This window comes from Phaseolus vulgaris, chromosome 7 (assembly GCF_000499845.2).
Source record: "Phaseolus vulgaris cultivar G19833 chromosome 7, P. vulgaris v2.0, whole genome shotgun sequence".
Classification (NCBI taxonomy): domain Eukaryota; kingdom Viridiplantae; phylum Streptophyta; class Magnoliopsida; order Fabales; family Fabaceae; genus Phaseolus; species Phaseolus vulgaris.
Window position 1 is genome coordinate 12,432,589 of NC_023753.2, and position 144,179 is coordinate 12,576,767.

General features: G+C 34.3%; 7 protein-coding genes and 2 long non-coding RNA genes across 12 annotated transcripts in view; 6 read left to right on the forward strand and 3 right to left on the reverse strand.

Moving 5' to 3' along the window:
- The window catches only part of LOC137828402 (GABA transporter 1-like), a 2,773-nt gene extending 1,711 nt beyond the window's left edge, over positions 1–1,062 (forward strand). Inside the window, exons 5-7 of the mRNA XM_068634962.1 lie at positions 1–100; positions 279–512; positions 593–1,062. The exon at positions 1–100 is cut by the window's left edge and continues 31 nt beyond it. Coding sequence (XP_068491063.1) covers positions 1–100; positions 279–512; positions 593–973 — 715 coding nt within the window. The 3' untranslated portion in view covers positions 974–1,062. The remainder of the gene's footprint in view (positions 101–278; positions 513–592) is intronic.
- Positions 1,063–9,368: 8,306 nt separating this feature from the next.
- On the forward strand, positions 9,369–11,898 carry LOC137828196 (uncharacterized). Its single transcript, XR_011083834.1, has 2 exons — positions 9,369–9,826; positions 11,614–11,898. It is a non-coding gene; the product is annotated as an uncharacterized lncRNA (long non-coding RNA).
- Positions 11,899–13,087: 1,189 nt separating this feature from the next.
- LOC137827944 (uncharacterized) lies at positions 13,088–17,315 on the forward strand. Of its 2 annotated transcripts, none has more exons than XM_068634325.1 (7): positions 13,088–13,986; positions 15,482–15,617; positions 15,755–15,808; positions 15,895–15,986; positions 16,354–16,589; positions 16,763–16,936; positions 17,020–17,315. In XM_068634325.1, the coding sequence occupies exons 1-7, from the start codon at positions 13,340–13,342 to the stop codon at positions 17,130–17,132; spliced, it is 1,452 nt and encodes a 483-aa protein (XP_068490426.1). In that variant the 5' UTR covers positions 13,088–13,339; the 3' UTR covers positions 17,133–17,315. The 2 variants fall into 2 exon arrangements, with proteins under 2 accessions (XP_068490426.1, XP_068490427.1); XM_068634326.1 differs by having other exon boundaries at positions 13,094–13,986; positions 15,485–15,617.
- Positions 17,316–39,748: 22,433 nt separating this feature from the next.
- On the forward strand, positions 39,749–40,874 carry LOC137829055 (uncharacterized). Its single transcript, XM_068635850.1, has 2 exons — positions 39,749–40,324; positions 40,863–40,874. The coding sequence occupies exons 1-2, from the start codon at positions 39,749–39,751 to the stop codon at positions 40,872–40,874; spliced, it is 588 nt and encodes a 195-aa protein (XP_068491951.1).
- A 13,725-nt stretch (positions 40,875–54,599) lies between these two features.
- Positions 54,600–77,641, reverse strand: LOC137827679 (phosphatidylinositol-3-phosphatase myotubularin-1-like). 2 transcript variants are annotated; one of them, XM_068633924.1, is made up of 19 exons: positions 77,256–77,641; positions 77,097–77,165; positions 73,559–73,633; positions 72,080–72,151; positions 71,283–71,352; positions 70,370–70,419; positions 69,179–69,468; positions 68,989–69,062; positions 68,785–68,848; positions 66,326–66,385; positions 60,721–60,820; positions 60,500–60,613; positions 59,464–59,633; positions 59,258–59,342; positions 58,848–59,075; positions 58,068–58,127; positions 57,909–57,973; positions 55,751–56,030; positions 54,600–55,538 (listed from the first exon to the last, which is right to left on the reverse strand). In XM_068633924.1, exons 1-19 carry the CDS (start codon positions 77,367–77,369, stop codon positions 55,035–55,037), a joined length of 2,544 nt encoding a protein of 847 aa, XP_068490025.1. In that variant the 5' UTR covers positions 77,370–77,641; the 3' UTR covers positions 54,600–55,034. The 2 variants fall into 2 exon arrangements, with proteins under 2 accessions (XP_068490025.1, XP_068490026.1); XM_068633925.1 differs by having other exon boundaries at positions 71,290–71,352; positions 77,256–77,638.
- Positions 77,642–79,666: 2,025 nt separating this feature from the next.
- Positions 79,667–83,419, reverse strand: LOC137827704 (uncharacterized). Of its 2 annotated transcripts, none has more exons than XM_068633977.1 (2): positions 83,217–83,419; positions 79,667–81,869 (listed from the first exon to the last, which is right to left on the reverse strand). In XM_068633977.1, the coding sequence occupies exon 2, from the start codon at positions 81,860–81,862 to the stop codon at positions 80,060–80,062; it is 1,803 nt and encodes a 600-aa protein (XP_068490078.1). In that variant the 5' UTR covers positions 81,863–81,869; positions 83,217–83,419; the 3' UTR covers positions 79,667–80,059. The 2 variants fall into 2 exon arrangements, with proteins under 2 accessions (XP_068490078.1, XP_068490077.1); XM_068633976.1 differs by having other exon boundaries at positions 79,667–81,918; positions 83,217–83,374.
- A 21,728-nt stretch (positions 83,420–105,147) lies between these two features.
- On the forward strand, positions 105,148–110,462 carry LOC137828328 (uncharacterized). Its single transcript, XR_011083859.1, has 5 exons — positions 105,148–107,255; positions 107,828–107,946; positions 108,045–108,161; positions 108,246–108,378; positions 109,758–110,462. It is a non-coding gene; the product is annotated as an uncharacterized lncRNA (long non-coding RNA).
- A 17,211-nt stretch (positions 110,463–127,673) lies between these two features.
- On the forward strand, positions 127,674–134,900 carry LOC137828014 (pyruvate kinase 1, cytosolic-like). Its single transcript, XM_068634409.1, has 16 exons — positions 127,674–127,911; positions 128,837–128,933; positions 129,323–129,420; positions 129,575–129,730; positions 130,276–130,353; positions 130,699–130,830; positions 131,226–131,303; positions 131,478–131,549; positions 131,667–131,756; positions 131,934–132,078; positions 132,256–132,344; positions 132,696–132,791; positions 132,961–133,028; positions 133,270–133,369; positions 134,058–134,117; positions 134,504–134,900. The coding sequence occupies exons 1-16, from the start codon at positions 127,843–127,845 to the stop codon at positions 134,654–134,656; spliced, it is 1,581 nt and encodes a 526-aa protein (XP_068490510.1). The 5' UTR covers positions 127,674–127,842; the 3' UTR covers positions 134,657–134,900.
- A 2,550-nt stretch (positions 134,901–137,450) lies between these two features.
- The window catches only part of LOC137827748 (dihydrolipoyllysine-residue acetyltransferase component 1 of pyruvate dehydrogenase complex, mitochondrial), a 13,253-nt gene continuing 6,524 nt past the window's right edge, over positions 137,451–144,179 (reverse strand). The window contains exons 13-23 of the mRNA XM_068634038.1: positions 144,062–144,179; positions 143,647–143,707; positions 143,514–143,558; positions 143,277–143,360; positions 140,916–140,992; positions 140,784–140,846; positions 140,108–140,178; positions 139,930–139,990; positions 138,747–138,807; positions 138,583–138,663; positions 137,451–138,101 (exon numbers count right to left, since the gene is read on the reverse strand). The exon at positions 144,062–144,179 is cut by the window's right edge and continues 263 nt beyond it. Coding sequence (XP_068490139.1) covers positions 138,043–138,101; positions 138,583–138,663; positions 138,747–138,807; positions 139,930–139,990; positions 140,108–140,178; positions 140,784–140,846; positions 140,916–140,992; positions 143,277–143,360; positions 143,514–143,558; positions 143,647–143,707; positions 144,062–144,179 — 781 coding nt within the window. The 3' untranslated portion in view covers positions 137,451–138,042. The remainder of the gene's footprint in view (positions 138,102–138,582; positions 138,664–138,746; positions 138,808–139,929; positions 139,991–140,107; positions 140,179–140,783; positions 140,847–140,915; positions 140,993–143,276; positions 143,361–143,513; positions 143,559–143,646; positions 143,708–144,061) is intronic.

Sequence of the window (144,179 nt, forward strand, 5' to 3'; positions counted from 1 at the left end):
TTCTGTTAGAGGTTCTGATGCTGATCAACTCTTTGGTGTCTTCAATGGTATCTCGATCATTGCAACCACATATGCCAGTGGAATCATTCCTGAAATACAGGTCAGTTTAGCATCTTGGTATTCATTCTTCAGAGAAACAAATATTAGATATGCAATGAAAGAAAGTTTAGTATGGACACTTCACTTAAAACTTGTGCTTAGTTCTAACAAAATAAGCACCAATTAGACACCTCTGCATCATATCAAGTCACTAAGTAGAAATTTTCTGCACTTTGCAGGCAACTTTGGCGCCTCCTTTGAAGGGCAAAATGTTGAAAGGACTGTGTGTCTGTTATTCTGTTATAGCCACCACCTATTTTAGTGTGGCCATATCAGGGTATTGGGCATTTGGTAATGAATCTGGTGCTTCAGTTCTTTCTAATTTCATTGGTGAGACTAAGCTTTTGCTTCCCAAATGGTTTTTCTTCATGACTAATATTTTCATTCTTCTGCAAGTGATGGCACTGACTGCGGTAAGAAGAGCCTCTTGGTATATACATTTGTCAATTTTGCAATTCGCATGATGAATAACCATAGATTGGTTATGTTACAGGTTTATCTGCAACCAACAAATGAAATATTTGAAGCAACTTTTGGAGACCCTAAAATGGGACAATTCTCCATGCGCAACGTTGTGCCCAGGGTGGTACTTCGGTCACTATCAGTGGCAGCAGCCACGGTTTTAGCAGCAATGTTGCCATTCTTTCCAGATATAATGGCCTTGTTTGGTGCATTTGGATGCATTCCTCTTGATTTCATTTTGCCTATGGTTTTCTATAATATGACTTTCAAGCCCTCAAAATACTCCATTACATTTTGGGTGAACACATTGATTGCAGGAGCATCATCAATTTTAGTTGTAATTGGAGGAATAGCATCTATCAGACAAATTGTTCTTGATGCCAAAACATATGATTTGTTTGCAGATGTGTAGAAAATTTATAGCAATACATACAATACAAACACCAGTGCTAAGTTTCATTGCAAGTCTATTAGTTATCTCAAATCAAGCAATTCTTTCAACCGTGTTGGTTTTATTAGCATTATGGTTATGGGGAAAGCATGTATATAACTACTGGGGTTTAGTGTTTATCAAGACAGAACTGTGCAGTTTATTGTTTAACGTGTGACATGTTATTAGATTAGTGGTAGTAAACCCATAACATTGTGTGGGTGCCAAAGATGTAATTATTTTAGTTGAATTATTTAAGACATTATGTTGAGTGAAAAACAATCTAAAAAGGAATAAAGTAGTAAGAGGAATTGGCTCAATAACAGAGGACGTTGTTTTTCTTGGTCAAAAGATCAATAGATCATTCATTAAGAATGCCCAAAAGCACATACACAATCATACTGGATTCTAAGTGTTACAACACTGTACCATATACCAATAATGATAGACTAAGCACGAATACTCAAAGCTGACAACATAGTAACAATTTCAAACTTACGATCCAAGAAATAGAAAACATAGAATTCACATCTTCCAAAGAACATTGCATGTATGTGAAATGAAAGAGGTTCTCCTGGATTCCTTTCTAGACCCACAATAATGAATCAGATCAATATGTTGACCTAATATCACCAAACTGAATAGTTGATCCACAAAGCTAAACATCAAGAATATTCTACTACTGTACAAATCTCAATACATATCAGAAGCACTAGGCCAAACCTTTATGTAACTTTACAATGAAATTCACAAGATTCACCCCTTGAAGCATTTCTCACACCTACATATAAGAAGCAATTATGTAACTTATAGAAAACCGAGGGAGACTCCAACTTTTACACACTCATTCTTCTCCTCGTGTAAATATTGACTTGAGTATTGAAAATCCAGTAAATACATTGTTTGAATCTGTTCATGTAAATCAGGGAAGATTACATTTGGAAACTCTTATTTTATGTATTGATGTTAAATAAAGGTATTTAACAACCCATATGTTGGAATTCTATCTTGTAGTTCAAATTAGTAATTACTATGAGAATCAATTCAATATCAAATAAGAGATGATATAAAATAAATTCAGTTATCTTTAATACTATCTCTAAACTATTTTCATCAAGAAGATTATTCTGTCTTATTGAAAAGATCCATATATTATGACATTATCTATCACACGAAGAGGTACTAGAACTCATTCTCAATATTGTTTATGTTTTGTTCATTATACTTTTATGCACTTACTTGAGTGCATCGGACTGTTATTTGCAAGTTGGCCTCTATTTGGTGTTATGATCACTTAGGAATGTTCATTGGGTTCACTAATGGAGAAAACAATTTTTATGACAATTAAAATATATATTTTTATGTCAGTTTTAGACCCATCATAGATATAGACGACATATCACTTTTTATGACTAGTTTGTCTCTAACCATCATAAAAAATAACATATTCTATAACTGTTAAAAATACATCCGTCATAGAAATTATTACTTTCTATGACACATTGTTTTAACCATCATAAAATGTGTTATTTTCTATGATAGATAATATTTTAACTGTCATAGAATGCGCTATTTTCTATGATGGTTAAAGGCAAATCAATTCTAAGATATAATATTTTTATGATAGTTTTAACAATAACCGTCATAAAAAGTGTATTGTTTTTAATTCTTTTATGATGTATTCATTTTCCTACTTGCATAACGTATCCTGCATAATAACCACATTTCGAAAAACTTTCAAATTCTCAATTTGAATAGGATAATTTTTATTTTTATTACCTAAAACATTATTTAAATAATATAGGTGTTTTCTTTCTTCAAATTCACTATTCATTCAACTTTAATAGTTATTATTCCCAAATTATGTTTGGAAGTTGTGACAAAAATTATTATGCTTAAATTAAATTTTCTAGTTTAAAGACTATACAATGCAATATTAACTTCAAAGTTAGATGAAGAAATTGGACATTCCCCTTTAAAGGACTTTGTAGAAATGACCAAGTCACTTAAGTGTAATAAAAATATAACAGATGACAAAATGCAGATTTCTTTATGCATCTGTCATCCTTTTGTAAGTTTTATGACTAAAAAACACACATGGTCCAATTTTCTTACATATAGAAGTTTTTTCCAACAAAATTTAATTGCCACGTGAAAGTGATTAACTCTCCTTTACTAAATCCAATCTAAATTGTTACATAACTCTAATATAGAAGTGTAAAATAACCTCTCCTAATAATTGTTTTATAGTTAAATATGACAACATTCAAAAGGTACCAAAAATCAATGCAAAAGGTTCAAATGGTCATATTTCAATGAAAATAAAAGAAATCTCATCATTAGGTCATTACTACTGATATATTAAAAATATTTGTGAAAATCTTATTTGATCTTAAAATCTTTTGGAGTAGAGAAAAATAAAAAAAGGAAAAGTGAAAAAGTGAAAATATTTGCTCCTTTCACTTACCATAAATTTGAACAAATCCATCCCCTCCAAACATACTTTCCGCGCCTCCCCCACCCTCATCTCCGCCATGTGTCGCCTTTTCACCACTGCCCTTCTCGACAACCTCACCAACGCCTACTTCGCCCTCCTCTCCCTCCAAACGCACCTTTCGCGCCTCCCCCATCCTCATATCCGCCACACGTCGCCTCCTCGCCACTCCCTTCTCGACGATCCCGCGAACGCCTACTTCGCCCTCCTCTCCCAACACTGCATCTCCATCCACTCCTTCCCCTACACCTACCGCTCCATCCTCCTCTCCCCTACCTTCGACTCCTCTGATCCCGAATTAAATTAAATTTATTACATACTAACATTTTGTAATAGAATAATATTTTTCAACAAAAGATACCTGTTGAGCGTAATGTGAAGGCCTTGGAAGATTTGACAAAAGAATTTTGACGAATTTCAGAGAGAACACACAAATACACGAATTTCATAGAGATGCAAAGGCCTTGAATGCCTCTTTAACGCTTTGAGAATCTATTTGAGACATCACAAACATAAATAACACATGAGAAATTAGGGTAAAACTGAAATTAGGAAAAAAGAAAGATTAGAGAACCTGAACTTAGGCAGAGGCAGAGAGAGCAGAAAAATGTGAGCAAAAAACATGAGCGAGAGTATTGGTGGAGACAATGTTGATGGAGGAAAGGAAAGGTGAGCTAGTAAGAAAAAAACAATCCTAAAATAATTAACTTTGACAGGTGTTATATTAACAAATATAAAATATATTTACTATGATGGTTCCTTTGATGAATGATATAATAAATTCTCTTATAATTACCACTGTGCCACCGCTTCACTTATTATGACAGGTAAAATAAACCATCATAATAAGTCGTCATTTAATGTATTTTGTGTATTAGTGGATAATCCAATTCGACCTAATCCAACCCAATTAGATTGTGTTGAGTTTCATTTTGGTTGGGTCAAACTCAACCAAACCCAAACTAACTCACTCTTATACGGGTTAGGTGATGGGTTTAGTACGACTGACCCAAGAGTTAACTTGATACCACTCTTATATTTGTGTTATGGATAAATTATGTTATATTTTTCTGTTCACATTTTGATTTAGTTTATACATACTTGTTATGACTTGAAATCTTGAATTAATTTTTGTAAGGATTGTGTTAATATTCATTTCGGTTATGCTTGAAAATTACAACTTTTAACAAGAAAAAGAGAAAGTTTTTCAATATTTGGACTCAATTGACCTAACACAATCCATTCCACCCAACCTGATATTTTTTTAGTAGGTTGAGTAATGAGTTTGCCCAAATTCTATCCAACCCAACCCACAAACATCCATATGATCACTCCTCATCATTATCCACATAAAAAGATCAAAGATTCCACCTCATTAATGAACTTGACCGAAAAACATTAAACTTTCAGTAAGAATATTTTATGTTCATCGTGAGGTATTGGTAAAACTTTTCATGAACACACAAATCAATTAACATCTGCTCTCTTCTATATCATTATCAAGCAACAATTTTTCACACCCTTGTGGTTGTAACTACACCTCGTAAGTAAATCTCTTATGCATTTTTTCTCCATTAACACCCTCTTACACTCATATGGACACAACCACAAACTTGAAGGAGAATATATAATGCAATTTTCTCTACTAATGCACCTTTCACACCCATATGTGCTCAACAAAACCTATGTAGGCAAACTTTCTCTACTAGTGTGTCTCTCATTAGGTACAATTACAACTTTGTGGGCCAACCTCTCATGAAACTTTTTATTCTTGCATGCCTCTTACATTCATGTGGGTGCAACAACGCTTCTTATGCAATTTTCTATACTAGAGCACCTCCCACACCCCTGTGGACACACATTTCTAATAAATTTCCTATACTAGCATGTCTCTCACATCCTTTTGGGAATAACCACAATCCCGTGGACGAATGTCTGATACAATTTTCTATACTAGTACATCTTTCACTCCCATGTGGTCTTAGCAACACTCATATGGGTAAACCTCTCACACATTTTCTCAACTAATGCACCTTATACACCTTTGTGAGTTAACTTCATGCAATTTTATCTACTAGTGTGTCTTTCATACCTATGCGAGCAAACTTTAATGCAAGCTTATCTTCTAATGTACCTCTCACATTCTTATGGTTTTAGTCATACTCCTATAAGTGAACATATCATATTTTCTTTGTAAGTGTGCCTCTCAATGTATGGGCGTAGTCACACCTACGTTATTTCAAAATGAAGGTGAGGTGCATAAATTTGATAAAAAAAATTGACTAGACAAGTCATGAATCTCCTTCTTAGTAAGGATGACAACAGGACGATGCGAGTTTAGGTTTAAGAACCAAAGAAAAATAAAAGATAAGTATTTTAGGTTACTTAATAAAATAAGGGTTTTCATAGTTAAATACTCGAAATTGTTAGTTAGACATCCTCATGTGATAAAAAATAAATAAAAACATTTAAAAGAAGTAAAAATGATCAAATGCGTGTCCTAAAAATGTTAATTCAATAAATTTGAGGTTTATGTTTTCTGAAATGCAATACATAATTTTGAAGAAAATCACAAAAAGGGAAAAAATGTGTACTTAAGGTTGTGATAAAAGAGAAAATGCCTTAAGATTATGAGTGAACTTGATGGATATTGAATAAATAGAATAATTCAAAGAGAGAATGAAAAATTGTGTAGTAAAATAAAGATTATTCAAATAAAAAAACAAAGGATCAAAAAGAATAATGAAAACAAGTCTTTTAGGTTACATAATAAACTAAGGATGTATTGATAATTTAAATAAGGACGAACATGAGAATGGGGAGAGAGCATCCGTCCCCATAACCAATTTTAAAAATCGGGTATTATTCATACTTACGTTCTTGTCCGCTCAATGCAGAGATTCTTGATCAAATTCGGAATGAGTTAAGATAATATTTGCAGAGACAAGTTTATTTTTCTTCCCTACTCTTTAGTAAACTTTACGTAGACAAGATATCCATATTGCTTAATATGCTAGTGTTTATCTATATTTGTAAAATAAAATATTCATAGATAGTGAAAAAAAAATTATATTCATACATGATAAAGTGCGACTAATTAATTTTTTTTAAACTAACATTGAGATGAGTTAAGTCAATACTCATGAAGATGAGTTTATTTGTCATTCTTACTAAACTTTACATAAACAAAATGTCCATATTACTTCATATACTTATGTTTATTTATATTAGTAAAATAGAAAAACTATATTCATAAATAATAAAGTGTGACTAATTAGTTTTACACTCACAACATAGTTTAACTAAATAATTTTAGTATAGTACACATTTTATTTTTTCTCATGATTGTATTTTTTTTAAAAGAAAAATACATATTTGGTACACCACTTTTTAGGGGTTGACTTGTTTTTAACAAATTGTCAACTTACCTATCATTGGATGTTTGATCCTTGAGCTCATTAGTTTAGTCTCATACCTTTAACATCTCTATCTCATATCTACACATTAAAATTGTTTAGCTCAATTTCTAGCACAAAACATTTCTAACCTTCCTCCACACATTGAGCATGTTTAATTCAACTTTAACCTCATAACATTCATGACTTGACTATACACATTAAACATGTTTAACCTAACTTCAAGCCCAAAACATCTCTAGCTTGGCTATACTCACTAAGCATGTTTAGTTTTTCCTAGAACATCCCTAACTCATCTTCACATCTTGAACATCTCTAGTCCGACTTCACACTTAGAATATCTTTATCTCGTTGTGACACCTTGATCATTTCTAACTTAATTTTATGTCTTGAACATCTCTTGATTGATTCCACACCTTGAATATCTTTAGTTCAACTTTACAACTTGAGGACTTTTAGTTTTGATTCATGCCTAAGCATTTTTCGTTTGACTTTAGATCTTCAACATTATTAACTTCAACATTATTAACTTCAACATTATTAACTTGTCCTCCATGCCTTAAACAATTATTTATTAATAAACTACTGTACTTCATAAAAAAATATTGTATTTTATTTAGTATAATCATCGAGTTTCCTAATAAAGGAATTCAATAATAAAATTCTATAATAACATTAACTACATAAAAAATGTCAACAATTAGTTATGAAAGGCAACGTGTCATAGCATTGAACTACACTAAAAACTATAAGCGATCAATTATGCAAGACATTGCCTCGTAACATTGAGCAACACTGAAAAAACATGAGCAATAAGATATACAAGATATCACGTCATAAAATCGAACTATATATTAAAATAGTAAACAATCAACTAAGTAAAAGTTGTATGGTAGCATTAAGCTATATTAAAACACATTAGCAATCAATTATGCAAGACATTATTTTATTGAAAAAAATGGAAAACTATACTGAATAATAATTTTTGAAACTAAGATATTTTATTGGATTAGTAAATTTTAATAATCAATCCAAGCCGAATTTATAAGATGATAATTTTATTAATATAATATGTTATATTTATATGTTTTGTTTCTAATATATTTATAACATTATCACATAATTATACTTATTTATAAAAAATATAATTAATTAAAATGAGATTTGGGAATTTCAGAACTTGCAATGATTGAATGGAAAATATTTGATGAATAAGTTAATAAATATAATATAATATAAAAAGACCTATTTAATCATTTGAGATAAAAAATCAAATTAGTAAAAATAAAAGTAAAATAAATAAAAATATTATAAATTATAAGTTAATACACTACCATACAATCATTAAATAAAAATTAATTTTTTTTCAAAAAAATTACTATATTAACTAAATTTTATATTATTTTAAACACAAAAATATTATTGATATATAAAATAATTTCTATTATTAATAAAATTTATAAATTAATTTTTAAATCGATATTTAATTAATTATTAAAATTTTAATTAATAATTAATATAAAATCAAGTTGATAGATATAATCTTGATAATTAATTATATACTAATTTAAAATTTAATTTATAAGTTCTTATTAGTAATTGAAATTCTGATACTAATAATTTTTGTCTCTAAAATAATATCTATTTTAATCAATATAGTAACCACTTATTTTATTTTTTTAAATTAATTTATATTTAATAATTATTTTAGAATTATAAAAGTAATTCATAAAATTAATTAAAGTACGCTCTAAATATACTAACATTAACTTGGATAAATTGATTAATTACTATAAATATACAACTTAATTAACACAATGTTACTATAAAAAGTATACATTTGTATTTAATAGAGTATACATATTTAAATATATTTTTAGTTTTTCTGGAGTGAGTGAGTTTTGATTTTCATCTCGTTAATTTTCTATTTGGGTTGGTTCTTCCAAAACTGGAAACAAATACTTTTTATTCTTAATATTATGTGTTATTAGCTATTATTCTTGTCTTGAAATAAATATGTGTTTATTTTTTAATTATGAAATTAAGCCGGGTTTAATTGTAATGAAGTTGATATCTCAGTGGAAATGAACATTGAAAATTAGTTTAAATTATTCAATTAAAATCCAAAAAATCCAAATGACATTTCAAGTGATACGTAATGATATTATGATATAATAGTGTCACCGTATTACACTGAAAAAGAAAACTCTTAACACCATAAAAACAATTTTTTTTTATCCTAAGATTAATATTAGAAATTATAAATATTAATTTGAAATTGTGGAGTAATAAAAATGAAGGATATTTTTTTGGATAAAAAAAATCATAATTTACACAATTTTAGACTAGAACCAAAATTCAGTATATTTTAAAAATTAAAAATATAGTTTTTAATATAATTATGATTTAGTTTAACTTGAATAAAATTAGTTGGCTAGATAGGAAGGGCATAACAGTGTGATGAAGTGACGGTTGCAACGGATGACGTTGTAACAAACCTAAACCCACACTCTTCTTACACTTTCTCAACCATTCAAACCTCATGCTCTCTCTATATATAGGCGTTAGGGTTTTCTCTTTTCTTTTCATTGCTTTCTTCGTCCTTTCAACATTGCTTTCTCCGTCCTTTCAACAATGAACACAGACACGGAAGAACAGCCACCCAAACACTCCCCACCAAATCTCTTCTCTTTGTTCCCTAAAATCCATTTTCAGTTTCCTTTTCTCCCTTTACAACCTCAACCTTCACCTCCACCTCCACCTCCGCAATCCAACCCTCGGGATGAGGCTCCCAACCTGAAAAGCAACGTTGTACGTTTTCCCAAAACCCAAGCTGCGCTGGTTTCTTCCACGCCTCTGCAGGCTGAAATCGATGCTTCCAACTCTCCCGCCGCCAGAACTACCAATCCTCTTTTACTCTGGCAGGTATTCATTGTTTGTCTTTCTAAGTCTTAGATTCCACTCACATATGTCATATTAGGATTTGATATTTCTCTTAGAGCCTGCGACAATTATTGTTTGAATTCACGAGATTCCTTTTTCTGAAATTTAGTTAATAGTCAAATTAACGGTGGAAATTGCTTCGGTGGTCCCTCAATCTTTGAATTGTACTTTGCCTCAAGATTAATTTACATCCGTGAAATTTTGCAAGATTTTATACTTCCACGTGCTTAATTAGGATTTGGATGACTGAAATATTCTTCTGGCATTGGATTCTATTTTGTCTTTTATTTCTGTACCTGTGTTTCAACATCTTATATAAGTAGCCATGAATAATTGAAATGTTCTTTTACGCTCAGCTGTCATAAGGTCATTATAAGCGCAAATCTTGGAATTAGGAAATGTCATGGTTGTATAGTCAAAATATGGTTCAGTGGATTTTGTAAACTAATGTCTGTTTTTTTTGGCATGATACATATTCTTGGCTAAATACTTCTAGACACTTTTATAAAAAAATATTATAATTATTGCAAGGGTCGTGTCATTTTTTTGTGAGCTTTGTTTCTATAGGATTTAGCTAGTTATTTTAAGTATTAAGGGGCTTGTTTTTTAGAATTCTATTGCGAGGGCTTTTAATGTCTGAAAACAATAAATCCTGGCAATATTATTAAAAAGGTTGTATTAGTTCTGTTCTGATATTTATCATTGTCAATGTATATGCATGGTTTGGTATCTGGAATTACGTGCTTACTGTACCAATCCACCAGCATCTCTAAACCTGGAAATCTTGGCCTATACGTTTCCACCCATTTGGGTTTATATTCCTGCGTAGTTAAGGAATAATCGCACAAGCTTCTGTTAAGAAGTCGACGTTCTGTTCTGATATCCAATCAAATAGTCCAGTTGTACTTGATATTATTGTAATCAAATTCACCTTGGATGGGATCATAATATCGCAACTGATCTATGCAATTTGAATATCCTTTGATTCTAGGATCTTCACAGCTGTCGTCTCGTCACTGTGTATATATTGTAACAGCTCAGATAGATTCACTTAGATTTTTCCCTAAATTTCCTTGCACACTGTCGAGAAGACTGAAAGGCAGCCAAAAAGTGTTGGAATAAGAGCTCATCGGTTTCTAAGTTCAGAAAGATGTAGCATATATCCAATGGGAAAAGGGTTATTGGGTTAGACTTATTAGACTGAGACCTTTCCGTTTGATTTTCAGTTTAATTTAGCTGACAGTGGTCGTGTCATGGTGAAGTTTGAAGGAAGTCCCTGCAAATGGTTACACGACAGTTTTCCCTCCTCCCTCTCTAGCCAGAATTGCTCTAGTGGGCATTCTCTATCTGTCTTGCCTGTTTAGTTAGCTCTGATTTTTTCTCATTTTCATATATTATTCTTTCTTATACTTCTCATTCCTTAGGTATGACTGGAATATACATTTTAATCTTGATATGACTTCTGGTCTGAGAGTAACGTATTTAATCCAGTGGATTTTTTGTAAATACCACATCAGCTGATTCTAATTTATTTTTGTTGAGAACTACATTCGACTTTTGCTTTATGTATGTATTTCACTATTCTGTATATGCATAAGCTTCCAAGTTGCTAGCTTTCTGTTCATTGATTTGACCAATTAGGATATTCCGTGATGAGCTGACCAGAGACAATATATCCGTGGAAGAGTTTGTGTAATGCTGTTGTCCTTGTTCACTGTGATGTTAAGTCCATTTGCATTTTCTCACAAGTTTACTTTATTTGATTCTAGATTTACGCGTTAGGAACGATCGCGATTTCAACATGGGTTTGGGCCAGGTGGAATGAGAGGAAGGGTCGAGGAGGGTCTCCCGGTGATGAGAGAAGGCCTTCTGATAATGATAATCACTGAGCTTCAGGCGATGAACAGAAATTCTCATTAGATTATACAGTGCTATGTTAATACTCATCTCAGTATGAATCAACGTTTGTTTCATTACCAAAAGTTGTTGAATTGGTACATATTTTCTTTGACATCTAATAATAGCATCGATTCTTTCTCGTTTTTCTTCTCAAATAGCAGCTTTCTATAATTCATGTGGGTTTTTTAATCCCACGGCATCTTCCTTTTCATGCAATTTATGGAAGAAAAGGTAGCTTACGAAATCAAGCCACAACGTCAGTGATAAGATTATTATCCATTTTTATTATAAGGGATAGAACTTAGTAGGTAGTGTTTGCGATCTCCTGTAAATTTGATTTTCGATTATCTTTTTTTTTTAAAATTAAATAAAATTGAGTTTAAAGTAAATTCATTTTATATTTAAAATTTATCCAAAAAGTTTACAGTCAAATTTAATAAGAAACTTGTTAAAAAGTTTGATCTTATTATCTTAATTCATAATTAAAAATTTATACTTATATTAATTCCTGTCTTATATTATTACTATTGATAGACATTAATAGATGGGTAATTTGTTTGTAGGTATAAAATGAAATGAATATGGATAGGTGTTTGGACGAGTGATTTGTTAGTGGTCGCACTAGAAATACTGAAATTTTGTTTTTAAATTGAAGTTTAACCACAGTTTTGTCTATATATGATTTGATTGATAATTTTGAAGCTTGTAGAGCAATTCAAAAATTGTGTACGCGAACATAATAATTATATCATTATACTATTTTTTTTATTGAAAAAAATAGTATAATACAAAAATGTTTAAAAATTATATAATGATATAAATAACAACTAGTGAAAGCTCTTCTATAATGACATAATATAGATAATTACTGAAAACTTAGACACCATAACACGTTTGTGTATCCATACTTTATGTTATAAAAAAAGTTATCACAAAAAATAAAATATAGCATGATAACAAACAGTTATTAAAACTATAAGAGTAAATCTATCCTATAGATTATTACTTATGAAAAAAAGTGTACATAAAAATTAATTATGAAAATTGTTACCTCTTTATAAATTAGCATATAGATATATATTAGATAATATTTCTTTTCTTTCTATAAAATATTACGTAGAATTTTTTTCTATATTTAATGTAATTTTAAATAAATTACCTATTATAAATGAAAACAAAAGTATAGTAGAAAAAAGTTATATTATTTTAAAAATAAAAAGCAATAATTTTTTCTTAAAGAATAAAAAAATAAATAAAGGTGATATATTAAAAATATAAGTAAGTGTAAGAAAATTAAAAGAAATATTTATGATGAAATTAATAAAGGGAATAGAGAATGGTTTTACAAATAGTTTGTCATCGCTATGAGTGTTTTGGATTGCCTGCGTAGGGTTTCGTTACACCTTCGTTTTGGTTTATCTGTTTATCTGTTAAAACACAGAACGAGAACAGAACAGAACTGAGCGGCAACAAACAACTCAACCCTTAACCGAACAGTTTGATGACGGAAATCGTTACAGCCTCCGTCATAACGTCGTCTCTGTTTCCTCCGTCACAAACCCTAATCCTACCGAACCCCAATCACTCTTTCTGTTAATGGCCACCGAAGACTTTCCCCTCCTCGACTCTCCCTCCCACGCGCAGCCTCACATCCACGCGCCCACGCTCCACCACTTCCCTTCCTCTTCCTCTTCTAGCCTCACCACTCTCCTCGCCGCCGATTCCGTCACCGCCGATTACTACCCCCACTCCTCCTTCTCTGACGACTCCGCCAAATCCGGCTCCAAACGCGCCTCCGCCGCCGGCAGTTCTTACTACCACAACAAGAAGCTCAAATCTGCCGCCCATTCAGATTCGAAAACCGATGGTACTTTCCGCCGCGGCAGCGATTATCGGAAGGATAGAGAAGATTGGAGCGACACGGCGATCGCGTGTCTATTGGAGGCGTACACGGATAAGTTCAACCAGCTGAACCGCGGCAACCTCCGTGGCCGTGACTGGGAGGAGGTGGCGGAGGCGGTGGGGGAACGGTGTGGCGGAGAGGTGAAGCATCAGAAGAGCGTGGAGCAATGTAAGAATAAGATTGATAATTTGAAGAAGAGGTATAAGGTGGAGCTTCAGAGAATTGGAAGTGATGGCATTGACACTAGTCACTGGCATTGGTTTAATAAAATTGAAGCTATTGTTGACACTAGTGCTGCTGATGTTAATTCCTCTTCTATGGCTAGACAAACCAAGAACAGGTCTCAGTTTTTGATTAAATCACCTATTATGTTAGTTCTTGGTTGTGCTTATGCATTTTGGGTCCGTAAATGTTGTACAATGCATCGATGTGTTTGGTATGTGTAGCAAACTCAACCCACTAAGACTGTTAGAACACACTAAACACACTCACGAGAACAGAGAAGAAAAGGGAAACCGAACAAATACACTCATAAGAATAGAGAAAACAAAGGGAAAGAGAACAAGAGATATGGTGATCCAATCTGAAATTTTACATTTCACACATACATCACTACTATTTATAAACTAATATAAGCAGAGTAGTTAGCAATCGACTCTAACTGACATATAAGACTAAATGAATTATCTACGTCACTTTCCCTTAATTCAGATTAGTAATAGACACCACTACTATCATCTCTCTAATCAGCTTGAGTCTGTCAACTTTGGAAGGTTTAGTTAAAATGTCAGCCACTTTTTCATTGGTACTGCAATATTTTAACTCCAATTTCCCTTTACCGACTTCATCCCTTAGGAAGTGAAATCTTGTTTCAATATGCTTGCTCCTTCCATGAGCAATAAGACGTTTAGCCAAGCTTATAGCTGACTTGTTATCTACTACCATCTTCATAGGCTCTTTTCTTCCAATTTTCATTTCTGTCATCAAGTTCGCAAGCCTGAAGGCTTGACAAGTTCCCATTGAGGCTGCAATGTATTCAGCCTCACATGAAGACAATGCCACCACTGACTCCTTCTTAGAACACCGTGAAATAGGAGCTCCACACATCATAAACACATACCTGCTGTACTTTTCCTGTCATATTTATCACCACACCAATTTGAATCACAATAGCCAAATACTTCATCAGAAATCTTTCTGTCATGTTTTGAAAACAGCAACCCATATCCTAAAGTGCCCTTGACATAGGCTTGACAAGCTCCCATTGAGTGGTTTTTCTATATTGCCCTCAGCTCCTCCATTTCTGCCTTTCATTTAGGTTCCTTGATAGCTTGCTCAAAAGATATCGACTGTCCCTGTCAACAGAGCAAAACAGATAGAAAACCCACACAGGAAGGGTGGGTTTCTCTTCTCGCACAGCAGAACACCTTAGAAGCTTAGTGGGCAACACACATAGGTCCGCAATCAAAATAGCACCACTTGTTAGAGAAGAAAAGGGAAAGAGAACTAGAGATATGGTTACTGAATCTGAAACTTTACATTTCACACACATGTATCACAATACATCATTACTATTTTATAGAACTATTATAAGCAGTTAGCCAACAGCCCACTAACTACCTAACTAACATACAACACTAACTGAATTATCTACAACAAAGACAAGGTTTGATTGTTCTTGTAAACTTGGTGTAGTCAGTCTCTTGTTCTTGATGGTGTTACAGGACATGTTTTATAATTCTTCTTGTTGCTTCAATTAATAGTTGGCTGTTCTTGATGTGTTATGGTGTAAGATATGTTGGCATGGCCCTGATTGTTTGTGTTGATTCTGTCAGCAGATATGGCCCTAACAACGGTGTCGTGGCAAACAACCTTAAAACAAAACCGGAGTCAAATCTGAAATGGCAGAGAGTTCTGTTTAAAATTAGTGGCTCTGCACTGGCTGGAAACGGCCAGAATATTGACCCCAAGGTGCCAGTTTTGTTTTTGGTTCTATTAAACATTCATTGGATATTGGTTGTTGAGGATATTTGAATGAATAGATTGCACTTCCTACTCTTAGATACTTAACTGGAAACTGCAATTCAACTGCTTCCTTCCATCATTAGGTGGCAATGCAGATTGCTAGGGAAGTGGCAACAGCTTGCCGCCTTGGGGTGGAGGTATTCATTACCTTCTTTAGTGCTCAATAATTTTTTTATGCAGCCTGTTAGTTTGTGTTAACGTTGCCTGAAGCTAAATTCTATAGGTAGCCATTGTTGTTGGTGGTAGTAACTTCTTTTGTGGAGATGCATGGGTATCTGCTACAGGGTTGGATAGACCTACGGCATACCAAATAGGGTAAGTGGTTTTAGTGCTTTGTTAGCAATAATACATACATGTTGTCCTTGATTGATTATTTTTTTATGAAGTTATTTATACTGATCAACCCAATTTTTTCTTTCATTGATTGTATTTTGTGAGGCTCTATTCGTATAAAGTATAGGATGAGTTTGAGAAAATTATAACTGGGTTTTGATTAAGAGTAAGATAGTTTTTTTTAGTGTTAAGATGTTCATAATGGGTTGTGATATTAACTTACACTACAACCTGCTTTTTATTTTACTATGTTATTTAAAATTGACAATTGATAAAATGGAATAATAGCCCCACTGCCCCCAGATGTTTGATTTCATCCTGGCTAAATATTATTTTCTGTAAAAACAAGAATGATGGCAACAGTCATGAATTCTATTTTACTTCAATCTGCTTTGGAGAAGCTGGGTGTCCAGGCACGTGTTCAGAGTGCATTCTCGATGCCTGAGGTTGCTGAACCATATAGCAGGCAACGATCTATTAGACACCTTGAGAAAGGAAGGGTCGTCATATTTGGTGGTGTTGGTGCTGGCATAGGAAATCCACTTTTTACCACCGATACAGCTGCAGTTCTCAGAGCTTCTGAGAGTATGACCTTAAACTTTTGCTTTGGGATCTTAATATTTTGTTTTATGTTATAAAGTCAGTCCTAATCATGTGCTCTATAATACACTAGCACTGTTGCTCACATCAGTATTCAATGCTTGATGCTTGAGGTAGGAATGAATTTTGAGTCTTCCAACTATGTATTTTTTTTCCAGTTAATGCTGATGCGGTTCTGAAAGGTACTAATGTGAATGGTGTCTTTTTTGACTGCCATCCGGGCAATGATAATGCAACCCTTGATCGAATTTCCTTTAGGGAAGTCGTTTCTAGGGGCGTCGCAACCATGGATACGATGGCACTGGCATATTGTGAAGAGAATGGAATACCTGGTTGGTATTTTCTCTCTGTTTTGTTTCATTGGTAATCATCCTTTAAACCCCCTTTTTTTTCTGAGGCAGTTTTTTTTCTTCAGTTGTAGTTTTCAACATGCTTGAACCAGGGAATGTTTCAAGAGCTTTATGTGGAGATCAAGTTGGCACTTTGATCGAGCAAACCGGTAGAGTGGAGCATCAGCTTCCTAGTTAATTGTGTATGATTTTCTTGTAATCAGATTACATCCCTTGTTTTTCACGTGTTTTGTTTTTTCTCAATTGAAGCTTTACCTGTGACCATAATGTATTTATTAACCTCGCACGACTGATTCACTGTACTGAAGAGGGAATGCAAATGTAACTTAACTAGTTTTTAACACTAGGAAATTTAACTCCACACCGTTACTTATTTATTAAGTTTAAAAATGAATTATTTTTAAAATTACACATTTGAGATATTCGCCAAAAATGTATTAATTATTAACTTATATAAAGAAAGATAATTAGTTAATTTGAACTCGAATCAATTTATAGGAGGTGAGAAAGTGTTTCTAAATTTAATTAGGATGTATAGTATGAATTACAAAGAAGTAAAAATAGAATGCATATACATATATAAATACAAAGCAAGTGTATATATAAAAGAAATAAACATCCATCATATACAAATAAATAAACTAATATATAAAAATAAGATAAATAAATAATAAACATAAATAGTAAACATAATGCATAACTTGTTCAAGTCTTAATAAAGGAAGACAAAAATTGAAGAAAATAAATAACAATAAATAATTATGAAAAAGGTATTTCTTATAAAAGGAGAATAATTTGAATTTTTTTATTTGGTCGTGTTCAAAGACAATCTTGTCGTTTTTTCTAATATAATTTTTTTTCCATCTTGATTTAAGTTTTGTTGATTTATTTGGTTCATTTTTTTTTCATTGTTTTGCACTTTTCAATTTTTAGATGGCCATAAGGTTAATAAATTTCAAATTCCAGGTGCATAAATAAGTCACAGGATACAAATTATGTAAGGTAATATTAACGTAATTTAAATCGTCTATAATTTTTTTTTAAAATAACTAAATAAAAGATTAAAGTAAATATTATCATATGACTTGATTCACAATTATATAAAATTAGGATTAGTTCAAAATGTTGGTTTAGATCATCGAAAACAGGTGCATTCCTCATGAGACTGTTTAAGTACACTGCAAGTGCAGGTGGTCCTGACTGTTATTAAATACAGTTATATAAAAATAAGAGTTGTTCACGTATCATAAAAGAATATGATGGTTTCCTTTGAAATCATAAAACTTTTTGTAAGTCAGACCATTCATTGATTACCCGTGGTTTCAGAAGATCCATATTATACAAATATTATACAATGATTGGATGTACATTCCCACTATGGTCTTCTAATTGAGTAACCTCTTCTCTAAATTGAGTAGCGAATACATGATCCATATTGTCCTATTCCTTGAAAAGTATTGTATATAGATTAAAAAAATCATCTAAACTTGTCACCAGTCAAAAAATAATGAATGTTAAAACCAAAAATCAAATACCTGATATTGGAAACTCATGCACCCAAAGAAGCCCTTTTGGTTGTGTCGTTCTATGTTTGTTTGTGGGACTAACAATTTTTCTTAATTGAAGAATACACCGAGAATAGAAATGGAAAGAATGGAGAGAGGAATGAGGAATAAAGAGAGACGAGTTAAGATGTTAATTGATTATAGAAGGGTAATTGTTATTTAATGAGTAATGTGGTGTAATAAATGCGAGGTTTGTATTTCAAACGATGCATTTGTGTTTACAACTATAGCATTTAATTGAATGCAATTTTTAAGAATGGAGTTTCAAGAGTGGGTGATTAAAGAGTCCTTGGTTTCAAGAGTGAATGGTTTAAAAGCTATATGAGTGAGTGAAGAATTAAATAATGTTATTAAATAAACAAATAAAGCAGTATATTAATATGTCAAACAAAACGGTTTGAGATGTGTTTTGTTCTGAATAAAACTAATATGATGTGGTATTTTAAAGTAACACCATTTCATTGTTGTTTTGAACATTGATATCTGTCACTACTAATTTGTGAGGTGGGTACAGTGAATGATGTTTATGTGTGACAAAAAGGTTCATAAAACCTTAGAGGCTTTCTATCATTTTGTTTTAGATGTAAATTCATATTGTTATGGTTCTTGTTGTACTTAAGCAAAACGCGAGGGTAGTGTTTTTTTATGCTTGTATCAAATTGAATTTTTTCAGAAGATGGATTTAAAAAAAAGTATGACGGAAAACATAAAAGAACGAAATAATGTATTTTTAAACAAAATTTAGTCATTTTGTAGTTTTTGTTTGGGTTTTCGATTAGAAAAGAGCTTTACATTTTCGTTTTGTCTCATTTTAACTCCATTAAGAATAGAGGATGCAAAAGCATGACACATGTAGTTGAATGGTATACATGAAATATGAATGAACAAAGTATATTAATAAGAACAAGAATTTATCTGTAGTACATATATTTAAGCTTTTAGGCAGGTTCATAGTTGTATACATATGTTATGTTATGCAAGCTGCATAATTTTATTATGTTGATCTACAAATAAACAAATTATGTAATCACTTACACAGTTAAATCGTTCCATGTATGCTTATGTTATTATTTTTTGGTGTTATTTCCTCTGCTTGTGCATATACATATGTTTCGCAGGGTGAGAAAGCAATGATAGTATGCATTGTTTGTTTCTTTGTTGAAAGCTTATTGCATAACATCTTATGAAGTTTTTTTGTGTGATTGAATTTGAAAGAATATCAGACACACTTGCATTTAGAAAAGGATAAGGGTAAGTATGTAAAACTAAAATTAGTTTCTACAGTACAATTCAGTTTTGTACTCCTTAAAGCTTTGTTGCATTACTGGAACTTTGTCTATACATCAAGGTAATTATGGAGAATGAATTTTTATTACATGTTTTGGAACATTTAAGATGTTAGAAAACTTTCTAGTTTTATACATCAATGCAATTATGCAAGGTAACTAATTTTTGCATATTTTGGAACATATTCTTTGTAGTAGTTATATAATTAGTTTATCATTTTCTTTGTTTGGGCTAGTTTCTTTGTAACATAGTATCATTATATTATTTAAATGGTTTATACTTTTTGATGATGGTATTTATCAATTTAGAATTAAATTTTTTGTGTTATTCAGTTATGGAAAATTAATTCAATTCCAAAATTTAATTGGATATGCTATTAGAAGATTACAAATGAGACATCAAGAAATTGTAAAGATTGATTACTAAAAATTAGAATTACAAATGTACGAACAACATTAAAGTGTAAAGATTTAATAACAATTTGGAAAACCAAAAAGTACATGATTGTAGATAATACATATTTAATACAAATATAGGACAATTAGGATATAAATAAACCATTCAACTACACTTGAAGTATTGTTTAATATTGATGTTTGATTATTGACTGAAAGTTGCATTGTTTCATGCAGGATAATCCTGCATGGAATAAGTTTCAAGTATTGATATGAAATAACAATCTAAAAAATATCAAAGTAATTATTATATAATTTAATGTATAAAGAAAAATATATGACAAAAAAAATAAAAAATAAAAATGCAATTCATGATGAACAATAATGTGTATTTCTAAATCAAAAGATGTATTTTGTGTTAATCATATAAAATTATATCAGCACATAGGTAATAATACAGAAAATGACAAAAATATAATCCATAATAAGTTGTTAAAAACATAAGGACAAAATAACCAATAGTAAACTAGTAAGAACTTCTACAAAAATGTTAATTGGTGTACTAACAATACAACTTGTTAAAATAATAGGTAAACATTGTTTTTGGTGTTTAGCATATAAATAAATAATACCAAGAAGAATGAAAAATAAATTAAATACAAAGAAGTATATAAACCACAATAACAATTTCAATGTTTGATGTATTAACCGATATAGATTGTTGAGCACATCAAATTATGGCAACACATTAATTTGTAGATAGAGAATGCATGGTGAAAAAAATATCATAATCCACATGAAAAACAAACAATTATGTTTACAATGCAAATAATGAATAATTACTGTGCGGCTACCAATTTCATTGATGACCTTTAGTGAAATAACTTCGAATTTTTCCTACAGATTAAATGAAGAAACTACACAAAATTTTGTTATGAAACAACAATAGAAAAAACATAAACATTAACATGGTTTGAGAAACTTACACGATTGTCAATATGGACTCAAAAATATTGTCCTTGTTTTCATCAAACCTATAGATTGCCCAATGGACTCAAAAAATAATAATCATTACAAATTTACGTCATAAAAATAACCCTAAGGTGTGGATATGGTTGGTCGTTATGTCCCTCAAAGATAAGTTTATCTCCTTTACGAAGTGCGTGTGCATTACAAAATTCCTTCAATCTACTTCCAATTTTGACTGATCTTTTAGAAATATGTCAGATGAGAACTTTGCACTTCACTTCTTTTTTAATCCCATGCAAAAGAACCTTCTTGAATTTTCCTCTGCGAATATAACTCGCAAAGGTAGATGATACAAACCAAAGCAACCAATAGATGACTAAGGACACACGAAACACCTCACAAAATGGTCAGTCATCTTAGTATACAAAACCGTGTCCCACCAAACCTCGAGAAAGCATTAGAGAAGAAGAAGTTATAAACCAAAATATTAGAAGTTCTTTCTTCTGGTCTTTTCCACAAGAGAAAAGTTATGTAAATAAATTGGGGTCACTTTAGGGGTTCAAATAGCAAAGATAGGCTAGAATAAGGTACCATTAGCATAATAGGGGGTGTGGGTAGCATTTTAGCTTGTTCCTAGCCCTTTTGGAAGGCATTTTGACCTAGTTTCTAGAAGGAAAAGCCTAGGACTAAGTCAAACCCTAAGGCTGCCCATTTTTTCCCTTTTCCCATCCTACCCCTTTAGCTTGTTCCCCAAGGCTCCTTCACTTATAAATAGGAGGCCTACCTAGTGTATTTTACAAGTTGAAATTAATAGAAGAAGAGTTACTCTGCACAAATTGTGTGAGGTTGTAGTGAGATTTGAATTCTTCTTAGCATTTAGGTCTTATCTTATTAATATTGAGAGCTCTCAAGTGGTGTCTATCTTCACTTATCTTAGAGGTCAATTACATTCCAAGTGGCGTATTCCACTTCTCAAACCCATCACATAAGCTTTCTCCTTCCTTCATCTATTCTTCCATTGTCATTCCATTTTTACTCTTTGTATCATGTTCTTGTTTGGTTTTCTTGTTTCCATTAGGAAATTCTATTTTGGTTTCTTTTCCTTGTTCTTTAATTCCGCACCTTCTAGCATAATTTTCACCTTATAATTGTTTACATTCTTTACATTCAAGCACCTTTAATTTATTGTCTTTAAATTCAAGTACTTTTAATTCTTGTCTTTAAATTCAAGTACCTTTAATTCTTGTCTTTAAATTCAAGTACCTTTAATTCTTGTCTTTAAATTGTTGCAATTTAATTTTTCAGCCCTTTATTTTCCTTGCAATTTCCATTCAACTATTTTATTTTTCATTGCTTTGTTTCGCTTTTGGATTGTTATTTTTTCTGTCTTATTGTATTCTTGCCTTTTGCTTTGAGTCATATGTTCATTAGTGTTCTAGGAGTCCTTACTTTGATTCTACTTACTTTTCTTTTAATTTTGAAAATTTGAGAAGTAATTAGAAACTTGTTTTAGTAGAAGTAGATTTAAGTTCCAAACAAAAGATTTCAAGTGTTCAATTATATTGAATCCCAAAATTTTTGTGAAAATTGGAGTTATTGGAAATTATGCATGATCAAAACTATGGACATTTCATTTCCATAATTCAAAAACTAGTATAAAAAAGGGAGAAAAGTGGAAACGCAAATTTATGGTATCAATTTTTAAAGAAAACCATTTTCCAAATTTGGATTGAACTTGATTGGCATATTGATTTCAACCATTGTGGAATTTTTATCCTTTTGCTTTAGCAATTTCTAAAGAAAAAGTTTCATTGTTAAAAGTTTAGTAAGTATCTTTGAGTCCTTTTTGTGTGCCTTTTCTTGATTGTCTTTCTTCAAGTTTTGTCATAATCTCTTTCTCAAAATTTGGTTTAGCTTTTCTTGCTTAAGCTTTTTTTGTTTGTCTTTTATTTTATTTTCTTAAGTTTTGTGGTGGTTTCCTTTAAGATCAAGTGTTTAAGGCTTTGACCTTTTTCATTTGAGAGTATCTCAACCGCAAGAAAGACCTTTTGTGAAGTGGAAGAATTTCTTTGAAGTGCTTTGAGTGTTCTCTTCTTGAACTTCACCAAAAGTGACGCCAACGTGAGGAATGTTTAAATTGTTTTCACTAATTGTTTGTTCCTTTGTGCAAAAATTATGGGTCATTTGTCTTTAGAAATCATATCACAAAGCCCACTTTTTGGGAGAACTTGTGGAGGTCAAGAAGCGACTTGTCCACAAAGACGAGAAAATAAGCCAGCTAGCGAAAAGATTGCAAAGACTAGAAGAAGCTCAAGCAAGGCAAAATCAAGAAAGGAGATTGGAGCCGCCAAGAGCACCTAGACCATCCATGCACTATGGGAGTCAAGAACATGATTGGCAAGTGCACACTTTTGCAAAACGACACCATCAACACCACCACCAACCACAACATTCTTTTGATTTTGTAAAGTTATCTAGTTTTAATGGGTCCAATGACCCTACTTTGTATTTAGAATGGGAAGCTAAAGTTGAACATCTATTTAATGTGTATAAGATCATCGAGGACCAAAAGGTTAGGTTAGCTTCCCTAGTTTTTTTAGACTATGCCAACCAATGGTGGCAACAAACTGTAATGGACATTGGGCTAAACAAGAGGCCAACCATGGTCTCTTGGTATGATTTGAAAGCATGTGTGCATGCGTGGTTTGTTCCTCCTCCTTATAGGAAGGAACTCTTGTTGAAGCTCCAACGACTTCATCAAGGACCTAGGACGGTAGATGAATACTTTAAAGACTTAGAAACAACTTTGACTAAAATTAATATGCATGATAATGAAGAGTCAAAGATAGCTAGGTTTGTAAGTGGTTTGAGGAGAGAAATTCAAGATATTGTAGAAATATGAGTACTCTTCTTTAAAGAAAGTGGTTCACCTAGCCATCAAGGTGGAATCACAACTTTTGAAGAAAACAACTTTTCTAAAATACTCATAATGATGGCTTCTACAAATTTTCATGGAAGGATACAAACAAAAATTCTACAAAAACTTCTCCTTCCAATTTTTCAAAAGAAATCACTTCTCACCAAAAAGTTTCTAAACACAGTCCTTCTACATCTACCCCTAAGTCACCCACCAAACCTTCAAGCACAAAATGTTTTAAATGTTTAAATAAAAGAACCACAATGTTACACGAAGTGAATCAATACCAAATTAAAACAAAAGCTAAAAAAGAAAATGAAAAAGAAGAGGAAAGTAAAGTGGGTCTCATCTTGTTATCTCCTACGAAAATCACTACACCTCCTAGGTATAATTCTTCCTTCTCTTTTTCATTTTCGAATAATTCTAAATACTTGACATATTTGTTAAAGAAGTTTAGGGATGACCTTCAAAAACCTCCTAAAGGTTATCCACTTCTAAGAGGATTTTCACAAACAAACCATCTCTTCCCTAAACATTCTCTACAACCGTGCCATGTATCTAAAATTCACCCATGTGAAATCCCCAAACTTCATGAGCATAAGTTTATTTCACATCCTAAAATTTGAAATATCTTCTCTGGAAACAAACTAACTATGTTATTTGCAGGAGTTCTAATTCGAGGATGAATTCTTTCCAACCTGGGGGGGCATGATACAAACCAAAGCAACCAACAAATGACTAAGGACACATCAAGCACCTCACAAAAAGGTCAATCATCTCAGTATACAAAGTCGGGTCCCACCAAACCTCAAGAAAGCATCAGCGGAAGAAGTTATAAACCACAATATCAGAAGTCTTCCTTCTGGTCTTTTACACAAGAGAAAAGTTATGTAAATAAATTGAGCTCACTTTAGGAGTCCAAATAACAAAGATAGGCTAAAATAAGGTACCATTAGCATAATAGGGGGTGTGTGTAGCATTTTAGCTTATTCCTAGCCCTTTTGGAAGGCATTTTGACCTAGTTTTTAGAAGAACAAGTCTAGTCAAACCCTTGAGCTGCCCATTTTTTCCCTTTTCCCATCCTACCCCTTTAGCTTGTTCTCCAAGGTTCCTTCACCTATAAATAGGAGGCCTACCTAGTGTATTTTACAAGTTGAAATTAATAGAAGAAGAGTTACTTTGCACAAATTGTGTGAGGTTGTACTGAGGTTTGAATTCCTCTTAGCATTTAGGTCTTATCTTGTGAGTATTGAGAGTTCTTAAGTGGCGATTATCTTCACTTACCTTGGAGGCCAATCACACTCCAAGTGGCGTGTTCCACTTCTCAAATCCATCACATGAGTTTTCTCCTTCCTTCATCTATTCTTCCATTGTCATTCCATTTTTACTCTTTTGTATTATGTTCTTGTTTGGTTTTCCTTGTTTCCATTAGGCAATTCTATTTTGTTTTCTTTTCCTTGTTCTTTAATTTCGCACCTTCTAACATCATTTTCACCTTATAATTGTCTTTTCCTTTTGCCTTTGTGAAATGAACCTTCCCATCTACTTAACCACTCGGTTAAGTTAATGTCCAGTGGAGATTTTCCTAAGGTCTTCACTCTTAAATTCCTAAAATTTAAATCTAAGTAAAGTCTCACACCATAAAATGAACAATCCTAAAATCAACTCACATCAGTAGTAGACAAATCCAACACATAGCCAATAAGCAAAAATGTTCATGCATGTATTAATTAAAACACAAGTTTTAAGTAAAATATACTAGAGGATCATTGTTGATAGCAGCACGACTCTAAAGGCGATAAAATTTTTTTAACACGAACAATTCACTGGATTTATCCTTGACAACATAACAAAACAAAATGCGATGATCCCCTTCAAAGCCATAAAACTCACGAATTTCGACCCAACCTTCAATGACCATAGTTTAAAATAAATTCATTATACATTACCACGTGGTTGTTACCTCTATGGTCCATCGAGTTCCACAATGCCATGTTTCTTGTACATGTCTCTTACCAATTGTTTGGTGAATAGTCCAAGTGCAACATTTTTCTTAAAATCTATTGATAGTAGTAATGTGATCAAGGATGCCAAACAAATGTTTGATCTTTTAGATTTTGTGGTGGAAGAAATTGGGGAGGGCAATATTGTGCAAGTTGTGACCGATGATGCTTCTAAATTTTTGGCAGCAGGAAAAATTTTAGAGGAGAAGATAACAAAATTATTTTGGTCTTCTTGTGCAACTCATTGTCTTGATTTAATTTTTGAAGACATTGGTCAGCACCCAATATTTTATAATACCGTTGCAAATGTCAAAAAGATCACAACTTTCATTTATAGGCACACATGGGTCCTAAACTTATATAGAAAGTATTTCAAAGGAAAAGAATTAGCTCGACCAACAGTCACAAGATTTGCAAGTGTTTCACAAGAATGGACCAAGTGTTTCACAAAAATGGACAACAAGTAACCATGCTAGTAAAATCGAAGGTAAACAAGTGGTGAACATTGCTTTAAGTGTTATAGATTATGAAAATCCATCCAATATTGTTTGAAGTGTGTAACTCCATTTTTGAAAGTATTAAGGCTTGTAGATGGAGACGCAAAATCTGCTATGCCATACATAATATTATATGAAGCTATAGATAGAGCTAAAGAACAGATAACCTCAAAGTTCAAGAATCAAGACTGTCGATACAAAAAGATGTGGAAAATAATTGATACTCGTTGGAATTTCCAATTACTTAGGCCTCTTCATGTTGCTCCTTACTACCTTAATCCTAAGTAAGTAACTATTATTATTACCATGATCATTATTGAAAATAATAATGACTTTTTATTTCAATAATTTTTGTTATTTTTTTTGTATCATATTTCATTATGATAAAAATTTCAATGCGGATAGTGAAGTTTTATATGGTTTATACGAGACCATTTAAAAAAGGATCTAGATAGAAGGATTAGATTTCAACTTCATTAATAACTTGACAAATTCAAAAAAACACAAAGATTGTTTGAAAGAAGCATGACAATAGATACATGGGATAAGAAGCATCATTGTTCCTATCGGTTGACCTAGCGCAAGAGCGTTGCCTCGTCACGTTCTCCCTCACCAGCTTGACACCACGTGTCCTTCAAGTCCACACCACAGATAGCCTCTCTGAGAACCTGAAAAACACAAGGTGGCGCCTTTGCGGCCGGTGGCGCTCCGACGCTCAAGTGAGTGACAAGAACACCCAAAAACTGAGAGAAAAATATACTTTGTAGAACCGTACTAAAGTGCACACAACCCTAGCAATGAGCCGTAATGAAAAACGTACCTCTGCAAATTCTGTTAAATTTACCTTTATAGCTAGGTTTTTTCTCTCTCCAGGCAGTTACGCTTTGGACGCGTGGCTCGCATCCAACCCTGCACATGTCACCATCTGGGCTGGGGTAGCAGGTGGTACCCAGCCCTACACGTGTCATCATCTGAGCTAAGGCAACTTGAGCGTCATTTCCATATTACATCCAACCCTACACGTGGCGTCATTTGGGTTGGGGTAACTTGAGCGTTATTTCTGTGTAGTAACCAGCCGCACGGCTAAGTCTCTTATTCAAAGAGTCATCTGGCACGTACTACGCTGTGAAACACCACATGACAAGGCGAGTACCGGATGCCACAAAGTGCATCACCTTTGTGATATCGCTTGTCGTGAGTGTCACCCTTCCTCTTGCTACGCCATACACGTTCTAGTTGGGGAAGCCTTGCCACCAACGAATGTCCACTCTGGGAGTCCCGTTGCCGATGAGCAAGGTGTTCCCCCCAGCTTACTCGACCTTTGTTCCCTTCGCTGGTGTAACAACCATCTCACTGGAATCACTCGCTGGAAACTACTCTTCTGAGCCTCCAACAGTTAACTAGGTTTAACTAGGTCGCCTCACGTCTGACCACCCGATCTCCCATTGTCTAATACGTCGACGTCATACAAACCCGACGACAACCGGCTATGCTCATTGCAGCACGCTGCTTCCATGGGTCGGCGACTATACTCACTCCCGAACCATTCATCTCTCCCTTGTCCACGTGTTCTGTTGCACATGGTCACGTGCCAGACATGTCATCACAACCGATGACCTGGTCGGTACACAAGCCCCCCAGTCTTAAGCTGCGACTTGTTCAACGAAAAGACTATTGGGTCAAATTTCCGACGACCTACGTGGCCTCGCGCGTTGGCGCTCATACTGTTCATCGATTTGACACTTCACCAACCCCTTCGATCGCTCGACACGTGGACCTATCAACGACCATAATTCTGTGTCGCTTGCACTTCTCGCAACGTTCGAAACTCTTCAAAACCCTTAAACACTTCGCGCCATTTCACTGTTTCATTTTCTTCTTCCTTACTCCAAACTCTCGAAACTCCTCAGCGAACGCTTCGACTCCTTCAATCTCCATCTTTCTGAACACTTTTCTGATCATCAAAAGGTAACTTTTTTATCACTCCCACTGATACTTGCTGCATTTTAATCGGTTTGCATCATCCATTAACTGTCTGGAGCATACGTTGTGGGATGTCTTCTCTGCTTTGCTTTTCTTTTCTGCGTTTAGGGTTTCTAAACCTTTTCTCTGCGAGCCCCCCTTGTTCTTCTATCCCCCTCTCTTCTGTTGAGTCGCTCTGCTTACAAACTCTCATCTCTTCCCCTTTTTGTCTTCTTGCAGCTTCTCCGATGGCTTGCAACAAAAGTTACACCAAACCCTCCTCCATCTCCTCGCAACCCTCCGACGAACACCCGTAGGGCAAACCCTTCCTCCTCTCGCGACCCCCTAAGGGATCCTAACGTCCCTTCGAGTCAGGTCGTGAGACCCGCGCCTTCTCAAGCCAACCAACCGCAACCAAACCTACCTCACACCAGCGCAGCTGTGAGGTCCCTTCCAAACTACAAGCAGCTATATCCTTGGGCCTCTCCAACCCTGCTGGCTGAGACTTCATCCATCAACACTGACCGCGACATCCTCCGCCTTAAGAAAGGTAAACTCACCTTTCCTTCAGCAAGGAACACGATAACAAGGTATCTGTGCATCCTTGTCCTCCTGGAGAGCCTATTTGCACCGATAACCAGGGGAGCGACGACGGCCCCTTCTGCTTCATCTACGCCACAATGTTCAAGAAAGTCGAGTTTCGATTCCCTTTCACCCGCTTCTAGAGGGAGCTCCTGACCGAGCTTGACATAGCCCCCGCCCAGCTTCATCCTAACAGTTGGGCGTTCGTCCGGGCCTACCAAATCATCTGCGCACACTTGGGATTGTTGAAGATGGATGAAGCCTCTTCTCTACCTAGTTTTAGTATGTGTTTGATGTAGAAAATAGCTAGTTTTAGTATGATCTTGTATGTAGGCTTGTGTATGTGTAAGGTTGCCTTTTGCTACATGATCTATCCTAGATGCCTAACCAAGTCTAGAATAAGCACATGAAGTGATTAAAAGTTTTTCCAAAAGCTTTCTAGAGGTTTCTTCAAAAATCAGGATACTGCACAAAAATAAATCTGTTTCTCTGTAAAAGAACAAGTTTATTCTTTGATCTGCTGAAAGGATTTTCGAAAGTTAGTTAGGGCACCAAAGGTACAACTCAGACAGTTATTTCAGTTAGCTGAGTTGGCAGTTTTCACAAAATAAATCTGTTAAGTTCAAAACTGAATCTGTTGTTTTCATAACAGCTTTTCAACTGTTTTTTGAAAAGAAGTTAGAAACTGTTTTTTATATAAAGAAAAGCCTCTCTCACATGAAAGGATGCTGAGCAATTACGTTTTTGACAGAGATCAAACACTTTCTATGTGAGAAGAAGGATTGAAAAGAATTTTTGAAAGGTTTTCCGAAGGGATTTTCAAGTGTGCTTGTTCTAGGAAACCTTTGATCTTGGTGAAGGTGCTGGTGCAATTCTGCAGCAAATTGAACTACTGGTTTTGTGTTCTTGCATCTTCTTTTCAGGTGTTATCTTTCCTTTAATTGGTTTGTAAAGGTGTAAGTGTTAGTCACTCCTTGACAGGGTTTCTTGGAGTGCAAGGTGTGCTGAAATAGGGTTTTTCAGCATTGGTTGTATTGTTCTTGTAGTGTTCAAGAACTGTTGTGTTTGTAAGTGATTGATACTGTTTTAGTGGATTCCACCTTGGAGTAAGGTGAAACTGGATGTAGCTCTGTATGAGTGAACCAGTATAAAAACTTGCTTGTCTTTTTCTTCTCATCCCTGCACTCATTTTTGGTTTTGCTTAATTCTGTCAAGAACTAAATCTGTTCTTTTGAAATTGAATCTGTTAATTCTGGGTTTAATAGAAACTGTTCTTCCTGATCTATCAAAGTTCTTTAATCACGAACAAGGTAATTGTATATGAAGTCTTAACTGGGTTGTAAACAAATTGTCTACTCATTAAAACCTGAGAAAGATTCATTCTCTTTAAAACCTTGTGTTGAATGAACTTGGTTGATTTCTTGGCATAGCTGTATTCTTCAAACTCATAAAATCTAACCAATCTGATTCTGTTATACCTCTCTGTTGATTACAATTTTAATTTGAACTAATTCAAATTCTGCTAGACTGCTCTGAAGAATCAATCTGTTTCATTTAAAAACAATCTGTTCATTTGCCTCTGATATACTGAAAATTGTTTGTACTTGCGAAAATTTTATAAGCTCAATTCACCCCTCCCTCTTGAACTTAGACACTAATAGACCCAACAATTGGTATCAAGAGCTAGGGCTTGTATTTTGCTCAAGTGTATGCATGATGTCTGAGTTTAAAATGCCTTTTGCTGAAGGTGCGTCTATTAATAGACCTCCTATGTTTGGTGGTGTTAACTATGCTTTTTGGAAAATCAGGATGAAGATCTTTATGGAGTCTATTGACATGGGAATCTGGGATGCAGTGGTCAGTGGACCTTTTATACCTATGCAGGTTGTCAAAGATGAAACAATAAAGAAGCCTTGGTCTGAATGGAGTGAAACCGAGAAGAAGAAGGCCCAATATGACTCCTTAGCCAAGAATATCATCACCTCTGCACTGAATATGGGTGAGTTCTTTAGAGTCTCTCAATGTAACTCAGCTAAGGAGATGTGGGAGGTACTAGAGGTAACTCATGAAGGGACTGATGATGTGAAATGGGCAAGGAAGCACTCACTAATTCAGGAGTACGAGCTGTTCAGAATGCAATCAGAAGAAAGTATTGCAGATGTGCAGAAACGATTTACACTTATTGTAAACCACCTCACTGGCCTTGGTAAAGTCTTTGACAAGGAAGAACTTAACATAAAGGTGCTAAAATGCCTTGATAGAAGCTGGCAGCCTAAGGTAACAAAAATCTCAGAATCTAGAGATTTATCCAAGATGTCCACTGCTGCACTTTTTGGAAAGCTGATAGAGCATGAAATAGAGCTGAAAAGATTGAAAGAACAAGAAACTGTGGAGAAGAAGGCCAAAGGAATTGCTCTGAAAACTATCATGGAACATGATACAAGTGAGGAAGAAGTTGATCCTGAACATGATGAGACTGTGAGTCTGCTCACCAGAAAATTCAGCAGGTTTCTTAGAAAGAAAAACCGTGACAAAACTCAGCAAAGAAAGAGGTACTCCAAACCTAATGATTCAAATTCTTCCAATTACACGTGCTTTGGATGTGGTAAACCAGGTCATATAAAAGCTGATTGTCCAAACAATCAAAATAAAGAAAAATCAGCAAGCAAGAAGACTGAAAAAGGCAAAGGTAGAAGAGCATACATCTCATGGGAAGAAAATGATGTATCCTCATCTAGTAATTCCTCAACTGAAAGTGAAGAAGCAAATTTGTGCTTCATGGTGAATGATGAAGGATCCAACTCTGATTCAGTAAGTGATTTTTCCACTGATTTTGAAAACTATGATCAGCTGTTAATAGCCTTTAAGGAAACACATGATGAAGCAAACAGGTTGGCTATAATTTGCAACAAATTGAATAGAGTAAATAGGGTACTTGAACCTAAGGTCAAAGCTCTTGAAGAAGAATTACACAAAGCTAAAACTGAATTGGTTAGCCTTGAATTAACTTGTTTGCATGCATCAATTAAAACCTGTGATAATTGTAAGAAGCTGGAAAAACAAGTTGAATATTTGTTAAAAACACTTTCAAATTTCACTAAAGGAAGAGAAAATCTTGAAACCTTATTAGGTTCACAGAATGCTGTTTTTAATAAAAATGGTCTAGGATATAATCCTGGAATGAAAAGTAATGTGAAAAAGCTGTCCAGTTTCTTTGTTCCTTCCAAAACAGGTTTTTCTTCTTTTAGTTGTTAAAAAACAATGCATGCTGCAACATGTTTTTATTGTATGAAGTCTGGTCATGTATCTATAACATGTAAAGCTAGGAGGTACCTTGTTCCTAAAGGATTGGCCAAATGGCTTCCTAAGGAAAGGTATTAATCATGCTGGACCCTAGACTAAAGGGGTACCATATGTGCTAAATCTGTTTTGTTGCAGAAAAACAGCAGGAAAAACCAGTGGTACCTGGACAGTGGCTGCTCAAAGCACATGACTGGTGATGTGACTCAGTTCATAAATCTGAAACTCGAAGTTGAAGGGCATGTCACATATTGGGACAACAATAGAGGAAAAATTCTTGGAAGAGGAGATGTTGGTACTAAAGACTCAACCACTATTGAGAATGTACTGTATGTTGAAGGGCTAAAACATAGTCTTCTAAGCATTAGCCAGCTGTGTGACAAGGGATACAAGGTCAATTTCGAAGCCAACACTTGTACAATTTCAAATGAAATTTCTGGTAAGGTGTTGTTCACTAGAAAAAGGGTAAACAACATCTATCTCTTAGATATTATAAAGAGCTGTTCTGAAAATGAGTGTTTGTTATCTAAAAGTGATGAGTCATGGCTGTGGCATAGAAGGCTAGCTCATATTCACACAATCAATTGAATAAGCTAAAATCTAAGGAACTTGTTTCTGGTTTACCAAACAAAAAATTTCAAAATAAAAGATTGTGTGATGCTTGTGTAAAGGGCAAACATATTAGAACTACCTTTAAATCAAAAGATATGGTTTCTACAAATAAAGCTTTGGATGTTTTGCATATGGACTTGTTTGGACCATCTAGGACTGCTAGCTTAGCTGGAAATTATTATGCTTTGGTAATTGTTGATGACTTTTCAAGATATACATGGACTTTGTTTCTTGCTTCTAAAAATGATGCATATAAAGCCTTTAAGAAACTAGCTAAGGTTCTGCATAATGAAAATGAAAATAGGATAAAACATATTCGTAGTGATCATGGGGGAGAATTTCAAAATGCAAAGTTTGATAGATATTGTGAAAAACATGGGATCATACATAGTTATTCTGCTCCTAGGACACCCTAACAAAATGGTGTTGTTGAAAGAAAGAATAGGTCATTATAAGAGTTAGCTAGGACTATGCTAAATGAATCTGGTTTACCTAAATATTTTTGGGCTGATGTTGTATACACTGCTTCTTATGTGCTTAACAGAACATTGATTAGACCAATTCTTAAGAAAACTCCCTATGAATTGTATAAAGGTAGGAAGCCTAGCATTAGTCATCTTAGGGTTTTTGGCTGCAAATGCTTTGTTCTAAATAATGGTAAAGACAATCTGGGGAAATTTGATCCTAAATCAGATGAAGGAATACATATTGGTTATGCTATAAATGGTCATGCTTATAGAGTGTATAACAAAAGATTGCTTGCAGTAGAAGAATTTATACATGTTGTATTTGATGAAACAAATTTTTCTATGCCCAAATCTGTTTTGGATGAACCTGGTATGGATGATTTAAGAACCATTTTGCAAAAGAATCAATCTACTGAGCTTGATGCAACTAATCAAAATTCTGTCAAAGAATCTACTGTGAATGCAGGATTGCCTAAGGAATGGAAGACACCCAGAGATCTTACACTAGATAATGTAATTGGTAAAATTGAGAAAGGAGTCTCAACAAGGAATTCACTCAATAATTTCTGCAGAACAGTGGCCTTTGTTTCACAGATTGAGCCTAAAAGTCTGGAAGAAGCACTGCAAGACAACAATTGGATAACAGCAATGCAGGAAGAACTGAACCAGTTTGAATACAATGAAGTGTGGACTTTGGTTCCAAGAAAGCATGAGATGAACATCATAGGAACCAAGTGGGTGTACAGGAACAAGATGGGTGAACATGGGGCTATCACTAGAAATAAAGCAAAGCTGGTTGCTAAAGGTTATAACCAAGAAGAGGGAATTGATTTTGGTGAAACCTATGCACCAGTAGCACGTCTTGAAGCTGTCAGATTACTTCTAGCATTTTCCAGCATACAAGGTTTCAAGCTGTTTCAAATGGATGTCAAGAGTGCATTCCTAAATGGTTACATCAATTAAGAGGTGTTTGTATCTCAGCCTCCAGGGTTTGAAGATCACAAAAATCCAGAACATGTGTACATGCTTAAGAAGGCCTTATAGGGATTGAAGCAAGCACCTAGGCAATGGTATGAAAGGCTAAGTGAATTTCTGCTTTCTCAAGGATATAGCCGTGGCAATTCTGATAAAACTCTCTTTATAAAGAAGAAAAGAGAAGACATTATACTTGTGCAAGTCTATGTAGATGATATTATCTTTGGATCCACAAATGAAGAGATGTGTGAAGACTTTGTGAAAACAAGGAAAAGTGAGTTTGAGATGTCAATGTTAGGAGAAATGAACTTTTTCCTTGGACTACAAGTTAAACAACTCAAGGATGGAATTTTCATAAGCCAAGAAAAATACTGCAAGGAAATGCTTAAGAGGTTTGATATGGATCAATGCAAAGCAATCAGCACTCCTATTTCAACAAGCTGCCAATTGGATCAAGATTCTGCAGGAAAATCAGTGGATCAAACTAAGTACAGGGGTTTAATTGGTTCCTTATTATACTTAACTGCCAGCAGGCCTGACGTTATGTTTGTTGTGTGCTTATGTGCTAGATATCAATCTGCTCCAAAGGAATCACACTACAATGCAGCAAAGAGAATTCTGAAATACTTGCAAAGATCTAAGGATGTTGGATTATGGTATCCTAACAATGTATCTTTAAATTTAACTGGTTCTTCAGACTCTGACTTTGCAGGTTGTAAGGTTGACAGAAAAAGCACAAGTGGGACTTGTCACATGCTTGGATCAAGCCTAATCTCTTGGCATTGCAAGAAACAAGCTTGTGTTGCTCTCTCTACAGCAGAGGCAGAATACATAGCTGCTGGAAGTTGTTGTGCTCAAACCTTATGGCTAAGGCAGCAACTAAGTGATTTTGGAATTTTATTAAACAAGATACCTATAAACTGTGATAATACTAGTGCTATAAATCTGTCTAAGAATCCTGTCATGCACTCAAAGACTAAACACATTGAAATTAGACATCACTTTCTAAGAGAACATATAACTAATGGAACTTGTGATATAAAATTCATTGGCACTGAATTTCAATTGGCTGATCTATTCACTAAACCTCTTGCTAAAGACAGGTTTTTATTTTCTTCTAAATGAATTGGGTATCATTAGCTTAAATTGTCCTCTGCAGTAAAAATTTCAATCTGTTATTTTATAGTTTAACATGTTTTGTTCCCTGTTTCAGAATCACAGCTGTGACTAGGAAAGAGAAAGATTTACTTTTTCTCTCTCTCTCTCACTTTATCCTTGACTGCTTTTACGGCTATTAACCAGCAGGTCTATGCCAATTAGCTTATGGGTATCCTAACTGATTGGATTGTGTGTAAGTGCAACATTTTTTATTTATCAAATTAAAATCTGGTTCCAATATATTCTTGCGCATATCAACACCTGAATCTGCTGCACCACAGGAATAAAATCTGAAGCATATCAAATTTATTTTTCTGTTAATCAATAATTTCTGAAATCCGATTAAATTGATTTCCTTTTAAAATTTGTGATCTTTTGAAATCTGATTTAAAGACTCTATATAAACCTAACACAAATCAGCTTTTCTCTCACACCTTCTCATCTATGCTATAAGTTGTCCAGGTTCAAATCTGCTTCTCTACTTGTTTCATTTCTGTTTTTAGTGATAATATGAACTGCAATTGTTTTTCTAGCTGGAATTGTATATTAATAAACAGGTGCAGGTAACAACAGATTGAGCATGACATCCTCATCACACAGAAAGAAGAAACCCAAAGAGCAATCCAGCAGCAACCAAGGCATTATGGAGAAATGGTTTGCTGGAGATTCTGAAGCTATGACTAGGTTCATCCATGAGACAACCAGAAAGCAAGTCAATGCGCCCAAAGTGCTGGAATTCTCTTGGTTGAGGGAAGAAAATCTGACTGAAGCAAAAACCTTGCTCAAACATCAAAAGCTGAAGAACTTCTTAGAAATGACTGGAAATGTCTATCCAGACTTGGTGAAAGTTTTCTACAACAACTTGGTTCAAGATGGCAAAAATTTGGTCTCCCATGTGAAAGGTGTGAAGCTGAAAATTACAAGGAAAATATGGAGCAATATGGGAGGAATCAAGTACTCTGGAATGAAGGTTAGCAAAGGGAATACTGCTGGAATTCAAGGATTCAACAAGATGCAGTTTTACAGAAGTTGTGTTAGAAATCCTGCTGAACCAGTAGCTAGATTTCATGCTGGAAATCTGACATTAATTCCAAGACTCATAGCCTACATAATTGCTTGGCAGCTTACTCCAAGAGGAAGTAATCATGCTACTCTCCATGAAGAGGACTTGATTCTGTTGTACTGTATCATGAATCAACTCAAGGTAAATTGGGTAAGTACAATGGTGGAACATATGCTCAAATCCACAAGGCTACCAGACTATTGTTTTCCATATTCTATTTTTGTGTCAAAGCTAATCGATTATTTTGAAGTTGACACTACAAATGAGAGAAATGACACCATTAAGGCAGCAAGTGAAATAGACAACTCTACTTTCTTGAAGATGGGGTTTCAAAAGGAGGATGACAGCTGGGTATTTAGAAGGAATGCTGCAAACAGAGCTGAAAATGAAGCAGCTGATCCAGCAAATGAAGAAGAAGAAAATGCTGATGGAGTGCAGCACATGGATGAATCACCAGTGCACTCTGCTGGACATGAAGATGTTGCTGCTACAAGTCAAAATGCACTGGTTGCATATGAGGAACCTGAGTACAGAGCTGAACCTCTGTCCATGTTTGAAAGACAAGTACTAAGCAGGCTGGACACACTCACATATGAATAGAAGGCACATTATGAAATGACTTACGCCAGGTTTCAACACTTGGATGACCAACTTGAAGGAGTTCAAGTGCAGCTAGCTGAGCTTTACTACAACAACAAGTGATCCTATTTCTAAGTCTTTATCTTTTATATGTTGTTGAACAATTTGGGTTTAATCTGTTTGTCTTTATTCTTTACTGTTTTTAGTTGGTTTTATTTTGGTTTGTAATAGAACTCAATACTGGTTTTGTAGTTTGAACTGAGATGAATGTCTATGTTTTGTATGTTTTTATCCCATGCTTTATTCTGTTTGATGAATCCAAAGGGGGAGAAGAACAACTCACAGAAAGCTCATAAAAGTTGATGTTCTGACTCAAGCTACATGGAGGTAGCACAAAACTCACAACTGCTCAATTCTGTTTTTATGTCTAAAAATTCTGTGCAGGTTTTGGCAGTTAGTATAGTACGGATTGTGATCATCAAACTATGCTGTGCAAAGGGGAGATTGTTGAAGATGGATGAAGCCTCTTCTCTACCTAGTTTTAGTATGTGTTTGATGTAGAAAATAGCTAGTTTGTTTTGAAGTTTGTAATAGGTTTAGATGATCTTGTATGTAGGCTTGTGTATGTGTAAGGTTGCCTTTTGCTACATGATCTATCCTAGATGCCTAACCAAGTCTAGAATAAACACATGAAGTGATTAAAAGTTTTTCCAAAAGCTTTCTAGAGGTTTCTTCAAAAATCAGGATACTGCATAAAAATAAATCTGTTTCTCTGTAAAAGAACAGGTTTATTCTTTGGTCTGCTGAAAGGATTTTCGAAAGTTAGTTAGGGCACCAAAGGTACAACTCAGACAGTTATTTCAGTTAGCTGAGTTGGCAGTTTTCACAAAATAAATCTGTTAAGTTCAAAACTGAATCTGTTGTTTTCATAACAGCTTTTCAACTGTTTTTTTGAAAAGAAGTTAGAAACTGTTTTCTATATAAAGAAAAGTCTCTCTCACATGAAAGGATGCTGAGCAATTACGTTTTTGACAGAGATCAAACACTTTCTATGTGAGAAGAAGGATTGAAAAGAATTTTTGAAAGGTTTTCCAAAGGGATTTTCAAGTGTGCTTGTTCTAGGAAACCTTTGATCTTGGTGAAGGTGTTGGTGCAGTTCTGCAGCAAATTGAACTACTGGTTTTGAGTTCTTGCATCTTCTTTTCAGGTGTTATCTTTCCTTTAATTGGTTTGTAAAGGTGTAAGTGTTAGTCACTCCTTGATAGGGTTTCTTGGAGTGCAAGGTGTGCTGAAATACATCCGGCTTCAGTGGACGTGTTCCTCTACCTGTTCGAGGCCAAGAACCTGGGCGATCGTCTATGGGTCGCCGGGAGATCCATCCTATCCATCTTCCAGCAATCTTATAAAGACTGGAAGGGGAAATTCGTTCGCGTTCGCTGCAACGACCGAGATCCTTCCCTCCTCGACGGGTTTCCCTTGTATTGGGTGAACAAGGGAAAGAAGGAGTCGAGCTTCAGGAAGGCCAGGGAACCAGAAAAAATGGGAGAGCTCGACAGATATCTATGCAACTTCTGGAAAGGAGTTGCCTCTTCCAACGTGACCCTGCCCACTTCCTCCATCATCGCCTACGAGTTTCTCGAAGGCCAACTGGATGTTCACATAAGTTTGTCCTTAAGCCTTTAAGTCCCCCTAGTTCAAACTTTCATCACCCTGTCCTTACTTTGATGTTGTTGTTCCAATTTGCGTGTGGTTTTAACTTCTTCCAAGCATTGACTTATGCTACTTATCCTCCTATGCATTATTAACTGTCGAATTTTTGTGCTGATTGGTAACTGTTGGCTCCTTTATGCAGATATGATGCTGGGGAAGGATAGGATGGCTGAGCTACGCTCAATAGCCAAACTCCATAATCTTGCGGCGGGCTCCCAAACCGTCCCAAACTCTGTCGCGGAGATCGTCGTTGCCCAAGGCCAGTCTCCACCAGTTGGCCCGTCCAATGCTGTTGCTCTCCCCGCCGCTGAGCGAAAGAAACTGCCACCCAAAAGGGCTAAGAGGAAAGCCCCCAAGGGTTGTATCCGACGAGGAAGCGGACGAAAGCACCGAGGACGGGCTGATTTGCAAAAGGAAAAGGGGAGTTACAACTGAGCCACTGGCAGCTGAGGTCGCCCCTCCCGACTACATCGAGAATCCCCCAGTGCCTCCACACCCTTCGAGTCCGCTGGGGACGTTCTCACCTCCAACACCTCGGCTGCTGAAGTTGCGCCTGAACAGCTTGCTGATACACAAGCTTCCTCCCAAGCTGCAACAGAACTACCAGCCTCACCACCACGCCTCGAGGCTCCCCTCGCCATCCAACCTTGCGAGGGTGGTGGTGAGCATCAACCCCTACCTCCTCCTCCAACACCGGGCCTTCCAACTCCCCTCCAAGAAGCCTTGAAATCTTTCAACATGCGCCTACACACCATGGCCGACGAATGCCTTCCTCAAATTGTCGGCGAAGGGCTAAAAGGCTCCTTGGACAAACTTGAGCTCGATTGCCGCATCCACCAGGAGGTGGCAAGCACCGCGAGAGCCGAAGCCGAGAAAGTCAAATGCGACATGATGATGCAAGGCTTAGAGTTCTCGCGGATCGAAAACGCTCTCAACGAAGAGCTCCGAAGCTTGCGTAATGACAAGAAGGAATTGCGCAAAAAACTGCACGACAAGCTTCAGGACGCCGTTGAGTTGGAGAGTAAAATCGTTCCTATGAGGAAGCGAATCGTAGAGCTGGAGGAGGCCCGAAGGTCCGACGCAGATAAAATGTCCAAACTGGAGAAAAGGTCGACCGAACGGGAAACTCTTCTGGGCAAAGTTGAGCAAGATCGGGATAAGGCAGCCAAAGAATTGAGTGAGACGGCTACCGAGCTTGCCCGGGTTCGTGAAGAGAACAGCGGGTTCACGCAGAAAGCCGACGAGCTTGAGCTTGAAATCACCCGGGTTCGCGGAGAGAACGACAGGTTCAAGGAGAAGATCGACGAGCTTCAACTTGAAATCACCCAGGTTCGTGAAGAGAACAACGGTTCAAGGCAAAGATCGACGAGGTTCAGCTTGAGGCCGCCCAAGTTCTTACTTCCGGCTTTGGAGCAGCTTTGGAGCAGTTTGCTTGCAAATTCCCTTATCTCGACCTCTCTGAGTTTTCAGTGTACAACGAAGTGGTGGATGGCAAGATTATATGCCTCCAACTTAACTGCTCCCATCTGCCACTTCAATTTTATCACTTTGGAACCTCTTGTACTTAACTTTGATTTATATGTAATAATTTTCATTCTGCTCAAATTGTTTTGATATGCATGAATACGCGTGACTCTAGCTTTATCTTTTGTGCGACCACCTGATAACTGGTTGGTTTTTACTCAACCCAATTAACTTAGCACAAACTGACGCTTAATTCTCTGGAAATTAGCTTAACTTTGAACAAACGGTTAGTCTATAGCAATAACATTTGACGCGAAATTACTTACTGGGCAGTAGGCGTGGGTCATTCTTAGTATCTGAAATTTCGCTTGCCTGATTTGCCAAGTGACATGTGTATTTCTAGGTTATCGCCTGAAACTTCGTTGATCTGGCTCTCGCCGTGTAATGCTCTTTCCATTTCAGTCCCAAGCCATGGGCTTTTGGCGATGCCGTTTTTCTTTAACTGAAAATGTCCCCTGCGGGGCCATCACATGACTTCATCTTTGCTCATCTAGAAGGAGAGCTGCCCTCCGGATCTCCCCCCAACCTTCCCGAGTTTTTAACCTGAGATAACTTAAATCATTGTTCCCTCATCTGGGGTAGAGCCGCCTTTCGGATCCTTCTCTACCTCCCTGAGTTTTAGAACAATGATTTAGGTGGTGAGGTGTCCTCTGCGAACCTTCCCCAACCACCCTTTAACTTCCGATTTAACTGGTCTTACTAGGTCAATATTGATGTTTCACTCAAGGGGAAAGGAGTTTTTCTCCAACTCTCCTTTCCCATACTTAATATTATTAACACCCCTGACTTTTCGGCTTCATCTTGCCTGAACTCACTCGGGGGTGAGAAGGACTTTTCCTGATGCCTCGACTTGCCCAGGGGTTACATCTCCTCCCCCCTTGGGTGCATTGAGGGCTTTCAACTTGCCTCAATTTGCTTACGCAAAGAGGTCTTGTGATCTGCTCTTGCCTGTACTCGCTCAGGGCGAGGAGGACTTTAATCTTTTCTCGCCTACACTCGCTCAAGGCGAGGAGGTCTTTTTGATCTCTTTCTCGCCTACACTCACTCGAGGCAAGGAGGTCTTTTTGGTCTCTTTCTCGCCAGATGGCGATAAGAAAGTTTTATACTTGTGCCTCCGATCGCCGGGGGGCGGTGAGGACTTAAAACTTCATACTTTGAAAACTTTGTACTGGATGCATGCGACTTGGATTTACCATTGTTTAAAACTACACAAGGGCGATAAAGTCCCTTTGTGAAAACTTAAAAAATGATGAGCATGCAAACTTAATAACTGGGAAATTTCGATAAACTTCGAAACCTTCTTTATTGGGTGGCCTCATTAAAACCCTCCTTAGGAAAAAAGAGTGCCCCCTTGAAAAATTGTTTAAACTGAAACATCTTAAGCTTGTTCGAGTTAATTACTACTTACAATGCCTTAACTGTAATAAAACTTGAGATGGGTGGCGTTCCAAGTGCGAGGAATCGCCCCTCCTTCCAGCGACTCCAAGCGGTAGGCGCCGTTCCCGAGTGCTTCGGTTATTCTGAACGGTCCTGTCCACTTGGGCGACAATTTGTTCTCCATCTCGTACTGGTGAGCCTTCCTCATCACCAGGTCACCATCTCTGAATTGTCTCGGTCTTATTCTGGAGTTGTACTTACGCTCAACTCTTCTCTTCACCGCCTCAGCCTTCACCCGCGCTTCCTCCCTGACCTCATCCAGCAAATCCAAATTCATTCTCCTTTCTTCGTTCGAGTCTTCCGCCACGAAATTCTGGAATCTTGGCGAGCTTTCTTGGATTTCGACTGGAATCATCGCATCTTATCCATACACTAAGCTAAACGGGGTTTCATGGGTTCCCTATTGCTCAGTGGTATGATATGCCCACACTATGCGGGGAACCTCTTCAGCCCAAGACCCCTTGGCCTTTTCCAACCTCCTCTTCAAGCCTCTCAGCAGGACCCGATTAGCGGACTCCACTTGCCCATTCGTTTGCAGGTGCTCCACAGAAGCAAACACCTGTTGTGTCCCGATGTCCTCGCACAGCTTCTTCAACAGGTGACTTGCGAACTGAGTCCAATTATCTGACACTAAACGCTTGGGCACACCAAAACGACACACAATATTCTTCCACACGAAACTCTGGATTTTGTGCGCGGTGATCTGGGCTACTGGTTCTGCCTCAATCCACTTCGTGAAGTACTCGATCGCCACAACCAAATACTTCATTTGCCTGATCGCCAACGGGAAGGGCCCCAGGATGTCGATTCCCCACATGTGGAACGACCAGGGGATGTAGATTGACTTTAACTCTTCTGGGGGCGCCTTGTGCCAATCGGCGTGCTGCTGGCATTGCTTGCAACGCTGGCCATACCTCTTGCAATCTTCCTTCATTGGGCCAGTAATATCCTGCGCGGACAGTCCTTGTTGCCAGAGCTCGACCCCCGATGTGGCTTCCACAAATCCCTTCGTGGAGCTCGGCCATAATTCTCGTGCACTTCTCTCCGTGTACACATACAAGAAGAGGGTGTGTAAATCCGAACCTATACAGCTCGCCATCGATGAGGGTAAACTTGCTGGAGCTCTTCTTTATCTTTCTGGCCTCTGTTGAGTCCATAGGGAGCACGCCATCTGCCAAGTAGCGCTGGTATGGCGTTACCCATGTATCTGGTTCGTGGATAGCGCAGACTTGCATCGTTTTTACCTCTTCCGCTGGGCGCGCTCTGACCCTCGGCATCCTCAAAGTCTCCTGTGTTAAAGATCTATGGCTCCTCGCCGTCCTTTCCATCGACCTGCAAACATGAAGAACCTGGTGATCTGCCACGAATGCTCGAGGTGTCTTCAAAGTTTCTTGAATAACGGTCCTCTGTCTGCCCCCCTTGCCCGAACTGGCGAGCTTGGCTAGCAAGTCAGCTCGGGCATTCTGCTCTCTTGGCACGTGCACTACTTTAAACAAAACAAAGGATCTCCTTAACTCTTGCACGTACTGCTGGTAAGCCGCCATTTGCGAATCTTTGGCTTGGAACTCGCCGGTCACCTGCCCCGTGACCAACAGCGAATCACTCTTGGCCATCAGCACCTTTGCCCCCATCTCCTTTGCCAAAAGAATACCGGCGATCAAAGCCTCATACTCCGCTTGATTGTTGCTTGCCTTAAAAGCGAACCTCAGGGACTGCTCTATCAACACACCGTTGGGTCCTTCCAAAATAACCCCAGCCTCGCTACCCAGCTGGTTGGACGACCCATCCACCGAGAGTACCCAACGAAAATCATCCTCAGCATCTTGCGCTGTTTCAGAAGATAGCTCGACCACGAAATCAGCGAAGATTTGCCCCTTGATCGGTCCCCGGGGCTCATACTTGATGTCGAATTCCGACAACTCCACCGTCCACTTCACCATCCTCCCAGCTACATCTGGTTTCTTCAAAATCTTCTGGATGGGCAAGTCAGTCATCACCAACACTATAAAGCTCTGGAAGTAATGGCGCAGCCTCCTCGCCGAAAATACAACTGCCAGTGTCGCCTTCTCTAAGGCCTGATACCTCACTTCTGGGCCTTGCAACACCTTGCTAACAAAATAGATGGGTTTCTGGACCTGATCTTGATACTGTACGAGCACCACGCTTATTGCCCTCTCCGTTATGGCAAAATACAGCCTGAGGGGCGTTATCGCTTGGGGTTTGCATAGAACTGGCAGGCTCGCCAAGTATTCTTTGAGCTTCATAAAAGCTTCTTCACACTCCCTCGTCCAGAAAAACCTGTTATTCCTCTTCAAGCACTGGAAGTATGGATGGCCCTTCTCTCCACTGGCGGATACGAATCGGGACAGCGCGACCATCCGTCCCGTGAGCTGCTGCACCTCCTTCACAGTGGCAGGGCTCCTCATCGCCAAAATGGCGGCACATTTGTCGGGGTTGGCCTCGATTCCCCTCTCCTACAAGAGAAATCCTAGAAATTTCCCTGTCTCCACACCGAAAATACACTTCTCAGGATTCAGTTTCAGTTTGTACCTAGCTATCGTAACGAACAACTCTTCTAGATCGGCAACGTGCCTGCTCTTTTCCAGGGATGTTACGACCATGTCGTCAACATATGCCTGTACATTCCTCCCGAGCATAGGGGCGAGCACCTTGTCCATCAGCCTTTGGTACGTGGCTCCCGCATTCTTCAACCCGAAGGGCATCACCTTGTAGCAATAGCATGACCTTTCCGTCATGAAAGCGGTCTTTTCTTCATCCATGGAGTGCATTTTGATTTGATTGTATCCTGAGAAGGCATCCAAAAAGCTGAGCAACTTGCACCCTGATGCGCTGTCTACCAGGGCGTTTATACTTGGCAAAGGATAAGAATCCTTTGGACAGGCCTTATTCAGATCTGTGAAGTCAACACACATCCGCCATTTCCCGCTACTCTTCTTGACCAGAACAACATTGGCGAGCCATTCTGGGTATTGGATCTCCCTGATGTGGCCTGCTGCAAGGAGTTTCTGCGTTTCGTCTTTGATCGCCTGCCTCTTTTCCTCCTTGAACTTTCTCCTTCTCTGACGGATGGGCCTGACTTGGGGATCCATTACTAAACGATGGCACAAGAAATCGGGATCGATTCCCGGCATGTTTGAAGCAGACCACGCAAATGCGTCCAGGTGTCTACTTATCACCCTGGCGATTCGGTCCTGTGTCTCGCTATCTAAGGTTTTCCCCAGTTTAAACGTCCTGTCGTTGATCTTCTTCTCAAGCCATTCCTCCACCGGCTTAGGCTTCTTCTCGCTGGCGATCAGCGCCCTCGCGATACCTGTCTCCCAGCGGTCTCCAAACAGTTCCTCCCTTCCTCTACTCGGGCGGTGCTCTCAGACCTCGCCTCGATATCTTCCATTTGCACATCGCCCTCGGCGGCCACCACCAACGTTGTACCCGCAACTCGCCGGTTTTCCCGCTCAGGCTGCACGCCATGGGGCGGCATTGTGGTTACGTGACATATAGATCTCTTGTTCTTGAGGCTGTTTTCATAGCACTTCTTCTCCTCCTTTTGGTCAGAACAGATGGTGATGATCAGCCCTTCCATTGATGGTAGCTTGACTTTCATGTGCCTTGTTGAAGGCACGGCTCCTGTCCTGTTGAGTGTTGGCCTTCCCAACAGGATGTTGTATGCCGACGGAGCGTTCACGACAAGATACCTGATCTTCTCTGTTCGTGAGGCTAAGCCATATGTGAACGTCGTCCTTAGCTCAATGTATCCCCTGACCTCCACTTGATCACTGGCAAAACCGTACAAGCAGCCCCCATATAGCCTCAGTTGGTCGGGGGATAGCTGTAACTTTTCAAAAGTCGGCCAAAACATCACATCTATCGAGCTTCCTTGATCCACCAACACCCGGTGGACAGTCCTTCCCGCCGTGACGAGCGAGATCACAATAGGGTCGTTGTCGTGAGGCATAACGTCCCTAAGGTCTCCTTTGGTGAACGTGATGTCCACGTCAGGTGAGTGATCCTCAAAAACTTCCACCGACATCACCGACCTTGCGTACTTCTTGCGATGCGATGCAGTACACCCTCCACTTGAGAACCCACCGGCTATGGTGTGGATCTCACCGTAAATGGGCACCTCGTGCTGTTGTCCCTCGTTGCCCGCCGGTTGGGAACCTGTCGATTGGCCCGCTTTCTTCTCCAGCAAGTAATCTTTCAAGAACCCACACTTGACCAACTCGGCGAGTTGGTATCCCAAAGCCAAACACGAGTTGATAGAGTGGCCAAAGCTCTTGTGGAACTCACACCACGCGTCTGGTTTTGGACCCAAAACCTTTTCTGTTGTCTTCTCAGGCACCTTGAGCCTGGCAGCAATATTCGGGATGGCGATCAGATCGGCCAACCCCATCACGAACTCATACCTTGGCAGGCGATTAGTCTCTCTGGGCCACCCCGGCCTCTTCCCCTTATTCTTCTTAAGGTCATAAGGATGACGCATCTTTTGTCTGGGACTGGACCCTTGTCTGGGCGCGCGGCTTAGCTGGGGCCACGTTTCCCATTTTCTCGGAGACTTTGCTTTCAGCGGCGATGTGAGCCACGGCACGTCGCCGGATTTCAGCAAACGTGGCAGGGTGACTCCTGATAAGCGATTCACTAAAGGGTCCGAGCAACACACCCTTCTTGAAGGCATGTACAAACATTTCCTCATCTTTACCTGGCAAGCGGACTATCTGAGCTCCGAATCTGTTCACGTCGAACAGGTCGTAAGACACCAACGGTGGTGCCTTGTTGACTATATACTGCTCAACAAACATCTTGGAAAACTGCTGGAACGTGGTAATATGGCCAGTAGGTAAACTGACGAACCAGTCTAGCGCTGTTCCACTAAGAGTGCTCATGAACACCTTACAATAGACCGCGTCCGACCCCCCGAGAGCATCATCTGAGTGTGAAACGCCTTGAGATGAGCCTTAGGGTCCTCCACTCCGGTGAAAGACGCCTTCACCGCCATCGTATTAGCAGGGACCACTGAGTCCATGATCTCTTGAGAAAATGGCATGGGAAAGCTGCGCGGTGGGGATGGGGGCGCAAATCTGTCCCCAACCGCATGCTCCTCCCGTTCATGAAGAGTTTTACGCAGCTCCTCGTTGATCCTGTGGAGCTCTTCATTCCTAGCTTGTGAGGCCACCAGCGCCTCGTGCATTCTTTCTTGCTCAGAACGCGACGCTGCTACGTTCTCCTACAGCTTCTTAATCATATCCATCACCTGCGTCATGGACACAACATCCTCATCTATCGACGGCGCGACTAAACTGGACCGCGTTGTCTTCATCCTTCCTCAACAAACTCAACAACTCAAAGAAACTCCAAACGAACGGTGAGAACTTCGAAAACTGACTGCGACAGCAAGCAGCCGAACAGAAAACACCAAAACTTTAACAAACTCGAACTGTGGTTGGGAATCACCTTTTATACAGCCCCACGGTGGGCGCCAGATGTTCCTGCCGGTTGACCTAGCGCAAGAGCGTTGCCTCGTCACGTTCTCCCTCACCAGCTTGGCACCATGTGCCCTTCAAGTCCACACCACAGATAGCCTCTCTGAGAACCTGAAAAACACAAGGTGGCGCCTCTGCGGCCGGTGACGCTCCGACGCTCAAGTCAGTGACAAGAACACCCAAAAATTGAGAGAAAAATATACTCTGTAGAACCATACTAAAGTGCACACAACCCTAGCAATGAGCCATAATGAAAAACGTACCTCTGCAAATTCTGTTAAGTTTACCTTTATAGCTAGGTTTTTTCTCTCTCCAGGCAGTTACGCTTTGGACGCGTGGCTCGCATCCAACCCTGCACGTGTCACCATCTGGACTGGGGTAGCAGGTGGTACCCAGCCCTACACATGTCATCATCTGAGCTAAGGCAACTCGAGCGTCATTTCCATATTACATCCAACCCTACACGTGGCGTCATCTGGGTTGGGGTAACTTGAGCGTTATTTCTGTGTAGTAACCAGCCGCGCGGCTAAGTCTCTTATTCAAAGAGTCATTTGGCACGTACTACGCTGTGAAACACCACATGACAAGGCGAGTACCGGATGCAACAAAGTGCATCACCTTTGTGATATCGCTTGTCGTGAGTGTCACCCTTCCTCTTGCTACGCCATACACGTTCTAGCTGGGGAAGCCTTGCCACCAACGAATGTCCACTCTGGGAGTCCCGTCGCCGATGAGCAAGGTGTTCCCCCCAGCTTACTCAACCTTCGTTCCCTTCGCTGGTGTAACAACCATCTCACTGGAATCACTCGCTGGAAACTACTCTTCTGAGCCTCCAACAGTTAACTAAGTTTAACTAGGTCGCCTCACGTCTGACCACCCGATCTCCCATTGTCTAACACGTCGACGTCATACAAACCCGACGACAACCGGCTATGTTCATTGCAGCACGCCGCTTCCATGGGTCGGCGACTATACTCACTCCCGAACCATTCATCTCTCCCTTGTCCACGTGTTCTGCTGAGCACGCCCCACATGGTCACATGCCAGACACGTCATCACAACCAATGACCTGGTCGGTATAATCATGGTAAAACATTTTATTAATCATAAATAGTTTTATAAAAAGCCAAAAAATTTAGATCAGATTTATTAATGTTAGCTTTTTGTTCGAAATTATTGGTGGGAAAGTTATGCGGAGAGGGTAAAGAAAGAGCTACGAAATCTAGCAATAAGATTTTTAAGTCTAACTTGTAGTGTTATTGGGTGCAAAAGAAATTGGAACATATTTGATCAAGTGCATACTAAAAGAAGAAATTGCTTAGAAGAACAAAATTTAAATGCTCTTGTCTTTGTTAAGTATAACTTTCAACTTAAGATGAGGACAAAAGGTTAGAGAGGAAAAAATGGATACTTATGATCTTATATGTTTATCTGATATGGAATCAGATGATGAATGGATTACTGAAAAGGAAGATCTTTGCCTACCAAATGATGTTTCATGGATGGATATACATGAATATTTTACTCTTAAAGAGAGGACTTCAAGCAACAAAAGGAAGAGAGGTTCATGAAATTTAACTACTAAGGTTGATAGAAAGGGAAAATCCACCATAATCGCAAATGATAATGAGATTGAAGATATGGTTTAAGATGTGGAGGTAGAGGATGAAAATAAACTCCAAGAAAATGTTATATTAGAGGAAGAATATGATCTGAATGACGTTGATTTCGAAGATGATGAATGAAAACATAAGATTAGGATATAGAATTTAAATATAGAAAATATTTTACATTATATTATATTTTGATTGTGTGAATTGAACATTTTAACGAAATCTAGTTCCAGATCCATGTATTCTTTTTGTGCTATCTTTTTTTGTACTAGATTGAATTAAATTGCAACGAAATCTTTCATATAATTTTGAATTATTCTTTTTTATTTTAGTTGTTTTCGTTTTTTTTCTTTTTCTTAAATTCGAATCCGAAAAGACATTTATCTTTCTATTCATAATAACATTCGGTTCTATAACCATGTTAGTTGCCACTATTTATGTGTTGAACTTGCAACAGGATTTGAAATAAGGTAACACGTGATACCTTTAAAAAAACACCAGATTTTTAACCAATGTTAATATAGTAATATTTTCAAACACCATTAGCAGTCACTATTGTAGGTGTTGGTAAGTATGCTTATACATGATGACATTTCGTGTAAACATTACTTCAGCCACGCGTTATTAGACCATTAGTTACAACTGTTAGTTGTTCTAACGGTTTACTGTTTCTCTCCACCTCCATTCTTCTCACTCTGTTTATAACTCCTTCTTGTTGTTTCATCAATAAGATTTTCTTTCTCTTTTTGTTATTCTAATATGGTATCAGAGTCATTTTCGAGCCTATCCTAGCGAATGTTTGTGTTGGGCCTATCGTGCCACCCGCTATCGGGCCGCTATCGGACCACCCATAATATATAGTCCCACGCACGAGTTGGCAGTCTCGGCGTGAGGGGGGTGTGTTGGAGATCCCACATAGATTAGAGATTAGAGCCTTTCATAGTATATAAGTGGGTGCAAACCTCACCTCATTGAGCCGGTTTTAAGGGGTTGAGTTAGGCTTAAAGTCCATTTCGTAATGTGGTATCCTGAGCCAATTTTTTTTTTCTCCATGGCCTCTTCCTCTTCCTCTTCCTCGTCTTCTTCAACCTCTGTCCGGACCACCTTTGTTGTGGCTACGTCTCTCCCGGCTCATCAGTTCAATACCCCTTTCTCTCTCAAATTAAATGATGAGAACTTCCTCATATGGAAGCAACAAGTCCTCGCCACCTTGCGCGGTCTTGATCTCATGCATTTTCTGGATAACAATCATACTCCATCGGAGTTCCTACAAACTTCCGAAACCCCACTTACGGAAAATCCAACGTTTCGCTCTTACCACAAACAAGATCAGTTGATCGTTGCATGGCTTCTCGCTGCCATGACTTCTCCGCTTCTGACAAAAATGGTGGGTCTAGAAACCTCCACACAGATCTGGCATCGTATTCTCACTCACTACGCTTCCCACACTCGTGCCATGGTCAAGAAGTTTCGAATGCTTCTAAAGACGCCCAAGAACGACAGATCCATCTCTGCGTATCTCAATGACATCAAGAAAGTTGATGATTCTCTAGTTGCAGTGGGTTCTCCGCTATCGACTGTCGATCACATTGATGTCATTCTTAATGGTCTATCTGCGGATTTTGATGGGTTCATCACGTCTGTTCTTTCCCGCAGTGACCCGTACAGTGTTGACGATCTAGAAGCACTCTTGCTGGCTCAAGAAGCACGCTTTGATAAACACAAACTATCGCATGATACTCTTCTTCAGGTAAATACTGTCTCTACTCCTACTCCTTGGCAATTCAAAACTCAAAATAAAAAGAAGTTCCATTCCATACTCCGCGTGGAGGCCGCTCTACAAATTCTTCTGGACCTAGCTTTTCTAGTTCGCACACTCGTCCTTCCTCACCTCAACCCTCTCCCTGGACTTCTATCAAGTTATCCTGTCAGATTTGTCATAAACTAGGTCATACTGCAGACACTTGCTGGCACCGTTATGAACCACCTGCTACACATCACTTTCATGCCAACGTCTCACAGTATGCACCTTCTTTTGACTAAGATTCCACTCCATCCATTCTTGGTGCTCCTTCTACCATTGACGACCCCCTATGGTACCCTGATACTGGTGACACCCACCACGTCACAAAAGACTCAAAGATTTTCTCACAGAAACAACCCTACCATGGCCCAGATGATCTTAAACTAGGTAATGGTCAAGGTACGCACATCTTACACACTGGCTCTGCTGTTTATACTTCTCCACATACGCACACTACTTTTACTCTTAATAACTTGCTTCATGTTCCTGCTATAACTAAAAATCTCATAAGTGTTGCTCAGTTTGCCAAGGATAACCATGTCTATTTTGAGTTTTTCCCTAACGTTTGCTATGTTAAAAATCAGGCCACTCATCAGATTTTACTTTAAGGAGTTCTTAAAGATGGCCTGTATGTGTTCCCACCATCACCCTCTGATTCCAATCACTACACTGCTAACTCTGCTTCTTACAAACCTTCTATTCCGCAATTACAACTATGGCACAACAGGCTTGGTCACTGTAATATGTCTATTGTTAAACGTATATTGAATACCTGCAACATTTCTTTTAAGTCAAACAATCATTTATGTGATCCTTGTATTCGCGGGAAGCACCATCAACTTCCTTTTCATAAATCTGATACACATTACACACACCCTTTACAGCTTGTTTTCATTGACATTTGGGGTCCTGCCCCCGTGTGCGCATCTAATGGTGCAAAATACTATATGTCGTTTTTAGATGCTACTACCAGATATACGTGGTTGTTTTTGTTGCATCAAAAGTCTCAAGCTTTAGATATGCTTATTTGCTTTAAACAGTTTGCTGAAAATCAAACAGGCTTTAAACTTTGTGTTATTCAATCCGATAATGCAAAAGAATTCATTTGTTTTAAACCTTTCACTCAAAAATTTGGAATCCTTCATCGCTTTACTTGTCCTCACACACATGAACAAAATGGTTCTATCGAACGTAAGCACAGGCACATCACTGATATGGGGCTAACCCTTCTTGTTGCTGCATCTCTCCCCATTAAATTCTGGGGTGAAGCTTTCACTACTACTGTGCATATCATAAATATTCTGCCTACTCCTGTTCTGTCAAATAAAACACCACATGCATCACTATTTAACATTGAACCTGATTATCGCACGTTAAAAACTTTTGGTTGTGCATGCTATCCATTACTGAGACCTTATAATCAACACAGACTTGATTTCAAGTCTACATGTTGTCTCTTTCTTGGTTACAGCGCTTAAAACAGGGGCTACATTTGCCTCTCACCTAGTGGTAAAGTATACATCTCTTGTCATGTTGTTTTCCATGAAGATTTATTTCCCTATAATATGCCTGAATATCGTTTTCACACTTCTGCTACTGATGCCCCTATTTTAGCATCTCCCGTTTCTCCTCTCATTGTGCTTGTTGATCCTGTTGATAATTCAACGTCTCATCCTTCTACTCCCTTTGACCCTTCTATATTTACACATTCTAATACTTCGCCTCTGCCTGTGCAATCTTTGTCCCCTAACAATGAACCCGTTAATCATCATCCCATGACCACACGATCAAAAGCAGGTATCTTCAAACCAAAAACTTTTCATACTGAAGTTAGTCACCACTCTGTTGTTCCTATGTCTGTCCAAGAAGCACTATCCTCTCCCTCCTGGCTTCAAGCAATGCACGATGAATACACAGCTCTTCTCCGCAATCACACGTGGTCTCTTACATCTCTTCCAGCTGGTGCTAAAACCGTTGGGTGCAAGTGGATATTCAAAAACAAGTTTCATGCAGATGGTTCATTTCAAAGACATAAAGCTCGTCTTGTAGCAAAAGGTTTCCATCAAACTGCAGGTTGTGATTATAATGAGACATGTAGCCCTGTTGTAAAGCCCTCCACCATTCGTTTGGTGTTATCGCATGTTGTCACTGCCGCATGGCCCATCCATCAAGTTGACGTCAATAATGCATTCCTGAATGGTGATCTTAAAGAGGATGTTTATATGACCCAACCACCAGGTTTTGTGTCTTCTTCTCCACACCTCGTTTGCAAACTTCACAAAGCTTTGCATGGCTTAAAGCAAGCACCCAGGTCATGGTTCCAAAAGCTAAGCACCACTCTTCAAAACTTTGGTTTTCATTCTACAAAAAGCGATAACTCTATGTTTGTTCGTTACACCTCTACACATACTATTTTTTTCCTAATCTATGTTGATGACATTATCATCACAGGTTCTTCCTTGCATGAAGTTCAAAAACTCATATCCAAACTCAGTTCATGTTTTGCTCTCAAGGACCTAGGCCCTCTACATTACTTTCTCGGCGTTGAAGTAAAGCACCTCCATCATGGTGGACTGCACTTGTCTCAGCAAAAATACATCATTGACCTGCTTCACCGCACCAACATGCACGGTGCCAAACCGCTGCCCACACCCATGCAGACCAACCTCCGCCTACAACAGGATGCTTCCCCTACTCTCCATGATCCCTCACAGTTTCACTCTGTCGTGGGTGCACTCCAGTATATCCTCATCACTCGTCCAGAACTGTCCTTTGCAGTGAATAAAGTATGTCAATTCATGCACAACCCTCAAGAACACCATTGGAAGGCAGTGAAACGCATCCTTCGTTATCTTGCTGGCACTAGTTCTCATGGCTTACTCATTCAACCCAGTTCTACCACATATATCCATGCCTTCAATGATGCTGATTAGGGCAGTGATGTTGATGATAGGAAGTCCACTACTGGTTATTGTGTGTACTATGGTCTTAATCTCATTGCTTGGTCGTCCCACAAACAACGTGTTGTTTCGCGCAACAGTACTGGAGCTGAATATCGAAGTATTGCCACTGCACTAACTGAAGTCATATGGCTACAATCTCTCTTACATGAGCTCCATATCCAAACCAAGCAACCTCAGCTGTTTTCAGATAATTTGGGAGTTGTCTTACTAAGCACGAATCCTATCCTACACTCTCGCACCAAACACTTTGAATTAGACCTTCATTTCGTTCGGGACTATGTTCAACAAAATAGGCTTTCCTTACTTCATCTTCCTGCTAGATTTCAAGTAGCCGACATTCTTACCAAGCCCATCTCCAGTCCTTCCTTTTTAGACTTTAGACGTAAACTTATGGTTGGTGTTCCACATAAGTTTAAAGGAAGGATATTAGACCATTAGTTACAACTGTTAGCTTTTCTAACAGTTTACTGTTTCTCTCCACCTCCATTCTTCTCACTCTGTATATAACTCCTTCTTGCTGTTTCATCAATAAGATTTTCTTTCTCTTTCTGTTATTCTAATACGCGTCTTGGAACTTCAACCTACGTATCATTTTGGCAACTCGCTTCACTATTATAATGACACGATAGACAGTTATATCCATACATTTAAATTATTTTTGTGGAATACACTATTGAACAGCTCAACCTTTTCCTGTGTTCTGCAATTAACTGCCACTATAAAATACAAAAAATAAAATTAAACAGTCTCAACCAACATAGAACAGGATATGAAGGTAGATCGTCTTCATTAATGGGTCAAGAATTATATTTGCTATATACATTGATCCCTCCCTCTAGATGTAAAATTTAATAACTTGATCATCTGTACAAAATTGATCTTATTCAAGAACAATTATGATTCAGCGACTATTGTCCTCCAAATATGCAATGCATATACCAATGTGGACCACCATGATGCGCATCAACCCAATACATGTACTCAACATTCCCAAATAGTGTCTGCACCGTGATGATCTCCAGCCAATTCCCATAACCTGTACAATTCTCGAGACCCTATAAAAATGACAACGTCCTCCACTTCTCCCCTTTTTTTCATCACGAGGAGTGCTAAAAAGAATCAACCATTCTCATTGTTTAAAAAAACCAAAATTGGTTATGCAACTGTTCACTGCCAGTCTTTTAGGAAGCAAATTCCGGCTCACTCAGACTTGAAATAACTATCATCAATTGACAATTGGTCAAATGCATCGAAGTTTGCCTTCAGGCCAACATATTGGCTACCTTGTTGAGCACAACCACCATTTGGCCACCTGCAGCCTCCACCTCCAGAGCCAAATGGGCACAGAGTTTCACATACCCGAACAATCCCACTGTTTCCATCAACATCATCTGCTGTAACTAGTACTGAAACAGGCAGATCCGTTTTGTCATCACGCACAGTACTATTTGATTCTTTTCTAGAGGAACAGCACAGAATGTCTGGGTTGCTTTCAATGTCAACAGTGCATTCACCACTACCAGAGACATGAACCTTGCACCCCATTGACTGAATAGCACGCTTTATGGCCATATTTTCTTTGCTCGTAGTCTTTGCCATGTTCATAGCTGAGTTGTTTAGCTGCTTCTCCCGTCGTAATTCTGCATTCAATGACTCCATGGAATTTGTAACTTCTTTAGCTTTTCTTTCTGCCATTTCTTTACCCTGTTACCATCCCAAACAGATCAATAGTTACACAGAGGGCATTGTAAGGAAATAAATATTTTTTTGATAACTGACAAGAAAAAAGTGAACGGCAGCCACCAAAAATAAGGAGCTACAAATGTGTTAATCAGTAGTGGGTTTCCAAAAAAGAAGCAAGACAATAGTTTTTAAATGGGTCATATTCCAATCAGAAAATAGAGGAAAATAACTACCTTCTGCATCTCAGAGCATTTTATAAGTATCTTCCTGCATTGTGCTTCAATCTCCCCAGCTTGTGCTTCTTCTGGGCATGCCCAACGAAGGTGGAATTGGGGCCACAATGTAGGGGCCAATGCTGCTGCTGGGGGCAGAAGAGGACCATTATGCTTGAGTGGATCATAGAAGGGATTGTAATGCACATGGGAACCTCCTTCTGATGTCCGCAAATCAGCTAAATATACCCACAGACATCCACATGCCTCAAAAACATTGCATTGCTGCCTCTCCTTCTCACTACAAGAATTACAATCAGAACAAATACAATAACCAGCACCAGGACAACTGCAATTTGTCCAATACTTATTTCACATTTCCAATACTTTAATCCCCAGGTACATTAATCATTGTTACCTCTCTTGAGGTCATGCTAAATGACATTTATGCCCCCTAGTTTTAAAATAAACATACACCTCCCTTCTGTTTTTAATAAAATGACATTTATACCCCTTCTAGATTTTATAAATAGGCATCCACCCCTCCCTTATTGTTTTAATAAATAAAATGGCATTCATCGCCCTTATGTTTTTTTTAGTAAAGTGACACTCACCTTATTTTATTTAAACATAACATTTACTAAAACAAATAAAAAAGTAGGAAAATTAAAAATTAAAAATTAAAAATATAAAAAATTAAAGAATTTTTTAAATTTAAAATTAGAGAGGTGAGTGTCACTTTATTAAAATATAAGGAATGTAAATGTTAATTTATTAAAAACATAAGGAATATGAATGTCTATTTAAAAATTAGAGGGAATATACGAGTTTTTTTTAACAAAAACATTAGCAAGTTAAGTATCTATTTGAAGACTAAAGGAGATGCGAGTGTCATTTAACACGATTTCAGGAGAGGTAGGTGTAATAACTCTTTTTCATTTAATAGAGTCACAGATATGAGGTCTTCTTTATTGCTAATCTTAATACAAAAGTGCAGTGCTCCTTATACTAACAAACACCTCATGTTTTAAAATGAAATCATCAAACCAGTATCATGTGCTACTGTAGGTTATATTACTGAGTAGGGTTCAGCACCCTTGCGATATACATATATGGCTTTGAATGAAAATTAAAAGGGTTAGCAGTTACAGAGCTCACATCACATTAAAGCATACGAGGATAACAGAAACTATAACAGTAAGCATCTCCGAGAATAACCATAAAAAGTGCTGACTGAGTGAACAAGCAGAACATCATATCATAAATATAACAAGATGCAGTTTGATATAATGGATAGAGAAAGACTGATTTGAGAATTCGCTTACACAAACTTATATTTGACAATCAAAGATGGCACCTACAGTAAACTAGTAACAATATACCTAGAGAGAACCAAACCTGCAGGTCGACCTGGCTTATTATGGGTTCAGACGAGACTGTATCAAAAATTAGACTCAACCCACCTACGACCTAGTCCACCTAGGTTGAACCCATGGTGGATAGGTTGACACACCAACCTATCTAAATAAAGAAAAAATAAAAACATCTAATTGCAAAGATAATATGAAAAAAAAATTTTAATTCATTATGTATCATATAAAAACTTGGAATAGATAGATAAAACTATCCGAGAAAACATAAAGTTCACAAGGACTGAAGAGTGAGTTGGTATGGCATTTTTCATTCTTTATTATTTTTTAATTCTTATTTATGAATTATATGCAATATTCAATTTTTGATTATGAAGTCTTCATTTTCATGTATTATGTTTAGTTAAATATATTAAAAAAAAATTAAAAATCATTCTTTTTACTTTTAAAAATAACATAAGTTGATGAGTTAAACAAGTTGGTCAAGGTGAACTCACCCCCATCATACCCAATAGCCCATTTCGACAGCTATAAATATACGATGACAATACTTTTGTCCCAGTTAAATAACAAAATTTGAGGGATAAATGAAACCTAACTTTTCACAACTGTTTACTATATGTTAGCCTATGAGCAAAAATTCTATATTGCTATGATATTATGATTCTTAAATCCTAAACTACGTCTTACTAGTGAACCTACTCAATGCTACGTTGTATCTTTCACTACATTCATAGTGAAAAGAGTTAGAAAAAGGGTGTCAATGGCCACATCCATTCCATGGAGAAGACAAGTTACAAACAAAGTACCTGTTACATAAGAAGTTCCCAAAACGACAAGAAAGCATGCAGTCTATGAAGTCCACCAGGAAGGCCTGGACATTAAAAAATATAAGTTAATAAAGGAAAAGACACTAGAAAGAAAACCATGCAACGAAACAACTACATAAAATATTCAAGGGTACATACCGCAGAGAACTGAAAAGCAAAAGGATACATCCGCAATAATTGTGAAACACAGTCAACCCACTGAAACAAATGCAAGAAAGTAAGCCCACAATAGAAAAACACTGAAGATAACTGTTATACAAAACGTAGATTCAAATCGAAGTAAACCACCAATTCTAAAAGGCCAAGATAGAACAAAGCCATCCAAACTCCAAACCTAAACATGCAACTCTCCACATAATGAAAGCCAAGCTGAAATTGGTAGAAAATTATATTTTATGCATGCATACAAATAATGCCATTAAATGAATTTGAGTACAAGCGAACTCACTAGTACATAATCAAATTAACCAACCATCATTTCAAGTGAATAATACAAAATCATCCTTAAAAATGAAGAGCACGCCTGTAGTTAAATATAATTTTAAAAACATGAAAAACCAAAATAAACTAAAGATTGTCCAGAATCGGTGTAGGAAACAGGTACCACAATTTGATACTTTAAGCAAGGCAAATGTATGTACTTTGTAGCATAAAACAAAACCATCAAATTTTAGTGATATCAACCTTGAAATAATTAGCTTAAGCCATTAAAATAGAAAATGAAGCATGTCCTGTAGTCTGAATTTGAATGAGATTTCTAGAAAGGAAAAAACAAGAAACATAACCCAGTTAATTATTATAAACTACACAGTCGATTAAATGATGCCTATAAACAACAGAACCCCTTCTTCCCACTGGGTGCTGTGGGCTAATTAATGCCTAAACCATTTAAATCTATATCTAAAATAAGAAACCAACCTGCAAAAAAATAGGAGAATAGTTGTTGGAGTTATGTGAGTGAGATGAAGCTGGAGGTTGTGATGAGAATGTTCCTGATGACTGGCGCCCGGGTGAAGATGAGAAATTTCCGGTTGAAGGCTGCCTAGATAACTCAAAAGCCATGTTGCCAGTTCCAGAGACAGATGGCATTCCCACCCGATCAGAAAATGGATGACCAAAAGCAAGCCAGTCTTTTTCAATGAGTGCCTGCATAAGGAAGAAAAATGTGAAGCAAAATTAAATAGCACATGTATTGATTCCTTTTCCAAAATGTTAAAAAATTTGATAGTTGACTATATGGAATGTCAAATAAAACTTGCTAATAATGTTCGTATGGTGACATTGAAATAGATTATATTCAATTAGTTGAGTAATGAGAATCCCCTTACCTGAAACCCTGTGAATGTCCGATAATATGGATCAAGCAACAAATTAGCAAGTGAAACCAACTGGCTTGTCCTATCCCATCCATCACTGCATTAAACAAAAGGGAGTTGAAGGGGTGTAAGGCCGCTAGACACCAAACAAACTTAAATATCATCAGAAGGAATACATTAATAATTCTCGATCTGGATTTCACAGTTTTGACTAGCACCTGCAATGCACAAGGACAGAAGCGTTTTCCATTGCAACACGAGCAGCAATCCAAGCTGCTCCAGCCAACACATTCTGAACATGCAGTAACCATCCACTGTCCCCAAGGGTTGATACCGAAGCAGACATACTACTTAGATTGCCACCACCCCATGTTGACCCACCTTGTCTCTAAATAAACCCGTGAACAGTGAGAATAACATTCGGAAAAAATTAGATACACACTATGTTAACTGATCCCTAGCAAAGTCAACCTAGCCAACCATAAACTAAGGGTATTGAATATTAGATAAAAATCAGTTTGAAAAAGAAAAATCATCTGATCCAATCAATCATTGATTCGCCATACAAATAGATTTGTTTAAAATTTAAATCCAATTCAATCCACTCTATTTAAAAGCATTTCGGATTGGATCAATTTTCAATTTCAGTCGTACTTTCTTTTTCCTTTGAAGTACTAAAAAATACTAAGATATATAATAAATATAAAAAAAAAATTAAAAACACGAAGTATCTAGTCTACAAGTCATTATAGAGCTAATAGTTGTATAACTTTAAAAATATATAGTACGAAATTCAAAACTTGAAAGATGATAATTACATTTATATACTTTTTCTCAAATATAAACGTAAATATAAGTGATCTCATAAAGCTATAAATAAAAATATATTTGGATTTTATTGAATTTCCAAATCAAATCCAAAATTCAATATAAAAAATAGTTTTTTTTTTCTTCAGTTTTTTACAGTGGTTTTTATGAACAACCCTACATAAAACAATTCAGTAGAAAAGTATTAAAAATGCCATCAGTATTAATTTTAAATTGTTTAACCATGCTGGATGATTTGTAGAGGTATAAGAGAAACACTTTTGTGGATACAACATGATTCACATTTAAACTTTTCAAAATCAACAAAAAACCTCAACGCAAAAATTATCAAAACAGTTTACTAACAGCTCAAAGTGTGTTATTCTAATAGCCCACTCAATACATCCAAAGCTGCAACAGAAAATGTTCTAGCATTCACAGACTAACCAAAAAAGAGGACATTCCATCTGATGATGTTCTGCCATGAGTGTCCATGTATTCTCGGAGACGAACAAAGCTGTCTCTCATCGCATGGATGTTGTCTATCCCCAAAAAGACTACCTGGTAATATAAAATAAGAATTCAGGTACTTCGGAAATAAGGTCCAATTTATAATTATAACTGGAAAAACAACAAATCACAACTGGTCAGTTCAAGCCTATCACAACCTCAGATTGAAAATAGTTTGATGATGACTCTGAACCACCTCCCATGGCTCCATTAGCCAATGCGTTTTTTCTTGGCCGTGCATCAACAATATACAACTTTCTGAAATATAATTTGGAAAGAAGTTTAAAAAATGCAGAGAATTGCACCAAATTACACCACAACCAGAACACTCCCTCACACATACAAAAAAGATACATAACTACCTGAAGATAGCAACATATATTCTGTCAGTAGAATATTTAAATGGAAGTATAATTACTTTTTGAAATGCTTCACATGGGACCAAAAAATTCAGGTGGTTTTTTCCCAGCAAGAATGGGAAGGAATTGATAGAACCCTTGACAAAGACAGCAGGAAAGGTAATTTTTTATTGATTAATAGGGAATATCTGCCAATGAGAATGACACAAGCTCCAGATATTTCAAGAGGTTTGGTCAACTCCTTACAACTTTCTAATTCTTGGAAGTCCCTCAGCAGTATCCCATTAAACCCCTTTTTTTAAACTCTAGAGAAGAGAGAAACACTAAATGAAACTGTGTGTTTCTGAGACAGAACAAGTACTTTATACAAGAAAAAGAAATTAATAAATAGAAGATATTTGATATCCTCTAATAACAAAGAAGTGATGAGAAGAAATAAGGAAGTTCCTAATAATACATATATAATATAGATATTCTTGATTATATAAGATCAACTCCTTATTTAAATATTCCCTGATTATATAGGATTAACTCCTTAATTCTATAATTATAACACTCCCCCCCTCAAGTTGGAGCATATTGTCATATGTGCAAGCTTGCTGCAAATATAATCAATCATCAGTCCTCTTAGAGATTGGTGAATATGTCAATCAATTGTTCCTTAGAGTTAACAAATGTAGTGGTGATGTCTCTAGACTCTAGTTCTTCTCTTATCAAATGAAAATCCACCTCAATATATTTTATCATCTCATGAAAGATAGGATTAGAGGTAATGTGTATTACTTCCTGATTGTCACATACAAGGTACATTTGGGAACTTCTTTCATATGAGCTCATAAGTCACTAATGTCATCACCCTGTATTTTACTTCTGCCCTTGACCTTGCCACAACACTTTCTTTCTTACTTTTCCATGATATTTAAGTACCTCAAACAAGAACACAATATGCCCCTAAGTGGAGTGTCTATCCCTTGGTGACCCTACCCAGTCCCCTCACAATACCTATCAATTTGAGTACTTCTATTATCTTCATAAATGAAGCCTTTTCCACGAGCTTTCTTAATATATTTTAGGATTTGTACAGTATCCTAATGGTCTTGATAAGGAGAGCTTAAAAATCGACTTACTACATTCACTGCAAAGATGATGTCAAGACATATCACAATGAGATAATTTAGCTTACCAACTAACCTTTTGTATCTCCTAGGATCAAAATAAAGTTCTCCTTCGTCAGGTACACGTTAGACACTTGGATCCATTGGTATGTCTACATGCTTAGCCTTTATCATCCTTGTTTCTTCTAGAATGACGGGAGCATAATTTCTTTGAGATATGACCAAGCCATCCTTGGATTGTGCTACTTCTATACCAAGGAAATACCTTAGGTGCTCAAGATCTTTTGTTTGGAACTTGAGAATTGTTGTAGTTGTTATTACTTTTTGTGATAACAATTTCGTCCACATACAATGAGATGGATACATCCTTGGAGAGAATGACAATAGAACAAAGATTGATCAACATCACTTTGTATCATTCCAAACTGTTGGATGACAGTCTGAAAATGCCCAAACCATGCACGAAGTGATTGCTTGAGGCCATATAGGGTCCTGCATTGGCGACATACCATATTAGATGACTACCATTGAGTAACAAATCCAATAGGTTGCTCGATGTAGACTTCTTCATCAAAGTCACCGTGTAGAAATGCATTTTGATGTCAAGCTAAAACATGGACCAACGGTGAATAAGCAATGGAAAAAAGATGTTGAACACATGTCATTTTTGCAAAAGAGAGAAAGTGTAAGTATAATCTTGGCCATAGACTTGTGTGTATCCTTTGGCAACTAGACGAACTTTATAGGGATTAATGTTACCATTAGGTCCTATTTTAAGAATATATAACTATTGACACCCAACAATTGATTTAGCAACACGAAGAGGAGTCAATTCCCAAGTACCACTCCAATTGCACTCACATTCTGGTCAACTACATGTCAAACTTAAAATCTATTGGCTTTTGTAAGTTGGGAGTTGCGTGCCCATAATTCTTCTACCATTAAGCTATAAAAGCAAAGAAAGTAACTTAGAATGTAGTCATTATATGATATAATTTATATCTTAATGCAATTTAGAAAGTGTTTATGTATCTCACCTCAAGATGTGGTCTTCCTTGATTCTTTGACAAAGTCATCACCAAAGAGTCCGCTTCCACTCTTATAAAGAGGTGACCCAGTTAAATTTTGTTGTTACACATCTTTACTTGGCATCAACTTCTTGAAGCAAGCATACAATCCATTTTGTAAATTCCAAATCCTATTCCATATTTGGGTTCAAATAATAGAACTTTGGATTCCAAAAGTGACCAATTGCATGCAGGGGGCAATGAACTTAACATGTCCATCTATTATGAATGATTGTAAATACATCCTTGTATTTACTTTCACTGTTGTTATTGAATGACTTCATTTTTGTTTCCTTGACTTTCTTTATTGCTTCATATATATAGCCCATAGCTACTTTTCTTTCCCCATCCACCAGACGAAGTACATGAACAAGAGGAGCCATGACTTTAAGAGTAAATACAACATGATTCCAAAAGAAAGGAAAAAAAATAATTTTTGTAGCTCATGTTGTGAATGTAGTTAGTCAGTTTATGCATGATCCGAGAGATATTTTACAAGCTATGAACAAAATCCTTCATTATTTTAAGACAAGTACAGGAAGGGGATTATTGTTCAAGAGGAATGAAAAACTAAAAATAAAAGTGTATACTGATGCAGATTATGCAGTGTCACAAATAGAAAATCTACCTCAGGATATGCATGTTCTTGGGTGGATATTTGATGACTTGGAGAAGTAAGAAACAAAATGTTGCAAGTATCAGCCATGGCATCGCCATGGCGGATTTCGGTGGCAATTTTCCTGACCACCGCCACAACAAGGCGGTGGTGAATCAGATTTTTCATTGCAGCCCATGGCGGCCGCTATCGCCATGTCGGAGTTCTAACGAATATCGGAAATATCCAAAATATCGGAAAAAAATGGTGGCAGCAGAGCATGAAGAAGAAGAGTTGCAGTTGATGAAGAAGAAGGTCGGGGCTGATGAAGAAGAAGGTCGGGGCTGATGAAGAAGAAGGTCGGGGCTGATGAAGAAGAAGGTCGGGGCTGAAGTAGAAAAAGGTTGTGGAAGACCTAAACCTAGTTTTTAAAAAACAAAAGTTGGTTGATTCTCCCTGCACCCAATCAATTCTGATTGGCACCCAATTGTCTGTTTGAAGTGTCCATAACACCCTTAATGATCTATGTGAAATGACCATAACACCCTTAATGAAGTGAAATTAGGTTACATGCACCCAACAACCAAGCACAGTGCACAATGTCGTTCATTGTTTTTTGTGGACATTCTCTTCCGGAAGCCTTACACACACGCAAGCACCGTTCAACGTCGTTCAGGCAACGCTTTTGAGCCACTTCGACAGTGACAGAGAGCGAAGGCACCGGAGAAGTAGATGCGTCGCAGAACAGTGAGTTTTTGCATTTCTTGTGGGTTCCGAATATTTTTGTCCATAACTGTGTTATGAGTTTTGGATATAAACATCTGTATGCACTGCAGATGAGCTTATCCAGAAGTCTTTTTCATTAGGTCCGGATTTGAAAATCCAAAATGTGTTTATTGGGTATTTTTTTTCTGCTCTCAATGATGTTCTATCTCTGCCCTCAATGGTTAATGCATTTGGAAGTATATAAATGATAATATAAATATTTTAGAATGAAAAGCAAGTGCTTTGGTTTTATGGATACCTTTTAATGTTCAGTTTACTTGTATTTTATAAATTGGTTTGGTTTAGTGGTTTTAATCCATTAAAAGTAACAAAATCATCACACTGCCAAAAAAGAAAGTTCAGGATGATTGGCTTCTGGATATGTATATCCATAAGCATGATGGTGCCTTCCGGATAAAAATGTTCGTAGTCAAAGAGTGCTAGTTCCGGATCCAAAATATCGGAAAAAAATGGTGGCAGCAGAGCATGAAGAAGAAGAGTTGCCGTTGATGAAGAAGAAGGTCGGGGCTGATGAAGAAGAAGGTCGGGTTGATGTAGAAAAAGGTTGTGGAAGACCTAAACCTAGTTTTTAAAAACAAAAGTTGGTTGATTCTCCCTGCACCCAATCAATTCTGATTGGCACCCAATTGTCTTTTTGAAGTGTCCATAACACCCTTAATGATCTATGTGAAATGACCATAACACCCTTAATGAAGTGAAATTAGATTACCTGCACCCAACAACCAAGCACAGTGCACAATGGTGTTCATTGTTTTTTTGTGGACATTCTCTTCTGGAAGCCTTACACACACACGCAAGCACCATTCAGCGTCGTTCAGGCAACGCTTTTGAGCCACTTCGACAGTGACAGAGAGAGAAGGCACCGGAGAAGGTGATGCGTCGCAGAACAGTGAGTTTTTGCGTTTCTTGTGGGTTCTGGATATTTTTGTCCATAACTGTGTTATGAGTTTTGGATATAAACATTTGTATGCACTGCATATGAGCTGATCCAGAAGTCTTTTTCATTAGGTCCGGATTTGAAAATCCAGAATGTGTTTATTGGGTATTTTTTTTCTGCTCTCAATGATGTTTTATCTCTGCCCTTAATGGTTAATGCATTTGGAAGTATATAAATGATAATATAAATATTTTAGAATGAAAAGCAAGTGCTCTGGTTTTATGGATACCTTTTAATGTTGATTTTACTTGTATTTTATAAATTGGTTTGGTTTAGTGGTTTTAATCCATTAAAAGTAACAAAATCATCACACTGCCAAAAAAGAAAGTTCAGGATGATTGGCTTCCGGATATGTATATCCAGAAGCATGATGGTACCTTCCGGATAAAAATGTTCGTAGTCAAAGAGTGCTAGTTCCGGATGCCAATGTCTGTAGCAAAGCTGACACTTCTGGATGTCAATATCCGTAGTACATATATAATATAGATATTCCTAATTATATAGGATCAACTCCTTTTTAAATATTCTGCTGATTATATAGGATTAGCTCCTTATTTCTACAAATATGCAATAATAGATTACAGTTTTATAATGGGCCCATCCATCTGTGGCCCAACTATGTCTACCTAAAACACACTTGCTTATAATCACATTTCTTCAATCAGAAACACCAGCAGAAAGAGATTCACATATGGGTGTGGGAAGTATAACGACATTTAAACTTCCCTTGCTTCCCATTTTTCATGATCCTCGGTATAATATCAAAGCCTCTCTAAACGAGTGATCCCAAATTCAACTCTCACTGCCATTCTTTATAATTAAGTTTAAATTCAACAAGGTAAAATGGGCATGTACATTGCCCGCATAACACAATCCAAGAGTATAACATTAGTATATATCTTACCTTCTTGAGCCATTATCTAGTTTGCTACAGAGTGCAGCCACAAGTTTTTCATCCATGTTGCTGGAGCAAAAAACATGACAAAGCTTGTTAGCGTTCTGTTCATTTCATTTATTATAAAAGAACTTATTCAAAGAAAGCACCATCTAGGAAAGAAAAAGAAAACACATGATATAAACAATCCCCTCTCCCCCATAAAACAAATAAATAAAGAAATCAGTGCACCATAGGAAATAAAGAAATCACATTTCACTCCATTCACAATATATACTACACTAAACGAACACACTTCTACACGGACTTGCTTGCAATCCATCCGTCTACAGAGAATAAATACTCACTGTTTATGCAGTATAAAGGAATTAAAATCATATTAGGTATTGAACCAATTAAAGCGTTGATTGAAGATCCAATAGTTCAACTATAGTCAGACCGGCACTAATAAAATAATAACAATGTTTTAAGAATACATTAAATAATATAATAAAGAAACATAATATCAAACTCTAAAACACTAAAAGTAAAAGTAAAAAATTATAACATTCAAAGTACACATGAAAATGAAAAATGTATATATCATAATACTTAGGGTTTTAACAATATATAATAATATTCATCAATAATAAGATCACATAGAGAATAAAAACTAAATGAAAAATATCTGGGGTTGGTTTTTCATTTTTTAAGAGAAAAATCAAATAATGTAGTATTTAATAGTTTTATTGACTCACATGTGCCGATTTTCTGAAAGGTCATATTTATGGTTTATTTGAACTAGCCACTAGACCAACAGTTGGCCGGCAGTTTTCAAAACCATATCTAGAACTACTATTAAACTATAATAGAAAGAGAATCATTGAGTTGAAACTGTATGTCTGAAAACAATATAAGTGATCTATTTATATTAAGAAAAAGAAAGCAATACAATAAATAAAGGAGATTTGATATCATCTAATAACACAGACAGATCCTTAAACACTACAAATACCATCCTGATATCTATAATTATAAAAGAATGATCCTTGGTTCTCTAGAGATTTGGTGAATAAGTCTATCAGTTGTTCACTAGAGTTGACAAATCTAGTGATGACATCTCCATACTGCAACTTTTCTCTTATGAGCTGACAATTTACTTCAATGTTTGGTTCTTTCATGGAAGATAGGATTAGAAACATGTATTGTTGTTTGATTGACACATAAGGTGCATTTGGAAATTTTCCTCAAATTTAAGCTCTTTGAGAAGTTCTTTCATTGCCCTATATCCTGCTTCTACACTTGTTCTTGCCACAACATTTCGCTCTTATTTTTCCAAGATATTAAATTACTCCCAACAAGAACACAGTATGTATCCTGAAGTAGAGCTTCTATCATTAGGTAGGTGTGTCTGCCTAGTCAGCATCAAAATACCCAACAATTTGAATTTTCCCCTTATTGTCATAAATAAGGCCTTTTCCTTGGACATTCTTAATATATTGTAGGACTTGAACATATGCATCCTAATGATCTTGACAAGGAGAATTAAAAAATATAGTTACTACGCTCACTACAAAGGCAAAGTCAAGAAGCGTCACCATGAGATAACTTAGTTTACCAATTAACTATTTGTATCTCCCAGGATCCGGCTTTCCTTGGTCTAATACAAGTTTGATACTTGAATCCATTGGTTCGTCTACAGGCTTAGCTTTTAAGATCCTTATGTCTTAGGTTGACTCATTTTTTCAGAAGAAAAAAATCTCAATCTTTTAGTTAAAAAGAGAATTAGAAAGAACAAAACTTCAAAACTTATTTTTAAATAAAAAGAAGAATTAAAAAGTAAATAATAGACAACAGTATGATTAGAACAGAACTAGGAAGTAGAGACTAGAGTATGTGTTTTGTTATTATAACAGTATTATGAATGTTGTTAACAAACAAGTGTGATCGATGAGAAGAACAGAAAGGAGAGGAAGAGAGAGAATAGAATAGGAAAAAGAGGGAGAGGATGGAAAGTAAAAAATAGGAAGAAAAAACAAAGCAAGACCCCAATTGCCTGAAGAACCACTGGAGACTTGCTTAAATGTCTGAAGGAGAGCATGAGAGTAGGAATATGGAGCAAAGAGGGGCCACGGACTGACAGTTTAGAGGAATATTTGAATGAAAATGGCAGTGTGAGTGTAACTATTGAAGACATGGGACATGTGAGTTGTGACATTTTCAAGTTTTTCAATAAAAACACTAAATTGCGTTTGCAGGAAATTTTAAAGATTGTGCACCCTTTGAAATAACCCTCAAGTTACATGGTCCACCATGGGTGCCACACTAACTGTGCCCACCAAAAGCTGCCACAACATGCCCTTCTCATGGTGTTTACACAAAATTTACAAATGTATTCCACCAGAGTTCCATTTGACAATGCACCTAGAACATACAATTTGTTTATTTTGCCTTTAAGAGGGCATGTTTGATAAAATAGGAACCATTACCTCCTCATGTTCATCATAAGACCAACTAAGGGTTGAGAAGATCGTGCAACAACTGCTCCAGTCACTATAATCAGGACTCCATAGAGTTAGAAGGCAATCCTCAAATTACAATAACAAAAGGAAAATGTACAGAACTGAAAAGAATGTAAAAACAAGAAACAGAAGCGTGTCAACTATTAAATGAAACCTAGATTCTGCACATACAAGGATGGCACCATGAAACTACAGGTAGTCGACATCTTGCACGGAAGCTGCATGCCTGGAGTACTTCATCATCACTACCATTGAGACAATTCATGGTAAACAAATAGTGGTTCAGTGGTCTCAAGCTTGTCAATATAGACAAAAATCACAACTAGTGCAAAATTAGAAAGTTTGGCCCTTAATAAATTACCTAATGATCTTTGGAACAATGAAAGCAAATGGATAACTCTGGCACATTGTATAATTGGAATTCACACTACTTATTCTCCATAGGTCATTTGACAACGTGTATGACCCATTTTCAATTATATCGATTGATGCACAAAAAGAACCTAGGCAAAGAAGCCGAGAATATTCATCCAGTAAACGGACCAGTGGAGTAGTGTTGTTAAACCTAGAAGGTCCTGATGCAAAAGCATAAAGATCCCATAATCTTGCGGGCTTTGTACACCTCAATAGCGCATCAAATACCACACGTCTCTGTAAGATTTTCATAATTAACATTAGATCCAAAACATGTTATAAGAAAATAAAAAGCATCCACCAACATCCTCACTAGCCTACAACACTTTTAAAGTGAAGTGTACCAACTACTTCAGATATTTTTCTATGTCAAAATATAAAAAATGATTAATAGACCAGCAAGAATTCCAACTAGTACAAAATATAATTAAATTTCTATATTTTCACTTAAATTTGTTGTTTTTTCCTGCCAGTGGAAGTTGGCACAATTGGGAGGGTTATGATTTAAGCTGAACTGACTTAAAGGTCTTGGATCTGATTCTTGCTGATGATCCGTTATCAGTAAGCATCCCCTAATTGTTGTGCACTTTACCTTGGTGGTGAAACAATTCAAGCACGCCCACGATTTTTGTATAAAAAACTTAATGAGAGGTTAATAGAAACCCAAATACAGTTGGTAAGAAGATGAATTTGCTCTACATTTAAACCAGCCTCTCCATGCATGTCAACAAACAACCAACCTTAAATGTTGAGGCCCCAAAAAGTTAGGGCAAAAGAATATTAATGAATAAATCAATTAATCATTAGTAGAAGCAGATATCTAGAAGAGAACTTGCATAAAATATCAAGCCAATTTATCCGTGTTCAAGGATCATCCACAAAGACCTGCTGAAAATAAAACAGAGGTTTGTATTTCATTCTATTCGTGTATGCTGAAATTACATGGATCTCAAACTCGTTTATGATGCTCTCATAGGATACATGTGAAGGACTATTTTGTGTTTGGTTACAGTTCCTGGTGAAGGAATGGAGGAAAAAAGTGGAACTAAATTGATAGATTAGAAGTATTCACAGCAGCCTTGTTAATAAAAGTGAGACTTGCACCATTTTACAAGGTTACAACTCTTGGTAGAATTACCTGTTTTGTACGTGGTCTGAAACTGAAGACTATAATTCTCATATCTTTTCCTGCATAAGTAAATCAAGAATATTATTTTTCTTCTATAAAAAAAGCAATTGAGATTTAAGACATTAAAATACCACAAAGGTGGAGTATAAAGAATATACCCCTTAACAAAAAAGGAAAAAAGTAACGCAGCTGCTCAATTTATATTAAAAAGTAAATCCTTAAGACCATGCACTTTACACCAAACAGAAGCAGCACACAATGTACACTAGTATTTATTAATATTAATTAAAAAATAAATAAAGACAGAAAGAACTAACTAGCTAGCTATTAAGACATCAAAATTTAAAGTAATACCCAGTTTTACGCTAAACTCAAAACAACATTGTTCCAAATAAAAGTGGTCATCATCACAGTATTACAGTAAAACGTTTCAAACTATAATACATTTAATGCATATACCAAAAGAGCAAGCAATTTATGGTGCCCATAAATTTGCAACATACTAATATTTCTCATAAATATAAAACCAACTATGTGGCTTCCCTAGCAACATATTAACTGGGCACGATTACAATCTGTGTCAACCCCATTCTTCTACAATATGTTGAATTTAAGCACAAAGTAGAACAAGCATGTGTGCCACCCATGCTTTAAGGCTGAAGGAATCTTGAGTAAGAAGGTAAGATAGAGGTCTATAACCCATATTGTAAGTGAGTTTTAGGCTACTTTAACACATTGTCTCAGTTGAACTTGAGCCTATTATTGAATTTAAAGAGTCAACCTTAAGGGAACTTAAGTTTCCAATCCATTGCAAGATTTATCTTCTATTTAATAATTAATAATTTATGTACAAATCTTGTATATTGATTTCATTAATTACATATTTAAAGAAAAATATTGATTTAGAGGAGCTTTTGCATACCAATCACCTGAAGCAGTCTCTGTGCTGGTGTCTTGTCTACATGACGACTATTTGACTGAACCTTTACAACCTAGATTTAAAAGAAAGCAATGTATGAGGTTCCAGATAATTGCAACAAAAAAGGTACCAGAATCAAGTCACGCAAAATACAGTCATTCGTTCATAAGTCATAACACCATATAATAGTTCAAAATTTTCACAACATTAATAGAATGAGAAAGAATAAAGATAATCATTCCTGTTGCTGAGCTCATTAGAGAAAATCACCTAATGACACAGATCCATCTCATTTACAAGTCAATCAAATAAAAAAAATTCAGAACCATTCAAAATAATTTTTTACAGAACAAACCATTTAAAATATCAAAGTTCTATTTTCCATTCATGAGTCAGTCTAAGTATACTTTGGGTATTTGTGGTAAATACAACAATCAGTAATGATTTCAAGACTTCATGTATTCTACGACCAATACCTAAAATCTAATGTAAAATAATATGAAAGTGTGTCCAGGTGAACATTTGTGCATTGAAAAGGGAAGCAAAAGAATAAAACAAAAATAAAGAATAGATGGGATTAAAATGGAGGCTGAAAAAAGTAATATAAAAGGGATATGCATGGTCACTCCAAAATTATTATTCGAATTGCATTTCCTATCTCCGATTATAGTATATTAGTATGTCAACGTATATGTGAAGCAGAAGAGAAAGTTTCGATCAATCTAATGCAATATAACTAAAGTAGATAATAATATACACACAAAAGAAAATAGTATGCAGAAAATATTGCATGAACTTACCATCTTGTTAAACTTCTCAATGGTTGCTAGTGGTATCGTTCCAAGGGAAATAACTTTTCTAGTGCCCTCACTCTAGAAAATGCAAGGAAATCAAAGAACAAAGTCAATACAGGTTATTTACAAATAACTAGGCAGGTAACAATTTCCAAGACAAACAACTGAAGTTGATGCAGAAAAAGACACACCAATCCACAACAGAACTCAGGAGCTTAATTAACCTGATATTGGATGAAGGGGTGAGGCAACTAATTGCTACCAACTGTATCCAATAAAAGAAAGAATTCGGCACAAGAAAATAATGTTCCATAAACTAATTATATAATTCACATTTCATACACCAGATGCAAATGTTCAGCATATGAATCAAAAGTTAGATTCTGCAAGTGCAAAACATAAGCGACTTACAAAAGAAGAGAAACACCTATGCTATCAGATTTTAAATGATTAATCAAGGGACATCAACCAGCATGAAATCAAAATAAACACTTCCTCTTTCAGTCAGTGACTTATTTTTGTTTCTCCTCTCTCCATTTAAAGTAACACACCAAACCAATTGTTTTTAAGTAGAGCAGTTTTTATCTGCCTTTAACACCACAACACCCCAAAAATACCAAGGACCTTTCTTTGTAAAATCTCCCCTCCCCTGCTCTACTCAACTCAGCATGCTTCTAATTCCACTGCCCCTCTTGTCATCTTTTCTTTTTCTAATCATTTTACATATTTCCGTACCAACTATATTGTATTTTTTAGTTCTTTTGTGGAAAGTGTTTTTGGTCCCATTACTTTTGGTCAAATTTAATTTGGGTCCAAAATCAAATTTGATCAAAAGCACGGTGACTCAAACCATATTTTTTCTCTTTCTATTTTGAATAAGCAGACACCGACCTTGTCAGAACATATCTAAGTCTAAGACCAGTAAACATTGAAGTTGATGCACTTCAGATTGGAATCAACCATAGGTAGAAAGGTACTCATGAGTAATGTCTAGACTCACACACATGCATTAGCTTGACGATCAGGTCAGGTTCTATGATTCTATGAATAGTACTTACTAACAGCATACATATTTGAAGCATCGAAAGATTGGGAAAAAAAGAAGAAATGATCAACAAAAACTATGGTAGGGTGAATTTTCAATGTCGGCAAAGCAATCGGTTCGGGTAACATGGAAATTAAAATGCAATTTTTTTCTAATATACCTAACAAGTCGATTATATTTCCAAAACTTCCTCCTTATCAAGTGGTCGGGCCAAATAAAAAGTCAAAAAATCTTCAACCAGTAGCATGCCATGAATTTGTCAACCAAAATTCTAAAATATCACACCATTATATATTATTATTGTCTTTCCTATGGGTATTAGTCACCTTTCTAGGTTGCAGGCATTCCCAAATCAAAAATTGAAGACTGCTACAGCATCATAGTACCTCATAAAGAATTATTCAGGAGTTACATAGAAAGTACTTCAAAACTGAACTTACCAGAAAAATAAGACGGAAATTCGTTACCATCAATGTGCCAGCATCATCCGTATTAACAAGAACAACACCATGTCCCTGAAAATAAACACCAACACCAACTTAGTTTCATTCAATACATTCAATCATGATAAATATGAATTTAAAATATTAAAGCCTTGTATTAAAAGTTAACAAAAGGTTCACACCAAAGAGAAATTTCTTGGAACATTTTCTTTCCAGGTATATCATCCTGTTTCACTGCTGAAGAGGTTTACAATGGAGAGAAATCAATTGCTTTCTTGGGTATACTTTGTTCTAATACATGCAAGTCAGGATTTCTCAAAAAAAACTCCAAATCATATTTTAATTATCAGTTCACGAATGCTCAGATTCTCTCTCCCTCTTTTTCCTTTCCAAGTATTGCACCACTTTCTATGCATCACGTATATTTTCAGAAATCCTTTGTAGTTCTAATTAATACGTCAAACATTATTCTCAAGCTCAAGATGATTTCAAAGCAAAAAACTATTGCCTCTAAATTAAACCAAGAGAGATAAACTCAAAATAAAGGCAAGGGAAATTAACTGGAAAATGCATATACTAAACTAAATATTAATTTTTTACTATATCACTGCAGAACTCATAATTAGACAGACATCTATCATCACTCCTCCGCTGCCAGACTGAAATACATGGCTAGTCAGTCATCCATCTATTGACAAAAAGGAAGTGGTTTCACTTGGCTGATTTTTCATATTTAAGTAATAGTGAAATAACCATCCAATTTGTTTCAAAACATGTTCCACTTCAGCAAATCAATAAAGTGTTCATTTTTTTCAAATAAGGGTATTTTGGTCAAATTTGTCACAGCAGTGCATTTTATTATTACAAAGAAGTGTGCACTGCATTAAATTTTGGTAATGGAGCGAGTATATAGGAAACCTAACATAAAATTGAGAAAATATATTAGCTCTTTGGCTGCCCAATTGCACTAAAGATTTGAGCAGTATCAAATCAAGTAATGGACATATATAGGAGGCATTGGTTAGGCAATATCTTATTTTCCCAATATCTGTAGGCCATTTATAAGAAGTTTAGGTATATTATTCAATATTTACATTAAAAAAATCAACATTGTGTCCAGTGTTTAACATGTCATATCCAGGTCAAATATCTTGAACTCTGACTAAATGTTTGTTTTCGGAAATGTCATCTACCAAATTGAACTTGCAGTAAGATAATGTGAAGCGAGGAACAGAAAGTCCTATCCACCAGTCCCACCAGGGAACTATCTTGTTTGACTCCATAATGACTTGAAATATTGAGAAGGAAAGTCTGAGTTGGCACTCAGCTGTATATTATATATGTGTGTGTGTCTGTCAAAAAAGGAGCAATGAGTAAACTGCCAAGAAGAAAGAAGAGCAGACTGTGCCTATAGATGTGTATTTCCACGTCATTATTTCAATGACATGTTCATTGTTGACGTAGATGTCCTTAGCCACATTAGCAACAAGTGTAGGTGAGAAACAAAATTTTCTGAAATTATGGGACTAAGAAAGGCAATTTAAATTTGGAGGATAAAAGGAAAAAAATAACTCAAATTTAAGGGACTGGAAACATATTTAAGTCATATACTTACATGACTTTATTAAGTTTTAACTTTTAAGTACCTTATAAACTTAAGTATTTTCAATTGAGTCCCTATTTGCATTCCATTGTCCTCAAAATATTTTTTTATTTTCGTCTAAATACCCTATTGTTTGACTTTGACGGCAAAAACCAAATCAGCAAGGCACTTAGACAAAAATAAAAAATATTTTAAGCACTCAATTGAAAATATCCAAATTTATAAGGTACTTAAAACTTAATTAAGCATATATATACACACACACACACCCACACATATATTAAAGATCAATGAGTACACTAACAGAAGAAAAAAAAAACATACCAAATTGAGCCTATAAATGGCCGCAGGCTACAATTCAGAATAGGGGCGAAGAAAAGAGCTTTTAACAATTACAAGATATACATATAATATATTGTCTAGTTTAAATCTAACATAATGAATGGTGCACCACCAAGGCTCTATCACCTAGTGCAAATGCCCCTATATCAGGGAAGCCCTAAAGTGTTATAAATTTCTAATGCATCGTTTGGTTGAGGGAGCAAGTGACATCGCCCTTTGACCCATCACAATTAATCTCACTCTCACCTACTACTCAATTTTCTGCCAACTCACCCAATTGTCAAAGGTCTACCCTGAAGAGTGAGGCATTGAAAACATTCACCCACAAGCCTCCAATACGTAGTTCAATGTTCTTTGTATACTGAAGCATACGCTGAAAATTTGGCAATTAAGCAGTGTGGTCTGACAGCACATCTTTAGCTGAATCAGCCTTAAATGCTTGGTAGAAGGTTCCCTGGAAGACAAGAGGGACACCCCAAAAGAGCTGAGGGTAAAGGGATATGCATCCACAGAAAGAGAAGAAACCTAAGAGTGAGAGACATTCTTGAACCCTTAACCCTGTAACAAAGTTTCAGCATCCTAGCCATTTGCCCCATATCCCTGTTACCCTATCATCTAGAGAGCAGTGAGGGTCAAAAGGGGTAAATCATTGCCACTTCAAAGGATAACAGCGGTTATGGTACTGGTGCTAAATTGAGTGCTCTTAATAAGGCTTGGCTCACGAGTAGATGCCCACTTCGGTGATTTATTGCTGCCCTTTATTACCCTTGCAATATGTGCTACATTTGTTCTCTAATAACACGTGATCACTCATCAAAGAGTAATAAGCCAGGACTCATTCAATATACCCCTCAGGGTACATTACCGTTACACACTTCCAGAGCAATGTCAACCAAATATCTATGAACACGTTTCCAATTAAACGGGAAACTAGAATGGACATTTTCCAAATACTAACATACTCGAAACATAAACCGGATGTATAACACAACATAACAATCAATATCTGAACATCATATTATTTGAGTGCATGACTGTAATGATTGAGAGCCAATTAGTTGTTGCGGGACAGAATTTTCTTATGGATATTAAATTGGCAGATTGTTTGCAGGTCACATGCGTCAAACTCAGCATGCAGTGATTCCACAATGTATTGCACATTCACACGGAGGTAGCAAAAACAACAGAACTACTAATCCTGATAAAGATTTCAAGAATTCGGTAAGCTATCTAGTTGGGTAAAGAGCATGATGACTTCAATACAACTTAAGTTTCTGAAACGAATCTTGATGAGCTAGCACAAAGCCCTACATGTACTTCGGGCAAATTCTCAATCACCCTTACCATTCTCAGTCCTATCTTCATTCTCCACATTCCACACACTTTCGTCGACTGAACACACACGATCAAAACTAGACTAATTAATTCCAAAACAAAACTTCTAAACAAAAAAACCACAACCTCTCCACAAATAACACTAGAAACAGCCTAAATTACGAAAACAAGAAAGACAAACGGCGAATTCTCAAAAAAATCTTGGAAACAAATTAAACAACAGAGAGAGAGTTTAAGGAAGGAATTGTTGCATACTTCGGCGACAACTTGCTCCGCCTCGATCAAGAAATCGAGATTCGCATGCGAGACGAAGCGCGCAATTGGCTGCAAATAAATTAAGGAGAGAGGCGAATAACAGATTGAATCGAGAAATGAAGAAGGTTAAATAAAAGAAAAGGAAAAGAAGAAAGAAACCTCAATTTTGGTCCATTCGATGGCGTCCCAGCTTCCGGTGCCTTCCATCTTGGAGGAGTCAGAGGCATCCCGGAGAGAGGTTGTTCGAGTGGCACGGTGCTTGGGCACATCCATGCCGGAGACGGCGGAAGAGGTTGGACTCCGGCGAGTGATGTAAGAGGAGAAGAGAAGAGGAGAGAAAGAGAAAGGGTTGCGTGAAATGGAAGAGTACCAAACGTTGAAGCGGGTTGTTGTTTGGTGTGGTAAGTTTCGTGCTCCCGCGTCACATTATTAAGTTATGTTGTGCCATACCAAACTTCTAGGTGTTTGTTTCTAGTGCTGTTTCTACCGCCGCAGTGTTCCAACCCAAGGTATCGTTATCTTCCTCTTCCTAAACATCCTTTCTTATTTTCATTTCCACTATTATATTTATTATTATTACTTACCAAAACATTATTTATTTTATTAATTAAATCAAAATTAATTTTATTTATTAAAGAATAAAATTATCTAATTTAAAGTAAATAAAAATAATTTTTATAACTTTTTAAATAGTTTTTTCTCATTTTATAGATACTTTCTTTATATATTTATTTTAATTTTAAAAACTAGTTATTTAAAGAATAAAAGGATAAGAAATTGTATCCACAAGGAAAATTTCCCTTTATTATTATAGATTATTATTATTATTACAACAGCTCAGTTTTTCTAATTTCTTTCTTTCATCATATAATATCTTTTTTTGTGTATTTTTTACGACTTTTCAAAATAGTTAAAATCTAATTATATGTTGGATTTATTCAGAACAGATTCTCGTCAAATCAATTACTTTTTAAGGAAATATTTTTTTATCATAGATAAACCTGAATCAACTTCTACTTTCAAAAAAGTAATTAGTATTTATTTATATCAGGACTTTTTCTATTTTCATTTAAAACAAACTGATTCATTTCTTTACTATCCCCGATTTATAAAATAATTTAAGATAATTATTTGTGTTTGAAATTAATTTATGTATATCTTTTAAATAAATTAATTATTTACTTTTAATGGACTCAAATAAAAACTTTGAATAGAAAGTTGTATTAAATATTTAGATGATGGTACCCTACTTTAGTTCGTATACATATATAAATATTTTGTCTTCTTAGCTTTTATGTAAATTTTTAAATTTAGATTCTTGTTCTAAATTTCATTCGCTTTCTTTCCTTTCTTAGGAAAAAAATATTCGATAATTAATAGAGATTTAACGTATGATTGCTTTCAGTGGATTCGCAATGAATGACGTGCCAAATAGTTTAATGAAAATAAAACTTAATAATGTTTTTATTTCTATTTTTGTTTAAATATTTTATACATTTTCTTCATTATTAATCCATATAATCAATGTGATAACACGCATTTGATATATTATCATTAATTGTTAAATAAAGTTTATGATGAGAAATTTAGTTTTAACGGTTAAAAGGTTGTAAAAGCTAAATATGAATAGTTATACCATTGAAATAAGTTGATTAATCTGAAGACTCAATACAACTTAAATAAATTGATTCGGGTTTTTTTTTATAATTGTATCAAACTTAAACCATTAAATCTAACTTTTTTTTTAGGACTAGGTGATAGGTTTTTTATGGTGAATCTCAAATTCATTCTAACTAAAATTATTAATTAATACTAACATTATAATTGAATACATTTCATTATTTTATTGATCAAATGTGTATTTTTAAAATATTAAATTATTCAAATATTAAATAACATAATCTATTTCTAGATCAAGATATTCTAAAGAGTGTTTTGAAATTATCAAATTTAACAGAAAGAATTAAAAAAACAACGATTCAACCCAATTAAATATGTGTTGATTAAATTGAGTTTAATAAAAAAAATATAATTTGATACAATTCAACTTTAAATAAAAAGGATGTTTGTGCCAGTGAATTTTTACTTAATTAAAGCTCTTAAAATATGATCACTGGGGAAAAAAAGTTTTCTACGCCGTTAGACCAGTTTTCATTTAGTTCGAACCAGTCAATTGATATTTTATTGAAAAGAATGGATAATTCTGATTAAAAACTATGCACAAGAAATTTGGAGATTTTTAATCTTGTTTTGGTTGCAAATATTAAATAAACGTTCAATTATAATATTTAAAATATCACCATAAATAATCAAATAGTAAGTTCAAAATCTATCTTTCATATAATCAAAATATTACTAACAATTTAATGTTGATTGAACTATAACGGGAGCAAGGGCCGTGATCTGTCACTGATCATAAAAATATTATTTTAATTGCTGTCTGTAAACATTTTAAAACAAGAAATAAAATGAAAACAATATAACATTTTTAAATAATATTAAAAAAAATTATCTTTACATATCATAATAAATATAAAGCATTTGAAATCTTTGTCTCACCATTCAAAAGATGTGAAAGTAGAAATTTATAGAATTCAACAGATATCGATATAGAAATATCCAGGTTGATAAAAGCTATACATTTAATAATACATATAAAGCTCATAAATAAGCATCCACAGGGACAACTATTCAAAGATGAGATTTTGGATCCATGTTAAATCAGCAATATCTCCTCCCAAAAGAAAAATAATACCGAATATTTAAAATGAACATTTCTCACCAAGACTGCATTTCTGACCCTAAATACCAGTGTATGCGGGTATTTATCCCATGCTCCACTGCACCTGTTTCTCATTCACTGAGATTTAAGAAGCCCCCAGAAAAGATTCACCCCAAATCAATTGTCAGGGACTGCATTTTTGTTGAAAAATGAAGCCTGCCATGAATTTGACTTAGAGTGCTTATACATTTAGGTGAGAATATCCATTATCTACCCCACCATTGCCAGAGTCTAGAAGAGCTTTCTTATTGAACTCCCTAGCATATCTCCACACATAATTCAGACCCACAAGAAGCTCAGTGATTATTGCTTCTGTTTTTTCTTGATTTGCAAAGTAAAGGGTCTGTACCAGCAGCACATTTGTCCGGGAAACAAAACAATGTTGCTCATAACTTCTCTCAGATTGCCATCTTAGCATGTTGTGAGCAAGCGGGGCTAACCATTCTAATATACCTGTCATTGCTTCGGTCCATTCTTCTGCTAGACCTGCATCATACACTGCTGAAGCCATGGCCCTGGAATATGGCTTTAGTTTGATGCTAATAGCAACTCTTACACGTCTAGGTAACATGTTGTACAGATCATCTCTTGCATCAAGACCAATCAAGTAAGGAGATGTTGCTAGCTTCTCAATCATGATGATTACATTTGCATAGTGCAGGGCTAAAGAAGCAGCACCAAGGGAGTCGGATGGAGGCTTTAACCTGCACAGGTAATGGAAAGTTGATTGAGGGCTATGAACCTCTTTTCTAGGAGTGACAAGGTTTGCCTTAGGGTCATTGGGATTCTGTGATGCTAAATGAACATCATTTGGGCTTGAGTGGCTATCAATGACCAGAGAACTGTCGGCCAGTATAGATCCTTTGAAAGGTTCTACTTGAGTCAGTCGACTATGTCTTGCGTTAATTTCCTTCCCACGTGCAGCAGTTGAGTGGCCATGAAAGTTCCAAATCTTGCTGTTTTTATTTGTTCCATTATCTGGGACAGGCTTTTTTGAATTTTTTCCAAGAGGACCTGAGAAAAATCTGATACTTCTATTCTTTACTGAAATTAGGCCTGGCTTTGTGGACGAGTCTCCAGCATCTGAAGGAAACATGCTAGCTTTATCTGTTCGAACATTTGGACGAGAGGTAGCAGCAAAAGCACCAAGTGGTCCTGAAGCAAATGTGGCCCGAACTTTGCTGGAGGGTTGGGCTGAAGGTTGCAATACTTCAGAAACTGATCGACTACCATCAGCGTGATCAGAATTCAAAGCACTTCTATTCTTGATTTTACCAACGTCTATTATCTCTTGAATGCCAAATACATTGTTGATCCTACTGAATATCGTAAATAAAGATCTTGCTAAAAAGTTCACCGTGTAATCATATGTTCTGTTCCATAGAGAACTAGCCTTTAAGTTCTTCACCTCCAGCCTCTTCCACGCAACCTTCTTTTGATAGTCGATTAAATTTGGTCCATCTGACTCGGTGTAAGCCTTCATTCTTCCAAGAGTTTGCTCAAGATCAGCAAGCAGTTCCATCTCTTGGTATAAAGTTGCATTAGTTGATATAAACTTTTCCATCCTTTTTACCTTTTTTTCCATTTTTTTGGAAGAGAACTCCCACCGATATGGATCAAAACCAAAAGTGATAAATTCATCAAAGGCATTCTCAAAACCTTTCAAACTTTGATCACTGCATTTTTTCCCTAGCCTAGCCACAGATTCAGCCACATGTGCCATATTCTCGAGCATCTCCAGACTGATTAGACGTACAATGAAATTATCGTCTTCTGAAACAAGTTTTCTGATACCCACTGAATTTGTTATCTCTTCTCTCAACTTAGCAACCTGTTTATCACTCAAAGACTGCCACAAGTTAACAAGCTTGGACATCAAGCTTGCAACTTCAAATGCTAATACTCCAAGCGCTGCCTTCTCAGAATGAGCATCATCCTTCCGTTGAATCTTCCATATAGTTCGAAACCATGATGGACCAACCATTGCTTACCTAAGAATGGTAAAAAAATGTTCTTTAAGACAAGTCCTTGGTCATAGCTCTGTAGTACTCCATAAATAACACAAAATAAGATTGTCAAAATGGGCTTTAAGTATCTAGATAAATTTCAATCGGAATCAAATACTTTATGATGCTCAGTATAATATAACAAAATAAAATATGTACTTGGTCTTTCTACAAACCTCTTTTTGCTATTCTGGCCCATGGCAGGGTAAGGAAGGGGCATGGAAGATTGAACTTGAAGTAATTAAATTTGGCCAAGTGCAAAACAGTTTTTTCTTATTACACACTGCATGTGGCATGCAGTGGACTATCCTAACATCTTTCAACCATGGCAAACTATTCCAAGTATTTAGATTTGATAGTTTATTATATCATCTTCTACAATTGTGAAAATTCTACATATTTCAAGTACAACAATGGTTTATTTGTGAATTAAAAGGCATCTTTTTCCTTTGGAAACCAAACTATCTTTGTCATTCAACTGCTCTAAAGCTTGTCTAACTCATGTGAAACAACCTATTGGTTGATCCTCTTTAGCTTTATAAGGTCATATTTAGTATTTTTGATGCAAATAGATGGGCTTATGTGTTTGACAAAATCTAACAGAAACAAACTACGAAACATTTGACATGGATATCTATATCTTATGCAAATTAAATTGATGTATACCAACAACAATTATACTATGGTTTAAACCAAATGGGATATAATTCACAGTAAGTTCTTAATTTTGACATTAACTGTAGTAAAAAATGTTCAAGTTGACCAGACATCAGTCATAATCTTGTATAGATAGCAACCTTAGTGTAACCCACAACCACAGACAGAAAAAAAAAAGAGAAAGTTTACATGAATTTTTAACAAAAAAGGGAAAAGAAAATAAAAAGAAGAAATAGGTCCCAACCAAAAAAAAAGATTCTTTTCATTTACATGATTTTGCCTAAGCATATAATTATAGGGGAAAAATAAGCTCTGACATCTAACTCCATAATTTCATTATAGCAAATACTGCTCAAGAATATTTACTGATTTTTTTTTTGTAAGAAAAAGGAGAATATAAACCAAAATCTGGAGATTCTTCTATTGTTTCTCTATTCTCCTCCTTTTCTGTTAACTTTTTTTTATTAACAAACAGTGGCTAACTAGAATCACCTAAAAGGAATATACTTTGGGGAGAATGGTTCCACACCAATTCTGAGTGCAATTACAAAGAAAAATGGCAGAAACCATACAAAAAAAGAAGATAAAAACCACAATTAATAATGAGTTTACAAGTTCTAAACCATCTAATATGCAGAAAAATTAATAGTGATAGTGGGAGACCCAGAAACTCACCGATCAAAAGAAAAAAAAAAGGAAGAGTTGGGCTTGGAGAGAAATCGTTGAGCTGAGAGAGAGAAATGGAAGTATATGGAAGTTGTGCAGTGAAAAGGAAAAGGAGGCGAAATTGCAGAGAAAGCTAGTTTATATATTATGTATGAATAAATGGAATTAAAGACACACATTTTATAGGTTGTTTTTTTATTCCCTTTCACACCCTCCACATTTATTATTTACCAAAACTAATATACAAACAAGTAGTTTAAAAAGCACTTAACATGCTATTGAAAACTTTTTTGTCTTCGTTGAATTCTTCTTTAAATATAGAGTCCTTAACTAAACTTGCCACTTAATCTTGAAATGGATTGAAGCAAATTAAGATTACTTGAATGTGAAATTAAAATATTTAATTGCTTTTACTGTTATGTATTTTACTTAAAATTTTGGTTTTGAAGTATTTATTATGCACAGTTCTATTGATATTTATTTTTATTACAAAAATTGGTAAATTGTATTTATTGGATTTTTCTTCTTTGAGTATTTTTTTCTACTTATAAGGTAGAATATTTTATTTAAGACACGGAGTGCTTATTTTTGCAATTTTGACTTTGACTAGCATTAACTTTTGTCTACTTTGTTGTTAATTTATGAATTGGAATAGCGTGTACACACTCTTCTTACATCTACTTTTATACTATTATGGATCTAAATTTTTACATTAGAATTAGAGCATTTTTAAGTAATGGTAATATTATCTATTTTCTTTATTTAAATTTAATTATGACAGTAACATTTTATTACAAAACAAATGTTTTTATTAATTTTATAATTTTATAATTATATAATATTTGAGGATAATTATTATTTATTATAAGTAATTTTATAAGTAATAAAATAAATTAATAAAAATGATAATATATGTACACTGAAAGGGAAATTTTCTTTATTAATAATTATAAATTGTAGATAATTTGTATTATTATTCAATTACTTTTATTGATTCTTACAAAACTATATTAAAAGATGTATTTAGGATTAGTGCATAGTTTAGACCCTCTGGTATTACTAATTCATATAAGTTAAACATTTTCTCTAATATATACTGAGAGAAATTTTTAAAGTAAGCATTTAATTATATTCTTTAAATTAAGACCAACTATTCACAATGCCTATTTAATTTTAAATTTTTTGTTAATTAAAAATCAAAAGAAAGTTATAGTTAAATATGTTATACGAGTAATTAATTTTAATTTAATAGTTATATTAAATATCTTAATTTCTCCTGCTTTTGCATCTACTCTATTAATTTGCATGTTGAAAAATAGTTAATGTTCTTGATTTTATAAGAATTTTTTTAAAGTTTTAATATATTATTTATCTCTGTTAATAATTGTTTTACTTGTAATAACTACTCAAGGCAATTTAGTATTAAAAACAACAGTTGATGTTAAGTTAAGAAGTGAAAGATAAAAAATCAGAAGACTTAACTAGTCAATAAATTAATTTTAGTTGGTCAATAATATATCGATTATATCTCCATATTGAAATGGTCATACATAACAACAATTTACAAGCAAAGTATAATGTATATAAAAATTAAACACACACAAATATAAATTAGCTTAATTCATATAAATTTTTTTATTGATAATATAAATAAAAAGACCAAAATATAGTTTAAATGTCTGAAAGGTAACTACAACAACTAAAATGAAGATAGAGAAATTAATTTAATTAATTAATATCTAATTATCACCATCTAATCCAGGGAGTAAATAGAGTGTGTGAGTTATAAAATATTTTGACATAGATTAAATGTGTATGTATGAATAAAAAAAAAGTAATTAATACATCACTGTGTTTATGTAATTTAATTTCAATAAATAAATTCAAAAGACATGTTATAAATTTTTTAAATGCTAATATTATTACACTTTTGAAAGAATAAGCTTAAATTTATAAAATAAAGCAAAATAACTAACATTTAACTATTCTAATCATTAATAAAAAAATTATGTAATTTTTAGGTTTAAAAAGTAAAAATAATATTATACACTTATTTCCATCTCTAACCCTTAATTAGTTACATATTTGGAAAAGAAAACTCTTTCAAATAATGATTGGTGTTTTTTCTACAATATAATTTTGTAGTTAAGAAGAAAAATAAAAACTCAAAACGAATTAGCACAAATATCATCTTACATAAAAGCTGCTTGTCGACACCAATTTAGACTTTTTTTACCAAAATATTTATTTTGTGGATAAATAAGACATCCATCATAATCTAAAAACCATTCACCACCTACTAAAATAAATTAATAAAATTATCTAAATAAATGTTGTTAAGGTGTTTTATTATATATATATATATATATATTGCCCTATGCATATGTTTTAACATGAAAAATCACTTTTATACAATAATATACATTTTTATGTGTAAGATAAGATAATTTTTTTGCCTATACGAACTATTTATTTTTTGTGGGATGTGTATTTTTAAATTTTTACATTAAGTTAAATCAATATATTTTCTCTTTAACTGTTTATTTAAATAGTTTTTAAAATTTTATAAATAAATATTGGACAGGATTATAATATCTATAAATTATAGTAAAACAATATTTTATTTGTGAAACTAATTTTGAGATTTTTAAAAATAAAGGTTCTGATATAGACTTTTTATCTTTAAATTTATATCACTAATTAAGTAATACTTTTATAATAAATTAACATTCCATGCAATTTATGTGGAGTTTATGAAACTCAGACACTTTTCTTACATGACGTATTCGTGTTAGGTATATGTATTAAACATTGACATTCATATGATACTTGTAGGAAGTACCAAATTCAAAAAATATTTGTTGTATTTCTGACAATTATATCATAGGTCTAACACAATTTTAAAAATAAAAAATAAATTATTTTGAACTAACCATGAAAAACATCTCTTGCTTAATTAAAAAAATGAAACATACTTAATATATGTAAATCTTTATTATTAATTGATATAATTTATAATTACATAATATATAAATCGTGTTTGGTATCCGTATATTTTAAACTAATGTTATGTCACTCTAGCATGAAATACATTAATAAATTTATATTAGATACATTAAAAATTTATTATTAAAATTGAATCTGAAATCACGGAGTATTATATATAAGAAAATTGGCAGTGGAAGAGATAAAATTGGAAGGTAAGAGTGATGAATTCCATTCCATCACGATCAGGCACGAGTGGCAATTACGCGGATTTGTGACATTTTACCAATATGGCCTCCACGTAGTCCTCACTGGGGCCCACATATTAAAAAAATGGTCCCAGTTGCATTAAAATACAATTTAATCAATCACTCTGTCTTTGATTTTTCTTTTTCTCATCACTTTGCCTTTCATTTATTATGGCGACAAAATTTTATATTATCCATTCACATCTTATTCTCTCATTACACAACATTGACTTCCATTTACAAACCAATTTAATTCTTAAACAAGTTTTCTTTTTTTTTCAAGTCAAGGTGTAAATGACCCGTTATAATTTTATATTTCTGGGAAATTATCATAGAATTTCAAGTTTATTAACTGTTTAAGTATGATTTTATTGTGTTTTGCATTCAATTAAATATGTTGAAATTCTTATAAATATAATGATTTCTTATTTTTTATTAAAACTATTATTTTAAAGAGTCTATTTGTTAAATATAAATAGACTTGTAAAACCTTCAAGGAACCAGACTACAATGGGCTAGGTCAAACCTTGTGAGTTTAGAACTTTCTTTTTTCTTTTACACCCCCAGTTTTAATATGCACCCCTAGTTTTAATATGGACCCATATAGTAAAGGACTAAAATATCCTTAAGAAATATTCAGAAAACACTTCCATAACTCTTCCTCCTACAGGCCTTCATAACTCCAATGCCATTAAGCTCTGTCTATGCCATCTTTGTCACGTTCCATTTACAATAAACTTATATGTATGCTCTTTTAGGATAAGTCTAAGTTTAAGTTTTTGAAAGGGTACTCCCATAATATATTCAAGAGTGACTTGTTTTAATAAGATAAAAAAATAAAGATGAAAGATTATAGATAAAAATAACCTCCAAAGAATTTGATAATCCATATACGTATTTTAGATTAGTTTTTTTATAAGTTGAGTATTTTTTGTAGGTATAGTTCTACAAATTAGGTTACTAAAAATACATTTTTAATGAACTTTTGAAATAGTATTCTAGATTAAACAATTTACAACTAGGGGATTGAGCAGATTAAGTAATATAGAATCGTTGAAAATTAAATGTTAGACAACTATGACTAGGAAAAGGTGATGAGAAGACAAAAGCAAAATTATTCTAATGTTCATTTGGGGAAGAATATTGATGTTACACACAAGAAAGATGGGTGATACTTTAAAATCTAAAACTAGGTTCTTATAACTAAAACCTCCTTAAAGTTGTCAGAAAAATAAATACTTAATTTTATTTTAGAATTTATATATATGTCATTGTATTGCAACTATATCCTTTTATAGCTAAATTATGTGACACTCTAGAGAACCATTAATGAATTTCACTAAATTTAACTAATTTTCACTAAGTAGTTTTTAATGTCCATTAGCAATTAACTCTACTAGTGTTGCCTTTAATTTTCATATTTCGAAATGCATAATTATTTCTCACCATGGGAATATAGATGCTTTACCTTCTCGCATAATTTTTTATCTTCTGATGTGATAATTGAGTCACTTAATTAAAGAAATATAATAAAAATTATAAACAAAACTAAAAATTATATAGACTTCATTTAGATCATATCAAAAAAGGATTTCCTTCTTGACTTATGTGTGAGACAAATTACCTTTCCATGTTAGAGAGAACAACGAAGATATAGTCATATGAACAATGATATTGAAGAAACTGTGCGCCAAAAGGATGCATAAGTACCCCTTGATGAATCGTTTATGGGGGACTTGGAGATACTTCAATACTAATAATGCACGAAGATCACGTGGCTTGTAATTCTTGGACGAGATTTGAACATTGAATATTTTTATATTTTAGTTTGCTTCTAATTAGAAAACAATTGTTGGCATTTGTAGGATTGTGAGGAGTTGAAGTTGGTAGCATATAGATACAACATGAATAAGTCAGGGGTCACACACCACCACAAAGAGGTTGTAGTTGAACTTTGTGGATTGTTACCACTTTGCATCGTTAGTTTGTCTAATTTTATTCAGCTAAGATGTGGTGCAAGGAGACCAACAACTTTAATCTAATAATTGGTGAGATGGTCAACACACTAGATAATGTGTTATCCTTCACATACCAATCATGGGTTGGTTTTATATGTATGTAAACTTTGACGCGATAACCAAAACAACAAAGGTGTGGTAGAGTTGCTTGGTTTTGACCATGAGGATGCATTTATAGATACTACACATCTTACAACTAGACATGTGTTCCTGAGCTGGTTATAGGATGTGTATAATGATTCTTATGAAAACAGGAAATTGACCTTTAGGACTCGAGCTTATTTGTTGCATCTTCTGTGTTGCACATTTTTTGTGTGGACAAGAGTCTCATCTAGGTCATTGTTGTTGGGTTTAATAGTGCCAAAGTTCAAGAGGGGGGGTGAATTGACCTTTTAAAACTTTCTCGCAGAAACAGTGTTTAACACAGTTTTACAGAAAATAAATCGATTTATGTGAAAATGAACAGATTTATTTCAGCACTGTTTTTGTTTGAAAAGCTTTTATACAGCAAGGTTAATCACAAGATTATGCAGATAGATTTTCCAGATGCACACACACAGATATCAGATTGAAAAACAGTGAAACACAAAAACAGCAAACCTTAATTCCAATTAATGTGATTTAGGTTCAGTTAAGAGCTTGACAATTAGTGAGACAATCTATCACACTCAACCTGTTTTATTAGCCTTCAACAGATTATCAGTGTTCTTATTGAAACCAGACAGTTTTCCAGAAATTAAGAACAGTATGCACAGCGTCCAGAAAGAACAGATTTATTTTCAACTGAACAGATTTATTTCTTTGCTGTTTTATCAATTATGCAGAAACGAAATTGCTGAGAGTGAGAGAGAATGAACACAAGCAGTTATACTGGTTCACTCAACTGAGCTACATCCAGTCTTCACCAAAACCAGGTGGAAATCACTAAAACACAGTACAACCAAGTACAATTCCCACTGTTCTTGAAACCTACAAGAACTTAGGTACTCTTGCTGAAAAAACCTATTTCAGCACACACCCACTCTTCAAGAAAACCTATCAAGAAGAGTGTTCAACCACACTATTACAAGAAATGAGAAGTGAAACGACTACACCTGATTGAGGATACAAAGATCTGCCTTAAACCAGTAGGCAAGATTGCTAGAACAGTAGCAGCACCTCACACCAAGCTTTTGGAACCAAACCAAGAACGAGCACTTTGTGATTTTTTTGAAATCTTTGAAGAACAAATGCTAATCCTTTGTAAACTTTTAATCCTCTGCTGTCAAAACTTGTTTTTGCAAATGTATGAACTCTTATTAAACTCAGAAACAAGTTTTCATTTTATAGAAAACCAACTTATAATAGAATTTTGAAAAACAGTTAAAGCTGTTATAAAATGAACAGATTGAAAATAAAATGAACAAATTTATTTTCAAAAGCAGTTAGAGAATTTGTTAAGTGAGGAGACTTAGTCAACCATTCTGGTGCTGAGATAAAACTGAAAATCGTTTAAGCTTGACATGGCACCAGAGACAAAAAGAATCTATTCATTTATAGATGAACAGATTTATTTTTCAAAACGAAAACAGAAAAGCTTAACTGTTTGAAACACAGTCGTTTTGAAAGATAGAAGACTTAGTCAAAATACATGATGCACAAAATCTAATTTTCACAAGACTTAGCCAAGGCATCAGTGTAAAAATGAATCTGTTTATTTAGAAAAGAACAGATTTATTTTTATGCAGTAAACGTGTTTTTTGTAAAACATGTGAAAAACAGTTTAAGAAAACTTATGCTTGTTCTTATCACATGGCCAGTGGTTATGAGGTGAGTTACTCAGCAAAAAACCCACTATAAAACAACCTCTAAGCACTACCTAGGACACACTTAAAGCAAAGCAAAATACAAATGAAATGTACATAGAAGTCTTCATCAAACACAATCTTGAAGGGGCAGCAACCATCTTCAACAATTGTATCATACTTGATTTATGATGTGACCAAATGATATGATAAAAATATTATTGGGGAGCAATTACACTAACTCCTTTATATGAATAATTTATAAATATTACCTTTGCACACACAAAGCAACTAGTGGGGTGTGCAACTTTGTTACAGGTGATCAATTTCTTTCTATGCATATTTTTTTAACATTATGCAATCGTACATGTACTAACTGCATGCATAAATATTCTTCATATAACAAGTATGTATATATGAACACTTTCATGAAATTTGTTTAAGGGGTGCCAACATGGGATATGTTGAGGGACCTTTCTGTTAATATAAATATATGGCTGCGAGATTGTCTGGACTTGCAACAATTTGACTCCAAATAGTTAATTTAACCCTAAATGGGTTAAATGGAGGTCATGCAATGAGCATCAACTAGTTAAGTTCTAATCGAAACTCAATTTTTTTGGGTTGTATTCAATTGGGATGTGTAGGAATCTTCATATGCCATAACATGTTTTTTAGCAATATGACTATGTAAAAAACATACCTTTTCACTTGTTTACATTGATTAATTGATCACCTTCTGCTGAGTAATTGGATGCTCGTTGAATTCACTTTGTAGATTGTTTGGTGATGGACGCCGATGAGCTTATCCATCAGAATGTGTGGTTTTGTGTGATTTCGTAGCCTTATATCATATAGTTGGATGAGGATGAGTGTTTGAATGTAAGATTATTATTTTCACATAGGAATGTTGGTGTTAGGGGTGATAATGATGGCCTATAAGTGGAACATCATGTTATGGTAAGTGGATTTGAACCCATATTTGTTATGTATGTTTGATTTTTTGAATATTGTTTAAGTACAAACATTTCAATCATTACATGGGATATGTCAAAGAATTGTCTCAATATATTAAATATGATTGATCATATTGTTGGGTTTAATAGTGTCAAAGTTCAAGAGGGGGGGGGGGGGGGGGGGGGTAAATTGACCTTTTAAATGTTTCTCGCAGAATCAGTGTTTATCACAGTTTACAGAAAATAAATCGATTTATTTGGGAATTGAACAGATTTGAAAAAAGTTTATACAGCCAGGTTAATCACGAGATTATGCAGATAGATTTTCCAGATACACACACTGATATTAGAACGAAAAACAGTGAATCACAAAATAACAAACTTCAATTTTAAGCAAGTGATTAAGGTTCAATTGATAGCTTGACAATTAATTGAGTAACCTATCACAGTCAACCTGTTTCAGTGGCTTTTAACAGATTATATATGTTCTTTTCAGAATCAAACAGATTTTCCAGAAACTAAGAACAGTATGTAACAAGCCCAGAAAGAACAAATTTATTATTAATTGAACAGATTTATTTCTTGACAGTTTAACAGTTATGCAGAAATTTAAGTGCAGAGATTAAGGGAGAATGAACACAAGGCAATTATATTGGTTCACTCAACTGAGCTACATCCAGTCTTCACCTAAACCAAGGTGAAATTCACTAAAACACAATTCAAACAAACACAAATCCCACTGTTCTTGAAACCTACAAGAACTTAGGTACACTTGCTGAAAAACCCTATTTCAGCATACACACTCCTCAAGAAACCCTATCAAGAGAAGTTTACAACCACAATTTTATAGAAATGAAATGTGAAACGAATACACCTGATAGAGGATGCAGAAATCTGCCTTAAACCAGTAGAACAGATCGCTAAAACTGTAGCAGCACCTCTCACCAAGCTTTGGAACCAAACAAGAACAAGCACACTTTTGATTTTCGAAATCTTTCAAGAACAAATGCTAATTCTTTGTAAAACCTTAATTCTCTTATGCAAAACTTGTTTTCTCAATTGTATGATCGATTTTTAAACTTAGAAACAAGTTTTCTTTTTATAGAAAACTAACTTATAACAGATTTTTGAAAAACAGTTAAAGCTGTTATAAAAAGAACAGATTGAAAATAAAATGAACAGATTTATTTTCAAAAGCAGTTAGAGAATTTGTTATGTGAGAAGACTTAGTCAGCCGTTCTGGTGCAGGAACAAAACCGAAAACCGTTTAAGATAGACATGGCACCAGAGTAAAAAAGAATCTATTCATTTACAGATGAACAAATTTATTTTTCAAAACGATAACAGAAAAAGCTTAACTATTAGAACACAGTCGTTTTGAAAGGTAGAAGGCTTAGTCAAAATACTTGATGCACAAAATCTAATTTTCACAAGACTTAGCCAATGCATCAGTTTAAAAATGAATCTGTTTGTTTAGAAAAGAACATATTTATTTTTATGCAGTAAACGTGTTTTTTGTAAAACATGTGAAAAACAGTTTAAGAAATTTTGTGCTTGCTCTTATCACATGGTCAGTGGTTAAGAGGTGAGTTACTCAGCAAAAAGCCTACTCTTAAACAACCTCTAAACACTACCTAAGACATTCTTAAAGCAAAAGAAAATATACATGAATTGTACATAAGAGTCTTCATCAAACACATGTCTTGAAGGGGCAACAACCATCTTCAACACATATGGTTATGTGATCAAGGAAACCCTAACATGGAATGATAATCGTTTGACTTTATAGTTAGCAAACAGAGTGATGGATGAGATATTCATCTATACTCGAAATACATGTGTATGACATAAAATGTGTGGTGAAGTTGCATGATTGATATAATTGTTATTATTTTTTTTTATCATATATGAGTATTTTTTAGTTCTTAGATACAATGTTTAATTTAGGTTTAAGCAATACAATTTAGATTATTTAATTTAGTATTAAAGTTTGATTTATCTTATTTTGTAGAAGATATATATTTTTATTTTATTTATATGCCCGAATATATGGATGTGTTAAATTATTCACAAATGTTGCTAACACAATGCATGATTTATCTCATTAATTGAACTCGTAATATAATTATCATTCAATCCTTAAAAATGTTAACAGATTAATGTTTAATGTTCACTTTTTTGTTTGTAAGAAACTTGCATTTGATTAATGTAGAATGATGATTAAAATTTAATTTCCTTGTAGTAACGTGTAAACTATAACACATTTATAATTGGTACCAAGCAATAATATTTTAAGAAAACTTGCACAAATAAAAGAAAAAAAAATGTCAAAAAGATTTTGAAAGATTATGATTATATAACAAAATGATTTTCAAGAACATTTGTAACGTAAATGAAACAATGTAAAACTAGGTTGATTTCTTTTTCTCATACATTTTCAAGTGAAAAATACATGAGCACAACATTATATCAACTTGTAATAACATATCTTATAACATGTATAATCATTCATTCATTTACACTTGTCTAAAAAATAAAATATCATATAACATAAATCTAAGTATAAAAAAATATTATTGTAATAAAAATAATATATTCATACATTTTTCATTTATAATCGATCAATAATGAAGGATTTTTTTTAGATGCTCTAAAGACTCATAACCTCCAAATGATTTGACATATTTTTCAACCATAATTAATTAGTTTTATATCAACCATATTTAGTTTTCTTTTTATTTATTTTTTTTGTATTTTTCTTTTTATCTATTTTTTCTATTGTTTTATATTTTTTTGTTATATCCATTTTTATATAAACTCATAATGCATACTTCATTTGAGGGATAACAATACTTTTATTGGATTGTGCTACCTCAATCTCCAAGAAATATGAGTTTTTCGAGATCATTGGTCCGAAAGTGGTGACAAGTATGTTGTTTTATTTGAGAGATGTCATGGTGATCATTACGTGTAAGAACAATGTCATCAACATATACTACTAAATAAATACACTAGACACTTGAGTAACGATAAAAATCGGAATGATTTGTCTCACTGTGAGTCATACCAAATTGTAAAACATTACTAAACTTTCTTAGGAGACTACTTGAGTCCATATAAATATTTGTAAAGATAACATATCAATCTAGAAGACTTCCCTGAGTAACAAAAATAGGAGGTTGCTCCATATAAATTTCTTCATGCAAATCCCCATTAAGAAAATAATTTTTGACATCCACTTGATAAAGAGGTCATTTTTAAACCTGCCTACGAATAAATGAACAAAAGCCATCTTTGCCATTGGAAACAACGTATCACCGTATTCTAAACCAAAAAATTATGTATAACCTTTAACCACAAGACAAGCTTTGAGTCAATCAATAATATCATCAAGACCAACTTTGATAGCAAAAACCCACTCACAACCAATAATAGATTTTCCAGAAAATAAAGGAAAAAGTTCGCAAGTTGCACTGGTCTGAAGAGCACTTATTTCATGATGCATTGTTTAACACCAACCAGGATAAGCTAAGACATCACCTACAAACTTTGGAATGGACACAAAAGAAATAGACAAAAGGCAAGTATAAAAAGGTTGAGATAGTCGATAGTAGTTTAAAGTTGTATAATGTGAAGAGGGATTACTGGTATAATGTATACCTTTATGGATGACAATGTGAATATCAAGTTCAACCATCACAATCGAAAGGGACGAAAGAGCTGACACTATAAGAGAATCATCCATTGGACGATGGGAAGTCTGACGACAACTATAAACTTGAATAGGTGGTGGAAGAGAAGAATCTTTAAGTACACTAGACACAACAAGAGGATTAAAGACAACAAAAAATATGTACTTGATCAGATGGACACACAATGGAAAATAAAAATACTTCAAATAAAAAGAAGACTTAGTGAAGGTGACATACGTAGAAATGAAATAGCAGTTAAGAGGGGGTGAAAAATATTTATATCATTTTTTAGATCTAGTGAATCCTAAGTAAACACATTTGTATGACCTAACATATAATTTATCAAGATTAAGACAAAATTTGTGAACAAAGCATGTAGACCCAAAAACTTTAAGTGGTAGGGGATGAATATGTTCATGAGGAAATAAAATAGAATGATCAATTTTATTCTAAAAACCAAAGATGACATATGATTAATTAGATAACATGCCAAAAACGTTGAGAAACTTTACCATGATTTAAAAAAATGCGAGTAGTTTCAACAATATGTCTATTCTTGCGCTCAACTATCCCATTTTGTTGAGGGGTATAAACACACGAGACTTTGTGAAGAATGCCATGATATTTCATAAAAGTGGTAAAATAATGAGAAAGATACTCACGAGCATTATCATTGCGTAAGGTTTGAATTGAAACTCCAAATTGATTTTTAATTTCATTATAGATTGAAATATAAAAAAAGAACTCAACGAGTTTTTATTGAAAATAACCAAATACATCTTGAATAATCATAAACAAAAGTAACAAAATATTGAAACCCTAAATTAGACATAACACGACTTGGTTCTCAAATGTCATAGTGAATTGAGGCAAAAAGGGACAAATCATGTTGTGAAACATGACTAGGAAAATAACTATGACTTTATTTACCTAAATAACATGACTCACACGATAAACTAGACACTTTGGAAAAACTTGGAATAAGGTATTGCATCTTGGCAAGACTAGGATGACCTAGTTGAGCATGAATGAGGGATGGAAAATCCATGATCGTGCCAACATGTGCAGATGTTCGTAGGTGATAAAAATCATGAGACTCACATCCGGGGCCAATCATCCGTCCCGAACTCCGGTCCTGTAAACAAACAAAATCTTTGATAAAAGAAACAACACAATCAAAGGAACACGTTTGACGATTAATAGATAATAAGTTGAAAGGACACCCAAGAACATAAAGAACATTATCAATAGATAAAGAAGGAAGAAGATGAATAATACCAACATCATAGGATGAGACCCTATAGCCATTAGTCATGGTAATAGATGGTAAATAACTAGAGGTAGACATAGAAGAGAAAAATGATTTATTACCAGTAATGTGATTTGTGTTACCTGAGTCTAGAACCCAAAGACCAAGACAATTGGAGTGAGTGATAAGTGTCATATTTCAGTAATATTTTATATTAAAAGACAAACACTTATGAATATTTATTGATAAAATAACTATAATTTAACCCCTAATTTATGAATTTAAACCTTTTTACATACTTTGTGACTATAATATGAATAAGAATGATTTATTCCTAAATTTGTGTTAATTTCAGGATTTTAGGGGAATATGGAGATGAAAACGCTAAAGGAGAATATACAAGATGAAAAGGGAAAGCTGGAACGTTTGATGTGAGTTGATTTTAGATTGCTTCATTTTAGATGTGACACTTTACTTTAAGATTGAGATTTTAGGAGTTAATGGTGAGGTCCTAAGAAAGATTCCCATTGGACATGAACTTAACCAAATGGTTAAGTAAGTGTGAAGGTTCACTTCACAAAGGCAAAGATGGAAAAACAAGATATGGTGAATATGGAATGCAATTGCGGAAATGAATTGGAAACATGGTAAGCATAAATGGTGGTAATTGCCAAAACAAATGATGATCCATACTCAATAAATGAGCCAAAACCCAAGAACACAATTCAAGGAAACATATGAAAATTAAGAACATAAATGGAATGGAAAATGGAAAGGAAAATGGAAGAAGAAACTTATGGAGATGGTGGTGGGTGGTCACGCCACTTGGTGGGTGGAAACCACCAAGATAAGTGCTAGGCCGTCACTCGAGAGTTTCATTCTCTTCAAGATAAGATCAAAAGGAAGAGGAAACAATACCCATTCAAGCTCTCACAATATTTGTGCAGAGTAACTTTTCTATTCAATTTCAACATGTCAAATACAATGGGTATGCCTCATATTTATAGGTGAAGGAGCCTTAGAAAACAAGCAAGAGAGGTAGGATGGGAAAAGGGAAAAGATTGGCAGCCTTAGGGTTTGACTTAGTCAAACCCGCATCCTAGGTTTGTCCTTCTAGAAACTAGGTCAAATTGTCTTCCTAAAGGGCTAAGAACAAGCTAAAATGATACCTACACCCCATATTATGCTAAATACACCTTATTATAGCCTATCTGTGCTATTTGGACCCCTAAAGTGAGCCCATATTATTTACAACTTGTTTTATTCTTTAAGAAGTCTAGCAAGAAGAACATCAGATGCTCTGGTTTATGTCCATTTCTTCCTCTGGTGAGGTCTGCTAAATCCTTGGTGAGGTCTTCACTTAACTGTTGAGATGACTTCTCATAGTGTGCATCCTTGGTCATCTCCTTGTTGGCTTGGTTTGCATCAACGTTCAAAAACTCACCCAAGCCAGATCACTCTAGAGGAACTCGCCTAATCTCACCCAAGTAAGATCACTCAAGAGAAATTGGGCTTTTTTCTCATCCAACTCGCCCAAGCAAGTTGTAACTCGCCTAAGCGAGAAGTCACTTAGCCCAAGTCCAATGAGCTTAGATATGAGGCGTGAGGCATAACCCTAAAGATCATTAGGAGAATAAAAGGTGATAGAAAATCGTAGAAGAGGTAGTCGTCAAGGAAAAACATCATGAATCTTCTTTTCTTGCTTTACATGCTTGTAATGGCCAACATGAGTGGGTAATTCTACCATTTAGGATTGACAGTAATATGTTCCAACTCTTACGTATTGAGGTGATATTTAAATATAATATTATGTTCTTTATTGATGATTGGTATTGCCATTTTATTCTTAATGCCTTTTTTTATCATGATTTTGAGGACGAGTGTGATCATTACGTTAAAAAGCAAAAGAGTTATCAACAAGAGTATGTATATTAGTGGTGTGTTTACCTGGAACACACAGAAGGGTGTAACAACTGAAAGTAGATTTGGGCACAATAGGAGATCCCAAAATCAGGAAATCCATGTAAGCCTAGTAACATAAAGAAATGGGACCTTTGCTCTAGTTCTTGGGAAGGAATGGAGGCATGAGACAATAAATCATTAAAATTATGAAGAAGGGCATGAAGTTTACCCAGATATTAAGTCATTGTACCATTAAGACATCTAAGAGCAACAACTCTGAGGAGATTTTGAGACACACCATAAAGACGTTAAGTATCATTGGTTTATAATAATTTTTCATGTTTCCAAACTTCTAAACATGTCTCATAATCATGAAAATTTTGTTTTAAAAATGAGTGAATTAATGGTAGATTTGATAACAATGTATAATTGATCATCAATTTTCAACTAATGGAAAATCTCATTTTCAGCAATATTGGGAACACACTTGGTAAGATGATCAGTACAACATTGACTCTTAATCCATAATTTAATATCAGAGGCTCAAGTGTCATAATTAGTTCCATCCATTTTGTTAATGGAGAGATGAATAATGACATAATTAGTATAAATAGACCGATCATGCATAGTGGCAGCGAAAGAAGACATAGATGAAGAGGAAAGATAAAATTAAGAAAATGCTAAAAAAATCAAATGAGCTCTGATTAGGATGACAAGGACAGATCCATAAAGAGGACAACACGACAATTGCGACGATGGTAATCACCACAAAAGAAAGTCTCAGACGTGCTGCCACGCACGACGGAAAACGATGACGATGATGCAACAAAGCGAGGCACATGAGGGCGCATCAGAGCTTTGACCGCTGACAATCTTTATGGTGCGGTGGTCGCCTGACCAAGGCGAGTCGAACGATGGTGTTGTCAGTCCAATCGACGGTGGCAGAGCAACGACGATGATGGCTAGAAAACACTGGGGAACAGTGAATTTACCAACAAAATTGAACCCTAACTCTATGCTCTAGATATCATATTAAGAATAAAGAAAATAAATATATGATTAGTTTCCCTTATATAAAATATGGTTATTTATTTATAAATAAAAATAATATAACAAAATAAAAAAACTATAGATTAAACCCATTACCTTCAACATTATGTTTTCTCTTTCTAAGGTTCATTATCTTCTTTCTTCTAATATGAATTTAATCATTTGTGCTTATTTTATTAATATTCATCATGTTAATTCCTAATTTCTTTATATAAGTCTATTTGAACTAGAGATCACCCCGTGCCCAATAATGTAGCAACAACATAAAAACCACAATGTCCATATTCACTAAAAGAAAATCATTAAATAGAAACCAATTTTAGAGACAAAAAAAAACTAGTTGTTATAGTGACTAATTAGAGACCATTTTAGAGACTAAAAAAATTATTGGTTTCTAAATTAATTTTTATTCACTACAAAAAATAATTAATTTTAAAAGGGGTTTATTACTAGAGGTTGTAACAACCTCTAGTAAGACAATGAAGTAGTAGATGTTTTTTAAACCTCAGTAAATATCAAACAGTTTTTCTAATAAATCTTAGTAAAGGTAAAATATTTTTATTATTTTTTTAATTAAGCCCATCTCTTCCCTTTCGCACTCTGAAAAACTTAACACCTTTGTTACTGCAACATGTTCACTCTTCTCCTATGACTTTTCAAACCCTAAAGAAATTCCATCCAGTAAATAATTCTAATATAATGCTCCCTCACCTCTCCTTGATCTCAATCGTTCATCCCACTACAATATTTTTTACTTTAGACAACGTTAAAATAGGTCACGGGTATAAAAGTGTTGCCTGAACATACTAGACCACGGTTTTAGCAAAGTGACTTAAAATTTATAAGAAACCATGGTCATGAAAGTGTTGATACTTTAGATCATGGTTATAAAAACGTTAATACTTGTGACTTTTTAGTTTAAAAAAATATCTAAAATATAATATAAACAAAATCTATTTTTGGGTGAAAATTTTGTCTAGTTTAAAATAACTTTTAATAAGTGTTAATTTGTGATGAAACCTTTTGATACATCACACCTTCTTGAGAAAACTCGGTATACTGATGCGTCAAGGTACAAATTGTAAAAGATGCTTAGTGAATTAGCACGGTTGAAAGAATCTAAGTTTCAATTTTCAGGTGAAATACTCAAAAAGAGAGAGAACTAATATTGAATTAATTCACTCATATTAGGAGTTCTGATAACATATATAGATTTTTTTTTTAATTAAATTTGTGTTTTACATTCTCTTAAAAAAATAAAAAAAAATAAAGAAAGAAAGAAAACTTCACTGTATGAGTCATTTTCCTTTTTTATTGTACATAACAAAGTTTTTGTAAGCATTTTTACTAAACAGGTTTGGTTAGATTGTTCAGAGAACCTAGTCTCTTTTGGGGTACAAGGAACATGGTCATTCCATAAGCTTTTATCATCTTTGCTACTCTGCAAACCAATAAGATTCGTGTATGACATGGATACTCCAAGATAACATTCAAGATAGGAAGAGTCATATTCTGACATGTATTTAAAATGTGCAATTCCACAAAGATGTTTTTGTTTCTTTGCTCCAAATATCTATATGGTTTCATCAAATATAGAAAATGGGAGCCATGAGGTTAATGTCCCACATGAATGGACCCTTGACTAGGTTCTCTATCTCATGTGGCAGATGCTTAAGGTTGTGCATGCAACTATTTGTCTCAAAACATCTAACTTTTATCCTTTCTGACTTTTGGGCCTTCTTTCTTTTTCTTTCTTTTTCGTTTCAATTAGAAAACTGCAAGGCTGATTCTCCACCACCATATCAATTCAGATTTGTGGTTAACACACCGATGCGAAATTTTCATTTTGTCCTTAATGATTTAAATTTTTTGTCTTCTGGATATTCATATCCGTAAGTCAAATTACAAAGTTTTGGATATATAAATCTGGAACTAATATGTTACTTTCGAATTTTACCATCCGGAAGTTTATTTGGACAGTATAAATGACTTTCTGGATGTCAAGATCCCTAAGTAAACATAAATGAGTTTTGAATCTCAATTATCAGCACCATTTATAGCACATAATTCTGGATATGAAAATCTAAAACTCATAACTCACTTCTGGATATGACCATCCGGAAGCTTAAATGAAATATGAAAATAACTTTCCGGATTTCGAAATCCAGAATGTATAAAAATCACTTTCCGATATTGACATCCATAAGCAAATCCGATATTGACATCCATAAGCAAATGTGTGAAAAGGGCATAATGAAGTTTTAAAATTTTCTTTGATTGGGTGCAGTAAGCAGTTGCGAAACTGTAATTGTTCTAACCAAAGATGGTAGGAGTAAACAATGGGCTGCAATAGTTGAACAATTATTGCAATTTATATCTTTGTTCAAGTTGCATGCAGAGCTCATCCAAAGCGAACACTAACACTAAACTTTGTCCGGTTCTAAAACCTATATCAAATGGGTTGTTTGGCTTTTAACACTATTAACAGTTTTCAATATTTGAAGCATAAAGATAGGGCTAATTCTAGTGAACCATGTATGAGATTAAATGTTTGGTTGCACTATGCTGTGAAGTACCATTTTAACCAATGAAAGCTCAACTTCTTGAAAAGTATGTCTCTTCATTTTACTATTTGAGATATCATATATCCATTTTTACCTTATGCTAAATTCAATGAAAGTCTTCAAGATTTAAATTCTAATAAGTAAATTAGTTGACTATTTAAGTTGTTTACATGATTATGCAGATTGGATTTAGTGATCTCTCAGTAGAAATCCAATAGCATGTAAAGCTCAACTTGTAACTTCAACTTAGTTTGCTAAGAGTTAGAGAAATTTGCTAAGAGTTTGAGAAATTTAATAACTGAGATTTGTACTTCAAAGGCTAATACTACTAAACCTGTAAAGTTAATGCTTGCTTGACTCAAGTTAGCAAATGAGTGTGACTATGCAGGAGACAAACATTTATCTTAAAGTATAATTCAAATAAAATTGTATCACAAAATGTTATTGCAAATAAAATTAATCTCTCTAAAAAATAAATTCAAATAATTTGTACAACAAATTTAAGGTTAAATGAAATTGATCTCTTTAAAAAATAACTTTTCTTCAATAAATCTAAATAAAAAATATTAATCTGTAAAATAAAATTTTAATCCCTTCTTCAATTAATAATATTTTATTTTGTGAAAAAAAAATTATTTTGAGAATTTGGATTTTAAAAAATTCCAAATAAAAACTATTAACCATTTTAATTTTAAAATTAAAATTAATAAAAAATAATATTTTATTATTTGTTATAATGTAAATTATAAATAATATATATATATATATATTGAATATTAATGGAGTAAGTATAGATAACATGATACTCCTGTAACTATTAAAAAATATTAAAATACTCATATATATATATATTATTTACCATTAAAAATACCTATTTTTATATTTATAGGGAAATTTATGTGTAAATATCAATAAGAATGATTTTTTTTGTCATATCTATATCTGCTTGAGATCTTGTTGAAGAAAATAAAATTCCAAGTATAAAATTAGTATTTTTAATAATTTATTTCCTTGAGATTTTTATGGCACAAAGAATTATATTTGTTTTTTATGGTCAGATGTGTCATTTTGACGATAATATATTTATGTACTTTTTATAGTTTGAAGGCAATGAAGACTATGAAGACAATCTTAAAGATGAATGAATTTATTTATATGTAGTAAAGAAACAATACATTATATTTTTTTAACTAAGTTTGTAGTTTTAATTTTGAAGACTTATCGTTATCAATATACTTTAAGACAAATTTTTGATTATGTAGTTTGAACACATCCATTGAAATATGTGAGATTTTTTGTTGGATCATTCTATTTCAATACATATTATCCTTCAATACTTATTCTTTCCATCCTAAACTTTTGTATGAATAATTTCTCCAAAATTAAAAAATATATTGTTGTTTTTGTCAATACTTTAAGCAACGGTTTTTAAATTGTGGCTGTTATAAATATTATAGGCTAAGATTTTAAAATTGTTGTCTTTATAAAAACCGTGGACTATTTCAAACAGCCACGCTCACCTCGAGCACGGTTTAAAAAACCGTTGCCTAAACTTTAGGCCATGAGTTTTATGCTTTAGACCATGGTTTTATGTTGTTGCCTAAACTAATAATTGTTGTAGTGTCCTCTTCGCAAACCACATTCTTTGGATTACAACAATTTCGTTCAGAACCTTTTCCTCGAGGTTGCCTTTGCTACGGGTTCCCCCTCCGTATTTTATGAGGCCAACAAGAAGATCCTCCTCCCCATCCCTGGAGTGATCGTCAACCTCGTCAATAAGGAATACAATGTCGACCTTGTATGCGGTGATTTTTCCGTCATTCACTTCCGGCACGGAGACAACACAAACATCATGTACGCGCACGTCGCGGACGAGATCCAATGGTCGCTGGTGAAGGATGAGACCGTCGTGAAAGTCGACGTTTCGCACTACTTCTTCTCATTTCGCGTCACCAAGGGATTCGATCCCGAGGAGGAGTAAAGGATGTTTTGAGCTATGGGTTCAGTGCTCAGGTATCTATGGTTCGTCTCTTGTTTAATCAGAATGAATGAGGTTTTTATGGAAGTAGATTATTAATATTGTTAAGATATAACAAATTATTACTTTGTTTTAACTTGTTTTCTATTAAGGCAGATGATTCTAAGAGGTTTATTGTTTGAAGGTTTTGGATTTTGAGCTTCACCACCTAGAAAATATGCAATTGCCATGTTTTTCTTGCCTACATCAAACACTCGCCGAGAGAAATGAAAAAGTGTATTCCAAAAGGTAACTTAATTTTGGAATTTCCTTGGTGTTTGTACTTCAATTGACATGTTTTTTTTTCTTCTGTTTGTCCTTCTTTTTGCCCCTGATTGTGAATAGGTTCAACAATGAGAATAATAATGACATAGTTTTGTTAGGAACATCTGGATAAAAACGATTCTTCTAGTTGTACACATCATTCTTTTGGATTTCACCTTATTCTATCTATCTTATCAAAGACTTCCCTTTACAACATTATTGCATCATCTTTCTTTGAAAATATTGCAAATAGAATGGTAGATATTAGGTAGCTCTAATCTTGTGAGAAAAAAAATGATAAAACTAATTTTTAGCTTCCAAGATTTCGTGAACGTAATGTCACTTAATCAATCATACATAAATTAAATTAGTACAAATTGTAATTTGAACTTCTTATTTTTTTTAAAAAGAATCTTTAAATATTTATTCCTTAGATTTGATAATTTGAAACACTCTAGGATTCAATTTAAGGCAATTTTTTTTAGTAGAGATGGAAATATGCTGGGGAAGTTGAGGTTTGTTTTTTGATTCTATAAATATTTCTAGCAAATTTACTGTTATTTTTTTTTACTTTGTGTTCCTATCACTGAAGTAACTTATAAAATATTCTCCTACAAATTTTTAGGTTGGTGATATTGAAGTAGATGCTCCATTAAAGAGATTGCAGATGTCACTTTCTCATATTTTGCAAGACATGGTTAGTGGTGAGGATCCTTGTATGGGTATGCTCCAAATATGATACAACCCAAATAGCTACTAAGATGACCAAGGAAGCAAAGGACAAAGCACATGGTGAACTGTCATCTCAACGACCAATTCAAACACCCACCAAGGATCACATGGACCTCACCAAAGGAGCTGAGCATAAACCATCACACCAACTATTCTTCCTTTTGGTCTTCTTATAAGATACAAATATGTTGTAAATAATTAGGCTCACTTTAGGGGTCCAAATAACAAAGATAGGCTAGAATAAGGTGTCTTTAGCATAATAGGGGGTGTGGGTAGCATTTTAACTTGTTCCTAGTCCTTTTGGAATGCTTTTTGACCTAGTTTCTAGAAGGACAAGCCTAGGATGCGGCTGCCCATTTTTCCCCTTTTCCCATCCTACCCCTTTAGCTTGTTCTCCAAGGCTCCTTCACCTATAAATAGGAGGCCTACCTAGTGTATTTTACAAGTTGAATGAAATAGAGAAAATATACTATGCACATTTTATGTGAGATGCTAGTGAGGCTTGTTCCTCTTAGTCTTTAGTTTTATCTGTGAGAATTTGAAAGCTCTCAAGTGGCGGCTTACAAACTTATCTTGGAGTCATTTTATCATCCAAGTGGCGTGCTCATCATCTCAAACTCCATTTTTCATAGGCTTCCTTTTCCTTCCATTGTCATTCCATTCAATTCATAAATATGTTCTTCTTTTGGTTTTCTTTTATTCATTTGGCCATTGTCTTTATAATTGCTATCCATGCTTAATTCCGCACCATATCCTGTCATCATCATCACCTTATAATTGTCTTTTTCCTTTTGCCTTTGTGAAGTGAACCTTCACATCTACTTAACCACTTGGTTAAGTTAATGTCCAGTGGGGATTTTCCTTAGGTTTTCACTCTTAATTGCCTAAAAATCTCAATCATAAATCTAAAGTGTCACCTAAATGAAAACTCTTAAAATCAACTCACATCAAAATATAACAAAATCAGCTCAGGTAGTGTCTCGATATAGATAAAGAGAAAATCTTAGAAGAATTAGTGGGCATCTTAACGTCTTTTAATTGTTTATGGATATGTTCCTTCTTTTCTTTTAAGTGCTATTTTTTTCTGAAATTTGCATAGTAAACTTACCAAACTATTTTTTTTTATCGACAATGAATAAATATATTAATAGGGACACTTCAGGGTTGTCCTAACCCTTCAACATGACTCAAAACCCTCAAAAAAACCTAAACAACTTTTGACTTATAAAGCACGACAAAATTCCACTTGATTAGCTTTCAAATACCCAAAAGGGCATAAACTGCCTAGCAAGAGCTTCTTGGCACCACTCAAAACACTTTTAGAGCATCTTTTGACCATCTTGAGTGCATCAAAGTGCTTCATGATAGTTGGCACACAACTACCCTTCTACACTTTAACAACAATGATTAATGTTGCCTCCACCGATAATGCTTCCATCATAATAAGGATGCTAATACTACCAATACCAATCCAAATAACTTTGCTGAATGCTACTAAGAGAGTGTAAGATATGAAAAGCTGAAGGCTTATCAATATGATTAGCTGCTACAAAAGAAGAGAGCTTGCCCTGCATCTAAACCAACCAAACATATGTGACAAACTGGTGAGAAAGCAACTCAACCAGCAAAGTGGTTGTAGCTATCTGTTAAATAAAACACTGATCCATCCCATCAATACACTCCATTCTTCTTCTTTCGCTCCCTGCATAAAACAGGATCACACCAAAACTCTCATACACAACTCCCCTCCTACTAACTTGACAATTGTAACAAACTAGTTAAATAGTTATATTTTTGTTGCTGAAAATCTTTCTTGTTTGTTTTGAGCGATTCATTGATTAGTGTTGGCCCTTTGAAAGATTTCTCGTATAGTTTAAGAATAAATGTTGATGCAAATGCTACATGGATATTTTTAATGATTTTTTTTCTCTATTGAGTTATTTTTAAAGAAGTGTATATTTACAGTATTTTTAATCATTCATTGTAGGATGCAAATGGAAGCCTCCTAGAGAAAAATCCTATAGTTGCTTTTGTGTTAGGTAAGTTGTTATCTATTTCATTCAAGTTAAGCATCTCCATAATTATATTCCCTTTTTTAATCAAACTCTAGTGCATGGACTTTGTTTCAAATTGTTGAAGATGACCCTTACTTTGTAATTTCATGTTATATATCTTGCTTATCTTTTGCTCATTAGTAACAATTTGATCTTCTGAAAAGATAACGTTGTGAATTTCTATTGAAAAGATTTTTTAATCCCTTGAAATTATTTTCTTTGTTGCTTTAATCTGTGAACCTGCAGTTAATTGCTGTTTAGTCACTAAAAAAAATTAAAAGGGGTTTATAGTTAGCTGTTTTATGCATATTTTTTGCCTCCTAATTATTCTCTGCAAGAACCACATCATTATGATGATTATGAGGACAATGAACTGGAAGGAGGGTACGGATATAAGGAAGAACCTCCTAAGCCAACAAAGGAAGACAAAGTGGAGGACAAAGCGGAGAAATAATAGATAGTAGAAATTAATAAATAAAGATAGTGGCAGGAAAATGCATGTTGCGGATGGTAGTGATGACATGTAATAAATTGTAAGTAATCCTTCAAGTATTTAGTATCCACAAGTTTAGTATTTAGTATCCTAAAGTTTATGTATTTTAGTAAAGTTCATAATTGAACAGTTTTTTTATATTTGGGGGATTACTTACATAGTTTTGTTTTTACGCTAAAGTCTGTTTAGGAGAGAGGGTTTAATCTTTATTAAATCACATATTGTAATGTTGGTTGTTTAATTCTAAGTTTTACATTTGTTTTTCTCCTCAACCCTCAGTTTTCTTTCGGTTTGCCACTAATGTTAGGGAAATCAAGCCTATAAAGATAAGCAATGACAGAAAGCCATCGGATTTTACACAAAAGCTATCAAACTCTGTAGTGATAATGCAATGTACTATAGTAACAAGGTTGAAGCGTATCTAGGATTTTGAATGTACTGTTTTTGTTATGGCTATTTGTCATAATTGTTTGCAAAAATCTTGATTTGTAGACTATACGATATTCTATCATGCTTACTATATTTTGTTCCTTGAATAACATAGTCAAACATTTTACAGTAAAATTTGTTTATTATCTATTTTACTCAGAATGTGAATGCCTACTTTTGTAGAGGTACTTCTAGAGAGATGCAATGCTACTACAAAGAAACAAAGGTACATTTAGAGAGATGCTAGGCTACTACAAGGAAGCAATTGACAATAACATCTTTTTATTCTTTCAGACATTCAGGTATGTTGAGCTTCATTCAAGCTAAGATGATCATTATTTGATACCACAATCTTTTTTAGTGTCTACCAATCTTATGATAATTACTATATAACCTTCAGGCTCCCACTTATAGAGTAGAACATCATTCTACATCTGATGATTCAACTATGTATCAGGCAATTGATGAGTTTGAATATTGGAATATGACAAGGAATGCTGGTTCTCAAAATAGAATGGTTAGATAAGGAGAACATGTGACCTAACATTTTAAGTTTAAATTTGAGATTTGATTATGGATTATTGTGTAATTTTATTACCAGGGATTTATCATCACACAAATGGTTATACATAGTTGAATTGAATGGTAGGAACCACAAATTCTTTAGTGAAGACTTATCTGCCAAATGGGAATCTCAAAACTTACCAACAAACAGAATGTTCACTTGGTACAAGGTAATTAATTTTATTTTTTTAATAATGTTTTGAGTTGCAATAACATTGTGATTTAATTATAACTTAAAAAACTAACTAATATGTTAATAATTGGAAGACTATATTCAAAACTCTAATGAGTTTGGTGGGTTTATGGTTTAAGATTTAGGATTTGTGGTGGATCTGAAATGAATAAGAAAAGACTATGTATGGATTAATGGGGAAAACATTGAACCTAGCCTAATTACATGACCCAATTTTATGATCATTAGTCTCAAATGTTAGGATATATTCTTAAGAAAATCAACACAATTTAATATGTAAATCTTATTTTTCAAAAAATCTTGAGGTTTTGAATAAATAAATTATAATAGTTTAATTAATATACCCCAAAAAGAAAAGGATAAGGTGGCATTGGACTTGTCAAAAAGGTGACTTGTATCAACTACTTAAAATATCAGTCACATTCCCAAATAGAAAATTATGTTTATCTATTGATATCACTTATCTTCAAATCAAGTCCATATATTAAGATTAAATAAAAAAAATAGTTGTTACCTCGGCTGCAACATCATTAAGGTATCTTTTTCATCATTCCCAATAGAAGCTAGAAGGAGAGGGTCTCACTTTTACCTCTTATTTTTTTTCTTATTATGCATTTGAATTTTATGACCTTAAATGCACTTGGTTAGGAACAAAAGGACTTAAAGGAATTACACAAAGTTCAACATTTCCCAACACAATCCTCTCAACTATGGTTTTCACTAGAACATGTCATTGGATTAGTAATAGGGACACCGATTAACATTATCTCTTTATACAATCATTAATCGATTCATACAATACACATGCACATAAATATTCACAACCCAATATGTATTGAATTTTCTCCAGTACGATTTTCTTAAAGATAATTAAAAACCTTGTAAGTTGACACTTTGCATGGCCACTGTTATTAGAGTTAATTTCAAATGTGATTAATGAGTTTTTCTAATTAAATCGTCAAAGTATATATAAATATAAGAAAAAGATATAGTTAGTGTTATCACGTGTTTGAAGTATCTTAAATTTAAAATTGTTTGCGTTGTTAGGATAGGTAGAAACATCATTAATAAGGAAATTCAGGTTGATTTAGTTCTAAGTATCTATTGTGTTTCAAAGTTTCCTTCTCGGGAACAAAGCGAAAACAAAATTGAACAAAAGAAAAGGACCACATATGGTTTTACAACTATAATGTTATAAAATGATATTAATTTAATTAGGTTTTCAATTATTTAGTACCATGTCCTTCACTCTAATTTGCATGATGATGAAAATAGTTTGGTTTTGTTTGCATTATTTTCATTTTAAGATGGTGATGATGTTGAGTTAATAACTTACTTGGATATTTCATTGTGTAGGCGTTGATCAAAAAGCATGTTAACTTGATATTTCGAAAAAGACATTTGATCAAACCATTCAGCCTCAAAACATTTGGCTAAGAAGATTGGAAGTAGAAAAAGGAGCTCAAAAGACTCTCATCTCAAGGAGAATTAATTGTTGTCTGCTTTTCCATTTTTTTTATTTAGTTTTATAAACACTGTACATAGTAGTGCATGGTTTATTTTGAGCTTGTATTTCGACCATTGTCTTGGACCATGTTTTGTGCCAATTTTCATGAGCCATGTATTGGGTCAATTAGAGTAGGGTGTAAATAGAAAAAGAAAGAGTTTAGCTAGAGTTACAATTGGGCCCCCTTGGACCCAATGCAACTCTAGACCATCTAGGGTGCACAAATAAATTACTAGGGTGCAAATAGAAAGCATGGAGTGGCAATGAAGGCATGAAGGTCCACATGTCATCTCCTTAATGGAGAGGATTTCCACCAATGGAAAAAGGACATTTGTCTTCATGGGAATGGTGATGATTCTCTCCAATTAGAGGAGGACACTTGTCAACCTTTATTTTGAGAGGATTTGCTCCAATTAGAGAGAGTCACTTGTCCTTCTACGAGTGAAGAGTTTTTAGGGTTAAAGCTTATACCTTGGCTGCCCATATAGCATTATAAATACAAGTGCTAGCCCCCTAGTAAATTAGATTTGAATTGATAATAAAATGATGCCCAAGTTGCTAGCTCATTTGTCTTCAAATTCTCACTTTGAAGTTTGCGCTTCTATTAGTGATTTTCTTTAATCTTTTTAGAAGTTGGCCACACCTCTACTAAGCCTCTACTTCCCCTCTTCATTTCATCTTCTCCACACTTCCATTCAGCCATTGATTTCATTTTAAAGTCCATTATTCCGCAACATACAAAACAATAACAAAGAAAAAGCCAAAACAAGCTAGTTTTGCATCATTTGGTATTAAGAGCTTAGGTCTTCACGAGATAAGTCGTTCTAACTTTTGTTCTTCCATTTCCGTGTTGTTCCTCACTTTTTACAATGTCTTGAATATGTTTTAAATGTGCTTTCACCGTTTAAATGTGTTTGTGTTTAGTTTAATCGTTTCAAAATGCTAAATACTCTTTGAACCATCCAAATTTGTGTTGTAGGATCTCTATTTGTGTTTACTTGAGTGCTTTTGAATTTTTTTGAGTCTTCTTTCATTTTCTTTTGGTAAAAATAGTTTATGTTGGTTTCATTTTTATTTTATGATCCATTTCTAGTTGTCTAAATTCATGTTGTTTCCATATATGTCATCAAATCAAGTAGATCTTTGTTTGAATTTTTGTTTCTTGTTTTTACAATGAATATCCATGTGGTTTGAGTCATTTTGTGCCTTTTGTGTGCTCTTCTTTTTATATTTTTGAGTGTCTTATCTTGTTATTAGATCATTAACAAGTTCATTAGAGTTAGGTTTCTATTATGTCTTGAGTTTCAATTCTTTTTTCAAATCCCTTAGGTTTCTTCTTTTCGAGTTTTTGTGAAATTTTGTCTCTATTGTGGGTTTGTATTTTGGTAAAAAAATCTAAAAAAAATTCACAAAACCCTAGTGAGTTGTTGTTGATATCCAGTTAAAACAGAACATCCAAAAACAAAGTAGAAAAAAAGTTATAGACAATAAAAATCAAGACGTTTTCAACAAAAAAAAAAACAGTTTCGGTTTGGTGTTGCTCTTAGTAAAAAAATTTACTGCACCTTATTCCTTTGGCTTTTTGACCTGAAATTTGACAACTTCTTCCTGCACCTCCATGATTTCTTCGGGAACCTCTATAAACTTTTAAATGCCAAAACTGTACTTTAGTAAAAAAGATAAAATGAAAGTATTGTTTTACATTTTTGTCCACGAGTGAAAAAAAAGGTGTTTGTTGTAGTGGTGGAGTGCAATGTCATGGTTGTGGTTCTTGAGCTCGTGGTTGAGGTGGTGCATTGTGGTGGTAGCTGCGTTGCGGTGGTGGTGGTAACTGTTGAACCAAGTGGTGTTCATGTTTTGAAGAATCCAAATCCTTTGAAGGATGTTGAAGCCTCTGCTATGCTTGATGTTGTTGTGCTGGTTTAAGCTTTGTTCTGGGGTAGTTTATATGTTGTAATCCATCCTGTGATTAAATCTAAAGCATTAGCATTCTCAATCTTTGTGAAAGTAAAATGTTTTCAAACTAAGTTAAAACAACCGATTGTTTATACTTAGGTGTTTTGAGAAAAAGATTGAAAACTGTTTTGAATGGTTGAACTGTTAAAGTACCAAAACAACCGATTGATTCGAGGAAACAACCGATTGTTTGTTTTGGGACCATAATAGAAAACTGTTTTCTTGTTGACTGAGCTTTAAATGTTTTAACTGCTTACGCTCCAGTCATTAAATGCTTTGACCAATCTTTTAATGCAATTTAAGAGTTTGTTAAGATTTGATAACAAACTACATCTTTGAATAAATTCAGAAAAACAGATTTGACAATTAAGAATATTTGACAAATTTTTCCAAAAGAGTTTTTTCAAAGTGGTGAGATTGCTAAGAGTTTGTGATTGATCAAAGTGTTGAAATAGGATTCTGCTTGTATTGATTTCAGATTATCTTCTATAACAAGTGTAATCCTTGTACTCTGTTGAACAATTCGTTTCTGTGTTTGCTGAGATTGCCTGTGTGTTCTTGAGGTGTTCAAGATCAGCAATCTTAGTGTTGGCCAAGGAGAGTGTGTTTCTTGAGGTGTTCAAGGTCATTCTCTTGGTTGTTGTGTAAGTGATCAAGTGGTGATTACATAGTGGATTTCCTCAGGGTTTCTGAGAAGACTTGATGTAGCTCTGGTTTGGAGTGAACCAGTATAAACAACTGTGTACAATCTCTCTATCTCCAACTCTTTAAATTCAGTTTATTTGTTGTTTGCTGGTGTAAACAACCGATTATTTCTACGAAACAACCAATTGTTTTTCTGGTACTACAGCTTTTGCTTGCTGTTTTGGCTAACTGAATTGCTGAATCAATTGGTTCCTAAGATAAATTCATTCTAGTTTTGAAAAGTTTGCGAAAATCCTCTTTAAACAATTCACCCCCTCTAGTTTAAAGCCATCTTTTCTAACAATTGGCATCAAGAGCTTGGTTCTTGAAAGTTATTCAAGTTGATCCTAAAAATCTTTTTAAATGGCTGATAGACTACCTTTTGGGGAAGGTGCTTCAATTAACAGACCACCTTTGTCCTGTGGTTTGAACTACCAGTTTTGGAAAGTAAGAATGAAAATATTTATGGAATCTTTTGACAAAGGAATTTGGGATGCAATTGAAAATGGTCCTTTTATCCCAAAGTTTGAAAAGGATGGATCTGTCATTGAGAAGCCATGGTCTCAATGGACTGATGCAGAAAGCAAAAAGGCCAAATTCGATTGCATTGCCAAAAATATTATAACCTCTGCTTTAAATTCTGATGAGTTTTTCAGGGTCTCGCAATGAAAATCATCAAAAGAAATGTGGGACACTTTGGAAGTAACTCATGAAGGAACAAATGAGGTGAAAAGAGCTAGAAAGCATGCTCTCATCCAAGAGTATGAGATGTTTAGAATGCTTAAAGGAGAAACAATTGCTGAGGTGCAAAAAAGGTTTACGCACATCATCAATCACCTTATGAGCCTAGACAAGACCTTTGATAAAGAAGAGCTGAACATCAAGATCTTAAAATGTCTTGATAAAGCATGGCAACCAAAGGTAACTGTTATTTTCGAATCTAAAGATCTAACATCATTAAGTGTTGCTTCTTTGTTTGGAAAGCTTAGGGAACATGAGCTAGAGATGAATAGACTCAATGTTCAAGAGAGTGAAGATAAGCACACAAGGAGCATAGCCTTGAAAGCATCCAAACACAAGGGAAAGCAAGATTCTAGTGATGAGGAAAACCTTAGCTTGCTGTCAAGAAAATTCAGCAAATTCCTAAAGAGAAACCGCAACAAAGACAACAACAAGGATAGGTATGGAAACAAGAAGCCCAATGAATTCAATTCAAATAACTATACTTGTTTTGGTTGTGGTGAGCAAGGTCATATAAAGGCAGATTGTCCTAACAAGAGCAAAGAGAAAAAGACTAGTTACAAGGAGAAGAAAGGCAAGACAAAAAGAGCCTACATAGCTTGGGATGAAAATGAGGTGCCATCATCAAGTTCTTCATCAAGTGAAGATGAAAAAGCAAACATATGTTTGGTAGCTGAAAATGATGATGAATCTTGCAGCTCAAGTGAGGTAAGTTCATGTGCTTCCTTAAATGAACAAAATTATAGTGAATTACTTGAAGCTTTTCAAGAAACACATGATGAAGCTAATAGATTGGTTCTTTCAAACAACCGATTGAAAGATCTTAACAGTTGGCTTGAAAAGAAAGTTAAATCACTTGAAGAGGATCTGGAAAAAGCAAAAAGTGATTTTGAAAAATTGGAAAATCATTTCAAAAATGCCTCTTGCAAGTGTGATACTCTCATTTGCACAAATTGTGAAAATCTTGAGAAAAAGGTTCACTATCTTGTTGAAACTGTGGACAAGCTTTCAAAGGGGAAATCAAACTTTGAGAATGTCTTGGCATCTCAAAGCTGTGTTTTTGGAAAGGCTGGTTTAGGCTTTAATCCACAGAACAAGCAAGATAGGTTTTCAAAAAGTTTTTCAAGAAAATCAGAAAAACAACCGATTGTTAAGACGAAACAACCGGTTGTTACATGCTTTTACTGCATGAAGAAAGGCCACTCTGTTAGGTTCTGTAAAATTAGAAAATATTCTGTTCCAAGAGGTTTTATGAAATGGATTCCTAAGGGATGTGATGTTTCTAACTGCAAAGAAAAGTCAAACGGACCCAAATTTGTAAGGGGACCAAATCTTGCTACTTGAAATTGTTTATGCAGGAAAAATAAAGAGAAAAAGAAGAACTGAGTCATCTGATCAAGCTGTTGAAGAAAAAGGCAGTCATTGAAGCTGAATCAATATTATGCAAAAGACCTCAACAGTGAAAAGAAGCTTCTTGATCAAAAAGCGCATGGCTCATTGAAGAATCAACATAAGGATAAGACTTTCCTTTATTAGTTCTCAATTTCTGTTTCAAAGTTCTTTCTTATGGTTAATTTTTTTTTTAATCAATGTCATCTGCTTTAAACTGCTTATGCTCATGGTTAAAATTCAAAATCAAGTTTTTAACTGCTGCAGAAAAACAACCGATTGTTTCTTCGAAACAACCGATTGTTTTGAGTCTGACAGCACTATGAAGAAATTGTTTTAATTGCTATTTTGAATTTCTATCCGTTGCAGATCAATTTAAAAGAGAGAATCTTGATCAAAGGATCTATGTTGAAAGCTGATTATGTTCAGAAAGAAGTTACAGCAGTTATAAAGGAATATATTCCAAAATCTTGGAAATTTAAGAGCCTTAATGACTAGTCAAAGATCACATGTGAAGACCATGTGATTTTCAGCTTTTTCTGACATTTTCTGTGCAGAGCAGAATTTCTTCCACAAGAACAACCAATTGCAACATCTCTTGCAATATCTCTTGCAACATCTCTTGCAAAAATATGTGAAGTGTGTTCTCCTCTGTTTTCATCTCTGCTGTCATGGAATCAACTCCTCCCACCTCAAAGAGAGTCAAAACCAGGGCTGTAAGGTCTGGAGGAAGGCTAGAAGGCTGGTTTTCTGGAGACAATGATCTCATTGAGAAGTATAGGTATGAAACAAGTATCAAGAAGATAAACAACCCCAAGGTTGTATACTTTGATTGGCTGAAAAGTCAAAAGCTTGATAATGTGAGAAGGCTGCTCAAGGATCAATCTCTCAGAAAGTTCCTGGAGATGAAGGGAAACATTTATCCAGATTTGGTGAGGGTGTTCTACACAAACTTGAAGTTTGAGGGAAACAATCTAGTTTCTCATGTGAAAGGTGTAGAAATGGAGATAACTCATGAAGTATGGACTGCTGTTGCTGGACTTAAGTTCTCTGGTCTAAGAATCAACAAGGGAAACCTTGGTGTGGTGGAGGATTTTAACAAAATCCAATTCTACAAAAGTTGCTTGAAGAATAATCATGCTCAAGTTAGTACATGCTCGGTTGGAGGTTTGAAACTTGATGAGAGATTGCTTGCTCTCATTATAACTTGGATTCTAACTCTAAGGGGGAGTAATCATTCTGTGCTAACTGAAGAAGATCTGGTTTATATCTTCTGCATCACCAAGAAAATCAAGATCAATTGGATTCATATAATCAAAGAACACATGCAAAAAGCCATGAGGTTAGGTGATTATAATTATCCATATGTTGTTTTGATATCTAAATTTCTACTCTATTTTGAAGTTAATCTTGAAGATGAAACTTATGAGTTGGTCAAGTCAACTCAAGAGTTGAACAATGGATCACTCAGCAAGATGGGTTTTACAAAAGTAGGTGGAAAATGGATAAGCAAGGATGGTGATCATGGTGCCTCATCTAGTGGTGCTGCTAATCTTGAACAAGATGAACATGCTGATATGGATGTTCAACATGAAAATCCACCTGAAGATTTTCAAGATGCTGGACCAAGTGCTGATGATGGACATCAAGGAGAAAGGATGCAAACCATGTCGTCTTTTGAAAGACTCATGGTGAATAGGCTTGATAGCTTTGCTGAAAATCAAAAGAGCCTCCATGATCTCTGTGTTAGTAATTTCCAAAGGATTGACACAAGGTTTGACAACATGGATGCAAGGTTTATGACTCTGGATGAACAGATTGAAGCTGTTCAGAATCAAATCTTTGATCTTCAGTTTGCTAATGAAGAAGAATGAAGGAAAAACAACCGATTGTTTTGATAACCAATCGATTGTTTTTGGCTGATATTTCTGGTTTTTTAAAATTTTCTTCCTTCTGCTGTTGCTGCTTTAATTCTGATGTAATAAAAACAATATCTTGTTTTATCTCTTATCTTTGTCTATTTGTGAAGACAAATAGGGGGAGATATATGCTGTGTTTTAAGTTTCTGTTTTCAGTTGATAAAACAGTTTGGGTTATGTAATATGTTTCTGATATTAGGTGTTTTGAACTTTAACTATTTATCAGTATGCTAACAAAATATCAGAAGTTCAATGTTTTGCTCAAAGTTATATTGCAGGAACTGCTTCATATTTAATCAGGTACAACACAAGCATCAAGGATTTGTTTTCATCAAATAGGGGGAGATTCTTGAACCAAGTGGTGTTCATCTTTTGAAGAATCCAAATCCTTTGAAGGATGTTGAAGCCTCTGCTATGCTTGATGTTGCTGTGCTGGTTTAAGCTTTGTTCTGGGGTAGTTTATATGTTGTAATCCATCCTGTGATTAAATCTAAAGCATTAGCATTCTCAATCTTTGTGAAAGTAAAATGTTTTCAAACTAAGTTAAAACAACCGATTGTTTTGTCGAAACAACCGATTGTTTATACTTAGGTGTTTTGAGAAAAAGATTGAAAATTGTTTTGAATGGTTGAACTGTTAAAGTACCAAAACAACCAATTGATTCGAGGAAACAACCGATTGTTTGTTTTGGGACCATAACGGAAAAACTGTTTTCTTGTTGACTGAGCTTTAAATGTTTTAACTGCTTACGCTCCAGTCATTAAATGCTTTGACCAATCTTTTAATGCAATTTAAGAGTTTGTTAAGATTTGATAACAAACTACATCTTTGAATAAATTCAGAAAAACAGATTTGACAACTAAGAATCTTTGACAAATTTTTCCAAAAGAGTTTTTTCAAAGTGGTGAGATTGCTAAGAGTTTGTGATTGATCAAAGTGTTGGAATAGGATTCTGCTTGTATTGATTTCAGATTATCTTCTGTAACAAGTGTAATCCTTGTACTCTGTTGAACAATTCGTTTCTATGTTTGCTGAGATTGCCTGTGTGTTCTTGAGGTGTTCAAGATCAGCAATCTTAGTGTTGGCCAAGGAGAGTGTGTTTCTTGAGGTGTTCAAGGTCATTCTCTTGGTTGTTGTGTAAGTGATCAAGTGGTGATTGCTTAGTGGATTTCCTCAGGGTTTCTGAGAAGACTGGATGTAGCTCTGGTTTGGAGTGAACCAGTAAAAAAAACTGTGTACAATCTCTCTATCTCTAACTCTTTAAATTCAGTTTATTTGTTGTTTGCTGGTATAAACAACCGATTGTTTCTACGAAACAACCGATTGTTTTTCTGGTACTACAACTTTTGCTTGCTGTTTTGGCTAACTGAATTGCTGAATCAATTGGTTCCTAAGATAAATTCATTCTAGTTTTGAAAAGTTTGCGAAAACCCTCTTTAAACAATTCACCCCCCTCTAGTTTAAAGCCATCTTTTCTAACAACTATCGTTGGTGCCGACAGTGGTTGGCTCGTCATTCTCCTCTTTCTCTGGTAAGTTATCGTGCCCTTAAATACTCATTTCTGGATCATGTAATCCGCTCCATCAACGGATCACGCAATCTGGTGCCAAGACAACCATGTTCTGGATTAGATAATCCATGTGTATGAACGTGCAAAACTCACACAAAAACCAAAACCAAAGCTAGGGATTATTCAATTCGAAACACAAAAAATGCAACTTTCGGATTACGCAATGCGGAACTTAATTGGATAAACCTACCAGATTATATAATCCGGAATGTTGAAAACCTAACACCTATCGGATTACATAATCCAGAACCTAATTAAAAACTCACCGATTACATAATCCAGAACCTAACTAAAAATCATCTGGATTATGTAATCCGGAACCTAACTTAAAACTCACCTAATTACGTTATCCGGTACCTATTTGTGTGAATGGTTACCAGACTACACTGTGCCTTCTACCACATTTCACTTCAAAATTAAAACCAATGAAATTACTAACCTGTAAATGTTGTAAATGAAGATGGCAGTGGAAAATGAGAACTTTAGTAGGAATGTAAGCTTTAAGAGATGGACAACTTGGAGAGAGTGAGAAAGCTTGAAGAAGGTGAAGGAGGTGGGAGATGGATGGGGTGTGCGACACTGGACTGAAGGAGAAAGGGAGAAAAGGTGAAAGTAGGTTAAATTAAATTAGGTTAAAGTTATATTTTATTTTTTAATATTTTTTACTGAAGGGTATAGTAGTAAATGTGCTTTTAGTATGTACGTTTTCAGCCCTGAAAAAAACAGTTTCAGTGTGGTGTTGCTCTTAGTAAAAAAGTTTACAACACCTTATTCCTTAGGCTTTTTGAAATAAATTTTTTACCACACCTTACTTGGGATTCAAATTCGTTATAATTTTTTCCCCAGTAAATTTTTGAATCATCTCTACTGATGACTTTTTACGGCAAGTGCACCGCTTTGTCAGAAGTAATAATTGTCCCTAAGGACGGATATCGATCCCACAAGGAACAATGAATTATCAAGTACAATAATCGCTAAATATAGAACAAAACAATTAAAAATGTGATGAAAGTGGTTATGTTGGCACTAATCAATAAGAAAACAAACAAAGAATTAGTTGCTTCAATTGGAAAAATAGGGATTAGGTTTCATCTATCTCACTCTCATGTATTTTGATTAGCATGTCAATATTAAGTTCTTTGATTGAAATTGATGCCTGTATAAAAATCATTTATATCGATTCCTCGCATATAAAATTCTTAAGAATGTTCCCTAATCCCTCGCATAATTATAAGAACAACTTAGAACGAAGCTCGGACGTTAATGGCAATTAACATTTTAAGTCTATCCCTAGCACTCAAATATGTTAAGTATTTTTGTTTAGGTCCGAACCCTAAAAATACCTCCCGGTCAGATTTAAGATTCTCAATTTGTCACGAAAAGTTAAAAGTAAAACAACAATACCAATAATCAATCAAGAACTGAATATTAATATATAAGATATCACTTCAATACATAAGAGTTTGAGCAGATTACTCCCAATCCCAAAGGGTAGAATTAGCCACGCATACTTCTAGCACCTTCCATTCTCCCAATTGGGTTACAATTCACTCTATGGTGTTTTCCTCTCAATCTGGCTCTCTAGGGTTGAACCTCTAGCCCCCTATTTATCCTAATTTTCTAGGGTTAGGTGGCTTGCTATGTCGCGCTAATGGGCTAAATGATAAAACATGAAAAAGGCCCAATCTTTCTTTGCATCCTTTTCCATTCTGCGACCTTCTATCTTTATCTTTTTAGCTCAAATCATTTATCTTTAATCCAAATCTCCAATCTTCCTTAGAAATCTGCAATTAACACCAAATTTGGGAATAAAATACTCTTATTCAAATAAAGATCATAAAAAATATAAAAAGGTATAAATTCATAAATTAAGGATTATTTTATATATAAATTAGCAATAAATCCTCATATGTGCCTATATTTTAATATGAAATATTACTGAAATTAGACACTTATCATCTACCAGTGCTGAAAAATAGTTTCAATCTCTGAATACTAGTACTGTAGTGTTTGATTTATTTCTCTCAGAATACACATCCGTCTGACCTAAAATTTGTTTCTTTTGATCAAATATTGTGTTGAGATTCTCACATAAAAATTGCATACACAAAATGTTTCTGGATGAATTTTCACAAATTTTAGAAGTTTCAGTGTCTGTTTCAATCTAGATTTTTTTTTGGAAATCTATTCTAGTGATATTCTTAGTTTTCCTATTTGAGTGATTACTATTTTTGTTAGCTTTAATTGTTGATTTGTGTCTTAAAATACTCCTTGCAGTTGTCATAATAATTCCATTTGAGTTTAGCAATTTTAATTGAGCTTTTCTTGATTTTTTTACTTGTTGGCCTCATAAGGTAAAATTCATATTGAGTGGAAGTTTGGTTTTGAAGTTGTGAAGCTAATTTGTACTTGATGATTCATAGCTAAAGGCTAAAAAAAATGATTTTTTGGAGAGGGTAGCAATTGAAGACAAGAATCAAGTTCATATAAAGAGAAGGAAGATTTGATAACTCGAAGAAAAGAAAATCAGTAAAAAAAAATAAAAATTATAGTAATAGTAACATTGTATCACAAAACCTTTGTGTTAAAGTTTATTTTCCTTGCTTATTTTTTTTCTTACATTAGTTGGTGGGGAAAATGATTTCAAAGCAATCCCATTAAAAGCATTGTAATAGCTAAATTTGTTCATTAGTCGTGAAAGTGTGTCAAGGGGCTCCAAGTGTCACTTGCACTTTCACATAGGATACCTCTAGTTTACTTTTCCGTCTTCCCTTCTTTATTTTATTTGCCTTTAATTCCTTCTTGTTTAATTTCTAAGTCTCTGTGATACCTAGGTGATTGCAGTTTGTAGTTGATCTTCCTTTGATCACTAGGACATCTTGCATACATCACATTTAAGGAAAATTTGTTTTGAAGTTCCTTTTGAGTAAAAGCTTTGTTAAGACTATCCGAGGTAAGCTCTGGCTAAGGGAAGACTTGGTACTTAAGTAGTCCTAGTGACTTACCTCTCTTTCCTGGAGTGAACTTGGAGACAATTTGACTTGTTGACCTTGATTGAAACTTCACCAACTCTAAAACCTATTTGTGAAAATATTTTTACCACTCATTTGAAATAATTTTTTTGTGAAAATAATTTCTTTTTAATTTCAAAATGAGTGATCATTTACATGCATCAAGTGTACAAGGAAGTAATAGGGAACAAGAAGGTGCCTATGGGTGGAGAGTGGAGAATAGAACTTTGAGAAAAGATAAAGATAGAAAATGGGATGAGATAAAAGAAATGTTTGGCAAAATTGTTCTCAACCAAAATAAGGACAAAAGGTTTTAAGAAGAAAGACCTATTCATAGAACAAAGATTTATAACTCCTATTATCAAAGAATAGAATGAGTGTGTTTTTAGCCTAGAAGTTTATATTATTCTACAGAGCCTGAAGTATACATTCCCTACTTTGATGGAAACAAAAATGTTGAAGAATATATAGAATGAGAGACAAAGCTGGATCAAACTTTTAAGAAATACAAAGTGGATAAACATACTGGATTTTTCATGGCTACCTTGTGTTTTCAAGAATATGCTAGGTCTTGGTGGCAACAAAGGCAACTTGATGTTAGAATTGGTACAAAATCAAAAGTAGAGTATTGGAGTGATTTAAAGGCGTGAGTGAGAAGAAAATTTGTCCTGCACATGGTAGAAAAAGGAAGCTTAGAGAAGAAATGAAAGAGCTTGTTAAAATAGGAGGAAAATTTGTAGATGGAGAAAAAGAATATGTTAGAAGAGAAAAAGAGTTTAAAGAAAAATTGCAAGCTCTTGTTAAAAAGAAAAAAGAGAAAGAAAAAAGAGAAAGAAAAAAGAGAAAGAGAGGAGAAAGAAAGGAAAGATAGAGAGGAGAAAGAAAAAAAGAAAGAGTGATGATAGAAAAGGAAAGTACAAAAAAGTCATTTTCTGAAGATGAACCAGATATTGATAACATTTTTCCTTCTATTACAAAACCTTGTGAGGATGTGCTTAAAGAAAAATATGTATATGGAGCTGAACCAGGTATAGAAATAAACGCTTCCTGCACAGAAAAAACATATGCAGGTTTAATTGAAAAGGAAGAAGAAGAGGAAACCAACAAAGAAAAAGAGTCTTTTTATGACACCCCTACAAGCTTAGCTGAGAAAAAAAAAATCCTTAAAGGAGGATTGCAATACTTTGAACTCTTCTTTTCAATTATATAATGCTCATTCTTCTTCACAAAAATCTCAAAGAGAACACTTTGAGATGTTGTTGGCTAGCTTAGGCAATAAACAACACAAAGTGAACAAAAATATTTTTGAAAAAGGCCTTATGTTTCACTTTCAATTTTTTTTTATAAAATGCGTTATTTCTGTTCTATTTTCTTTTCTTTTAATAAAGAAAATTATCTCATATTTGTTTGATATCTATTATAGAATGACATTTGATTCAGGAGGAAAATAACAAATAAACAGAGGTTGTTGTTATTGAGCATCATTCATATCTGAGGACAGATCCTTTTCAAGAGGGAGAGAATGATGAAAACCATCCAGCCTTAAAACATTTGGCTAAGAAGATTGGAAGCAGAAAAAGGAGCTTAAAAGACTCTCATCTCAGGGAGAATTAATTGTTGTCTGCTCCTCCATTTTTTTTTATTTAGTTTTATAAATATTGTACAAAGTAGTGTAGGGTTTATTTTGGGCTTGTATTTCAGCCATTGTCTTGGGCCATTTTTGGGCCAATTTTCATGGACCATGTATTGGGCCAATTAGAGTAAGGTGTAAATAGAAAAAGAAAGAGTCTAGCTAGAGTTACAATTGGGCCCCCTTGGACCCAATGCAACTCTAGACCATCTAGGGTGCACAAATAAATTACTAGAATGCAAATAGAAAGCATGAAGTGGCAAGGAAGGCATGAATGTTCACATGTCATCTCCTTAGTGAAAAGGATTCCCACCAATGCCAAAAGAACATTTGTCTTCATGGGAATGGTGAGGATTCTCTCCAATTAGAGGAGGACACTTGTAAACCTCTAATTTGAGAGGATTTGCTCCAATTAGAGAGAGTCACTTGTCCTTCTATGAGTGGAGAGTTTTTATGGTTAAAGCTTGCACATTGGCTGCCCATAGCACTATAAATACAAGTGCTAGCCCCCTAGTAAATTAGATTTGAATTGATAATGAAATGTTGCCCAAGTTGCTAGCTCATTTGTCTTCAAATTCTCACTCTCAAGTTTGCACCTCTATTAGTGTTTTGCTTGAATCTTCTTAGAAGTTGGCCACACCTCTTTTAAGCCTATACTTCCCCTCTTCATTTCATCTTCTCCACACTTCCATTCAGCCATTGATTTCATTTTCAAGTCCATTCTTTCGCAACATACAAAACTACAACAAAGAAGAAGCCAAAACCAACTAGTTTTTGCATCAGTTTGTCTTTGTCTATGATTTGCATGTGACTCTTTTAGCTTCAGGGTTAATCTTTGTTAGCTCCGGTCCTAATGTTATAGTTATATTTTTTTATCAGAACTTTATGGTGAAGATTAAGTTACCTTTAAGCTTTTGGTAGATTTGAAACTCTCAGTGAGGATCTGCTCAAGTTCGGCTAAGGGTGTTAGTTTAAATTTTCAATAGAATCCTAGGCTAGAAGATATGGGGGTGACGTGGTCACCAGTTCCAAATTTTGTTTGCAGGATTGATTGTTTATGAGTAATGCATAATATTGTTTGATTAAAATGTGAATATGTTGATTTTGATGTAGATGATTTATGGTAAATGCTTTTGTTTGAATTTGAAAATTCGGTTGATTTGTATAGTTGATATAGTGTAAGTTACTTTTGAAGTGAATGAGTTATATAAATTGTTTTTGTTTGGCTATGAATGATGAAATTAAGCATAAAGATGCAGATTTATCTATATATCTCGCTTAGGAGAGCTAATTCTCGCTCAAGCGAGACCTGAGCTAAAATTTTGGATGCTTTTGGGTTCGATCTCGCTCAAGCATGAGAATTTTCGCTTGGGCGAGACCCATTCTCGCTCAAGCTAGACTATCTGTTAAAAAAAACTTAAAATTTTTATGTTTGCTTTTGAAAGCCTAGTTTATTATTGCATATTGTTTTTAAGTGAAAATTCTAAATTTTATTTAAAAATATGATTAAAGGAACTTAGTTATGTGTTTCAGTGAATTTTGAGATATATTTGGATTGTTTAGAAAAGTTTAAAATATGATGTGATTGAATGGTGCATTGATGTGTTACATGAGATATGGAATGTTGTGAAAGTGTGATCAAGACATAGTATTTTAGGAAAGGAAATACCGTGTTGAGATTGTTGTTAGGGTGTATTGATTTGTCAGACCTGTAATGAGACATCCTAACTCTACTGATATAATGGAATCACATAGATGAAGTTATTGAGTTGGTGAAAGTCGATGGAGGTTCATATGACTTTGTCTACAGTTTGAAATATATATGGTCTTTTAGGTCATATGAATTTACCCTATCATATGAGATGATGAAATGATGAGATATTGATATGTTTATGCGCATGACTATGTGGATTCACAACGAGTAGTATGACAAGTGCATGTCTCAGGATTCTAATTTCAATACACGAGTCTTCCGAAAGTATAGTCAAGTGTCTATGTGTTGTGAGTCAGCAGAAGTCTAACATGAGAAATATGAATTGTGAATTTTGATATACACTTGACGGTTATGTGGAAATGCATGATAATTGATGAATTTATGTAGATATTTAAAGTTATATTTATATTAGAAGTTTTTAAAAATAACTAGTTTACCCTTTGCTTTGTTTTGTGATTGTTTTCTTTAATCTGTGATGATCGTGTATTTATACGGGAATAAATGATGTTACGGATGATAAAACTCCTTAGTGAAGTTGGAAGATGAAAATGTTTATTTTGTTTTGGATATTTTGTTTTAAATTTATGTAAATATTTAAAATCCCTATGAAGAGGGATATACTTTGAAACATTATATGAAAGAGTTATACATATCACAGATTATGATTATTAGATATGAGAAAATATAGCGACGCTACACAAATTCTTTCACCGCACTATTAGGAAAATAATAAAAATGTTCTTATAAAATGATAAAAGTAACCTTCAATGAAAGGGATACAGATAAAAAATGCTTTAGGAATTTTTTCTATAATACATTTTTGGATTTGAATTTTTAAAACACATTTCTGATTTCTATAAATATTTTTCAAAAATGTATTTTTAGATTTTGTGATTTGAATTTTTTTTCTGAAATGAAATTTTGATTTTCGAATTATATTTTTTGAATTTTGAATTTTTAAATCTGGAATAAAGGATAATTAAAAAAAATAAAAAGTGATATAGAATGAAAGTTCAAATTGTAATAAATTGGCATGTTACTGTAAGAATTTGCCATTTTAAATTTTGGTATGACTTTAATCTCTTTCAATAATTAATATATATTAATTAAATTTGTATGAAGTAAGTGTAATAAGAAGAAAAAAAAAGAAAGAAAGATCTGAGGAGGTTTTTCCTGTGAGCTATAAAAGTGGGTACTAGTTTTGGGAGAACGCCGTTGTTTAGAGATATGAGTGGATCAGTCAAATAGCTTGGTTCCCTGCGCCCACCAGTACCAGACCACTGCAACTGCACACTGTTTCTTTCTTTATAACTATATATATAATATAAACTAATACTACCACTGAATTATATTTAATATTTTTTTATAAATACTTTAAGTTATATTTATGAAGAAATGATTTAAAAATAAAAGTATTTTAAAAATTGTGACATTAAATAGGATTGAGGTGATTGGAATTTATTTATATTCAAATTAGTTAAACATAACTTTTATTTGACTAAAGAGGAAAATATATTTAACATCTTTTTCAATATTTTTTTATACTATACCATTAATATGAAGTATTAGTATGTTTTATCAGTAATCACTTTTATTAATCTCTCTATTTAACGTATGGCAGGTTGATCATAAAAAATTTCCTCCACTGCAAAGTGTATAAACATGAACGTAATAATTTATAATTTATAATTTATAATTTATAATTTATAATTTATAATTTATAATTTATAATTTATAATTTTATAATTTATAATTTATAATTTATAATTTATAATTTATAATTTATAATTTATAATAATTTATAATTTATAATTTATAATTTATAATTTATAATTTATAATTTATAATTTAATTTATAATTTATAATTTATAATTTATAATTTTTTTATAATTTATAATTTATAATTTATAATTTTTTTTTTTTTTATTTATAATTTATAATTTTTTTTTTTATTTATAATTTATAATTTACAATTTACAATTTATAATTTATAATTTATAATGATTTTTAATATTTTATTAATATATGTATGCATTATTATGTCATAATAAAGTAAAAATAATAAATGAATAAAGTAATATAATTTAATTTTTTATTGCAAAATATAGTTTTTATTAAAATTTTATAATAACTTTTTTCATTTTTTTAAAATTTATATTTATAATATTTTTTATACCAAAATATCTCACAAATTTAAAAATTCTAATATGAATGAAGCAATCATAGATTATTTTATAAATAAGTATCTATTAATAATAAGACAGACTTTTAATTTGAAATAAATAAAAAATATTTCAATTATTTTTTTATTTAATTACATTCTATTTTTAATGTAAAGATACTTTAATTATTTTCTAAATATATTAATTTTTATTTTTTCATTATATTTATCTAACTTTACTCTGGAGTCTTTTTTTCATGTTATAAGTAAAACCACATTTTCTCTTTACGAAATGATATTTTAACAATTTTGAGAGTTGTATAGAATTTTTTATTTTTTTTATGTGATATGTTTAGATATAAATATATATAATAAAAAATAAATTTATAATTAAATAATATAAAAAATATTAAAATAATAATATTAAAAGTTGAAATGTGTTTTTTATAAAAACTGTAATCTTTCTTTTTCTCCATCTTTTATAAGTTACTTACTTAGAAAGACAAAGTACAATACCACTCTGGTTTGAACCCTTTGTTTTTATGCTATATGATACAACTCCATTTGTAATATTTTTTAAAATTTTAATTTTCTAATATAGAATTTTCCTAGACCATATGTATTTTTAATAGAAAACAGTTATATTAGACTACAATGACAGAACTTTTTCTCTCCATATTTAATGTAATAGGGGTTTTAAACTTAAAACTATAATTATTATAATTAAATAAAATCATTATCCACCTTAAATTGCATGAATTGAAACAAGTTAATTATAGTAAACAATTAAACTCAAATCCACCAGAAGTTGTGTAAAACAACTGTGTTAAGACAATGGTAAATTCAGAATTCTTAGTTTATGACTTAGAATACCATTTAACATTTGTCTGTTTGATAATTGACAGTAGTTGTTCTGTTGTTTTACTTGTGGCGTCCTGTCCCCACCTGAAGACTTTGGTAACTTCAATTTAACGACGTGTTGCATGATTGCTGCAGCTGAAGCTTTAATCATTCGCTTTGAGATTTGAAGAAAACACGTACATGCTACATACTCTTTCTATATTTCTTCTCCATTCTCTCTCTATTCCACATTTGCTTTTTCTGCTTTCATCGATTTGATTCAGTGACCAGTGGTTAGGTGGTGTTTGCTGATAGAAAATGCAATCAAGTCCTTTGCTTCTCGAGGAACCAATTCGGATGGCATCCATCCTTGAGCCATCTAAGCCAGTTAGCATTTTCTTTTCTCCCTCTCTGATTTTAATTTATATTTTCAAGCGACATGTGTTCTGTTCTTTATGCTAATCACTGTGTTCTTGTTGTAACTTGTAAGCACTGTGATAGAAAACTATCAACTTTTGATGACCCATTTGTGGTGTTTTTATTTGGAGTGAATATGCATGTGGCTCTGGTATGATGCTTTTGATATGTGTGGAATTGGAGATGTTGTTTTTGACTGCTAAATGCTGAGGATTTGGTGGATCAAGTTGAATGACTGTGATTGATGAAATGGGGGACATTTATACTCTGACTGTTGCTGTTTGATAAGGGTTGTGATGGTTTTGCTGAAGTTACCCTCTTTTAAGCACTTTGATTCTGAGAAACTAACCAACTTTTAGATTATTGCTAAGGAACTTAGTAGATCGAGATGCAAAATGACTGTCATTGATGAATTGAAAGTCACATTTACTCTGACATTGAGTTTGAGCTTGCTAGTCAAACTGATTTAGAGTCCAAGCAAGGTGTGGTTGAACTATTACTTGTACTTGTTTCTGTGACAAGGATATGGTGCCCCTTTCTTCAACCTTTGAGAAAGGAACTTGAAAACTCTTTCCAAATGGATAACTTATTTATTTATCGAAAGTAGCACGGGTTTAAATTAATTCCATTCTTTGCTGATAAAAAAAAAAAAAAAAAATTTTATCGAAAGTAGCATGGGTTTAGTTTTGGAGGGGTTGGTGTGAGTGTCCTATTAGACTATATCACGGTTTCACAAATTCATTTTAGGAAAACAGTAGAAAAATATGTTTGTTTTTAAGGTATGGATTTTAAGTAGAAAGTTATGAGATCTCAGAAGTTTTAGTTCTTACTCAATGAAGAATTTCAGTGTTGTCCATTTTGATTTTGACTGAAGTGTTTCTAATGCATCATGCAGACTTTCTTTCCAGCGATGACAAAAATTGTTGGCACACTTGGTCCAAAGTCACGATCAGTTGATATAATATCCCGTTGTCTTGATTCAGGAATGTCTGGTATTCTCCCATTACACCCTTTGATTACTTGTGGTCCTTGTTTGAAAATTGATTGCATTACCTTTTGTCCATATGAATCTCATCTTTTGTCTTCTTTCAGCAGTGGATAATAAGATGTGACATATTTGACTTTTTGTTTCTTGCTATATTGTCAGAAAACAGAACAGCTCAGTTTATTAGAATTAACTGTGTTGGAACTGGTAGTTTCCCAAAAGTCCAAGAAATACCAAAAAACTATTGCCTTTTTAGCTTGTGGCAGTTTTCATTTTCACCTTGGGGAAAATACACACATTACGAACAAAATTGAAGAATTATATTTTGTTGGTGTCTACAATCTTCTTGAGTTATCTGTTTTGTTATCTCATTCTTCTTTTCTTCCCATGTGGTAGTGGCAAGGTTTGACTTCTCATGGGGTGATCCAGAATACCATCAGGAGACACTGGAAAATTTGAGAGCTGCTATCAAAAGTACCAAGAAACTCTGTGCGGTATACTTGTTATATGTTTAAAATGTTTATTTATTGTGCATACCTATGACTTTATAACAAATCCATATAATGCCATCTATCACCCTATATGCAAATATCTTCCGAAGGAAAATTGATGTAAAAAATGTACGTGAGCATTTTGGTTCAATTACAGGTTATGCTAGATACTATGGGTCCAGAATTACAGATTGTGAATACTACTGATCAGCCAATCACCCTTGAAGAAGACACATTAGTTGTCTTAACTCCAGATCAAAGCAAAGAAGCTAGTTCAAATCTATTGCCACTAAATTTTAGTGGGATATCGAAGGTCAGTGTACCTTTTCCATGTACTTTTGTAGTTTTGGGGTTTGCACTTGGCACTTTGCAATATTATTCTGTTGAATAGTCATGTTGGTTCTGCCAATTTTTGGTTATAATCTTATGATATTACTACATGCATGTAATCATCTTGCACTTTTGAGACTGTTCCTGTCAGTTGTTGTTGCATCTTTGTATATCATAAAGGATGTACTCAAAAGATTCTGTGATTCTTAATTGTAGTTTGTGGAATGACTGGTTTGGTATCATCCTTTTCTGGGATATTTTTTCATTCATGTTTTTGGTTTCAGTTTACATTTAGTATCGCTCCAGAAGATGGTGATTTTTTATGCCATATTTGATAATTCAGAATTTTCATCATGGCACTTTGAAATTGTTCAAACTCTCAAGTTCCTGCGTTTCTTGACAAACTCGTGATGCCTTTCTTCTACATTACTTTGATACACCACTTTGTATTGATTTGTAAGATTATGCCCCATTGCACTCTGTAAGGACTCACAATGATCCTTAACTAATATGTTTATAATTTGGCAGGCTGTGAAGAAGGGTGATACTATTTTTATCGGAAAATATCTGTTCACTGGAAGTGAAACAGCTTCTGTATGGCTGGAGGTAATGCAATCTTGGATTGATTATAACATTCTTAATTTGGCATATATTTTGAAATGATTTATCATTTCTAACAGGCATATATTTTGAAATGATTTATCATTTCTAGCAGGCATATATTTCGTTTTTCTATCTTTATCTGTTCTATTAGTCTATAATAGTGCACTTAAATATAAGGTTTGTTCATCACCCATTAGCAGACTTGCCAAATGTATGCTGTTTTTATGCAGTTAGCTTTGTAGGTAGCATTATATTAGAGAGACTGCAGAAAGTAGAATATTTCTATACAAAGTCAGAATTGTTGTGTTTTATTACTGTCTCTCAAGTAGTCCTGGTTTCAAAATGCAGGTCAGTGAGGTGGATGGTGATGATGTCGCCTGTCTTGTAAGAAACACTGCTACACTCTCGGGACCATTGTTTACTGTGCATATCTCTCAGATTCATATTGATCTTCCTAGTCTTACTGATAAGGATAAGGAGGTACATAGTTAGAATCTTGAGTAGCAAATATACTTTAGATTTTTGAGAATGAATGCTTCAATTTTTATCTTTTGTATGGAAGGCTGAATTGTATTTTGTTGTTGAAATATTAGCTTTAGTTGATCAATGGCGGAAACTACTTAATGCTGTTGTACAATGGCTATGTTTCTTTCAGCCTGTCAATCTGGAAAATAGAAAATTTATTTGACAATCCAAAAGATAAAATGTATGTGTAACTGCATAATAGATGTGGTAAATTCTTGTATCTGTACTAACAACAAAGAGTATAACTGGTTTTGATTTCCCCTTTTACAGTCATGAAGCAAATACCTTTTTTCCTATTATCTTGTAACTTTGTTAATCTAAATATTCCCTTTCCATACGCACTAACTCAGGTGATAAGTACATGGGGTGTTCGGAACAATATAGACATCCTTTCATTATATACCCGGCAGGCTGAAGATATTCGCCATGTAAGGAATATTCTTGATCAATTTTATCACGTCTTTCCATTTTCTCCAACATTTTTCTTGACTTCATTTTCAACTTCTGAATTTGCTTTGTTTTTGTAGCATTTGTGATTCAGTGATTCATTTTCCTTAGTATTTTGAGAGAGAGAAAATAATGCAACATTTTTCATTTTGCAGGCGCGTGAATTTCTCTCTAAATTGGGTGACCTTAAGCAGACACATATTTATGCTAAGATTGAAAATATAGAAGTAAGAAACTTGACGATCTTTTGAATAGTTAACTCTCTCTTCAATGACAGAAAAATGGTATGTTGTAGAGTGCTTAATTGTGATTCTAAATTGCATATTTCTTTCGTAAAATTTCAGGGGCTGAAACATTTTGATGAGATATTGAGAGAAGCAGATGGCATCATCCTCGCTCGTGGAAATTTAGGGATAGAACTCCCACCTGAGAAGGTCCATGTTTTCTTTTGGACAGAAAAATCTAATGTTATATGAGATGTTTCCATTTTGTGTAGTAATATTTTTCAGCATGAAGAAAGATTTGTGTCTACTTGTGATTTTTACAGCATTCCTTGCTCTCTCCACAATTAAACTTTACTAATCTTGCATATATATTTTTGGACATGGCAGGTTTTCTTGTTCCAAAAAGCTGCTATTTACAAGTGTAACATGGTTGGAAAGCCAGTTGTTGTTACACGTGTTGTGGACTCTATGACTGATAATCTAAGACCTACTCGTGCTGAAGCAACCGATGTTGCCAATGCAGTGTTGGATGGTAAATTTCTTGTTTGAGTTTTTATAAAGATTGCAATAGAGAATTGTATAAACTCCAGCATTTAGTACATTTGCATGTTTCTGTCTTCATTAATATTTCTTTAGGTTATTGTGTTCATCACATTAGCCATAAACATGCCTCTTTCATGTGTAATTTTTTCCTCTTTCCTTTGACCAGGAAGCGATGCAATTCTCCTTGGGGCTGAGACCCTGCGGGGACAATACCCTGTAGAGACCATTTCAACAGTTGGAAAAATATGTGCTGAGGTAAGTTTGCGTTTTATGTTTAAACAAATTCCTGTAACATAAGGAAATTATATCTGTCACTGTAGTTAGATATTTATGGTGACGTTCTCTTCCAAAATTTTGTAATTATAAAAATCTTTCCAGTGTCCACCATCTCATGCTCTTGTGCTTTTGAATTGATTTCTTGTTATTCTTTCAAAGTTTCCCTGTGTATATTTTGATAATTGTTTTTTCAACATAAATAGCTTTTACATTTTGAAATTATATTATGATTTTCTCATTATGATAAATTTAATTCCATTTCTTATATAATGGTTACTGTTTTCCCTGAAGAGTCATGATTACTTCCCCATTAATAGCTGTTGTGTGCAGGCAGAGAAAGTTCATAATCAAGATTTGTATTTTAAGAAGGCTGTCAAATATGTTGGAGAGCAAATGAGCCACTTGGAATCAATTGCTTCCTCAGCGGTATGCTTCTTGGTTGCACCATCAAACTTTTTGGAATGGTTTTATGATTCTTTTTCCGCCAACATTCTTCTCTGAGCTTGTTCAAAGGATTATGTACTTGTAGTAGTAGTAATAGTAGTAGTAGAGTAGTACATATTGGGAAGTAAATTCTTTTTGCTGAAACATGCAGGTTCGTGCAGCTATCAAGGTTAGGGCATCTGTCATTATTTGCTTCACTTCATCTGGAAGAGCTGCAAGGTTTCATTTGATCTCCTTTTATAATTTCCCTTTATTAAAAGATCTCATTTCTGAGATTGTTGACTAGTATTCACATTTATTAAATTCTTTCTCAGTAATTTAGTTCTAAGGTGAATTTTCCTTTTTATATGTTCCATGCTGGATTAAGCATTTAGCACTCACTGACTACTCAGTCATGTTCTATTCTGTAGTTGCAATTTGATGTCTTAATTAATTATTTGTTTATTGTGTATCTATGTAGATTGATTGCTAAGTACAGACCAACCATGCCTGTGATATCTGTTGTCATTCCCCAGTTGAAGACAAATCAACTCCGATGGACATTCACTGGTGCTTTTGAGGTATATAATTAACATAACAGCCTTTACATGGCCTTTGAAACTGATTTTAGCTACTGAAACTAGCTAGATGTATCAAATTCACATAATGCTAAAAAAAAATCCTGATGCTGGTCAACGCTTTGAGTCAGCTTTATTATCTAAAACTCTGTAATGGATTATGGAGCTACATACTAAACCGATATTGAGTTAGCTGGTCTTGAACTTGACCAACTCAAACTACTCAGAAAATATCTGCTATTGTATTAGCTTCTTCTACCATTGTATTGGTTTTATTATACTTTTATGCTAACTTTCTGGGATAAATTTCCTGGTCTCCACATGATAATGATTTTATATATGTCGATATATTTTAAACAAACAAGGTCAAGTCGAATTTTTCTTGTGGGGAAATTTGCTTCTTAGCTTTTTGTACATCTGTGCCAATACCTGGTTTGACAGTAAAAATGGTTACAAAAATATGCTGTTGTTCTATGCCTATATGTATGTTTCTTTCCAGCTTGAATTTCCCTTTTATGATTTGTATCACAAAAGGAAAGGAAATAAAGATAGAAATGAAAGAAAAATGAAGCAAAAAATTGGTTTCTTATTTCAACTAAATTGAAATTCTCTTTGGTTGACTTGCATTATGAAACATGGCATTGAGACTAATTACTTTTTGCTAACTGTTTCCTTTTGTGACCTATGGCAGGCTAGGCAATCACTTATTGTGAGAGGTCTTTTCCCTATGCTAGCAGATCCACGACACCCGGTAAGTATTGTTCAAAGTCCATGAAGATAATGATGTAACAAAAGAACAATTCAAAACCACACAAATTTTTTTCTTGTTGTGTATGTTTCAAAAATCCTAGAAGATATAACGCAGCACCTTGTAGACAAATCATATGAACGTAATCCTACTAGCATCGCTCAAGAAATTCAAATTCAAAATGGGAAATACAACAATGCTAAGCCAACCAGAAATGATGAACTCTACATTAAAGATGCTCTAAGACGCCTTTCCAAGAAAACCATTATAAAATCAAATCAATTTCTTTCTAATTTCATGTTCCATTTTAATTGAAGATCATTGGAACACCAATCCTTAAACTACTTTTAAAAGTGATTAACGTTAGTGATTTTGTTGTTTGAGTGCAGGCTGAATCTAAAAGTGGAGCAAATGAATCAATTTTGAAGGTTGCTTTAGACCATGGCAAGGCTTTTGGCATCATAAAACCACATGACCGAGTTGTTGTTTGCCAGAAAGTGGGTGACTCCTCAGTTGTGAAGATTATTGAGCTCGAAGACTGATTACAACTCATGCATAATTGGATTTCAAAGATGCACAATAAAACTTCTTCGAACCTCTTTCATTTTAGCATTTATGTTTCCTTAAAGTAAAAGTAATAGACACATGAGATTATATTATAGAGGTTGCTCCACTCATTTTGTTGTTGAACTGAGTCGTGTAATCCAGTTCATTGCTGAGTGATATAGAGTGGGAAGGATACATTATTGATCGATTGTTTTAATAGGCAAGCAGAGTTTTGAGTTATTAGTGGTATCAACATCGAAAATCTTAAATAATTATTTCCTAAATTTGTGTTTTATTTGTTTGTTCGAATGGACTTGTATGTTGATTATCCAGATTGACAATTGCTTCCTACACCCAATCTTTTTATACCTGCATCCAACACAGTTTTAAATTTCTAAAATGAAAATGAAAATCCAGAATTGAAAATAATATATTCTGAAAAAATAGATTTGAAAGAGATTATAAATTCTGAAAACAAAAGTTAAAATCCCATTTTGGATTATCCGTAATACAAAAAATTTATTATGGAAAAAAAAAATCCAGAAACATATTTAGGGAGAGGGGTTCGGAATGTATTTTTATATGTACCCATTTTATTGAAGGAACTTTTCGTCTTTTCCACTAAAATTGGGTGCATTGATATGGTTGATATGGTGAAGAAAGCAATTGCCATCCGAATTTGGATATGGTGCAGGAAGAAATGTGTTCTGGGAAATTCAATGATCCAACCTTCTAAACAGCACCATAACCTCTATCGCACCTCGCCGAAGCTCAACTTCGCACCGGAAGTCACCAAGAGCCAACACACTACCATGACACTTCTTTTAAATAAAACGTGCAAGGCAAATTCATAAATTTAGACCAGGATGGGGTGCAAGTTCAAATTGGTGGGTGCAGGAAGCAAAAGCCTTTGGGCGATATCTACTTTTGAAATCATGTAAAGTATGTTGGTTGATATCTAAGTTAGGGAGTTTTCTTTTTGCATTTCCATAATTTTCTTCTCCACTTAATAAATATGAAAATCTCTATTGCATAATTGGAAAAACATTTTTTGTAAGATAAAAATATTTACAGATTGTACAATCTAAAAACTTTCTTAAAATGCATAAGTTTTTTTATCCAAAAGTCATTTTTGTACATAAAAAAGCTTGTAGATTATACAATTCACAGATCATTTTGTACTTCTATATTGTATAATCTAGAAACCTTTTTAATTTTTAGATAGTGAAATTCAAAAACTCATTTTTCACATAAATTATTTTTTTAGATTGTACACTCCATAACACTTTTTTTAGTCTATCGATAACACAATACATAAACAAGGGAAGCAGAGATATCAAGGGGCGGTGGCAGCTATAAGAAGGGGTTCAGTTTGATCTTTTAACCACTGCATAAGCGTGGACATGAGTGCAGAAAGAAATAGCCATTGGCTAGTTAGGTTGTTTAGTAGTGGGCAAGCCTTTCAAATTTGGATTTCTTTTAGGCTGATTTTCCTTGTAGCATACCATTTTTTACATGCACCCAACAACACTATGTGAAAATCTTTTGTATCTTTAATAAGAACCTTTGTCTTCTGAATATTATATCCATAAGCTTAATCAAACCATTCTGGATATGAAAATCCAGAACTTAAAACTAACTTTCAGATATGAAAATTTAGAATTCAAAACTTTCAGATATAGATATTCATAACCCATAACTCACTTACACTTTTGGATTGAATTGTGGATATGTCCATTCGAAATGTTAAATGAAAAATAAAAATCACTTTCCAAATTTCTATATCCAAAAACTGTGATAATGACTTATGAATTCCTGTATCGGTAACTATACATGCAAGATTCCAGATATTGAAATCTGATGACATCTCAGCTAAAAAGAACAAAATAAAGAATGAACATGGTAATTGTTTTTTTTACCACCAAACAATCTACACCGCAACTAAGTGAAAGGTTCCCTCCATCAACCCACTACACCACCACCAAATCCATTCAAAACGCACACCAAACATTCCTCTGCAGTTTTTTTTTTCAAATGTAAAAATTTATGTTGGTACATATAGAAAATGATATGGTGCAGGGATAAACTGACTTTCTTTTATTCGTAATTCGAAAACGAAACTGCATATCCTCTAAAGAACTTCATTTTGAAAAGAAAAAAAAAGACTATTCACACGAAACAGAAAATCCCTTTTATTTTTTTGCAAAATTTGGGATTTAAATAAATACAATTTACATAGCCCATTTATGTACATGCCTTAATATTTAAAATAAATGGCATATAAAACTCATCAAAATCGTCTCCAGTTTTAAAAATAAGGAATTTAAATCTAAAGTGGGAAAAATATAATTCTAAAAGTAAGTGTTAAGTGTTATGATTGTAATTAATAATTTAAATTTAAAATTATCTATTTTTTATCAGCAATAAAATAAATTAAATTAAGTGAAATACTTCAGGGTATCCCAACCCGTATACATCAACCATATAGATACAACTCCATAGGGTATGGAGAAAACAACTAAAAAATGGCTTAACCTACATAAACGCACCCAAAACAAAAAATTATCTACAATTAAAACGGTTGATTTAATAATCATCGTGCATAGTCTAATTTTAGAATAACTAGATTGAAAAATTAGAGTCCATCTATTCTATTATTACGCCAACGGATGAGCTAACTTTTCAGATCAAATCTAAGGCCACAATATCTACAGAGTTTGAGCAGAAGCAGCAGCTATTAATAAAGTTAAATGAATCAAATGTCAAAGATTTCAGCTTTGCTAGTGGCTATTCAACGATTAAACGTAAGGTGTTACCTTAAATTGCATAACCACGTTCATCAACATATCAAATACAAATATTAAGTTAGATGGGGAGATTTACCCGAATTTCCAATTATTGATCCAACCACTAGGCCAAATCCTGGTACAAAAATTAAATATGAAAATGCTGAGGAGTTAGCTAGCAGAGTACCATTGTGCCAAATCATGCCATCACTTAAGTCGGATGACAGATATGCAGCACATGAAAAGAATATTTATTCATCCAAATGGCTGCCTATACAGAGCTCTTCATACAAAATTCCACATAAAAGAGCAGCAAAGTGCCTAATGAGCAAAATTTCCAACGTGCTTGAATCTCGTTGGAAACCTAATGTTAGATGGTACCTTGGTGGGTCTTTCTCATGGTATTTAGTAATTATACCCACGATATTATTATACAAAAACTAATGAGGCACAACAATCCAAAACTGTTTCAGATGAAGAGATAAATGAGAAAAGGACCAAAAATGGGGATGGTATGCTAGTTTGATCCAGGTTATGCTGAATCCACATGACTGGTCGTATGTTCAATAAGTAACAAGAAAATTTGGTTTGCGTCATTATAAAAGAAGTCGTCTTATATCACTGAAGTTTGATTGCAACGCAGAGAGAAATGCACCTGTAAACCAGTTAAAACATCAACATTAGGCACCATTTAAAACAGTATGTACCTTGGCGAATTGCTGCAAAAATGGGTCTTAGGTGCATAGGTTTCACACCCAAGATCTTTGTGTCAATTATTTATAATGGCAAAATGACACAAGTGATCCATTTAAGTTTCTGTATATTAATTAACCAAATATAAAGTAGATTTAACCAATAACTTAATTAACCATGAACAGGGGAATATAAATATATTATTGGTTATAAAGAGGATTTACTATATCACACACCAACAAACATGTATGATGTAATAATATATGCAAAAACTCTGCTCTTTGTATAAGAATACACAAGGCGATTTGATTTTGTGATATTTTTAGCTGCTTTGTGCCTAATTTGCATTGCAACTACGAAAACTAGAAAGCATGAAATGTAACGATAATAAAATCTCTTCCTAGTTTCAATTGGGTAATTAAAGTGTCCCAGTAACACCGTACCTCCAACCTTGCCTTCAAAAACACGATGATCAGCAGACAACGTTAAGCTCAACTTAGTGGCAATCGATGGCTTCTCAACTCCTATAGAAAATAAATATCAATGTTAACAAAACATAAAAGTTTAGCATTTAGGGGCACGGAGAAAACAATCCTTAAATTTATACCATCATCTCCAATTACTGGTTCCACAACTTTGTTGCCTCTACCAACAGCAAGAATGCAGGCCTGCAGCAAATGATAATATATATATAAGCCTTAGAGGTACAGTAACAAGAAGCAAAAAAATCTTTCGGCACTACAGCCCTCCCCTATGTCTTCAGACTAATAAACCAGGCAATCTGAAAACTCTTCCAAAATAGCATGTTCTCATGAAATGCATGTTCTGAAATTTAGGCATGCTCAACCTTAAATTTACTTCGTTGTGATGGTTTGATTCTTCATTGCCAGAGTAAAGTAAAAAGTAGAGTACATAAAATAGATTTTGCTTTGTCTTTTACCAAACGAGCAAAATATGGGAGTCAGAGAATAGGAATAATTCTATGAGGGGTGTGCTGCTAAGGGTATGTTTCGGTCGGAAGTGGAGAATGAAATGAAATGGATAAGGATAAAAATGTCATTCCATTGTTTGTATATTTTATAATGGAATGAAACAAAAACTTCACTCCATTGTTCTAAAAAAGGATAGAATGAAACAAGATTCCTATATTATCCATAAGACATTAAAATTTATAAGATAAAACAGCCATTTTATGATCTAGAAGCTGTCCCATTAAGTGTACCCTAAATTGGAGAAAAAAAATTGAGATTAAACAATCGAATGGAACATAATCCATTCTTACATTTTCTGTTGTTATTTTGAAAAACCAAACATTGGAACAACTTTTCCTTCCACTTCATTCCATCCTGTACCTCCAACTCAGACATAGCCTAAAGGGACAATTAAGAATATGAATATGTATAAACCTGAAATTTCCAATTCTCCTTTACTTTCCACTTTCTTATAAAGAAAATCAAATTAGGAAAAATCATGTTTGGTTCACCATCATAGTTTGCTTCTTGGTTGATATAGTAATAACATACTAGAAAAAGTATACGTTGGTCTTTTCATCCTTACAAAGAAATTATATATCTTTATTAATCTATTTACAGGTAACTGGGGTTGGACCTGCACATGGCAGATTCACAATCCACTTGGCTACATCCACATCCACCCCTATACTAAGTAAAATTTAAATAGATTTGGCAAGCAATTTTGCAATTACACACGACTAGTAAATTAGATTGTAAGTGCTCGTGTGCGTATCACACACACAGACAGAGAGAGAGAGAGAGAAAGAGAGAGTGAACCTGAGGGGGGTTTATAATAGCACAAAATTTATCCACAGGAAACATTCCTAAGTTTGAAATGCTGCATAAGAAATTGTGCAAAGCTCAGAATTATTACATTTGGCACAGTAAATATTGCTTTAGAAATAAGATAAATGGGGCATCTACAAAGGTTGCATAACAATATCAGTAAAATCACCTAAAAGTCCCCCCTTGGAATTCCTGTGGCTTCAACTTGCCATCACGTGCCTTTGCAGCTAGTTCCTTGACCTAAAATGCCAATAAACTATCAAAATTGATTGAGATGCAAACAAAAACCTTAATTTCCTGTCTTTCATAAATTTAAGTTTACTTGGGAAAAATGTGAATGCCTAAATTTAACGCAAACATATAAGTACATATAAAGTTGCAGGAATTTGGAATTTATATATGAGAAGGGGGAGGAAAACTATTGGTGAAGGTCTTGGGGATTGGCTGCACAACACCAGCAACAGTCATCTTTTATACCAGCAACTTGTGTCACCTATGTGATACTTTAGGATACTTGAAGTATCTAATATATAAAGCACTAATACTTTTATGATGACAATAATTTATAATTTTTTTATTTATTTTGACAATGTCTAATAAATGTGATTTTAATTTGGATTTGCACAATTGCAATTATATATGTATAATGTTTTTGAGAATATTTTCAAAATAAGCGTGTCACCATATCCGATACAGGTATCGTATCCGTGCATCATAGTTGTTGAGTATTTAGTGATTAGAGGAATCTTCCTCGGCCATTAGTGTTGTTGCTCCTTAATTTGTAAGTAAAACATTCCATACATTCCAGTTTCTATCATAAAGTCATAAACCAAAAACCTAATTACCTCTGAGGAGATAGCAGAGATAGTCTTCTGATCAGCGTTTTTTATTATTGGAGTCATCAAGCCCTGCAGTCAAACAAAAGGTTCGAGTACTTTGTACAATTATACTACTGACAATTAAAAACTATCAATTACCTTATCCGTGGCAACTGCTATGGATATATCAATAGAATCATTTAAAATGATCTCACCCTTCTCAACATTCCAGTATGCTGCCATAATAAATATTGGATTTCAGCACTAGAAACTCCCATAAGAATAATTCAATTTTAATAGAGTAAGCAAATGGGAAAAAACCGTAATGAGCAAGATATCACAAACCAAGAATGTAACATAAAATTAGTTTTGTATCCAAGCACTTCATAGTAGTTACTAATTTAGGTGCCACTCCAAATTGACATGGCATGTTTGGTATAAAATCCAAAGAAATTGACAAAAATTAAGAGGAATGGCAGGCATGTTGACACTGCGTAATGCACCAGGAATGTAAAGGATCCAATTGTAGAACGATACTCCCTCCATCCTTATATATATGATATTGATAACTGAATCAAACACTTACTAAAAGAATTTGTTAATTTAGTTAGTAGCATTAAATTTTTCTGAGATTATATTTTTTTCATAATTATCATTAAATAATTAATGTATGATCAGAGAATAATAGTAAAGAAGTTTAATTTTTAAAACTAAACTTTTCAAATATCCAATCTTCATAAGAGAGAAAAAGATAATTAGCATTTAATGTTTATGAACTAAAGTAATTAAGGGTATTTTAGTCAAAATATAATTAATGCAAGGAACAATGGGAAAAGAGTCTTCTAAAGAAATTTCAAAACAATGTCATATAATTACGGATGGAGGGAGTATATCATAAGCACGGAATGTAATGTAACTTATCATTCCAAATTAGTCTTGTATCCATGCACTTCATATCACACCAATTAGCTACTCCATGTACTACTACAAGACACCTCTCTCCAACGACCCTTTGGGCCATAGTAGTTAGTATCTTACGATTCACGATACGTATCGTACGAAACGATACGGTTTCACCCTCCCACGATACTAATCGTGTGAAGAATCTTTTTCGTCCCTGAATCTTAGCTGTATCATGCGATTCGCACAAAGAATCGCTAAATCCCGAAACGAAACGATTCCGTATTGTGTGAATCAGTGTAGATTTTAAAAAATGAGTAAGTAAAAAAAGATAGACATAATTTATTTAATAACATGTATGCACCATAGAGGTTGTTTTGGTGAAATTGTGTGGTATATATATATATATATAATTTATTGTATCTTGTATGTATACATATCTTATATATTTAAGTATATATTAAATTTTTTAATGTTTATGAATCTTACGATTCACGATACGAAACGATTTACGATTCATAATATCAGCTCTCCGATACGTTACTTGTATCTCGATTCTACTACCATGCTTTGGGCACATACCAGCACATGATGACATGTCCAGCTGTCAGTCCCTTTTCTATTCCAAGGCAGGTCCAGGCAAGGTCAACGCTCCCCCGCCCCCTTTCTTCAAGTCAAGGATTGATATTTAAAAATCCAGAATAGCTTTATGTATGCGCACTATAATATAATTATAAAAATGTTGATTTTGTAAAAGAAACGGGTATACAGGGTAAGTTGTAATTGTATCTAGAAAATTATCAGAGTTTAGGATCTTTCACTCTCTGTTTTTATTTTACTTCATCTTGCATGAAAATGTCAATTGCATACTAAGTTAATAAACTTCAAAACACTTCAAGAGATTTGATAAAAGGGGAAATATAATTGTAAAATAAACAAGCAAATAAATCAAAGTAAAGTTTCATATGTGTAAGTAAGAAAAACCTAAGCTTTAAACTTGACTGATTTAAATAAATTAGTTGAGTTTGTGCATCATATATTTTTTATAAGCCAAGCGTGTGCTTCAAGTACTCCTTTGTGCTTCAAGTACTCAGTTTGACTCAACTCGGACTATTTACACCCGTATATGACATGACACTCGTTTTGTTTCTCAGACACTCTACGTTAGTTTACATTAATTGACTAACTTCAAACAGCCTTTGTAAGCATGGTTTGGGAGGTTCAACATAATTACCTCAGCAGTTGGGCATGGTTAATGGTTATGCTAATCACTTGTTTTTCCAATGCCATTATTCACATAATGAGAGCTTCTACCCAATTGTAAGTGTCAATGATATATTATTATAGAAGAACTAGAAAACCAAAGAGTCGTTCTGTAACAAGAACTAGAACCCAAAGTTCATTCTCATAAGCAAACTTTAAGCAAATTATTGGTAACAAGATTCTATTGTTTTCTATACTTCAAAAACAAAATAATATCATTAGTTAAAAATTGATGAACAATAAACAGGGAAGGAAATTCAAAGCTATTAAATGAATATTTTATGATTGGAATTCCCACCACCCCTAGACAATTATAGGCAATGAAAATGGATTGACTAATACAATAAAAATATTTACCGTTTGCTTCAGGTACATTTTTGAGAGCCGTGGCTACAACTTTGATAATAATGTCATTCACAGAAACTTTAACATCATACTGCTCTGCAATCAAGGAACAAACAAAGAATATATCACATTGGAAAATAAAACATGACCAAGTGTATATCATTTGACACATCAATAACAACCACAACAAAAGCTTTATCTCACTATCTGAGGATAACATCTCCACTAAAATTTATGAGTGGTACATACCTTTAAGATCCTTCCGAAGGGAAAGAAGAGGATCCAGTATGACATCTGACACATGGCAATCAAAATATGTATTAATTAGTCAGTCCCGCATAAATTAATTTGCAATAATATGTAAGGCATTGGGAATCAAAACCTGATGATAAATATAAGTGTGGCGTATTTTGTTTTGATTCCAATAACCTCTTGGCAATCACCTATGAAACAGTAAAATATATTTAAAAGACAATCATCATATATTGAAGGGACAAGTATTCATGTAGTTGAAAGATGTAAATAGAAAAGATAGGAAATCCAGAAACAATGAGTTCTGCATCTCTACATGTATACCAACAGCTAATGACACAAAAACAGTTGAGTCTTCTGATCCATATTAGGCCTAATGACTAGCATTTCCCTTCAGATATTTGAGTAATCAACTCTCAGCCAGAGACACCAAACAATGGCTGCTCAGAGACCCTTTTTGGCAGCATAGTTCTCATAACCATGTAATATGCATTGAAAGAGTTAAAGAACCTTATTAGTAAACATGAAATATTCGATGGACCTACCTTGCGAATTTGACTATTAGGAAAATCTTCATAAGCATCAGACTGCTCTAGGTCAGACTTAGAAGCTGCAACCTGTTGATGACTTTGAGATGACGTCACCTTTTCTTTAGATGAAGCA

Bases quoted from the DNA above. Each gene is read 5' to 3' on its own strand.
- LOC137829055 (XM_068635850.1), top strand. From the start codon at position 39,749: ATGGCCGACGAATGCCTTCCTCAAATTGTCGGCGAAGGGCTAAAAGGC.
- LOC137827704 (XM_068633977.1), bottom strand. From the start codon at position 81,862: ATGGTTGGTCCATCATGGTTTCGAACTATATGGAAGATTCAACGGAAG.
- LOC137827679 (XM_068633924.1), bottom strand. From the start codon at position 77,369: ATGGATGTGCCCAAGCACCGTGCCACTCGAACAACCTCTCTCCGGGAT. The intron at 66,386-68,784 runs GTAATGGTTCCT...TTTTTGCTCCAG, and splicing joins CTTATGATGAACATGAGGAG to CAACATGGATGAAAAACTTG. The intron at 60,614-60,720 runs GTTGTGATAGGC...TTATATTACCAG, and splicing joins CAAACTATTTTCAATCTGAG to GTAGTCTTTTTGGGGATAGA.
- LOC137828014 (XM_068634409.1), top strand. From the start codon at position 127,843: ATGCAATCAAGTCCTTTGCTTCTCGAGGAACCAATTCGGATGGCATCC. The intron at 130,354-130,698 runs GTAATGCAATCT...TTCAAAATGCAG, and splicing joins CAGCTTCTGTATGGCTGGAG to GTCAGTGAGGTGGATGGTGA. The intron at 132,792-132,960 runs GTATGCTTCTTG...TGAAACATGCAG, and splicing joins AATCAATTGCTTCCTCAGCG to GTTCGTGCAGCTATCAAGGT.
- LOC137827944 (XM_068634325.1), top strand. From the start codon at position 13,340: ATGGCCACCGAAGACTTTCCCCTCCTCGACTCTCCCTCCCACGCGCAG. The intron at 15,618-15,754 runs GTGCCAGTTTTG...TTCCATCATTAG, and splicing joins GCCAGAATATTGACCCCAAG to GTGGCAATGCAGATTGCTAG. The intron at 15,987-16,353 runs GTAAGTGGTTTT...TGTAAAAACAAG, and splicing joins CCTACGGCATACCAAATAGG to AATGATGGCAACAGTCATGA.